Here is a 133,816-nt window from a genome sequence, read left to right on the forward strand (position 1 = left end):
TTGCAAGAGAAAATAAGGTCCCAAGACAAGCCTGACAGAACACCCAAAACACAATAATCTGTACATCAAAAATCAAGACAGCCCAAAACTCAAAACACAAACTCAGCAGTGTAGCAACGCAGAGACTAGAAATTCAAAAAGTGGCAGCAACAAAAAAGAAGAAAACGCCAATGTAATCCAAACCACACAGCAGTGGGAAAAGTCAAATAGGAAGATCAAGCAACGGTAGGAAAAGAGCGAGCAATTTCTAATAGCCTAGCGATGTGCCATTAAAGATAGTGAGTTTTTATTTGTGGAGGAAAATGTTAGATTTTCAATGGAGAGTTATAAATTTCACATCGATTTTGTATTAGAATGAGATTAAGTATTTAAGGTTCACATAATTTTGATTTGCATCATTTTCAATCTATAAGGTAAATTATACATTTAAGATTCGCACAATCTTAAATTTGCATGATGCTTTTTGTAAATCAAAACTATAAAGTCAATTGGTCAAAGTAGATAATATTTTATAAGACTATGATTATTGGGTATCAAAATTGTGAGGCCAACAAGTCAAACAGATAATGTTTTATAGGACAGTAATAGTTGACTCTAGAGTACTAATGATATGCCATTGAAGATAGTGGGCTCTTATTAAAGTAAGGAAAAATGTTAGGCTTTAGCAAGAAGCCATTAATCCTACATCTCGGAGGATATCATGGTTCTAGTAAAGAGTTATGAATCTTACATCAATTGTGTATTAGAGTAAGACTGGGCATTTAAAGTGTACACTATCTTCAACTTGTGAGGCGTCGACTAATGGGCCAAAGTAAACAATACCTTGCAGGATCGTGACAATTGGGTATCAAAGTAGGGCAACTGAGCCAAATCAAACAATACTTTGCAAGATTGTGACATTTCCGTATCAAAACCGTGAAGCTAATAGGTCAAAGTGGGCAATACCTTACAAGATTGTGATAGTTGGGTATCAAAACAAGCTCTAGGATGCTAGCAATGTATCATTGAGAACAATGGGATCTTAAACAATACTTTGCATGACTATAACAGTTAGGTATCAAAATCGTAAGGCTAACGAGTCGAAGCAAACAATACCTTACAAGACTGTGATAGTTAGGTATCAAAACAGGCTCTAAGGTATTTGCAATGTGCCATTGAGAACAGGTGGATCTTATTGAAATTGCAGAAGATGTTAGGCTCCTAGTGAGGAGCCATTAATAGTACATTGTGGAGGATGTCATGGTCCCAACCAAGAGCCATAAATCCTACCATTAATCCTATATCATGGAGGATTCCATGGTTCTAATGAAGAGCCATAAATCCTACATTTTTTTTTGAAAGGTGAAATTTTATTAAACCAGCCTTCAACCTGCCACTTCAAGTCTTTAGTCTTAATTGCCTAAAAGACTCTTAATGGCATAATAGTTGTCTTGGCTGTCTGGAACCTGTACACTTGTACCAAAAAGAATCTGCCCAAAGAGAAATTGACAGTACAACACCATGAAACATTAGAGGTGCTGAAAAACAAAGATCGTCTTAATTCCATCTGATTGGAAACAGCAAAACTCCCCAACCCAACGGAAAGAAAAAGAAAAAGAAAAACTCCCACAACAAAGATCTTCTCATATGAAGTCAACCTTACTTGCGTCACCAGAAGTTACACAGTAAAAGAGTCTCTTAGGAAACATGGGAGAAGACCATTCAAAACAAAAAAAGCACCAATCATCAGAAGGAAAGTCTTAAACCGGAGACATAGTGGCAATGAATAGCAAGACGACCAAAAAGAAGATCCAACGAACAGCAGAGTCCAAACAATCGAATCCAAGAGACCCTCGATCCAAAAACAGCCGGCAACAGCATCAAGATGAACATGATTGACAGAAAAACCAAGAAAACATCAAGCTTATCCCTTAGGTAAGGGACAAGCAATTAGTAGAACAGAACCAAAACCCCAAGGGGTTGCATCATCAACAAAAGCCCTTCTTGGTAGCATTAACCATAGTATCTTACACAAGCCAACCCAGACAGCATCGGATTCATCACAAGTACAGCGTAAGAGCTTCCAAAACATTTCCCCACTCCCAGCCATACCAACACACCCTGAAGAACATGAACTCAAGCAAAGAAGTCCTCCATTAAGCTAAAACAAGGGAGAGTCAAAAGCACCGTCCAAAGGGAGGACACAAGAACCCATCAACTCCTAGAAAAAATCTACGAAGCCCTTACCTCACAATCAACCAAAACATAATCCTTAAAGCAAACAATACATTGTAGAATTGTGACAATTAGTGATGTGCTATTGAGGATAGTGGGCTCTTATTAGAGTAAGGGAAAATGTTAAGCTCTCAACAAGGAGCCATTAATCCCTCATCATGGAGGATATCATGGTCCCAGAGGGGAGCTATAAATTGAACATCAACTGAGTATTAAAGTGAGACTAAACATTTAAGGTTAACGCTATCTTCAACTTATGAGATAAAACTGTGAGACTAGCATTCCAAGTTGTGACAATTGATGGAGTTAAGGAGGTTGCCACGTTCCGAGTAGGGAGCCATTAATTGTTGGATATTTTCAATAATAATAAATGTGGGATATAATCACACATTGAAAAAATAAAAGAAAAAAAGTCATTTAAATAAAGAGGAGTATAAATCCATTATAATTGGATTTTAGTAGGCAATGGACCATAAAGGGCTTTCTAGACTTGGTTAGTCTTGAAATTAATTATATTTAATATTTAATTAATTATAATGGTACTTGACACTTGTTGATGCAAGCAATTAAAAAAATTTTTAAAATTTTGTCAACAGATAATAATTGTTAGAAACAGATAATTCGATTAACTTTGTTTGAAAGTAATTATATATATTGAAAAACCAATAGACATAATTGTTAGAAACAACAATGCCTAAATTTAATATTTAATTAATTATAATGGCACTTAACACATATTGATGCAAGCAATTAAAATAATTTTAAAAATTTTGTCAACAGATAATAATTGTTGCAAACAAATAGTTCGATTAAATTTGTTTGAAAATAATTATATCTATTGAAAAACCAACAAATATAACTGTTAGAAACAAACAATGTATATCTGAAGCAAACACCTATAGAAAGGGCCTTCTTCTAGTACAAAAAATGATATAGAATAACAAAAGAATACTGTCTCCTTTCTTTTCAATATCCTTCAGATTTTCTTCTGTATCATTTTACTACAGAAAATCATATAAAAGTCTAGATAACTTTGCCGTACATTAGTGGATTGACTTCATTAGTGTAGAACACAATCACTCATTGGGCTTCATTGTTTTCTCGAGGTTTTATCAAAAAAGGTAAATAAAACTTTAAGGATAATGGCATTGTTACACATCTTAAAATCATTTCGATATTTCCAATTCAAAGTTCTAACATTAATCTCACATCATAGTGGACGCTATGGTCTAAGAGGAAAGTTATGAATCTCACATCGATTATTTACAAAAAATAAGACTAGGCATTCAAGATTCATATCATATTCAACTTGTGAAATGCTTTTTGTAAAACAATTTAACACTATCTTCAACTCATGAGATGCCTAGGGATGTCAATGGGTAGAGTACCTACTAATTTTAAAGTACTGGAACCCAATTAGTAAATGGAATACCCAAACTTTATAATTACTTGAATATTTTTTAAATTTACTACTCTAACCCGAATCCTAATACATACCCACTATCCGATAATGATCCGAATTCGTTAAAAATTCAATATGTAAAAAAAATTATTAAAATGTTCTTTATAAATATTTAATTACCCGAACTCGAATCCGTACCCATATTTGTATACAATAATATTTTCATCAATATTTCATATAATTCACTAATAATTAAATTTATAAAAAAACGTAAACAATAAAAGTTAAATTTAAATTTAAATAATCAAAAATAAATTTCTCAAATATCAACTTAAATAACTAAAAATAAATACTCAAACAACAACTTAAACAACATTACAAGCTTAATTAACTATATGGGTTTATTATTAATTACATGAAATTAAAAAAAAAATAGGTTCCAAAACTGTTCTAATCTTACAACTTCTTTTTAAGTATATATTTTATAAGTTTATATAAATAAAGGTATACATATTATAATTAATAATTTTATAAGTTGTAATTTTTATAACGTTAATTCAAAATAGAAAATAAATATGTTTATATATTTAAGTATATATAATAAAAGTATATACATAATAGTAATTATATTATTTATAAATTAACACAATATATAGCATATATGTATTAAAAGATATTATAAATTAATTAATAATAATAGTTTCATTAATTAATTTAATTAATAATATAGAGTTGTATTTAATTACATAAAATTAAAAAAAAACATAATTGAATTCGGGTATCAGGTATCTAAGGGGTGATACTTAAACTCTACCCAAATCCAATTATAAGGTACCCAAACCCTATATAATCGAGTCGAATACTTACGAGTATTTTGTAATAAGGTACCCATTGCCCTTCCTAAAGAGGCCTTTTGTGAGACAAAATGATAAGGCTAATTGAAGACAGTGCGCTTTTATGGGAGTAGAGGACGATGTCATAGTCATAATGAGAAGCCATTAATCCCACATCAAGGATTATGTTAAAGTCCCAATAGGGAGCCATGAATCTCGCATCAATGGACCATGAATCTCATATCAAGCAAAGATGTCATGGTTTCAAAAAAAGTCATGAATCTCACATCGATTGTATATTAAAGTGTGATTGGGTATTTAAAATTTACACTATCTTCAACTTGTGAGGTCCCTTTTGTGAAAAAAAAAAACCGTGAAGTTAGTGGGCCAAAACAAATAATGCCTTACTAATCACCTTGCAGATTAGTGCACCTAATTTACTTGGTTTAGTGGCTAATATGTATATGAACATGCGGAGATCCTGTTCCTGCACTTTTTCCTCCTTGTTTATCCTTTCACTTCTTTGCATGCCTTAGATACTTTCAGAAATGAAAACTATATATTTTTCTGGCTCATTCCTGGATTTGTAGATTTTCCTTTTCTTTGCAGTTAATTGATTAACTGTTTAATCCTGGCTTATAATCTGATATGAACTTGTATTATTAGATACTAGAATGCATCTTTACTCTAAATACCTTCAAAAAAAATCCTCTGTATCGGATGTTCCTCTTTACAACTACAATATAGTTCAAAACTTTTCTTCTATGTGGTAGAATGTCTATCTGGTGTAGCTTCTGGAGTAGGGGCTCTCTCCCTTGTTGATATGTCTAGGGACTTCTCTAAATTCACAACAACTTGCTCCATAGATGGTCGCTGTTGCTTAACTGATGTGCATGAGAGAGCCAGCTGAAATGTGAGGTCAAAAGCTTCTACTGAGTACTCACCTTCAAGTTTAGGATCTGCAAATTCTTTGACACTGCCACCTCTACTCAAAACTCTAGCCTGGGAACATTGATGGGTATATATTAGAACCGATGGTCATGTCAACCCAGAGTTCAAAAATGAAAGACAATTAGGATGGTGTCTGACCATTTTATTTAATGCCATTGGTTTTTTCAGATTCAAGTTGAAAGCCTTCTTCCCGGAGAGGATTTGTAGCAGTACAATCCCATAGCTGTAGACATCACTTGATGAATTCACTTGGCGGTTATTTTGGTACTCAGGATCAACATAACCGAAAGTTCCTCTGACTTCCGAGCTCACATTGGTTTCACCCAGGTCAATGAGCTTTGACAACCCAAAGTCTGAGAGCTTGGCTTCAAAGTTTGGTCCCAGGAGAATGTTTGTTGGCTGCAAAACAGACGGTAAGATTAGTTGATTGGACGACAGAATCCTCCCTATAGATTCCATGCATAGACTCAAAACTCCTCCTGCCTTAACATTTATATGGCACAAATTAACAAGATTAGCTTGTTTTTACCCAATCTTGAATCACTTTACAGAAACCATAAGCAATGATATATTGGCATAAATGACGATATACATATTATCTAAAGCCGGACCTTGATATCACGATGAACAATGCAGCCTTCTAAATATGTGTGAAGAAACCAAAGACCTCGGGCACTACCAATTGCAATCTCAAGCCTTTGGATCCAGGAAAGTACCTTATCCTTGCCTGTTGTCCACGATGTTCGATTCATTATCTTTGAATCATGACATAAATAATTTGAAATAATGTAATCTTAAGATAGAGGAATACCAAAAAGCCACTCTGCTAGATTTCCATTGGGGCATAGCTCATATATGAGGAAGCACTCTTCTCCACTTAGGCAGTAACCAAGCAAAGTCACGAGGTTCGGGTGTTTGATGTGAGATACGCTAGTAACTTCCCTCACAAAAGTCTCAACATTTCCATCATTTATGATGTGTTTTAGTGCAACTGGCTGTTGATTTGACAATTTGCCTTTATACACCTTTCCTGACATGGTAAAAAATATTTACCTTGAGTTAAAATCCAGAACACCATCAGATGATGCAAATACGAGAAAGTCAGCAGTTCTAAAATGAAATCCTAAGGAATATCTGCTATGCTTGATTATTTGTAAACAAACAAACAAACAAACAAACAAATATACATATATATATATATATGTATACATATATGAGTATGACTATGTGCTGAAATTTGCAAAACTTTTGGCTTATATGAGCAAACATTTTTCGTATGATCTACAAGAAAAAGTTTGTCTCAGTCTGTCAAACCGGCACCATGGTTCCAATTGAGATGAACTGTCTCAGAAAAGACAGCAAAGTTGGAAATAATAACTTGGAGCACTGAAGTTGGAACAGCCACAGCAAGGTAAATAAAATTCAATAAATTATGTGCAAAGAGCATCAAACATGAGTATACCATTGCTGGAAATGGAAGGTTCTGCAATGGACGATAACTGGTAATAAGTAATAACTAAGGATACCCAAGCTCAAATGCTATATATTCTGGTCAATTTGGCGCTTTGGTAACAAGATCTATTGTAGATTGCGGATTTGGTTAAGATCCATTTAGCATGGTGGTTTAAAGCAACAACGACTCAAGTTACTTTCAAATTTGATGACTTTGTTACTAAATCCTATTGGTGCTTATTCTGAGTTAAGCTCCATAAAGAAAAAAATAAATAAACAGGCCATTTAGTCCCCTCCACCTTTGCAGTTTCATACTCAACATGGATGACCCTGCATTGGGGGAAACCTGACCCAACTATTATTGGTGGGGTACTATGTGATCATCAAGTTAAAAATCCATTAGTAGTGCAGACTCTAACCATGCTGAGTTTCTTGTCACTCCAAGTGCTTATTATGTATGTAGCATCTACTCATGCCCTCTGATCATTGAAAGTGATTACTTAAATATGGTTCTTAGGACAACAATTGTTTTACCGTCCCAACTTCAAAAATTCTCAAATTATGTTGCTTTATTAAATGATACATATTGTTAAAGTTGATATCCTTAATATATCTAGAGAGTGGAACTCAATGGTGGATGGACCTAAGGCTAGATTGAAGCGAACTGAGAATTTGGTATCTTGGATTTGATTCTAGAATGGTATTTCCTTGGAGGTTGGTTCTTGTTTCGTTAACTGTGAAGCAACGAAGCTGATTTTGAAAGATGAAGCTGGCTGCTTGTTGGGGGATGGCAAATGCAAACAATTTGTGCTTTAATGAGTCTAAAGGTGACAGACAGACCGAATATCTCTATCTCTTCAATTTCACTGGAAGCCTTTTGTGCTTTTGTTGAGGTTGTGGGTTGTTTTCTTGTTATCTGATTGTTTTAGCCTCATTGTCTTAAATCAATTAACCTTTGGAAACTGAATCTCTGTGCACATTATTCAATAGTCTTTCTTGAGATGGGAATAAAACACTCCAGCTGCATAATTGATATACTTACCAGCAGTTCCTTCACCAATGAAATTTGATTCATCTAGACTGTTTGTAGCAGAATACACCTCCTTGATCCGAAATTTGGGACAACCTGACTTCTTCAATAAAACATCCTTAGATGCTACAAAATGAACAAATGGAATTAGTATAAAGATGTGCATCCTGCCTGTATTAATGCAAAACTTAAGGCCTCACAGAGATGAAATGATGTTGTTGGAACGTACCATGTTTTTTGGATGATAATTTTGATGGACGACGTCTTTTGGACAAGACGTACAATATAATAACTATTATCACAAGAAACGCAACAAGGCTTCCGATCAGAACCCCAATACCTGCGATAATGTAGAATTCCCAATATGTACATAGCATTGCATCTTCAGATTCTAGAATTGTGTTCATACAATAACACATGGAGAATTACCTGTCTTAAATTTTATCTTCTTTTTGTCTTCTGGTGTTGATTCTTTAGTATTCTCTGTCAAGAACAAAGGAATTTGTGAGAAATCATTCTATTGAAAGTAGAAGTTTTCATTTTATATTGACTCTGATGAGATCATGTGTTACCAGCATAAGAACTAGTTCTCCTTGAAAGGCATTCATAAATTCTTTCAATATTCTCATCTCCAATCTTGCTACTGGCTAATGAAACCAGCACTGCAAACCTACAGATCATGGACTCTGCATCTGTCGATTTGGACTGTGTTCCTCATATGTCTTTCCAGCTTCTAACACAAGAATCACAAGATTCGTCAAACCCATCAGAGCTAAAAAATTTGCACTTTGCACTAAAACTTCTCAATTCAGCTCCCAGTTTGTTAGCAACATCAGCTACGGAGTAATCAGAACATCCACCTGCACCTCTTGTTAGCTTCTCAGTCCCACAAATAAAAACATCTCCTTCAAATCTTTCATTGAAGCCAAACAACTTGTCTGCTCACTATAACTTAGGAATATCAGCCCTGTTTTGTTTGCCCTCTTCCCCAGCGCATGGAGGTAGCCAGGGAATGCTGCTCCACAAGAGTTTTTGTTAAGAAATCCACCCCAATCACCCCCTTCACAGCTTGAACTTGAGGATGCTGTAGACTCAAACTCAAGGCTGCACTTTGTTGTGGAAGGCTGGGAAACTGTAACTTGGGCAGTGGTGATCAAGACGAAGATGCAGACAATAGGAACTGGTTTTGAGTACTTGTTCCAGTGCCAGTTGCACATATACATTGTGAAATTGCACGTCACGTCTAGTATATCAAGAATATCAACAGGAGTCTTGGCAACAAGTCGATTTGGGGAGATGAGAGTTCACCTGTCACAATGTTAGGAAGAACGCAACTAAGAAGTGGATAATTAGAGAGCACTTGGCATGGTAGAAAATTGTCTATGATGACTTCTTCAACCCTCTGTTAGTAAAGAGTGCGACAAGTACGCAGTGGGATTGGAACCTTAACGCACGGCAAGTAGGATTCTGGAACTTTGACATTTTCTGGTTCAACATTCATTGACATGAAAGAAGAGATGGCTGCACAAAGAAACAACAATGAACACATATAGCCAGACAGACTGAAGAAAAGGGATAAAAAGATTGGTCATATTACAGCATGGAATGTAATTTTCTACCCCTCATCAGAACTCTATGTCTCTGGCATTTGGTTTCAGCTGTTTCAAGAACAATACCTGGATTCTTGGTATCGTTTTTTACTAATTTCAATCAGAAAAGGCTCACATAAATAAACTAATAGCATTGTTTTACCTTCCATTTTCAGAAAGTGTGGATGCCGGCTTAGGCACTAACTTTTATGCTGAAAGCTCCATTTACAGACATTTTTCCAAAGCAGAAGACAGAACTAGCCTGAGAAATGACAGCCTCCTTACAACAGTTAATGACGGTTTTACACATTTACTTGAGGTCAAACAAAATGCTAGCAAGACATTCCAAGGAATAATAGTTTGAATTCGAAACCATGATTCTTGTCCAGAAACACCCTATGCCAAGATTTGTACCCTATCCATGATTGTGGCATAATTTAGTAATGAAAAATTCTGACATACACATCAACAATGCCTGACGTAGGTGATCCAGATCTGATTCAAATTCAGTTTTATCTTTACTCTCATTGGGGTTGACTATTATTCTTTGGGGTAACTTTTGAAGGTGGAACCACCTTTGCCAAACCCTAATTACATGATTATTAAGTTATATTACCTAACTTTTGTACAATTTGAGTTTGAACTTCAGATATCGGAGAACCCTACACCATATAATCAGTTACCAGTTGAGTCAAAGCTTACAATACTGTAGAACAACAGTACAGTTGTTGCTGCAATTCATGGAAGCTACGACTGAATTATGGGCACGAGGCCATGATTATCGGAGCCAACCAAGTAACTTAGATGTTGTCTTTATCATTTATCCAAAAAAAGATGTGGATTTTATCTTCATAAAGCATTATTCTTTAGTTAGATCCTTCTACATTGTCAGCTTCTTTCTCTATGCTTGCTATTGTCAATTTGTCATGACCTCTCAGTGTAAAGCATAGTTTGACTGTTATAATAAAATGTTAAAAGAAAAAATAATAATAACTAGGGACCCCCCAACCCTTGTATCAATTCGAAGCCATGGCCACAAGAAGAATCCCTAGTACAAACCAAGAAGGCAAGAACCGTCTTCCATCGGCTGCCTTGTAACTCACTTATTCATCTTAACGCTTCTTGTGTACTTCTATTCTACCATTCATTTTGACCTTAGATGAGTTTACTTATTATAATATTCATGCAAATGGAGACATTTGTCATTCATCCAGATGAAAGATTGAACCTCACAAAGCTTTCAATCAGTCCAACCATATGATGGCAACAACCTTCCTTTCCCTCTGTAAGCCCCAATGCCTCTCTCACTTTCTTTTCCTTAAGCCTTTCAATCATTTCTATGCTCTTGCTAATTTGATTGGCAAAGCAGTTTCAGTGCAAACTATATATATGAACCTATAGCAGGTCTGCAAGAGAGAAAAATGTACAAAAACAGCCTGAGAACACAAAATTTACAAGAAATGATCTCGTAAATGGAGTGCCTAGATTAACACTTGAATTACAATCCTAGAATATCAAAAAGAAATGCATTAATGCCCATGGAAAACTTCCATGAAAACGCTGAAACACAAAAAGAAAGTTTGAAAGAAAGTTTGCTAGGAATAGGGCTCTCAAGTACTGTCATGTGGGACTCTTTCCAAGCCTTGCAAGGCATCGAGATGGGAAACAAATTACTTAGAGATATCTTACTTATTGTTGCAGAACTCATTAATGAGCATGTCTAACGTCCGCCAAGATGATCCAGTATTCTCCTCCATGGCCATCTTGGCCAACTCAGCAAGTTCTTTCACCTTAATCCTCACCTCTTTCCCCATCTCTCCTTCCATCAACGCCCTTACCATCTTCATTACTCCTTCCCATTTCACCAAACCTTTCACTGTCCCGTCACAAGTCTCCACTCTTAACCCCACCTTTATTTCCTCTACTACCATTCTTGCATTCAATGGCTGCTCAGCCATCATTGGCCATGCAAGAATTGGTACCTCTGCACATATGCTTTCCAACACTGAATTCCATCCACAGTGACTCAAAAAACCTTGTACGCTTTGGTGCATCAATATCTCTCTCTGATCAACCCATTCTCTCACCACAATACCTGTCTCTTTAACCCTTGCTTCAAACCCTTCTCCGAATTCTGATTCTTTCTTCCTTATAACCCACAAGAAGTTCACCTTTGATTCTTCCAGCCCAGTTGCTATTCGTTTGAGTTGTTCTGATGAGATATCTGCCTGAGACCCGAATGCTACATACAAAACTGAGCATCCCTCATCTAGCTTTTGATCTAGCCACTTGATCCAAGAGGGTTTCTTCTGGGGTTCATGTTCTACCTTGGGCAGTTCAGCCAGACACAAGGGTCCAACACTCCATGCCTTGAGCCTTTCCTCACGGTTCCAACTACCAAAAAAAAAAATTTTCCAGCTCATAGAAGCTATTAACAAGCTTTCCTTTACTGTTTACTGTTGCTACCACTTGATCCATGAATAACCGCATTGGAGGACTATATGGATCAGGTTTTGAGAATATTGGTTCAAAGTCATTTCTAGTAATCCTAATCCATGGAAACTGTGTGACTGTGATCAACTCATCATCTGACTCAGGCCCAAACAAAAGCCTGTCTACAGCGACAGCTTTAGACACGGTTGAAGCATACTGGCTCATGCCATAGAACATCAACCTTGGCACACCAAACTTTGTTGCAGCCTCTAGAGTCCACTAAAGGAACCCATCTGATACAACGAAATTCACAGGAAGCAGACGCTGGAGCTTCCTTTCAAACTCATGTTGCATGAGCTTTGTGGCTGCACAGAATGGAACAAAGAGTGAAATGGAAGGTAGTGCATCTGTGCTTTCAACGCCAGCTGGAATTTCAGGGATGTTTTCAGGGTAATTGATGTCAATGATAGAGGCAGAAGTGTCAGCAAGAGACTTAGCAATGAAGGGACGGTTTCCTGGCGTGGTAAAGACTGTGACGGCTAGGCCACGACGGAGTAGGAGGCAAGCTAGGTGCAGAATGGGTATAATGTGACCTTTTGACATGAAAGGACAGAGAACTGCATGATGTGATGAACCATTAGAAGAAATTGTATCCATAATTCCTTTCCCTATTCCTTTTGGTGTTTTTGGTTCTTCAGAGTTTCTACTCTATTACTCTCTTTCTAGTTCTACCCTCTATTGGCAAAATGGATCTGGGGTTAGCAGTGCAATACTGATGCAAGTCTTGTAACAGAGAATTCTTAACTTAGTGCAGCTAAAATTGTCTCTGTCAAGTACTTCTTGGATTGATTGCAGCTACTTCCACTTTAAAAGTTTTTCTTACTTTTTACCATTTTTAGGTGGAAAATGAACGAAAATGAGACAGGAATAGCACCTGATACTACGGCTGAGGATGCTGGGAATATTCCAAATCTTCCAAGTTTGTGGCAAAGACTTAAGAATGCAACAGTATTTATTTCCAAGCTCCCAAAATTAATTAAGTCTTGGACCCAGAGAGGAAGAAATTAAACTGAAGAAGCTTGGAATGGTAAAGTCAATAAGGCTCATGCTATCATTCAGAAATTTTTTTGTTTTTTCTAATTGAGGAAAGGGTACTGAATCTTGCTCTTTGAGGCTCGCAGGTGTCATTCACTCATTGAAATTATAGCTATCAAAAATGGAAAATTACATATATAAGGTGCCAGGCTGCTAGCAGTGACTTGTCAATTCGGTTTTTCGTTGTGATATCTCAGTATTCCTTTCTGTGATGCAAAGGCTCACTAGTCACTATCACCACCCAATTGCCACTGCCACCGATACTGGTAAGCTCTGGTATCGTGCAACATGTTGCGTATACGCATCAGACATTGCAGTATACAGGAGCAAAGAAACTATGGCTCCTGGTCTAGTAATTAAAACAAGGCATTTATTCTTGGAAGATTAAGTTTATTGTCAGCCTTCGCCAGACTCACGTTCATTCGTGGCATTCATTGTGAGGCTAGCATGGAGGAGAGAGTGGCACTTTCTAAAAAGATTTAATTTTTATAATATTCATTTGTAGTTAAGGTAATTAATATATAAATAAATTTATTTTTTTATAACTTTATAAGAAGTGGGATCAATAATTTCATATAAAAGTGATTTATAAAAATATAATTTATATATTAATAATTAAATATTATATTAAAAAGTAAAAAATATATAATTTAAAATTTTGTTTAAAATATTAAAACTCAAACTACTTCCCCTATCCAAAAACTCAGGTTTTTTTCTTTTTTTCAATCATTGGTTGTAATTTTTCACTTTCTTAAAACAATCTATTTAGATTTCAATAATAAGTAACTTTTAATTAAAATTAATTTTTTAAATATTCTATATCTAAATTTTTTTATTAATTTGATAGTTTGAGTTCATAATTATAATTTAGTTAATGAAAATAGTATTACATGTTAAATAATATATTTAAATTATAATTTTTTTATTTATTTTGTAGATATATTATTTAATTTTTATATTTAATTTTATGTGGTTTGTAAATGTTTATATTTAAGTTTGATTAATGAATAAAACATTATCATATTGTTAGTTGTTGAATTTGAAAATTTGATATAGAAGATCGTATTTTATTTAATTCTAATATCTTAATTTATACTAATAAGTAGTAATTTTAGATGAATGATTGCTTTGTGACATTTATTGAAAAAAATGTATTAGATAATATTTATACTGATAATATCATGCATCATTTTTAAAATATTTTAATTTTAAATATTAAATGAATGTACAGAATTTATATTTTTTTAATTTAATATTAAAATTTTGATTTATAAATTTTAATATATTTTAATTTTGTAAAATACATTTATATTTTTTTAATTATTATTATAATTATTTTAATTATGACAATACTAAAAAAACATTATGAGTTCGCATATGGAGGATGATAACCCACAATGATTCTTCGCAGACAAGTCCCCTTCACTGCAGATTGGTAGCAGTACAACAACATATGTACATGGTTCGGTTCTAAATATTTTTGTAATAAAAAAATAATGAATAAATTCAAGAACCAACCTTAAAAATAAGATGGTCCTGGTCTACATCTATAAATGAGATGGACCAAACCAGACTAATTATTAGTATGAAAATTGAATGGCTATGGAACTTGCCGTGAGAGTTTTCCCCCCTTGTGAGATCATATAGAGACAAATCAACGTTGGGAACAAGATCAAGATACAGACAAGAATCTTCTGCTCACCAAGAAGACCAACGACCAGAAGCTCAACCAAGCCTGGCAGAAGCAGGTTGCGCTTGTGAGCCTTCATGGGCCACTCGACCCACTTCCTTATAGAAATGGAAGCAAATGCTTGGGCTGGGCTGCTTGATTGGTTTGCCAAAATATAAATGAAAGCTGAGGGAAAAACAAATATAAGTAAACAAGTTAAATTTTTATAATCATTTAGCAAACATTTTATAAAATTTACAGCATTTTGGAAACAGAAAGCATATTATAAGGTAATATTAGTAGTTTCTAGTGCAAAACTCAAATGAGTCCCAACTAGATTTGTTTGGTTTTCTCTAGATTCATCACCACTATCAGTAACATTACTACCTTCCCTCATTTGGTTGTCTCTAACTTCAATTCTAACATCATTTGTTTGGTTGTCTCTACCTTCCCTACTCTGGCTTCCTCTCATCTGACCAACATATTCACTGGACTGACTACTTTCCTCATATAAAACCAACCCAGCCTCGCCTGAATCAGCACTGGCTCTACAAATTGGGCAAATGGGGTTCCTCAGAAGCCATGAATCTGCACAGTCTGCATGGAAACTATGCCCGCATAGAGGCAGTAGCCTGCACTTTTCACCCATCTTGAAGTTTTCCAAGCAGACAGCACAATCCGCTGGACTACTTCCTCCGTCTTTTGCTATGTAATCATAGCAGGGAAGCTTCTGTAAATCATCCTGGGAGATGCATCTGTTCCTGCTGTTGCTCCTGTCAAATCTTCCAGGGTTCCGGAATCCTCTCCTGAAGGCTCTTCCTACTATACATACATGTATAACCACCAGCATTCCAACACCTAGAAATAGAAGAATCACAGCTATGAATATGGCCATTAACATAATCTGTACTGTAGCCTGCAGAAAGTTAGTGCTCATCACGATCCTTCCTGAATCCCCTTGATTTCCATCCCACAAGGGCATGGCAGAAGTTACCACTTACATGTTCATAGCATAAGAAAATTCGGTCTTTTGCATACCTCAGAAGATAAAAACAACCTGAAAAATGACAGAAATGACAGAAGAATGATAAGGTTTCTGTTCCAAGGGAATGGAAATTTTGGTCTGATTGAAGTTACTGACAACAAGCTGATCAGGTAGTTTTCTGTTTTTATAGAGACAAAAAAATGTTCAAGCCAATGAAAGCAGGTGAACTGTTTCAGTGTGGCAAGAATAAAAAGATTAATCCATTATTTAATGGGACTAGTTAATTTTCCGTGATGGAGTGGGTGGAAAAAAGAACCCAAGACTTACAGGTGGAGACAAAATGATAGGGAGATTGATGATTTCAAACTTTTCTTCTTTGTCTTTTTTCTTTCATTGTATTCTTTTCCTTCTTTTTTCTGACAAATTAGGCGCCCTCCAAGCGAAGAGACAACTCTGCTCTTAATTTGCAGCCACACTTTTGCTCGGTTTGTTTGTCCGTATTGACCACCCCAATCCATTTACATCAGAGTCAGGCAGGCTTCACTAGGAAGATGCCCCATAATTCAGAAAGCACAAATGTTCTGCCCAACTAACAAGCCAGTTTGAGTCTGTCCTGTCTTAGTGGCATCTTTTTGGGTTCCCAAGTCGATGGACCTGCTTTCATGTCCAAACAAAATGGATTACTTCCAAACACCAAAACAGGCCGGTAGGATTACTTCCAATAGGTAAATTATTGCTCATTACAGAGATGTAGTAATTGCTTCTCCAATCAAATAGACCGCTGACATTAATCCCCAAGTTCAAGTTGGCTGGTCACCAACCAGGCTGGAGCCTGGACTGTTCACTGACAGCTCATCTTACTGATTGAGAAAACTACTTTCATATAACAACACAAACAATAATAGAATGAAACCCAAATTAACCATATCTTAACCTCCATACCAAATTAACCGAGACATTATTAGAAAATTTGATAAAATGGGTATTAAAATCTAGGCCAGAAAATTTAGTATATAGGTTGTTTTGTCTCCAGGATTGAAGGGAATGTTCAAGTACAAAAGAACAAAAAATGCAAAATCTGATCGGATATTATGACATGGAATCTACAATGAGAGAGAAGAAAACACGTTTGGTTTCACATCCAAGTTATATAAAAGGGATGATCTGTTGCTTTGATTAATGCCTTACAATATAAAAATCCTATTCCCCAATCTTCCAGCTATGGCATGCCCACAAGCCAGAGCCAAGTAGATGAGAAATTGACAAGAGGCCAATAAACATGGCTTTTTCATTGAAACCTGTAAGTCAATTAACAACTGCTACATTAGCTGCAAATAGGTGACAATTAATTTTAAAAAAATTACAAAAGATTTTAACATTTGATTAAGACATCTAAGCTAGAATCCAACTCTTAGATGAGCACTCAATAATTGACATCATTGCTTCTTTTAGATCTGCAAGTGCAATCATAAGTCTATCATGGTATATTATTATGTAACATTTCTGGAAGAACATTCTGGCCATGAGATTAGAGCAAAAAAGTAGAGAAATTATACAATTTTTGCAACCCATGCCATAAATGAGGAAGACTGAGAGGTGAACCATATGCAAAGAATATCATTGTACGATTTTCAATCCAACTAATTTCTTAACCAAGATCACAGACATCTCAATGATTCAAGAGAATTTACAAGGAAAGAGATAATAAACCAAAACCAAAGCAATGAAAGGTGACTGTGGACTCTGCTCACTAAAGCTCATATATGTGGGTAAAATAAAAATGACATTACTTGCTACAATACAAGCTTATATATGGTCTATATAAAACTCACTGTCAGGAACCAATGACAAGACCTTCCCGAGCAATGTTTGTGACACGAAGCACCGCTTGTGCACTTAAAGGAGACAGTTTTGACTGACAAAAATTCTCCCAAGAGCCCATCTCTGGATGCTCAGATACCGTTGTTGTAAGGTCATGGGATTTCAAATATACAGTTTGCAGCTCCAAAAGAAGGGTTCGAGCAGCCTCCCGGGACTCTGGGAGCTGGTCACTGAGCTGGGATGCAGCTACTTGGATCAATTTGTCGATTCCATATTCTTTTATTCCTTCAACACCCTATCAAAATCAAAACAACTGCATCAACTTATTTGAAAAGTGAAGGAAAAATATTTACCAGCCAAGAAGAAAAAGCAATATATTTGACACAAACCTTACAACATGGTGCATATGCTCATGGAAATAAGTAAACAAAGAGGGAAACAGAGGTTGATTTGCCAAATAATACTAGGCATACACAATAAAGTGAATAAGAAGAACAACCAAAAGCTTTGCAAACCATTTACGATAAAATATCCACATATAGCTACACTAACTACTTAAAATGAATTTAGTTTGTTGAAAATTATATGTTTTATGTAGCTGCAAATAACCAGGGTACCATCCACATCAATGAAACAAATTTATGATTCAGACCAGAAAACCAAACCCCCTTTCCAAACAAATAAAATACAGTATGCTTATCAAGTATCCTTTGCCTACCAGTCGTGGAACACTACGACAAAAGCACATAGATGCCTTAGCTCGAATTCGAGGATTTCTGTTCTTAAGATAGGGTTGCAACTTGGGCAACAATGACATAGGGGAAACTGAAGTAGTCATTGCCTCCAAAGCTCTCTCAGCTGCCTCACATACAAATCTTTTATCTTGAGAAGACTTAAGAAGAAGCTGTACAAGCTGTATCATTCATATTTGAACACATATGAAAAGCCAGCATTAGTTCACTTGTATCCCAAGATGAAGAATCATTCACAAAAGAGAAAAATAATAAAGATGGCAGTGTACCATCCAAAATGCACACAAGCACCCAGACTAACGTGGCAGTAAATCGTAGAGAATGTGAAAGTACCAGGGGATCCAAAGAATCAATCAAATCATCATTATATGCACTGAAAATGTCTGCAGATGTCATAATTGCAGTTTTACAAACAGCACTTCTTGGATTCTTCAAGGACTTAACAACAAGAGGGATCACATCACCCCTGTACATTGGAACGGGGAAGGAAATACACTAGTCAAATTAAATTCAAGAGAAAAGTAACTGAGAGAAAAATTAGATTAAAACCCTATCCGCTAGTCTTTACAGTCAGAAAATCATGTAAGAATTCATGACTTACAGCATCGTATGCATTACTTCCTTATGAAATATTGATAATCGGCGAACACTATTGAGTGCTTCAACAACCAGAACCCAATCTTTAGAGTTGAGTCCAGGTAAGAGCTTCTGATATAGGTAAATAGGCATGTTATCAAACAGTAGAACACCAAATATTAGAACATGAAGTGTAAGCGTAAGGAGAAGGAAAACAGAAAATTATACCTCAAGACATGTATCAACATCTTCTAGATCACTCAAGTTCTCAGATTCAATGTATTCTACTTCAGAATTAGCTACCTCTGCTTCAGCATTTACAGTTTCACCTCCATTTATATGAACAGAGGCAGGGCTTTTCTTTTGCTGCTCTTCAACATTTTCAATTGTGTTCCCATTGCAAGGCTTCATAAAATTCCCTTTACTAGAGCTGTCATTCTTCCACTCAGACGTAGGTAAAGTATTGAGATCTCTTAAAGCATTCCCCGACATCATAGAAATTAAAGTCTGAAACCGAAAGAAACAAATAGATAAACATCAACATATTCTGCTATGACAGTGATCAACCATGCACAACCTTACAAACAAAATGACAGCGATATTAAATCAATTTTTTGGCTTAGAGAACTACATAAGATAGAAAAAAAAATGTAAAAGACCTGTTTTTTCTTAGTCAATGACTGCCCCATCATTGACTTCCAAATTAACACAGCAAAAAAAATACGATATTAAGCCAGGTACTCTAAAATGCTTATACAATAATCATAGTTTCAATGCTGGCATTTTTCATTATACAAATTTTATCAAATTTTTAACAAGTTCCTAGAATGCCTAATATCCGGCCTAGCTACCAACACTTTTAACCTGCATTTAACAAATTAAGCATTCAATGAGCCTGCGTACTGCCTACTTCTACTTCAAATTATACCTTTTTATACAGATTGAACACCAAATATTTGCCACAATTCGTGAATATTACACTAATTATTGAGTAAATTCAACCAAATATTAGCATCATTTCATCACAAACCAAAAAAATAAATAAATACACACTAAGAAAGTATTTAATTAGAACAAATTATACACAAATTTGCACCAAAATTCTCCACATTGCAAATATTAAAAAGAAAAAGAAATTAACCTACATAAATCTCCATTAACTTGATTAAACACAGATCAAAATCTACGGATTAGTACAATTTCTGAAATTTCCACAACAGAATAATATAAAAACAAGGAAAATAAAAATCAATGCAAACAGAGAGATCTAGACGTCGAAAATGTCATTAAAGAAAAAAACTTTAAAAATTAAAAAACGAATAAACAACAAGATCTCGCCGCGAAACGTGTCGTCGATCCTAAATTTTTCTTCGAAAAATAAAATTAACTAAACAAAAATCTAGAGAGAGAACGTATGTCTGTACCAGAGAGAGAAAGCAACGTGATCGGCGAATTCACTGACTTGCGTTAAGACTCACCAGTGAAAATGCAGAGACTCCTTTTTATATAAAAAAAATAGCAAGAAAATAAAAAACTGACTTAAACGACACCGGTTTACACTATTTTTGGGAGAAAATCCGACCGGGGCCGGCAGGCACGGGTTCATTGCATGTGAGACGGCCTTTCCCTCTCGCACGCGGTTGAAATTAATTTTGATTTTGTAAATTGCCTTGGTCTTTCTTTAAATAGCGAAAATGCCACTGTTTGATTGATTTTTTTTTTTATATAAATGTGTAGTACTTAATTCTTTTTTGAACTTGACGCTCCAACATTAGACAATGAAATATTGAAATGATGCTTCATCATTTGAAAAGGATTAGCCTCTTTTAATTTGGGATTAATTAAAAGAGGGAATGTATTTTGTTTTTAAAGTGACATGTCATTTGCATGCCTAATCAAGACATTGCCTTAAGCTTAACTTAAAAAGGCAAACATCAATTGAGTTTTCCCTCCTTTTTTTCTTTTCTCTTTCTATTGTGGATGATTATGAGTCAGAACCACTAATCTAATTTTGTTTAAATTTGGAACTAAATGAAAAGGTTGTTCTTCCTTTCCTTAACTTTTTATACATGCCTTAAACATAAAAAAATATAACAAAATATTACATAACTATTAAATTCATTGATGTACAATATGGTAAAAGTGTAATTCTCATTTCATATCGAATGTTAATGTAATTACTAAAATGTGTTTAAATCAATTATTATTAACAACTTAAACTTAAATTTAGATTTGAAAAGTTACTAAAATAATGATGTTTAGAATTAAATCGTTTCAATTATGAAATAATTATTGTTTAAATTTTACAAGCAAATAAGCATATTTTTAATGACTTTATAAACCCAATAATTTGGGTTGTTATTCTTTTGGAAAGATTAGATGATTAAGATTAAAAAAAAGTAAATATTTAAATATTTGATTCATTAATTAATATATAATTTTTTATTTAAATAATATATTTAAATTTTTTTAATTTAAAAAAAAATAAAGAAAATGACGATTGTACAAGGACTCACATGGGATGCTAGTGTCGGTGCAACAATACTTGGGCTGCTATTATTGAGGGGACACCAGGATTTCCATGGGCCTTGACCAAGCCATATGGTTCTGTACCATCTTTCAGATTATATATATATATATATATATATATATATATATATTTATATAATATTTGTTATTTGAGAAAGTTAATTTTTGAGATGTGTTTGGTTAGAGTGGGCAATCCAAGAGTCAAAACCGTGGACCATTCATATAAAGTCGATCCTTAAAATTACGTGTCACCAATTAGTTTATCTCTTTGTAAGATTAGTCTTTTAGAATTCCATGAGGTCTAAGTCAACCTTTAATTTTATAATTTTTTAAAATTAATAATTAAAGTAATAATATTTTATTCCTTATAAATGTATATTACCCTCAAATTGTGTATGGATAATCAAATCTATTAATTTATATAGTTTTGTTTGTATTTGGTATCAATGTTTAAGTAAATCTTTGAATTTACTGATTACCATCTTTAAAAATACTTTGAAATTGGTTTAAGTCTTATAATTTTAAATATTTAATTTATTTTTTATATGATATTCCAATGATCATTATTTTAAAATCGGTGTAAAACTCGAGCTTACGATTCAATCTTTTGATCTCAAACATACAAATAAGTATCAAAAATCATAAATCACTCTAAAAATATCAATTTTAAAAAATTTAGATAAAAAAAATTCGTTAAATCATAAGACTATCTTAAAATCAATCAAAACCCATCAATCTAAATTTATTTGTGAACGAAATCAAATAATTATTCATCAGATACGTTTTGCCACGATTTCTTACTGCATATAAATGGAAAGTTTATTTTAATTTTTTTCTTTTTTGTCATAAAATAATTATTTATTTTTTTCTTTTTTACTAAAAAATAAAAATTAATAAATCATTACACACAAAAGAGTCAATTATTGCATAAAATTGGTGGATCATCTTTTTTTTTTTTCTTGGTCCCATTCATTTATTTATTATTCTTTGCCAAGAGTTTTAGCATGCATTTTGGGTAATGATGACCATAGGCTTTAATGTGCTTTTTATCATAAGCCCACCTTCCTTTAGGAGAAAATAATGGAGGCAATATTGTCCAATCTCTTTTTTATTTTTTGGATAAGTGGTCACAATTTCATCTTATATTTAATATAAATAAATAAATTATCACAACATTCAATCCACCCCTATATATTGGAAATATCTCACTTTTAATTTGCATGTGTCACTTTTAGAAAAATCTTCATCATCTAATTACTCCATCCCTTTTGCTTGAAGCAATCTCTTAATAAAAAATGAAAATTTTGCTCCAACAAACTAATTAAAAGGTAGTCAATAATTCAATAATTTCTACTTGTTGTTTAGTCCAATAATAAAAGTTAAGAAACATAACTGATTAAGGCAAAGTCAAGTTGAAACCCAATATATTTCGATTTAAAATTCAAAACAAAAAATCATCTTCATCAACGTTGTATTAATTTATGTTGCCAACAACAATACTACTATATTTTTATAAAATTTTTACAAAAATTTAAAAATTCGTAACACCAACACATCATATTATCATCAACGAGTTCCATGAATTAGTCTATTTTGAGTACGAATATGGTTAAGGAATTAAAATTAAAAAAATAGTATTTTTTTATTTTATAATTATTTTTTGTAAGATATCGTTACCTTTTATAGTTAATGATATCTTACTAAGTACTTCATAGTGATTTACATGAATTGAACATTCAAATGTTGTGGGAAAAGAAAAGAAAGGGATTCGAATGGCATTAAAAAGTGGGAAGTAATTATAGTTTGTATTGCACTCCGCTAGACAAATTCATGTTTGATTTATCGATTACTTGTAAAAATACAAAGCATTTTACATAAATATAAATTGTAATATGAATGTACGAGGTGGTTTAGTTTTATGACACACTTTATGTACATAAATAAATCCTCCACACTCCAAATCATTAAATGGATAATTATGAGATAATAAGATCAAATGCTTACTTTTGTAAGATATGTACATTTTCTTATTTAAGAATTGAACAATCTATTTATTTCAAATTTTTTAAATTAAAAAATTTAACAATATAATATTTAAAAAAATTCTTAATCTATTTAGAAAAATTCAAATAAATTTTTTGTATTTAATTAAATTTTTATATTTTTATTTTATATGGGTTAAGTAATTATTATTTGTTAACGTCACTTGTCATTTTTATCGTAAAAATTTATTTAATTCAAAGTAAAAATAAAAAAAATCAAATTCAACTATTAAAAGAATAAAAAATTATTTAAAATTTTTAAATAATTTAACAAATTTTTTAAATATTATATTAATTTTAATTTATCAAATTATTATATATTTATATATCAAAAATATAATTTTAAATTTTAAATTACACCATTTCGATCGTTTGACGTTTAAAATTTATTAGATATTATGATTGGATTGTTCATCAAAGATTTTTAAATTTTATTATAAAAATAATATCAAACAAAATACAAAATTTCAATTCCAATAAAATTAATTTCAATCACAAAAATATATGAAATTTAAATGTAACGATCAATAAATCAAGAAAAATAGAAAAAAAAAGAAAAAAACTTAAAACTCAAACTATCTGACTTAGGTAGCTTCTAGCTAACGTCACTGTACAGTACTTGAAGACAAGGCTTCCCAACCAACTGCATCTCTCCTTCTTCCCAAACAGAAACCCAAACGTTGTTGACCCACATCCCACGTGTCATCCTCTCAAAGCGAGTACTATCATTTCCCTCCAATCCAAAAAATAAAATAAATTAAAAATAAATAAAATGCTCCATATTTTTCTCTGTCAAATCTTTTTAACTTTCGATCCCAGAGGAAAAAAAAAAAAAATTTAACTCCCAGAGAAAATAGAGGAAAGGAAATGTATTTGTTCTTCAAAAAACCCCGACTCGGATAAAAACAAACAGAATGGAACTCACCGATTCGAACGATTCAAAGCCCGAGACTCGTTCACCTCTCGGCATCGATCTAAACGAGATCCCTTCTTCTTCTTTTAACGAAACCCTACCTGACTCTGACTCAGCCGAACCCGATTCGTTTTCCATCGTTCGGGCTATCCACGAGAATCCAGACCCGGCCCTAGGTGAACCCGCTGGGGTTCCGGTAGGGAAAGAAGAGGAGCCGTGTGGCGCATGTGGGACGGCGGCTGCGGCGGGAGGAGGACTAGTGGTGGTTTGTGACGGCTGTGAGCGAGGGTTTCATCTCGCATGCGCTGGGATTTCCGGAAGGTTGTCTGCGGCAGAGGAGTGGGTGTGTGGAGAGTGCGACAGCCGCGGCGTAAGGAGTAAGCGGTGGCCGCTTGGGTTGAAGGCAAAGAAGCGGATTCTTGATATCAATGCTTCGCCGCCGAGTGATGGTGACGGTGACGGTGAGGAGGTGCAGGAGTTATTGAGGTAAAAATTAAAGCTTAGTATTAGTATTTGTGAATTTAGCTTATTTATTTTTTAATTTAGGTTTAAGTTATTAGTTTGAAGCGTTAAATTGTAAGCTTGCATTAATGCGAACCGCTTAGTTATGAGTGCATAAATTTGAAATGTGGTTATTTTGGTTGTCAAAAACTATATTCTTTGATTCCTTTCTAGTGCTTTTTTTATAGCTTAAAAAGATAAAAATTTGTTTAATTTGAAGCTGGGGTAAGTTTGTGAGGACTGTGTTCAAGCAAATAACAGCTAACTGATGGAATATAAGTGTGTGACATGGAATGGGGGTTAGTCCAAGTGTATTGTATGTTGAGAGGTGCTTATTAGTGTTTGGGGTGTAATGTATATGGAAGCTGTTAGATATTGTCAGGATGTTCAAGTAGGGTCTAGCTCATGACTCCTCGTAGGGACTTTAGTTGTACTCTAGCATATTGAAACTTTTTAAAGGGAAAACTAACTGTCTTTTCAAGCTGATCAAGTCAATATAATTGAAGTGGTCATTTGGGTGTTATAGATTGTATTAGGTATGAGATTTATTCTGAAGCTTTTGGTTGCTTTTTAACATTTACTTGATGTTCAATGTGTATGAAAGAATATACCTATTTCTTGTTATAAATTTGTCCTATAAAATTTGCAACCATTTTTAGCTGGTGCCTGACAGTGTGGGAGTTAGGTGGTGGATAGAAAATACAGCTATATGGTATCTTAAGTTAGGATATAAGATGATTAATGTCTTCTAGGAATTGAAATTTCTAGTGGTTGAAATTGAGTGAATTACCATGGTTCTGCTGGCATCTTATCTTTTTTGTGTTCCTTGTTTGAGTATTGTTTTCCACACAAATGCCACTACCTTTGGCATGCCAAGTTCTATGTTACTTCCACCCACAAGTTGTGTTGTCAGGGTTTTAGTTAGTTGATTTTGATTATTCGGAGGTGTGTCATTTCTGCAATATTGCTGAGTCTTTAAGGTATTGATTGTGTTAGTGTCATATTGTTAGCCAATGCCATGTCTTTCTCATGCAGTTTGTGTTAGTATGGTTGGAACTTGGAAGAGCTTCCAAAAGACAGCATTTTTTTCTCCAGTTTCATTAAAAGCCTTTTTCATGTATATATCAATTGGTATCAAGGAGGCTACACTACATCCAAATTAACCAAAGCTTGTCGCAGCACTATACTGCAGTTATCTCCTTTTTCTTTGAAATCGTGGCCCAATAGTCTTTGACCTGTTTATTCATGAAGTGCTATATTGCTGCCATCTTCAGAGCACTGTAAAATATTTTCTCTCTCTGTGAAATTGTGGCCTGATAATCTTTAACCTGTTTATTCATGAAGTGCTGTAGTGCTGCTAACTTCCTTAACTCGCTTCTTCATTTCTATTTGAAGTTGCTTGATTTATAGATTATGCTTTGATGTGCTAAGGAAGTGGTGTTATGCCACTTTGCTCTTTAGGAAGTCACATGTGCTAGTGCTCATAAAATAAACGGGGGAAACTCATTGGCCAAAATAAAAAAGAAAAAATTGTGGAAGTTTCCACTGTAGTTAAAAGCTGTTTATCTTGTCCTGTTATGTTGAAGACTACTTACGCTGAACCATGATGAATTGTTTCCAACATCACCTATGTTAACTTGGAACTGTGGGAAATCAGCTTTGTAATTTTCTTGTTTATATATGCTTCCGTGTGCTATGAAAGTTGGTGTATTCAAAGTATTAGTATAAACTTCTTTAGCTCATTCATTTGCTAGTAAGACCGAGAGGGTGCTATTCTCATGGTCTCATTTGTGCTTCCTTTGTGAATGTTTATATACATGCATCTTGTTTGAATAACTTACTAGTTCTATTGAAATCTAAGTTGTTATGTATCGTCACTGGTTAACATATGTTTTGGTTCCAGAAAGCACATACCGGATGACAATTCTTTTGTTGGCAATGGGTTTGGTGCCCCATTGACATATTCGAATTTCTTGTATGCGGGTAATGGATTTGGCTTTCAAAAAGCTTCTGGGATTATGACACATGCTGTCAAAGTGGGTTTTGAAGATATATTGTGTCATACGCGAACAAGAGATAGAAGTTTTGATGAGGTAGATTTGGGTTTTCCATTAGGAAGGCTGAGGAGTAGTAATAATACAACCATTAGATTTCCATCTCGGAATACGAGTGATATATTTTTGCAGGATCTTAGAGAATTTGTTTCAGAAAGACATGGTGTCCTGGAGGAAGGCTGGCGTGTGGAACTAAAACATTCGACGAGCAGCTGTGAACTATATGCAGTTTATCGTGCTCCTGATGGGAAGACATTTGATTCAATGTTCGATGTTGCTTGTTATCTTGGATTGATGTCGAACTATAACTTGATGGATGCTGAAATAAAACGTGAGGGGGCTTCTCTTCAGGAAAGATTGCTTCTGCCAAGAAAAAGAAAGTCAACAAGATTTTCAACAGCCAATGGTTTTCCTGAAAATAAGGAAGGTTTGATAAGTAGCTATTGCAAGGAACTTTCATGTGATGGTCAAAGTGTGGAAAAGTGTGCCAATAAATCTGGTATTATGAAAGTCACTGAAGCGTTGCAATATGAGAAGGTTAGCTCTGAATCTGAGCAAATAAATGTAAGTAGACTGGTTAGTTTTATCTTGTCTTCTTCTTAGGTGGCTAGGTGGCTCATGTCCTTTCTTTTCGGTTGATTTTTATGTTGTCTTGATGATATCTAACTGCTCTAGTTTCATTGAGTGTCCTGATGTTCTTACTGTCTCTGTTTCTTTTTCTTCTTCATTTTACTCCTCCAGGATGGGCTTCCTGTGCAGTTTGAAGATTTTTTTGTTCTTTCTTTGGGCTAGTTGACATGAGACCTTCATATCATGATGCTAGTTTGATCTTCCCTATAGGTTATAGGTCTTGCTGGCATGATAAGATCACTGGGTCCTTTTTTGTATGTGAAGTGTCTGATGGTGGTGATTCTGGACCTATTTTCAAGGTCAAAAGGTGTTCTTGCTCTGCATTGCCCCTTCCGGTAGGGTCAACTGTCCTCTTTTGGCCCCATATTGACCAAACTTTTAGTCATAATAATGAACAAGGTGATGCTACGTGTTATAATAGCAGGGAGTTTGATGATGATGGCAGTATTCAGATGATCCTTTCAGATCCTTGCGCACCTATGGAAAGTGATATCTTTACTTGTCTAGGTAGTAGTTTGAAGGAAACTTGTGGTGTTCAGAACTTCGACAGATCACAACTTGAAGCAGGTTCCATTTGTGACAAATCTGGAGATCTATTGATGGAAGAAATTGGTGAAATTTCAGTGGAAGAGCAATCGTCATCTGCAGCATGGAGAATAATGTCTCAGAAATTTATTGATGCCTGCTCTGAGATATGTAGAAGAAAAGGTTCTTTGAAGTTTTCCTGCAAGCATGTAGGAAAGGAAATGGAGTTACCAAGCTGGGATATGATGGATGAAAAGACCAGAGAGACTTATGCTCCATTAGTTAAATTTTGCGGCTTCCCCATCTCTTTCTCAATCCCTTTTGAGTACCAGGCTGATGAGCTGGAGACTTTGGCTGATGAACTGACAAAATGGCTGCGACAGGATAGATTTGGGCTGGATGCTGAATTTGTACAAGAAATCATTGAAGAGCTTCCTGGTATTGAGGCCTGTTCACGATATGAATCTCTGAAGAACAGAAGTTCCTATTCAGGATCCTTAACCATCAGAAATGGTCTCCTGAAGATTAAGACACAAGGTTGTCTTGAATGCAAGGGAGAAAATGGATTAAATGGTTTATTTGGAAAGTCCAAAAAGCTCAGGTTGGTTGATGACCGTGGTCCTCCTGCTGGGAAGCCATTGTGCTCGAGACTTCCTGCTGAACTTGTTGGTGACTTTTATCAGGTATGCATGTTATTTTTTTTTTGAGAAAAGGAATATTTTATACCTTTTGAGTATAGAATTTTGTGTATAATGAGGATCTTATTTATACTTTCTCTATTTATGTACTTAGGTATGGGAGTTGTTGTGGCGCTTCCACGAAGTCATAGGGTTGAAAGAACCTCTTTTAGCAAATGAACTTGAAGAGGAGCTTATCAATCCCTGGTCTAATCACTCAAATTTGTTTCGTAAATTTGATGGTGAAAGCCAGGGATCTGATGTCCTGAGTTTATCTAGAATTGATGGTATGGGTGAACAAAATGTGTCCCCAAGTGATGAATCTTGTGTGGCAACTTCGACTGAAAATCCACATTCATTTATACAGATGGAAACAGGAGAAATGATGGAAGCTGACCAGGCTAGGCTTGCATCTCTTAGTTACAGAAGATGCTTTGGTGTGACTTTGACCAAGGCTCACAGCTCACTTCTAGGGGTGCTAATAAGTGAGCTGCAATCAAAGGTTGCTGCACTTGTTGATCCAAATTTTGATTCTGGCGAGTCAAGATCTAAAAGGGGAAGGAAGAAAGATGTAGATAGTACAGCTCCTGCTAAAAGAGTTAAGCTCAGTGTGCTCCCAGTTAATGAGTTGCCTGGCCTGAATTAGCTAGAAGATATGTGTTGGCTGTCTTATCCATGGATGGTAATCTTGACTCAGCAGAGATCACTGCTCGTGAAAGTGGTAAAGTCTTCCGTTGCTTACAAGGTGATGGTGGGGTGCTTTGTGGTTCACTTACTGGGGTGGCTGGGATGGAAGCAGATGCCCTCGTAAGTTTGGCTATTGATATTTTTATTTTCTTTTGATAACCTCTTTTCTCTGAGAGATATTGACTCAAAATGGTGAAATGTTTCAAAATTTTAGAAAAGCTTTCTTCAGGAATGGTTGTTTGTGTATGTAGTTCCTGTCTTTCCTTCTTGATTGGCAGTCTTCTTATGATATATAATATATCAAGATGAGCTGTTGACATGCATGCTAATATGTACGGAATTGACCTCAGTTTCAGATTTCATCCCTTGTAGGATGCTTGACAGCACTACTACTTTTCAGTTTGTGCAGAATAATGCCAATTGTTTTAGGACACATACAGCCTGGATGTTTTGCTGCTAGGTGTAGCTCTTATTTAATGTTCAAGTGTTTTTCCCCCTGGGGCACAGTTATAGATGTGTTGCTGTACTCCTAGACGGTAGGGCATGGAGGAAATGAATTGGCATACTGTTCCTAGTTGAGTTGGGATCTTAGTTAGTTGAGTCAGAGTTTATTTTTTATACTTGTAAACTCTGTGTTTTGTGCTGAATATATTACATTCACAGCCTCTAGTTCAGAAGAGAATTTTTTAATTAGCCATTTACTCTTTCGAACTTCAGTTGCTTGCAGAGGCTACAAAGCGTATATTTGGTTCTTTGAACGTAAAAAGTGATGTTCTGACTGTAGAAGATGAAGGGCCTGATGAAAATGTTGCTTGTGAAAAGAATGTTGTGAATGATGGTGATATTCCAGAGTGGGCAAAGTTGCTGGAACCTGTTAGAAAGCTGCCAACAAATGTTGGAACTAGAATCAGAAGGTGTGTTTATGATGCTTTGGCAAAAGATCCGCCAGAGTGGGCGAAGAAAATATTGGAACATTCAATCAGTAAGGAAGTTTATAAGGGCAATGCATCAGGACCAACGAAGGTAGCATCCATGTACTCTGTGTATTTATTTGGTAATGAAGTTTCATTAATTTAAGAATTCAATGGGGCATGTAGATTATTCTCTATTTTGAACTAATGGTGACTGACTGGTTTTGTATGTTGTCTTCTGGGCATGATTTCTCTTTATTATCTTTTAGTCCTTTTTATTATTTTTGGTGGGGTGGGTCGGTGGTATAGGCTGGAATGCTGCTGGAGATAGAACTGATCAGATCATGTATTTGTGTGATTTAAATATATAAGCTTTTCTGATGCGGGACTCTATGCCCTATTGATGGATTTTCTACTACTGGAATGTCTTTTTCCTTCATGGCTGTTATATCTTAGAAAAGTTATAATTTGACTCCCTTAACCTGCCCTTTGGCCTGGCACTTTTTAAATCTAGTAAACTTAAAGCAGATGGATCTTATTTAAGAATAAGAGAGTGTTTCAATTGTTTTAACCATAAATTTTTATCTCTGTATTTGTATTGATAATTTATTGTATATTACATTTTTTCATTAATATATATGAAATCTAAGCATGAACCATTGCTGATGTTGAATATCATAAATTCTTTAAACAAGCGAAGGACAAAATGTTTGAGCTTGAAATTTCACTCTCTTTCAATTGATTGCTGTCCTTTTTATTCTTCTATATAGTAATGTCATGTTTCTCTTATCTAATCAGTCTTTCTTTCAGAGTTTGTGATATGTAGTAGCAAACATGATTCTAAATGAATTACTCTCTATTGTTGATTGAGCACAGAAAGCTGTTCTTTCAGTGCTAGCAGATGTTCGCAATGAATGTTTGGCAAAAAAATCTGAGAAGGGAAGAAGTAAAAAGAAGACTGTCTTATCTGTATCTGATATTATCATGAAAGAATGTCGCATCATATTACGCCGTGCTGCTGCTGCTGATGATTCAAAGATTTTCTGCAACTTGCTGGGGAGAAAGCTAATGAATTCTAGTGATAATGATGACGAGGGACTGCTTGGATCTCCTGCCATGGTATCTCGTCCTCTGGATTTTAGGACTATTGATTTGAGATTGGCAGTTGGGACCTATGGTGGATCACACGAAGCTTTTCTCAAGGATGTTCGTGAGGTCTGTCTTTTTCATTTGTTCCCTGTAAAATGGTTTTTGTGGTTGAACTTCTTAAAACTTTTTTTTCTTCCCACTCGACCCGTGCATGGTTTTGGATGGATACTGCTTTCTTTTTTTCTTTTCCTGCTACTTGTTTGTTCTGCAGCATTTGATGATGTTATGATTAATCAAAGATCGGAGACAGTTTTAGAGTTTTTGTGCATAATTTGTTTTTGTTCATCTATAAATATAAGTTAACATGTCTTTGCATGAGTGAAATTCTCTTACATATGGCTATTTGAGTTTTATTTTCTGACTTTTCTGCATGGCCTTTTATTGAAAGATGTATAACTTAGGGTTTTAGGACCCTCAAGGATTGTTTTCAAGATGCTATTGTTGCTTGCTCATATGCCTGAATTGTCTTCTTTTGATTGTCATCCTTGAGCTTTGCATGAGTCATCCAATGCTTTGATGCATTCCACTGACGCAGCAATTATCTCTTTCATACTTTGATTTTGGGGCTTCAATTTATTAAGTTTATACATTTACTCATCTTGTTTGGGCATATTTGTTCGGATCCTGGTTTTATGTAGATTTCTAGGGATTGCTATGGTCTTTCTCTGTTTGGAACTATGCAGATGTGTTAGCCTGTCTAATAATTGTTACTTTTGCTGGCAGTTATGGAGTAATGTTCGTGCTGCCTATACTGACCAGCCTGATTTGGTTGAATTGGCGGAGTCATTATCCCAAAACTTTGAGTCCTTGTATGAACAGGAGGTTCGTAGGTTTCTTTCTGTCTCCTATCCTTTTCCTAAAGGTGTTTCTTATTTGTATTATTAACTGGACTGTAAGTGCCATGTATTCTTGTTCTCTCTGGTTATTCACCCATTAGTTTTCTTTGTTTCCATTTACACTTAGATTAGAGGCGTACTAATTTTTCATTTATTTATTTTGTTTCAGGTACTTGCCTTAGTTCAGAAATTGGCGGAATATGCTAAATTGGAATGCTTGAATGCAGAGACAAAAAAGGAAATAAATGATATACTTGCTTCGACAAGTGAGATCCCCAAAGCGCCTTGGGATGAGGGAGTCTGCAAAGTATGCGGTATTGATAAAGATGATGATAGTGTTCTTTTGTGCGATACTTGTGATGCTGAGTATCATACTTATTGCTTGAACCCTCCATTGGCAAGGATCCCCGAGGGGAACTGGTATTGCCCTTCTTGTGTTCTCAGCAAACATATGGTTCAAGATGCATCAGAACGTTCACAAGTCATCATCCGACGGAGAGATAAAAAGTATCAGGGAGAGGTTACCCGTGGTTACTTGGAAGCACTTGTACATTTAGGAGCTGTATTGGAAGAAAAAGAGTATTGGCAATTTAGCATAGATGAGGTCTGTCTATGGACTCTGCTTGGTGTGTGTTTTTTTAGTCTCATATTCTTTGGTTAACCCTTTTCTATTAGTATTTTGCTTGAAAATTTTCTTTTGTTTGATTGCATGTTGACTGCAGACTGGCTGAATTTTGCTTATTATTTTTGTTTGCGATGTTTCATGATAAATTAGCACTTATCAAGTGCTTGCTAGTTGCATTTGCCCTTGAATTGAAATGCATTTATGGTAGCTATATTAGATCACAATTGTTGTAATGGTGATATATCGCCTTCCTTTCATCTACTCGAATTATTTATGATTTAACTTGTCAATGACATTGCTATCCCCTTTTTTGTTTGTGAGCACTTTCGATGCAAACTTTTTTCTCTGCTTTTGTTGGGTCTGTTTTTGGCGACCTGGAGTTCAGCCCCTACTTTTGTTTAGGCTGAGAATTGACTTTAAACTTGCATCATATGCTGCAGTTTTCTATGCGTGCATCTTGTGGTTCTGTTTGTGGTGGAAGAAGTTAATCTCTTACATTTATGTAAAGATGAGATCAAATTCTTGTATCTCCATCCTTTAGCATGGGAATGTTAGCCATGGCTTTCTTGAGGTAAAATAGAATGGGAAAAAGAAAAGTAAGATCAAAATATGTGTAGTATGTGAAATTTGGGGAGATGTGTAGGAAATGAAAATAATGGTAATTATGATAGTATCTTGGCTGCTTAGAAGATATGCAGGAAAACTGTTTTCTTTGAGGATTAGTTCTAAACAAAATGGTCTTTGCTTCTTAGAATAACAGGGAGAAATTGCTGTGTTGTGAGATAAATAGATTTTGCTATCTTTATAGCTAAAGAAGGTCATTCTATCATTCTTAATAACAAATGGCTTCAATGATGTATGAAAGTAGCATATGATTTACTAGCGTGAACTTTTGGGTTATTTTATATAATGTATAGTGCTCTTGAGCTCTTTGTTTGTTTCATCAATTAAAAAACTTCCTTATAATCTGTTGCAGAGAATCTTCTTGCTCAAGTTTTTATGTGATGAATTGCTTAACTCAGCTCTCATCCGTCAACATCTTGAACAGTGTGCTGAAACATCTGAGTTACATCAGAAATTACGTTCTGCCTATGTAGAATGGAAAAACCTAAAATCCAGGGAAGACATTGTGGCTGCAAAAGCTGCAAAGATTGACACAAGTATGAATAATGCTGTTGGAGATGCTGGTGTAAAGGATGGTGATGATCGGCTTCCATCAGATGGTGGGAAAGAGGGTGCTGACCTTAATGGTTCAAATAAATATGCATCTGCTACTTATACAGAGAAAAAGTTTGCCACTAATGGTGAAATTTTGAATCCTATGGATACTGAGGCTCCGTTAAAGGGTGATCAGGCTATTGTGGATGCTAGCAAAGTATCTTCTCAAAAAAGTGATAAATCCTTTAGACCAAGTGAGTTGCTCGTTCCAAATGATTTGTCCCAAGAAATTGAGAACTCAAGCAAAGAAACCAGTTTCCAGGGTAAATTGGAAGAGTCTAAGAGAATGGATGTGGCTTCTCCACCATCTCCTTCAGATTGTAATGGACAGTGTCTGCCATCTGATGCTGCTAAGCAAGTGCCTTCTGTTACTGAGAATGAGTCACGATCTCATCACCTTGAGTTGAACACCATCAAGAATGACATCCAATGTCTGCAGGACTTAATTACCAGCTTAGAATCACAGCTTTTGAAGCTATCTGTACGGAAGGAGTTTTTGGGAAGTGATTCTACTGGCCGGCTGTACTGGATTTCAGCCATGCCAGGTGGATGTCCCCAGGTTATCGTTGATGGAAGTTTGGTGTTGCAGAAGAAAAGAAATATTTTGGGCTACGAGGAGCGAGTGCAGAACACTTTTATCTGGAATTCTGCTTCTGCTGGCACAGATAATGGTATGAAGGCAGAGGGGTCCAAGGCTTCCTGTCCGTTTCTGTACAATTCCAAAGATGCTATTTCAGTTGGTTCACCGTGGGTTACTTATCAAACAGAGGCAGAAATTGAAGGACTCATTGATTGGTTGAATGATAATGAACCAAAAGAAAAAGAGCTGAAAGAGGCTATTTTGCAGAAGCTAAAGTTCCAGGATTACCAAAAAATGAAAAAACAAGATCAGGATGAGGGCCATGCTACTTTTTCAATGTCCAATGGTTCTGATAAAGGTTCATTTTCGAGTTTTCTTGGTACTAAGGCAGCAATGTTATTGGAGAAGAAATATGGTCCCTGCTTTGAGTCAGAAATAACGGATTCTTTGAAGAAGAGGGGAAAAAAGGCGAGGGTGATTAATGAAGATAAAATGTATAGGTGTAAATGCTTAGAGCCCATTTGGCCCTCCAGAAATCATTGCATCTGTTGCCACAAGACATTTTTTAGTGATGTCGAATTTGAGGATCATAATGATGGTAAGTGCAATCTGGGTTCACCATTGAATGAGAAGAGCATGTCAGTTGGTGTTTCTTTAAAAGGAAAGGGGAATATGAATATTGATATTAATCGGGTAGATTGCACTGTTGACATGGAAATTGTTGAAACTTCTAAAAGTGGGCATTCCAACTTGAGCTCGAGGTTGATTAAGTTTCAAAATGAAGGGGTAGTTTGTCCATATAACTTTGAAGAGATCAGCACCAAATTTGTGACGAGAGATTCTAATGAAGAATTAGTGCGGGAAATAGGTCTTATTGGGTCAAATGGGGTACCATCGTTTGTCTCATCTGATAGTCATTTTGTTAGTGACTCTACACTAATGACTGTTCGTCCTCACCAAGAAAGAGGAGATTTAGGGGATAAGTTGAAGGCTATTGAGATACCTGGTTTTTCACAAGGAAACAGGAGTGTGGCTAATGGAATCAATGAAGGCTTATCTGACAATCCTTTCAGAAGATCTGTGGCAAATGAGATTGAAATACAAAAGACCTTAAGACCGGCTTTGAGATGTTTGGAACAAAGGGATAGAATATCCTCTGCAGATAAGTATTCTCCTGAACTGGGTATTGGTCGCTGCTGTGTTGTCCCTCAATCTTCATTAAGGCCCTTAGTCGGTAAAGTTTCACAGATTTCAAGGCAACTGAAGATTAATTTACTTGATATGGATGCTGCACTCTCTGAAGAAGCTTTGAGACCATCAAAGGCATATATGGAAAGGAGATGGGCCTGGCGTTCATTTGTTAAATCTGCAGAAACAATATATGAGGTTGATCTTGATCCCTTGTGCTTTCTTTTAGTAGTTAGTACACTTGTAAATTGTAACCACCATTCATCACTGACCACATTTTACTTCTCCTAAACTGGTAGTGAACTAATTCTTTCACATTCTTTATGTAGCATCTTGTAGTGGGTTGGATAGTTCCCTAATTCTTTAAGAGTAATAGCAGGTTGTGCCGCTAACTTTTATCTGATGTAATGTTAGTTTACTTTCAAGTGATCTTTCCACTTTGCTGTGTCTGATTAACTTATTTATGGTCTACCACTTTATGATGCATGAACTGAATTAATAGTTCCTTTTGGATTAATCTTTGCTGTAAGAACTGATGAGAAGTTAAAAGTTTTTGCTTTGAAATCAGTTTTATTTCTTAACTTCATGGATTTGGTGGGATTGGAGATAATATCCTCTTGTCTTTTCAGATGGTCCAAGCAACAATTGTATTGGAGGACATGATTAAGACTGAGTACTTGAGGAATGAATGGTGGTATTGGTCATCGCTATCTGCTGCTGTGAAAATTTCCACCATGTCTTCTCTGGCCCTACGTATATACTCCCTTGATTCAGCCATTGTTTATGAAAAATCATATGAGTTCCATTCAATTGACAACATGAAGCCCAGCAGCATACCAGACCCAAAGTTGCTTCCCAACTTGGACCTGGCAGAGAAGTGCAAGGTGAGCAGGAAGACTAGCAAGAAAAGGAAGGAACCAGAGGGTTGATCTCTGTCAACTAGGATTTTCAAATCTGAGAGGATCTTATTTCAATGAAAATTGATCCCTGTGGCAAGGGAAGCTGGTGGCAGGAATGTGTCACAGGAATATCAGAGGGTCCTAGAATCAGAACTAAAATGTTGGGTTTGCTGGTTCAGGTTGGGCCTGACTGTTTGGACCTAGAGTTCTGCTGCCATTGCCTCGTGTATATATTGATAAGGCTAACATGCTAACTTGGATGCTTTGATTCAGAATTCATAGATGTGCCAATGGTGTTGGAAGCACCAGGATGATAAGTGAGAATGCATCCAATTTTGGACTGATTTCTGCTGTATCTTTTGGATTTACTTTCTTGGGAAGCAGAAGGGTTTTTGCCACAAAGAGCAAGATTTATATACATATACAACATGAATTAATGTAAAACGAAAAAGGAAAAAAAAAGAAAGAAACGGATCAGTGTTGAAGTTGAGCAGGTGTAGGCAATATTTCATTCTTTATACATCTCTCTTTGTTTCTCTCCCTCTCCCTCCCTCTCTCTGTCTCTCTCTCTCTACCCTTTTGATTTCCATCTGGTGTTCCACAGATGTGCCAGAGTAACTCTGAAGAATGAGACTTTATGCCTTTGTCATTCTGTCCTTATATGTTGAGGTTTTTTTATTTTGTTTTCTGTGTGGAATGAGCTTTCATGAAGCTGGCATTAGGTGCTGGCGGCTGTGCTATTTGAATAATGCCTAATCTTCAACGCTTGCCTTCTAAATGCTATTTATTATTGGCTAATTATTTCAAGTTAATCTTGATGCCTTATCTGACTGCCAACTGGCCCGAAATGGAGGTTGCTTTGTTTGGAAAGAAAGTTGCTTTCATACTGCCTTTTCCCTCTAGGAATATTGCTGGATCACGGGGTTCAGATGGTCAGTGCTTGTAGGACAATGCCATAGCCTGCATTGGCATGTTGATACAGGTAATTTCCTGTTCCACAATGCTTCTTTTGGCACAAATAATTTGGCATTTTAGGATTTCACAACTTTGATGGACATTTAATTTCTACCACGCATTGTTTTGTCCTAACAATTATCATTCTTTTGCTTCTCTTAGCTCCTGGTTTTACCTTTTTTTATTGGAAAAGAAAGAGGCACGGGTTGGGTGGGGTGTTTAGTTATGTTATTATAGATTACGTAAACTGTGGAACTGCAGGTTCGTGTATGGTTTGGTGTGGCCATGTGGGCATCAGGCCCTGTTTCATGGGTTACTAATGTGTCTGGGAATAGGAATTCCCCTTTTTTGGGGTCTGATGAGATTGATAATGTGGTATTGTACTCATTCCAGGTCTGCAATCTGTTGATAGCACGAGCAATATAGAATGTGATTTCCCCCCTTCCCCTTTTAACTTTCTGGTATTTGATTTATTAAGATGCCAGGGTTGTCTACCTCACTAAGATTTCTGATCCTAATTATATCTGTATAGATTTGCTATAGATTTTTCTGAATGTAGCAGCGACTTCATTGGGCATTGCATACTTACTGCAAAGTCCAAGCAACACTAGAAAAAAGAAAATAGTAAAGAAGGAAGAAAGACACCCCACTATAGGATTGAGTAATTGTGGCTAATGTTTTATCAATTGAAAACTCTAAAGCTACAATGTTGGGAATATAGTCAAAGTGCACATATGCTATGGAGTGAGAATGTAAGATGGAAAAGAAAGTTGGAAGTGGGAAAGAACAGATTCTTATAAAGTTTGTATGCAAGTGGTTGATTTGTGAGGTGGGATTGTGCCGCTTCACATGAACTGTCATCATTGAGTGGACGTTGGGAGCCCATGTTAGAAAAAGATATTTGACTCTAAACATGTCAAATGTCACTTTGGTAGGATGGTCTTCAATCTTTATGTCTTGATATCTCCTCTTCTGTTGCAGTCAGTTCACTGTCAAAACTAGTAGCTCTTGCTTGATAGCGTCATCTTTCATGTCCTGGCACAGCTTTTGTAGGGTAGTGTTGGTTTCTAGCCTTGATCTAAGTGGCTTCTTGATAAATTAGATATTTGATCAATAGAGTTTGAATGTCAGGTATTGAAGGGCAAAGTCTATGTCCAATTATTGATTTCATTTCTGGTATGAAGTGATCATTTCTCTTCTTTACACTAGAGCGAGACCAAGCTTTATGTTTATTTGAGATTCCAGATTGTTTTATTATGGGCTTGGATTCTTGATGAGTTACTTGTGCCAAGACTGCAAATAATTTTTCCTTCTGTTTGTTCGTGCCTATGTCGCTTTAAATGGAGGAATATTACAAGCTCAAAAAGAAGTCAAAACAAATTTTATTCATATGCTTTTCCCCATATATAGGGGTTCTCATATGTAGTCTTAGAGCATCATATACTATTAAAATAGTACAGATATTATTAAAGGGGTCATTTAGGACCAGACCCACCATCCTAATGATTCTTCATGCTGCTGCTGCTCCTCCGAGGCCGTGAACACATTGGAGAAGTAACTGCGGCCATCATCACTGCCGTCCTCCTCCTCCGATTGGACCCCATTGACAGGGCCAACACATCCTCCGGGGTATCCATCACTTGGAAAGTATGAATCACCGCTGTCCAGGAGCTGTGGGGCATCCTCATCGACCACTGCGCTCCCAGCACTACCGGTACTCAGGCGGTCCTCAACCTTCACACTGAATTGGAGGGAGGAAACCATGTCCGCTGGGACGGGTTCAGGCTTTTGACCTATTACCGGTTCTGCTGTTGCATCTTTGGCTTGTAACTTCTCAGTCAAGGAAGCCACCTACAGAGTGCAAACAGTAAAAGTAAACGTGGTCAAATTGTTGAATTGTCCCTAATTAATTCTGTAAACCAATTATATGATATCATAAATTTGTTATTTTATGGAAAGGTGGGGACATTGGAGATTACTTGTTGGGGTCGTTGAGATATGCTTGTTTGCTAAGTAAGCTTACCCAAGTGTGACAAAGTTATAATAATATAATATGGGTTGGTGCTACGCAAGCTTTCTCATCTTGTAGCCAAGGAGTCCGTAGCATATTGTGAGGAAGCTACCAAAGGTATATTCTTCTTTTAGTTTCCTCTTAAAACTGTCAAGCTGGCGTTTGGAACAGGTGCTATATTAACAAAACACACGTCCTTGTTTTATGAAGTCAAATCTCCTTAGGACCCACTACATGCAAATATCCAATCCTCCCGGGCCACGTGTCCTCCAAGAATATGATCAACTCAGTGGTACGCTCCGTAGCCCAAATTGCATCAGCTCTTGTCTTGTTCCTTCTTAACTTGCTCAGACAATCCCAATGGTAATATACAAGTATTGGGAATTTGAGATCCAGATTGGAGTCTCGTCTAATTAATACTTTCCTTGTAAATATAGCAGCATCTAATGACTTATAGGTACATGTTACTACATGAAAACATGGGATATTAAAGGTGAGGAAGTACCTCAGATTTCAGCTTCTCGTTCTCCTTGACAATAGAGTCGTAATTTGACACAAGGGAATCATAAGAAGATTTGAGGAGATCATAGTCCCTTTCAAGCTGCTTTGTCTTCCACCTAGCACGGCGGTTCTGGAACCACACGGCCACCTGCCTTGGCTGCAGCCCTAGCTTCTTAGCCAACTGGGTCTTTCTCTCTGGCTCCAGCTTGTTCTCTGTCTCAAAGCTCTTCTCGAGCAGATGCACCTGAATTCATAATACAACATCATCACTCTCATCAAATTCCCATGTTTTCTAATCTCTTTCAAAATGATTCTCTACAATCTCTCAAACTAGAACCCAAATATAAGAGAACTTGATTCTGATATGGTGTTAGATTCTTCAAATCTTAAAAAGGTGGTGGAATATATACGTTCATAATCGTACCGTATCCACTAATTAAGCATGCATGTTGACAAATGAAAAATGACTCGAGACTTCACAAGCTATCATTAACTCACCTGCTCTGCCGTAAGGCGGCGCTTTTTCTCCGGCAACTGCTCGTCGTAGTACTCCTCATCATACATGTCCTCCGGCGAGCTGAAAAAGGGTCGTCTCTTTGAGGTTTCCTCCATGCTAATCATCGTTCTTGCCCCTTTACATGTCACAAAATCATCCATAAGTCTATAGCCCAACTCAAATAAACTAAAACATAAGACAGAAGAAAAACAGAAAAATCACCTCGAAAGACGGGGTCACTGTTCCCCAGGAACAACATGTTGCCGTGGCATGTGGAGGAATTGAAGAAAAGACGGCCCGACTCCATCTTTATACCTTCTGTGTTTCTTCTCTTTCTCGCACTTCTATCTAGGTGTGTACGTGTAGTGTGTAAATTGGTGTCTAGACTTTTTCGTCGGCCAAAGACACCAAAAATTATGTTGTATAACTTAAGAAACAAGTAAGATCTTTTACACAGAAAATCCCTGTGTTTTTATTTATCTTTTTGGTGTGGATTAGAAGATCATAAGCTTATGGCGAAAGAAACTAGTAGTCCACAGCAACCTTGCTGGTGTCTCCAAGGGACAAATACAAAATCCCATCACACCACTGGTGTTATTGCTCCCCCTACGATGATCACCCTGTGGAACAAGAAGCCTGCAGAAATGAAAATTCTAATGGACGCAATTTTAGAGCGATAAGGGAAACCTAGTTTTCCATTATCGCAACCTAATCTTTTGAGACTCTCAAACTTGTTTTCGATGCTGTTTTAGTGGTGGGGGACGAAGCTTTGGCTATGGCGGAAGGGAAGAGAAAGAGATAAGAGGAAGAAGAAGAAGAAGAAGAAGAAGAAGAAGAAGAAGAATTCTTAGTGTCGCTTCTAGGTGTTTTTTGCAGCTAAAGGTTCGTCGAGAGGAGGCTGACGATCTTTTATAGTGACGTTGGTATGTCGATTAACGAGAATGCCCTTGCAAATCGATGTTATCTATGCAGAAGCTGGGGCTTTTTCAGTAATTTGGGGTGATCATTTTCTAGGCATAGGCTTTGGAGGAGCTGCCGCTGGACAGACCTTAACCGTCGGATTTGAATATTTTTGTGTTGACGGCTGTGATGCGATCTGTGGGGTGTAGTAGTTTGTGCCAGAGTGTTTTATAGGGTCCATGCTTTACGGTCGGGGAGACTGTCGGATCTAGTTGACTCAATCTTGATGGGGTGCTATTAACGGCTGTGATTCTCCCTATATTTAACTGTAAAGATTATTTCATCATTCTTGCTTTTATTTATTTCTTTTAGTACGGCGTTAAGGCTTGTTTGGTTGGGACTATGAAAAGGAGGAAAGAAAGAAGAGAAAAAATGGAAAAAGAAATCTTATTCAACTTCTATTTCTAAGTTGGTGTTTGGTTTGAGGACTATTTTAAAATTTATGATGATTTACATTAGATAATTAGATCACTTTATTTGATAGGAATTTGATGTTTTACGAGATTGAGTGGTTTTAGATTATTAAGAGTGATTAATTCATTGTTTCGAGAAATGATTTAATTCTCATCTAAAAGAGTGAAACGCTATTAGTAAAATTAATTATGGATGATTTTATCATTTAAAACATACATAAAGAACTTGCTATTTTCCAAAATAAAATAAATTTTACATAATGAGTTATACTTCATATTTGTTTCGATAGCAAATTCATTATTATTGCGATAAATATATACTTTTCTCATTCAAAAGTTTTTCCATCTAATTTAAGAAGTTAAAAGTTAATTGATCAAAAATAAATGTATTTTTCATATCTAAGTATTTGATATCATTAAATTATAACATATTTAAGAAATAAAATATAATATTTCACAAATTGTTATATTAATACAATACTAAAGTTCTTACTTTATTATAACTTTTAAAGCAAGGTTATTTTGATATTTTTTATACAAAACAATATCTGATTTTTATGTAATACCAAATACAGTGATATCTAATCCGTAATGATTTACCACATTTAAATAAAATCAAATCGAATACGACAATCTTAAATCATCACTAATAATAGTTTTTTGTAAGTATTAAAACACCCTATAATTTTGTAATAGGGTGAACAGAGTATTAGCTAGCTTAATATGATGAGACAATGAGATGTCTCATATAATCACATGGTGGGGCTTGGAATTTGTGACAATGGATGACTAATCATATGATGGCTTTGCTGTTCAAAGGGTTGGACACTATTGTCTTCTTATTGTAATGCATTTCCATACACATATTTTGGGTACCATAGTGCCAAGCACTTTATAAAACAAAAGAATCATGCATGATGCATATTCAATTCAATACTAGTTAAAAAAGCCCTAGTTCCACTAAGTTCCATTCTCTCTTCAACTAATTAAAAGAAAAAGAAACCTTGTACAACCACATATATATTTTTATAAGAAAAATGTTCAAGAAAACATTAGGTCACCTCTTGATGCATGGAAACACAATATATTTGCTTATGTAATGGAAACTATGTGTGGCTAGGAGATGAGAGTTGAAACTATATTAAATTTTTCCCTAAGGAAAAACAAAAAGGGGGGTTATCCTTGACATGTTCTTTTTAATTTGATGGGTCATGAAAACTAGAGAGGTAAATTATCTTTGGGCTTACAAAGGTTTCCATCATGATAATGATATCTAATGGATTATATAATACAAGAATATTGTTATAAAGTAGAATAAATAAGCATTTGTTGACCTATGATTGTGCAAATGCAAACACTATGAAAACCTTGAGATAGTGCCACAAACATGTGTTCTCACTTACCTCGAGTCTGATTAGATGGTTGGCTCCCAAGTTTGCCTAGCTAGTGCATCCATCCACTATCACTTTGATCAATTTAATATACAAAAAAAAAAAATTCTCCAAATTTTTAGTTATTTAATTACAATTAATATTCAATTTGGAATTGGGTTTGAATAGTATAAATTGCTTTAGTTCCCCTAAATTTCTTTCATAAATACTTCAGCAATAAGTCAGCAGAAAATATACATTGTATCAAAGAGATATGTGGCAAGCATTAAAGTTTAAATTATATAAAAAAAAAGTCCAACTATACCATTAACTGTATTATACCTTTAGTTTACTTTGTATTTAAATGCTCCAACCATACTATAGTCCGACAACATTATACAAACCCACATGAATAAAATTAATAAATATATATTTATTCAAAAAAAATTCATAAATATATAAAACTTAAAACTTTTATGCAATCCGCCAAAAATCATCTTTCGTTTTATCGATAATCATTTAAGTTTTAAGATTGAGTCCTATTATATGTAAGTTTTATTTAACTTTATGTCAATTTATTTGTTGTGCTTGTTAATGATTAATATCTTTTATTAGAAGTATATTATAATTTTGTGTTTGATTTAGGGAAAAAAATTTAGGGTCTAATTAGAAAAATAAAAAAGATGAAAAATTAATGCCAAAATAGGGGATAATTGGTGTTCTTGCATATATATATATATATATATATATTTATATATATATATATATGGGGAAAAAGGGAAGAGGGAGATTCATGAAGATGAAGCTATTGGATAGTTATCATGTGTGTTATTCCCTCACCCAGGCAATTAAACTTAAGAGTAGGGAACCATGGCAAAGGGACCCAGAGAATCAAAACTTTCTTTTGGGAAGTAGTGGGATGAAAAAAGAAATAAGAAAGCACATAACCATATAATTAAAGTAAACAAAAAAATCATATTTAAAGAATATTGTTGTTGTTATTATTATTATTATTATTGTTATTAAAATTTTGGTCAACTACATCTTATTTTGTGGGATGATAAAAGAAAAGAGTGATTTAATATTAATACCTCAAATTTCCTTATCAATTGATGTCATTGATTTACATTTCAATTTATTGGCTTCTCTTATGCTACATATACTTTGGAATTGAAGTCATCTCTCATGCTTTATTAAAATATTTGAATGTCAAAGGGAATTTTGGGCAAATATTTTAGGCGAATAAAAGAATTAAAAAATTTCCATTGATTAATTTCCCAAGATTCCCTTCATGTGAATTTTGGGTAAATAAAAAAAACTTTTACTTCATCAAGTGTAGATCAAATTAAGGAACATTAGCTTATAAGTAAGAGCAATTATTTTTCATTTTGGTACATGGTACTTGCATATATCCAGGAACTTGAAGATCTAAGTGACACTTATAAATATTTTAAACTTGGTTTAAGAATAAATAAAAAGATAAATAATATAGCCATTTTCCCATGTGTTGGCCAGTTGTCTCCCAATGGCTAGTAATGTGGGAAGATCTATCATCACCCATTAAAAGGAATAAACATGCACCCCCCCCCCCCCCCAAAAAAAAAGAAGAAAATTTTAATTAGAAGACTAAAATAAGAGTTCCCATCCTAAGAAGGAGTGGGTTTCTCTTCTCCCCAAAAGATAACAATGCCCAAAGCATCTTTTTAGGCAGGATTTGTTGCCATCTCCAACCCTTTATCAGGCTTTTTATTCTCTTCCACTACACTAAGCATAATTTCTCACTCAACTAATGGAATCAAGGAAACATATCATTACTTTACTCTCTTGCATTGCACTTAACACCAACCAATAGTCCCTATGCACTTGTCTTGGAATATTTATTCTTTTTAGTTGAGTTTAATCTTTCTCAAATCATCAAATAGCAATGAAACTTAAACAAAAAAGATAAGAATTAACTGTGTCTTAATTGTTAATCAAGCACCTTTGAATCCCATTGAAGCAGTCTGGTTCCATTATAGAAAGTTAGCATCGATCATCATCTACAAGAATCAATAGCAATTACACTGTCTATCTTGAAATTTCTTGAACTAGTTCTCAAGTATAAGAATCAAGCACATTTGTGATCAAGGTTCATTTTGAGAGAATATCTTCTTGTTTTAAACATATACCAAATTCTCCATCACATAGGAGAGAAAGAAGAGTTGCTTTTGCTATTGAATTCCTTCACAACTAAGGCAGAAGGGCTAAAAATGATGGTATCTTTTTTACTTAAAAAAAGGGTTTTTGAGAGATTGTATTTACTTCTTTTTTTTTGTCCTTTATTTGGCTTTATTAAAAAAGGGGTAAGGATGACAAAGAAGGGTTAGACTTGGAAACCACAATGGGGTAGAAAGGGAAAGATTGAAAAGCAATATGTGAAGAAAGGCAAGGCAGCACCTGAGAGAAGGAACAATGCTTTTGAGATATGTTTTTGAGAGAATGTGTGTTTCAATATGTTGGCTAATAAAAGAGTGATGATAAAGTGGGAGCATAAGGTAGTGCTGCTACTTTCCTCCTTTCTTTTCTTTTCTTTTCTTTTTAACAAATGCCAAGAATACTGTGACTATCTGTCACTTGAAATTTAGCCATACTTGTGTCTTTGTCTGCATAACTAGTCTCTCTCTCTCTCTCGTTGTTTCTCTTCTCATCCAGTCCACTATGGTATAATCAAACATCAACTTTTTAAGAAGCTTTAAAAGAATAATGTTGGTCATTGACTATTCAATTTTAAATCTTTAGAGATGATAGCATATTATTCTTACCCATGCGTGCGCATTGCGCGTACAATAATATACACGGAAATACAATTATCTTTAAAATCTTTTAATAATTGATTATGTCTTATCCAACAATGTACGACATGATTTTATTTTGATGTATATGTTCAAATTTTCAATATAAATCACTTACATTCACCAATAAAAATGATTGATTTTTACATTGAATAAATCAGAACATTCATAATTATCTAAAATTTTGTTTAAATATTAAGCATCATAAAAAATAGAATGCTGTCTTCAACTGTTGGTATAATGGGCTTTTGTTTCCTCTGCCATGTACTTTTGAGGGAAAACAACCTGTTGAGGGAATGTAAACTGGGTTGGGCTAAAGTGAGTTAGAGGAGAGTAGTAGGTGCTCTGGACCTAAACTCTTTAAAGTAAAGTCAACATATTGGAGCTGGCTAGCTCAGTTAGCTTATCAATTACTATCTCCTTGTAAGCCCAGGCTTGTTTAAAGCTTCAAAAAGGGTCATGTTGGGTTTCTTGGCAGGGTGGAAATCTTTGATATTCGGGAGTTGTTGGAGGACACAATAGCTGGATTGGCTTCTAATTACTTGATCTATTCAGTTGTACCTGGCATGCTCACATATGTTCTTTTCTTTGTTCCTACTCAGAAGACAAACAAACTATTTATTAGGTATTTGTACAGTGTAAATTATTAGATTTTAATATTATTATAGATGTTGAAATTTAAAATAAATGAAATCAGATAAATTTTTATACATGGTATTGGTCTTCTTGGCTGGTGACTGTTTTGGAAATAATTATATTCCTTTGAGACTTGTGTGTTGATTGGGGATATATATATGGTGATCAAAAAAGATTCAGCAAAGAGTAATAAAAAAAAATACTAATTCCAGACATCAAAAAAGGTCAGAAGAGAGGAGGAAGAACAAGGGCTTTGGATGTGTTGCAGGCCTCTCATATCTAGAATTTGCATAACTTTTACACTAATAGTAAAATTGTCTGTCGACTAAGTTGAATTATTCAATTAAATTCAATTTCTTTTTTCTTTTTTTTTTATTTTCAATTATTATTTTTTAATACGTGTGACTTATTTGATTTTTAACATATTTGCAAGATATGAAAATTATAATCAAAGGTGAACTAGGATTAGATCAATGAATCAAATTCCTTTACATTTACCATTAGTTCCTTAATTGATTAGTTTACATTTATAAGTTAAGATTAGAATCTAGCAAAACATTGTGACTACTCAAATATTAAGAAGAGTTATAGTAGTTTGACTCAACCTTTCGGTATACAATCTTGTTGTGTAATTATTATCCTTTCATCATTTAATATTTCGATAAAATATAGAGTATGGTGCAATGTCTACTATATCTTGTCTATGTCATATTAACACTTGAATCCAATAATCAAACCCATCATTAGAGTGCACAAACCACTTTGTCGACATCTCTAGTTGCTTTAGTCAAATTAATCTTTCCTTAAGTTATTACTTTTAAAATTACAATCGGACATTCTCTTTAGATTCATTTAAAATGATGAATCCTCTATTAATTATTAATTTTCCTTCATGTGTTTCATACTAGACTCAATATCTATTCTTTTTTGAATATCCTTGACTAAGACCATTTTAGACAGTATCAAAGAAAAACATTCCACGCACTTAAGGTAATCCAGTAATTTCAAGTCTAATGATCACTTACACGACCATTACATAAGAATTTTTTTTTCTATATATGCTAGACTGAATATGCCAAATAGGGTTCTCAATATGAAAGGTTATATTCAACAGATTTTTTCTTGTACTAAGCACTCACGTATTCGTTAAGTATTTCCATACTTCAATTTAGGAGTTTAATTGCTCATTTCATGAGTGTAAAAAAAACCATATTCCAATTTCTTAATTTTATCAATATCCATTTTTTTTAATAAAATATTTACTAAAAACAATATAAAAATTTATATTTTAATATAATAAAGATCTCATAATTATAACACCTTAAATGTAAAGCACACTACATTCCATGAACTACTTCATTTCATCTTGCAACATTGGTAGTGTCATGAAAATAAAAAATACCTTTTATTAAATATAAAAATCAAACCAATCCATTTTTATTTTTTGCACATATAGACATGCACTTGTCTTGACCTATTATCACCACGTAAGCATCCACATGGTTGAAATTTAATTTAAAAATAAAATAGGAAATGAGGCTAAAATAGTATAGAAAGGTGATTGTATGTCTAGTGGAATCAACTTGAAGCAGTATGATCTGGGTTGGGTCAAACCTGCCTTAAGTATGAATCCGGAAAAAAGAGCAATAAATCCAGTCAAAAGGTAATTGAACCAAAATGGAAGACTCAAGAAAAGTTTGATAGCACTAATACATCAATTATTATGGCTGGTGAGTATTATCCCTTAGTGACTTCAATTCCTTAATGTGTTGGTTTACTCACAAACCATGACTTTAAGTCAATGAAAATCTTGAAGATATATAAGACAATCACTTGAAACAAAGATCAGATAATGACATGAAACAGAAGAGAAGCGATTAACCTTGGGAAATAAAGTGGGCAAACAGGGACGTAGGTAGGAGACCAAGAAACCTGTGAAATCTAAAGTTCATTTAATATGCCAGGAACAGGTAAGTCCTAGACGATACGCAACACTTCACCACCATCCAGGGTATAACATGTAGCAGCTGCAAATGCTGGGAATCTTCAACTTCCGCCATGTATGGTCAATATTTGAGGTTGCTTGAGCTTATCAAGAATCTTTTTGCCAGGCTCAATAGATGCCTAGCTTTTAACTTGAGTCAGGATATAACGGAAGGCATAATTTTCCCAAAAGGATAATTGGAATCAGATGTGAACTCAATCTGAAATGAAATTTGGCAAGCATGCTATGCCGCGTAAGGTAATCGTGTCCAGCTGATAATTCTTGACATTGAGAGTTTCCAAGTCTCTCCCAAAGATGAACTGTCCATGCCTTTACTTGCAAATCACAATGTATTACGTCACTTTTGACAAGACAAAGAGCACAAGAAACCATAGAATTCAATGCTTCAATTGAATGTCACAGTCACAATTATAACTTACTGTTTAAAGAAATGTTTTCATTCAGTTTATTCAAATTAAATCATCATATTTACCATCAACTGATGCATTGGATGTGTAAATGATTCTAAAAATGGTATCTTACTAAGACATCTTCACTGGTTTTATCTATGATAGATAACTGCATTTCATTAAAAGTTCTAGCTAGGATATAACAGGTAATTCAGCTACATTTCTTGATGTTGTTCATAACCATGTCCATGGATTCTTAGACATTCATATGAAGTTAGCCTGGACAACACGTCTGCTTATGCAAGGCCTAACCAGGCTACCAGAACTATGGCTAGGAAGTTCCTGAAGTTAAAGCATGAGGCCATTCATGGGATTTGCGTGAGTTTTGGTCCACATTATCATCATTTAATACGTGAAATTAATGAGACACAAAGGGTTTTCTTTTTTTCTTCGAAATGTTGAAGTGAAGGTACTCGAAATTCTAGTGGCCCCAACAATAAAATCATTAAAGGATCACGATACATTTTGATCTTGTTCTTTACCTTCCAAAAGTATTTACTTAATGCTGAAACATCTGGAAAGTGTGCACTATTCACTGTGTGTAAAACTGTACAACTTTCCTCCCATGAAATATTCATCTGACATTCAATTTTGTATTCCCTCTTTTTATCCATCCAATTTATCTCTTACCCTTTTTGCCTTTCCTTTTTGAGAAGAAGAATTGAACTCAAAACTGCTCCTTACCCCATTTTTCCATGAGCGTCAAATATATGATATTGCTAATTATTTGTGCATATTTTTCAAGCTTAATCTGTTCCTGTTTTTGTTCTATCCAATAGAAGCGTACCACCTTGCCCATTAGAGGAGTAACTTTGGTCTGTTAACAGACCAAAGTCGGTATGGCAATGATTTTCATCAACTCGAATGGCATGATGTGGAGGGAATTAGCTGGCTGCTTTCAATAGCTACAGTGAACTCAACTGCATTTGATTGCATATACCGCCAAAAGATTGCCATTTAGTTCTAATCATATAAATTTTGGCTTGGTAGAATAAACGATAAAAGCAAACCAAATTCTAATTTAGCTTAAGTTATACAATTCTCAGTTAGAAAAGATTCTGAGTCTTTGCGTTCTTTCTTTGTGTTGTAATACATATAAATTCAGCAGCCAATAACTTCCTGATATTGTATTTTACAAGTACTGCTGCTTGGATTCGTCATTTTCCTTTTGCACTCTTCCTCCTCCTTTGTCTAAGTAGCCTCAAAGATGGTTAGCGCTGAGGTTGCAAGGAATATTGTAGGGATCATTGGTAAGTTATTTGAAGTTTTGAGCTCATCTGTTTTAGTGATTGTATGACATTCCAGGCTCATGCTGTACAATATTTCTCTTATTCTTCTAGTGCAGTGGAAATTTCTTCACATGTTTTTGAGTTGGGGTAGTTTCTTGAGAGTGATCAAGGGAAAAACATTATACATCAATGAGTTGTTAATTGTGTCATATGATACATACCTGAATTCAGACAAATGAAGTTTTTGGGTTCTAGAGACGTTAATTTCTCATTGTCCTATTTCATTTTGCAGGAAATGTCATCTCATTCTTTCTGTTTGCATCACCAATGTAAAATCCTCTCTCTCTCTTTCTCTCAAGCCTTTTTATGTGTGTTTTATATGTGTGTTAAGAAGGTGAAATCTTATTCTTCCTACATTACTTGTCATGTGCATGAAAGTGTCGAACATGTGGAAGTAGGAGTTACTAGTAATACTTTTGTACCCCTCTACAAGAAAAAACCAATTTAGTAGTAATAATGATCTTTCTTTGCCGACTCGGTGAACTCATATAAAGGCCAAACTTTTGCTGTAGTGTTCCCAGTAAAGGCCTGCTCAAGGCCTTTAACCTTTTAGTCCTGAAGGGCCCAGTTCTAGACCCTTTCCGTTTCAGATCATTGTCCTGAATTTATTCCAGGCCGAACCCCAATGAACTTGACCATGCTGAGCTATGGAACAGGGCAGAAGGAAAAGTTTTTTGACACTGACCGTGTAATAGAGGCCAAAGAGAAAAGAAGACAATCTACAGCTGCAGTTGTTGCTGTCAACGTATATATATCTAAATACAATTGAAATTTTTATTTTGATACAGACCAACATTTGTGAACATCTACAAGAGAAAAGCAGTGGAGGAATTCAAACCAGATCCTTACATAGCAACTGCAATGAACTGCATGTTATGGATATTATATGGTTTACCACTTGTTCATCCTGATAGCACCCTTGTGGTCACTATCAATAGCATTGGACTTGCAATGGAGCTCATTTTTCTCACCATCTTCTTCATTTATGCCCAGAAGAAAGGCCGAGTAAGTACACCATCACCATCATTAATCCTGGGGTTAAAGATTTCACCACTTTACTAACCGAAGAGCTAATATCAGCTCAAGGTCATTGGGTGGCTTTGCTTAGAGATTGCATTTTTGGGCGTTGTGGCCTCATGCACATTGCTATTGCGTAAAACTCATGCCCAAAGATCTGTTCTTGTTGGGATCCTCTGTGTCATATTTGGAGTCCTAATGTATGCTTCACCTCTTACCATCATGGTAAGCCATGCTTTTCTTTTCTTTTCTTTTTGCCTATACATTCAATTAGTTAACTGATATCTTTCTCTTGTTCGCCTTTCAATCTTTCTCTTGTTTTGTGTTCCATTTCTATTGGACAGAGGAGGGTGATTAAGACAAAGAGTGTGGAATACATGCCGTTTTACCTCTCCTTGGCCAACTTTCTCAATGGAGTCATTTGGTTAACATATGCCCTCATTCGCTTTGATCTCTACATCCTGGTAAACTTTGAGTTTCGTTGAAACTTTATAAAATGTAAAAGTGATCCCTAGAAAGCTAACTTGATGGTATGTATGTCTTTGCCCTCTATCTCTTTTTGTAGATTGGAAATGGATTGGGGGCCCTATCTGGAGCAATACAGTTGATTCTGTATGCCTGCTACTGCAACTCTACCCCGAAATATGAGGACGATGAGGTCGTTGTCAAGCCATCCGAGCTGCAACTCTCCGACAACAACGGACCGGCTAGAGCTAGACCAACTGTTTGATTGATATCTAAAGCATTAAAAGTGAAAGCAAATCTTTCTGGAAAGAAATAATACGAATGTGTATAGTGAAGACTTTCCAGTGTTTTTAAGGTTTCTTTTAGATTGAAATAGTGGATCACAATATCGTGTTCAAGTTAAGATTTGATGTTTCATCATGCAGAGGAGTTGGAACTCTGTGGAAAAAGCAATACACACATATATACGTGTGTATATATATATATATATATATATATATATATATAGATATAGATATACAAATCTGATCAACAAGGTGGGATCAGATAGAGAAAAACACACTCGCAGTCTGCCACAAAACAGAAAAGCATCCAAACTAATAAATAAGCAAGATCAGAACGAATAGCATACACGAACCAGAATAGGTAGAAGGGCAAGTACAAAATAAGAGTATTAAGTCCCTGAAAAGTAGAGTCACACCATAACAAAGAGAGTCAAATGTCGTCCATGTTCACACTGGAGCATATCTCCATGGAGGGTAGTGTGCAGCAGATGAAGCATTTCGCATAGCAAATGAAAGTGATAACATATCCGAGCCAGCAACTTTACCACCAAGCAAAGAACAATGCAGATACCAGCAAGTGAACAATGCATAATGATGTATAATAATCCATGACAAGCTTGTTAAAGAAGTTTTCATTGCTGACTCCTGCTATAATTTTTCCCCATAATAAAACTGGGTATTTTGAAGATTTGTTGAGAGACAATGGAAGCTGGATAGAGGCATATCTAATTTTTTACCATTTTGAGGCTCAAATAAAGGAAATATACTAATAATATATTGTAAGTACGAATATGCATTCGAGTATTTGATTCATTGATTAGTGCGTGATTTTTTACTTAAAAAGTAAAATTCGAATTCCTTCTCAATTATTAAAAAAAAATATTGCAAATATGAATGTAATTATGATGATAAACATTATATGAAATGGGGTTGTTGTCTGCATATCACATATATAACCATCCATCTCTTTCCATACCAAACCTATTATTGGTATTCATTAGGGATGAATAATTTGTTGAATATTCATTGTTCACATTCTTTCATCATACAAACCAAACTCAAAAGCAATCTTTTTCAATGTCATCTACTTCTCAATAATCTTTAATATAAATTAATGATATTAACAAACATTACGACAAAAGTAGGGGTTCTACTAAATGAAAAATATTTGATATAATGTTTAGAGAAACTCTTAAATTATTTTAAAAAATTTAAATAAGTATTTATTTTTGTATTACGTTTAATCAAAATAGACCTTTTTTATTAATGATTGACTAATTATCTTATGTCACTTATCATTTTACATTGACTTGGATATAACGTTTACATGGAGAGTGAAAAGAATTACATTAATATGTCATGTCATCATCGTTATGACATATTAACATACAATGTTAACATTATGTGACATAAAATAATATATGATTATTTTTTTTTAAAAGCAACAACCTTGTTTCATTCCTCAATAGTAAATTTACAAAAAACTATACTCTTCATGGAGCAATTATATTACAATGAGAAGTATAAGAGTTTATTTAGTTTAAATTAAAAATATATAGGTTTAATTGAGCATAATTGAAAAATAAAAAATTATTTAAAGTTTTCTAAATATTTTAAGAATTTTTTTGGATATGCTAACATATGTTTTGGATTTTGTAACATTCCCGAATGATATGTGCAATCTCTATTTCATTTTAAAAGATTCTAACTTTGTTTTTTTTTCTTAAAAAAATGAAATTTGATTCCCTCAACCTCAACTAATTATTGAAACTAATATAATGATAATAAATAAATAAAGAACTAGCTAATAATAAAAATAAAAAAGTAGTAGTTCCAGTTTTCATCAATCTTTTATCGGTTGAAGCCTAATTATAATCCAACTTCACTTCAAAATCCTTTTTAGTTAGATTAAGAGCTTATTTGGCTTAACTTTTTTTTATTTTGAAATTCTTGTTAATAATAATAATTTTTAAAATTAAACTAAAACTATTTGATAAATTGATTGATAAAATAAATTATATAAATTCTAATTTAATTTATACCATTTTAAGTTTATATAAAATTTTAAATGTTAAAATCAAATAAATCCATAAATAAACAAACAACTCTCAAACTTGCACCCGAGTATTTGGTTTATTGGTTATAAAAAAAAAACTCTTAAACTTGTATACTAATAATAGTATGATATTTTTATTGACAATAATGCTTTAATTCCCAAAAAAAAAAGAAAAAAATCATGTATTAAACATTAAAATAATTTTTGGTGAAGAAAAGAAAAATTTTAAATAAAATGATAATTTGCAAAGAGAAAAGGAGGAACAAAAAGTTGATTGAGAAAGATATTTAAAAAAAAAAACTAAAAGAAGAGAAGAGGAAAAATTTATTTTTTTTAAATTTTATTATTTAAAAAAACTATTTTTTTAAAAGAAATTAAAAATTTTATTAGACTTGATTTTTATTTTTAAAAAATAAATAAATTAAAAAAAAATTAAACCAAACAGACACTAAACTAATAAAAGAGCAAAAGCAGCAATCGAATATCTAACACGTGACTTAACGTTATTAATTCAAAAAATCGTTGACTATGGTGACATGGCAAGATTCTATTGGTGAAACCATGGAAATCCAGAGAGCCTTTCCTAATAATCCGCAATGTTTTCGGATAAGAGTGGCAGTCTTGGTAATTTCCATCGAAAGTCGACACCAATTAAATATTTTGCCGCAACAAACTAGGGAAACCGTTAGGACGCCGCTTCTCGGTGGGAAGCCATGCAGTGTGCATGCACAGAGGAATTGAGGTGGGATAATTAATTTCCTTGTTTGGAAATCACAATTTTAGTTTAAAATGGTAAAACCTTATCCACGCCGATTCGATTCCACTTAAACCCTTCCTCTTTCTCCCTATATATATATATATATCCACATTCTCACCCTTTAATTCCTCAAACAGCTATCTCTATATATCTCTCTGATCCCTCTCTGTGTTCGTCCTTCTCTTTTTGCTGCTAAAGCTTTCAAAGATGGGAACTTTTCGTTACGTCGTCGGCATTATCGGTATCTCTCTCTCTCTTTCTCTCCGCTTAATTTATCTGGAGTTTTCTTTTTCTTTTGTTTTTTTGTTGATATTCATGATCAGCGAGGTGTATTATACGTAAGTTGAATGTGCTTTGCTTACTCGTCGTCTGAGTACAAGTTTCTATGCTTTTCATCGATGAGGATCGGTGTTTCAATAATCTTTTTCTTTACTTTTTAGTCGAATAAACGAAGAAATTATAAACAGTTTCAATTGAATTAATTTCTTTTTTTTTTTAATTTAAAGTAAACATGAACTGAAAATATTCGTTTATATCTTCATTATTTAAGTAATGAACTTGTGAAGACTGAAGAGATATTCTACTTTATTATATACGCTTTTTAATTTTTGCTATAATTTTTTGTTTGATGATTATTTTCTTGAGTTTTATTTAGGCTTTGTTTTTGACAGGGAACATCATCTCCTTCGGCCTTTTCCTCTCCCCAGTGTAATCTCTCTCTCTCTCTCTCTAATTTTCTGTGCAAACTTCTTTATCATTATTCTTAATTTTGTAATCTTACATTACTTGAAATGAATAGATGATTTGATATTAATTGGGACACATATCTTAGCTTAGCTAATTAATGTAATTATTTATAAGAATAATATGGAGATAAGCATTCAATTAGTCATTGATTTAACGGATAAGTATATATGCATTCTTCCTTTTTATGGTTTTATCTTGAAAGATACACGTGTTTTCTTTATATATAAATGAATTTATAATTTAATTAGTATCAAATTGAGTATATATAAGTCCTTTCTGAATTAGTGTTATTTTATCATAAATAAATATTTTTTTAACAAATTGTATGGTTTGAGAAGTGATATTTAAGTCTTTTTTGATGCTTTTATAAATCTAAAGTATATATATAGAATGCTGATTATTTCTTCATAAATATTGTGAATACGTATAGAATGATTATTGGATTGAAGCATATATATTCTTGTTGTTGTTATGTATATATATATAGGCCAACATTCTACCGAATCCATAAGAAGAAGGCGGTGGAGGAGTTCCAGCCATATCCTTACTTGTGCACGGTTCTCAACTGCGTTTTCTGGATGTTCTATGGTCTCCCCATTGTTCGCAAGGACAACATTCTGGTCTTGACCATCAACACCATCGGCTTTGTCATAGAGTTGATCTACTTAACCATATTTGTCATTTATGCCAATGATCGGAAGAAAAGGGTATGAACCAATAACCACTCTATTATTAACTAATTAGCTTAATATATAATAATTTTATGCATCCCTATTGGGCTAACATTTTAATTTTCATGAATTTATATATATGCGGGTATTATACTTAATTTCCTGTTGTTGTCATAATCTGGCATATCTCTATATAAGTAATGGCCCTTGGCATGCTAGATTTCCGTAGGCATCAATATTGCTAGAATTTTAGGATGAGTATGTATGTTAGATTGCACGTTCGCGTCAATATTTGGTACAACTTAGGATGAGGGTTTTCAGATTTTGGGTTTTGCTGCCATTGCCATGTAGTTATCCTTAGCGAATCAGTACTCTTAGTCTGAAACACTTTTGAAGTACCATACGCATCAAAAGTCAAGGCAGCATGTTTGGTTTACTATAACTGATTGATGCTATATATGTACCTATTTGATCTATATTAATTAGTCCAGGTTCAAAAAATGATTGTGTCTGGCTTCAAAAGTTTCTAATTTGTGCTTAATAAATCCTCTATTTTCTCAGGTTCATGTAGGCCTTTTCGTTCTTGGTGAAGCAGTTTTGACAGTAATCGTGGTTGTCATCGCTATGCTGGCCTTCGAGTTTAAGAACAGGGATATTTTCGTTGGGGTTATATGTGTTGTCTTTAACATCATAATGTATGCCTCACCTCTTGCCGTCTGGGTACAGTCTCTCTCCTCAACTCCATTTCCTTCACCATCGCTGTTACTGTACTAAGACTATATATATCTCCATGGTGAATTGAACTATATATATATATCTGATGATGAATACTGTAGATTAATATTAATATTCTCTTTCTTGTGTTTAACAGAGAAAGGTTATCAACACAAAGAGCGTCGAGTATATGCCGTTCTGGCTCTCAGTGGCCAGCTTAGCTAATGGTTGCTGTTGGAGTCTGTATGCCCTCATCCAGCTTGACGTGTTCATCCTGGTAAAACTAGCTTTAGCTAATTGTTGACCACGGTAGTAATCTTGAATATGAAATTCTCCTTCTTACACTCCCATTAACTATTTTGTTATGCCTTTGCAGATAAGCAACGGCCTTGGAGCAGTGTTTGGCCTTATGCAGCTCATTTTATATTCCTACTACTACTTCCTTGGGAAACGCGATACCAAAGAAGATGGAAAGCAGTCAGAGCTTCAGCTCTCTAACCAGAGTTCAGTCTAAAGCTATGAAGGAAAGGAAGATAATTGCAGTTCCAAATTAAAGGGGACAATTTAGATATTTCTTTTCCGGTTTACTTTGTTCTTTTGTTTTTTTCCCAATGTGTGAATAGGAGTAGGACTTCAATTTTGTGTTGAGTAGATGGGATGGAGATTTTCTCGGTTGGTTTATGTTACCGGCAATGGATTTTGGGTTTTTGCTTAATTTGGATATTAGTACTTTGAAGGGTTTTGCTAAGGATTTTGTATATAAAGAAATTAAAATCTTACCTCATCTGTTTTGCCCTATTGAATTTCTTATTATTTTTCTTCTTTATCGACTCCAATAATAATCATAATTGCTATAATATGAGATTGCCAAAAACCTACTCTCTTGTTGTAGTACTGTCAATAGCAACTGCTGCTGGCGCTGGCAGTGGTGCAGCAGCTGCCTGCGGCGCTAGATTGATCAGCTCCTTGGTGCGGTTGTGCCACTACTCTGGGGAATGACTAGGCATAAGCACAGCTGAGCTTCTTCCAAATGGGTGCATCGAGGGCAAAACTTGGCCATCCCTTTGGTTGAAACACTAGTTTTTCTATGGCCTCTTCATGGAAATGGAGCAAACAAATGGGTTTTTGACAACCACTCTCATCCCTAGCAGGACGGAATTAGTCAATTTTTATTAGAGAGGTCAAATGTTAAGAAAAATAAAAATTAAAAATTTTTAAAATTAATATATTGAATTAACCATTAATAATTAAAAAATTTATAATAAATAATAATTTTATATAACATGTAAATAAAAAAATAAAAAAAAATTATAATAGTACTCTAGGAAAATTTTATTCGAAATGGCAATATCCTTTTAATATAAATAACTAAAATTATTTATAAAACTTATCATTCATTTTGTTTGAAGTTTTATTTTATCATATAAGGACTAAAAATTAATATAGTTAATATCTAATATTTTTATTTTATTATATTTAAGTTTAATATACTAAATTTAAACTATAATGCATAAAATATAAATTGTTAAATACGATATATATAATTAATAATTTTTCTTATACTCAAGATAATTTCCTTTCAACTAAATATAAAACGTAAAGACATTAAACAAAATAATTTTTCTTATATAATTAGAATTAATAAAATAATATATTAGTAAAATTTTAAAAATAACCAATAATGTAACACTAAAACTTATATTTGAAATTAATATACAATAATTTTTTAATTTTTAAAAATTAAAATCAAAAAATAAAATCACATAACAGAAAATAAAAATTATGACAAGTAGGAGATATAACCTAAATAATAAAAAAAAAGAATATATTAATGATTTGTAGAAATTTAAAAGAGAAAATTATATAGAAACTTAAAATATATGAGCAAATAGAATAAAATTGAAATAATAAATAAATAAATAAAATTTTACTTTTTTATAATTTCACAATATAAGGAAGAAAAGAAAAGGAAAAATGATAGAGAAATTAAAATAAAAAAAAAAATTAAGAATTTGAGTAAAATTGAATAAAGTTTGTAAATTATTTTATTATTTTTTAATTATATTAATTATTTAATAAAAAATTATTAAAAATATTATAATATATAAAAAATTTCAAAATTTTGTTGGGAGGGGGGCGGCATGATAAAGGGACGCTCCGCCCTGTCCCTAGCTACCAACTCCATGGAAATGTTGCTCCAAAGAGACAAGACCATCTGTTGGGATAGCCAAGTTTTGAGATACCAGTATGGGTTATAGAAACTTTTTCCATTTTTGCTAGCTGGTTTACGTAAATCTTAAGGAAGCCCTATTTATGACAAGGTTTTTAATTATTTTTAATATCAATTATTATTATATGTCACATTTGGATCATTGATGTTACATAATTGATGTATTATTAATTATCACTCATTAACTATTAATTAATAGATTTATACTCTTATATTAATTTCACATTATCATCTTATGATAGGGTGGCATGTCTATGTGATCATTTTATATCACATTATTATTATGTAATATAAAATAATATAACACAATAAGATGAAGTGAGGATATGATGATTTGAATTTATAACTTAATATAAAATAATGACGTGAAATATTAAAATGTTAATATGTTAATTTTAATGGTTCAATAGTAAACCAAGAATATATCATTCATGTTTTTTAAATTTAAGTGTCAAATCAGAAACTATAACTAAATAGGAATGTTAAGGTAAATTACTCTAAGCCTAATGCAATACCCCCTTCCCATGAATCCCTTCATTCAGTGGATGGTGGTGCTGGAACTGGCTTGACCAGCTCCTTGGAGAGGTGCCGCTACTCTCTTCTTTTAATAATTTACATCTTGTGATTCTCTGAGTTTCAACACTATAGGTTGAACAAGCAAAATTTGCACTAAATATCTTAATTCCATCTTCATGAAACGCCATTTTTATCTCCAATGCTACGATATTTGAGCAGAACGAAGTCTCCCCAACCCTTATGCTACAGGTTTTTTGCAGCCTTTTCTCCTAATGCAGCAAATAGAAGGCCACCCGATGCCCCTTCTCATCCCTGACTAGCAATTTCACGGCATTGCCTCCTTGAAAATGTGGGGAAATGGAGGCAAGGCTCTATGAAATACACGACCACCTGTCAACAAAAAGCTAGGAAATGGCCACTGGATCTTCCAATAATGGCAACCCCACCGGCAGGATTGGCCTCTCTGCATCACTGTAGTAGGCCAAAAGCCCAATGCCAAAGGTGGATTCAGCCTACAATGAGCTGGGCAATAAAGTCCATCCCCATGCCAAAATAACAGTAGTCCAGTACTGCTACGGCACAAGCACGCTGCACATTGCAGTACAAAGAGAATAGAATAAAAAAGATGAGAGACAGAGAGAGATCCAAAATCCAATAAACAAATCTTATCCAGAGCGTGAGGATGACCCCTATTGAAGCATATCCTAATAGATCCTTGGTAATAGTTACTACTAGTATTAGCCAACATTTATTTATTTCCTGTCGGAACCCACCAACCTTATCTTTTCTTCATCTCTAAGACTTCAACTCTGTAGACCAAATCTCATTGCCCATTTTTATTCTTGAACCTTCGAAATTAGTATATGTCCTTTCTCACCTCTTAAAATGGCAGCTATTATCTCTTGCAACTGTTACTTTTCTTTAGCTGCCTCTAAATGGGTTAATCCAAGAATACCCACCAAAGGTACAAGCTTTCTAAGGACTCAGAAGAGTAGTTCTTGGTTGAATAGGCAGTTGCTGCCCAAATGTCCTTCCCAGAAGCATGTTCAATGTCACCTTCAAGATGGGCAGGTTGGCTTTTCCTTTTTCTTTTTTTGTTTTATATTGCTTGAATTTATGATGCTGTTTTGGGGGGTTTAGCATTTGATGTATATGAATCATTAGGGAGTGCAAGTATTTTTTCTGTATGAATTTGATCACATTGTATGAATGGTGGATGTTATTGCTTTGAATTATATGAAGATATATAAGGGAATGATAAAGTTAGAATTTTTTTTTTGGGGTAAAGATTTGGTTTTTGATGCAATTGATGTGTTACGAATATTGGTTTTGGAGCAGAAAGGGAGGTCATTTCCTCTGAAGGAATGTGCAGTCTCCATTGTTTTGGCGGCCGGGCTGATAACTGGAATGCCATCATTGGATTGGTCTCCTAATGCTTATGCAGCTAGTCCTGCGTTGCCCGATTTGTCTGTTTTAATCTCTGGGCCTCCAATAAAGGACCCTGGAGTATTGTTGAGAAATGCACTGCCAATTAACAATAAAGCTGTTAGAGAAGTACAAAAACCGCTTGAGGATATAACTGAGAGTCTCAAGATTGCTGGTGTCAAGGCTCTTGATTCTGTTGAGAGAGTAAGACTCCTCGGGCTTTTACATGAACTAGGAATCTGATATTTATATATGCTTCTGGTAATAGATTTAGCAATTGCACTCATAATAACTAAGGCCTTGTCTTTGTATCAAATATAGAATGTGAGGCAAGCATCCCGAGCCCTAAAGCAGGGGAAAACTTTAATTATTGCGGGATTATCTGAAACAAAGAAGGAACATGGGGTGGAATTGCTTGACAAGCTGGAAGTCGGGATGGATGAACTACAACAGATTGTGGAGGATAGGGATAGAGATGCAGTGGCACCTAAACAGAGGGAGCTGCTTCAATATGTTGGAGAGTGAGTATCTCAATAAAACTTTTAAAGCATAGAGCTGAAGATAGCTTCCTTCTGATTAATTTTTACACCCTTCCACCAAGAGTGGGTATCAAACAACAAATATTGCTTTAATTTCCAGCAGCTCTTCAAAATCAACTCAAAATGATCCTTGTATATGGTAGGGTTTCTTAGTTGCCAACATATGAAGTTAGCCTTGATTTCTATTTGTCCCTTTATGTTTCTAAGCGCAGTCCCTCAAGGTGTGAGACATAATCTGTAGTTTGCTTAAAATCCTGTGTGTCTGTCATATAGTGGTCAAGTTTTAATGCTTGCTCAAGGTGTAAGGCAAAATTCCATCGCTCTGCTTTTGTCTGGGGTATAAGAAGTGCACCAAAATGGGTTAAGGTCTGCAACTGCAAGCCTGTGTAGTCACTATGACAAACAAGCATATATGAACCGTGCCGCGGCAGTTGGCACCAAGCAAAGGCGCAAGTCAGTGAAAAATGCTAAACTAACAAAATTTACATACAGGTTTTTGGCTTGCAAAGGTTCAGTGGGCTGCTCATAATGCGTTAAAAACTGTATCATACTTTCATCATAAAAGTTGGGAAGGACTTAAAAGTTAAGCCTCTTAAAATAAATAATTCTCATAGATACCTTGTCATTGACTGCAGCTGAGATGTTCCTGGGGCATTGGATTTCTGCAGTGTTGAAGAGGATATGGTGGATGGCTTCCCATATGAAGTACCTGAAGAATATCAAAGTTTGCCTCTTTTGAAGGGGAGGGCAGCTGTGGATATGAAGGTCAAAGTCAAGGACAATCCTAATCTAGAGGAGTGTGTGTTCCATATTGTTTTGGATGGGTATAATGCCCCGGTAACTGCAGGGAATTTTGTTGACCTGGTGCAAAGGCGCTTCTATGATGGCATGGAAATTCAGAGAGGTAACTTTTATTTTTGCTTTGGTGTGTTCCTAGTTTCGTGGGTTGTGGAAAAATATTCAAAAGATTGCTGGCTGCCTTTGGAATACCGAAGCTTTTCAAAGATCATTCTGTTATTATGGTTTTTGATTTGTTCTAGCATGAACAAAATAGAATCAGCTATTTAACACATTTTAATTATTATTGAGATCCAGATCTTTGCTGATTTGTAGCATGTCTAATAGTGTAAAATCCAAGCAGCATTGATGATAGTGTGGTGATAGTTTGCAGACTCTTTTCCAATTGTTACTATCAACATCAAATTGACTGCTAAGCTAATTACTTCTAGTATTAGGCCATTTTGAAAGATAAACTTAGACTTTTAGTTACACCTCCCCTTGGATTTGCTGCAGCGGATGGGTTCGTTGTTCAAACTGGAGATCCTGAAGGTCCTGCACAGGGTTTTATTGATCCTAGTACTGAGAAAACCCGGACAATACCGTTAGAAATCATGGTGAATGGGGAGAAAGCACCTTTCTATGGAGCAACGCTGGAGGTAAGCTTTCTTTTTCTCTCATATCAAAGTTTAGACCGAAACAAAAATAAAAACTGTATCAATTCAACACTTTAATCAAAATTGAAAAGAGTTGGCTATTTGCGATCCCACAGGAGCTTGGTCTATACAAGGCTCAAACAAAACTCCCCTTCAATGCTTTTGGAACCATGGCAATGGCCAGAGACGTGAGAATTCAAAATTCAAACTTTGTTTTTCCGGTATTTTGTTATCACTTTTCTGTGACTGTCCCTTTCTTATTTCTGGCAGGAGTTCGAGGATAATTCCGCCTCGAGCCAGGTATTCTGGCTGTTAAAAGAAAGTGAGCTAACACCTAGTAATGCCAATATATTGGACGGCCGGTATGCAGTGTTCGGTTATGTGACAGAAAATCAGGATATTTTGGCCGATCTCAAGGTTGGTGATGTTATAGAGTCAATTCAAGTGGTATCTGGCCTGGATAATCTAGTCAATCCAAGTTATAAGATAGCTGGCTAGAACTTCTTTTTGTAGTGCGGGGACAAATTTATAATAAAACAGTAAGGCTTCATGGGGTTCAATTCATTCTGTAATCTTTCAATTTGACCAGAATTATGGTATTTCCCGCTGGGAATGTGTTCTTCTTTGAATAATGTACTGGCATCCTGAAGAGGGACATTCTCATTTTCCTTTCCAGTATAATCAGATGTGATAAAAGGATATCGTACGAAATGCTTGTTGTATCAGTGAAGCATAATATTTAAAAAAAATTTAAATTTTTTTAATAAATTTTTTGTAATTTTATTTAAAATTATATAAATTCATATAATAATAATTAATAATTAATTTAATCAAAATAATATTTATTATTTTATATCATACAATATTGATATATAATAATAATAAATAATAACATAACAGCTTAATATAATATAATATAATATAATAATTATTAATTTATTTATTTTTCACATCAATATCACATAACATATGAAATTATATATAATATTTTAATTATTAATAATAATTAATTATTAATTATAAAAAATTATTTAATTTATAATAAAAATATAAAAAATTAATTAAATATAAATAAATAATAATAATTTATTTAAATTTTGAAAATAATAATAATATTATCATTAGCTTTAAGCATTTGTAAAAGCTATTAGGAAGAGCTTTTCTTGCATGCTCGATATCAGATAGATGATAAGCCAGTGATCATCTTAATGGGGACATCAAAGCTTCTGTGAGTGTGTGTAGCCCATCTGTTATACAACTGGCCGGTGGGTCAAGACACAGAGTACTCTTAAATGAAGGAGGAGAAAGGAGGGGGAAGAGAAAAAGAAAGAAAAGCTTTACAAAATGCATGTTCGAATAGCAGATATTGCGGAATTTCTTTAAGCATAAACTCCACAATTTCCTACCTTCAGCTCTTACATTGCCATCTTTCCAATTCAATTAAATATGAATAAATTGGACTCTACCCTGAAAGCATCTGTCGATTCAAGGGGGTGTAACAATATCAAGGTCCGCGATATCTCCGGAAACACAAACAACCCTGAGGCTGATCGTGCGGGATCATGCCTCCGCCCTTCGATGTGTCAATAGCCTCTATCATGGACACCACCTCATCCATCTCCGGCCGTCTGTCAGGGTTGGCATCCCAACATCGCTTCATTACATTTGCAAGAGAACTCGGACAGCAACGAGGTATCTCCGGCCTCAGATTCTGTCATTTTAAAATCCATGTTATCAGCTATCACTTATATATTTCTCAAATACCTTTGGAACTGTCGAGAGTAGAAAAAAAACCGCACAATGGAGTATTACTAAGAGCTGTTGTATCTGTCCTTAATGTACAATTCATATAGAATCATCATCCTAGTTCATAGTTTTCGCAACCAAGAATATCATCTGAGATCAAATTATTTACCTGGCGGACAACAGCAGATGTCACTTCTGAGAAGCTGAGATCAGGATATGGCATGTCACAGCAGTATATCTCCCACAAGCAGATACCAAAACTATACACATCACACTTTCTATTGTAGGGATTGCCATTAAGGACCTGTCCCATTTCAATTGATCAACGGCAGATGATAGGTTAGATACAAATGATTTGATGCTGTAAGAAGTCAGCATGTATAAATCTCATTTAACCAAAGCTGAATTACCAGTGACTATCCACATGAACAGAATGTTTTGAGCTTCTTGAATCTACCCCATTTTTTCCTTCTTTTCCCCTCCCAGTCCAAACGCCCAAAAGAAAGTTAAATTGTTTCTAAATATGCAAAAATGCTTGCTAGAACAAGCCAAGTATCTGACAGTAGCTGCCATAATTCAGACTGAAGACCCTACATCTGATAATTCTAGTAAAATGAGCCTCAACTAACTGCCTTGCTGCCATGTATGGTATATATGTCCCTTCAGGGAAAAGCTAAGCCAGTGGTATCAAACTATGCTATATAAAGAAATTTCGGCTCTGGTTCAGATACTCATGCTTGAAAGGGTCAAATTTGTAGGAAAACACCAATAACATATACCAAAAAGTTATCAAGTCACAGATCCAATCTCTCTTTTCTAGGGCTGGTATAACAACTTCAATAGCAGAGCAGATCCATAAACTATGCTCTTCAGAAACGGTGCTACCCAAGTATATCAGTTCTAAGAATTAACCCAAAAATTGGGTGGCATGCATATTCTTCAACAGCTTGATTACAGAACCCCTCAATAAATAAATGCAAATAAGAAAAGTTCTAAAATGCGTTTTAAATTCTTGTGGAGACCATAATTCCAAACAGGTTAGAGAGAGAGCTAGATTTTAAGACCCAACTGAATTTCAACATACCATCATTCAGAAGCCAGAAGGATAGAGAGACAAAGAGATATGCAAAACTCATATAAAAGCATATAAGCTGTGTACCTCTGGGGCCATGTAACCAAGTGTTCCAGTCTCTCCAGTCATGTCATTAGGATTTGAAGCCTCAAGGCGAGCAACCCCAAAATCAGCTATTTTCACAGTACGTGTCTTGTCCAGAAGCATGTTTTCTGTTTTGACATCTCTATGGACAATCTTCTTGGAATGAAGATAGCTCAACCTAAAAAGCATTCAAAGCAACAGTGTCAACACAAATGATAAAGGGGAATTTTAATTTAAATTACAAGTTACAATTTGAATATGATTCATATATTATAGATTTAAAAAAAACAAAAAGAGTGTAGATAAGGAACAGGAATTTGACCCTCGTGCAAGATCTAGTGCCAGTTGAATAACTACTTTAAAGGCCAGCTTCCTTCTCCGATTCTTTATCAGGTAAGATTTCAGTGCACCCCCAGGACAATATTCAACAACAACACAACAAACATTACTTGGCATGCCAAGATGACCATTTTCCGTCTGTATGTTCAGCTCTGACAAGCCCATTGTTGCCCCTACAAACTGCATGAGAAGTTTAGCACACAGATTAAGACAAAAACAAGTATCCAACCAATATAACAAAGAGGCTTCAGATGCCATAATGCCCATATTACAGTGTATGTGTTCGGGTCAGCATCAGATCTCACATATCCGATATATCCCCACACTGTTGTCAACATCCTTATTACCCAATTGACATACTTAAAAGAGTAAAATCAGAGAGACAATATCTGGAACTGTGATAGGTGTACACGAAACATATAAAGAAATCAAATGCTACACAAATTTCCCAGTAATATCATTATGTGGAAACAAAGTTCCTTAACTAGTTAGTATTTACTGTTGCTTCAAACTTCAACCCTCAAGATGAAATGAACTAACCAAAAGCTTATGCACCAAAGTCTAAACATGCAAGTTTTAGGATTAGGGTCAAGAAGAGTGAGGAAAGGATCATGATCCAGTCCTTGTCCTGCTAGCATATTATACTAGGCTAATTTAGTTTGATTGCAGGGATGTGGAAAAGGGTGAAGAAACCTGAAAAAGGTAATTATCGAAGTTAAGAAACATTACCTTTGTTACATTAGGATGATCAAGTCTATGCCACACAGCAACTTCTTGTGTAAAAGCTGCTCTAAGTGAAGCTATTTCAGCCTCTGATCTGTGGCCCTCTTCTCCCCAGTCAAGGAGTTTAACTAAGCATGATGGAAGAAAAAAGTAGTTACAAAACATATAAGCAAAGGCCCAGCATCTCTTTGTATTATTCACACATAGATTAATAGAAAAGCAAGTGAAAATCATAAAGTACAATAGAAAAAATAATAACCAAATAAAGTGTCCTTATGATCAATCAAAAAGCAATCTGATGGTCCCAAATCTAGTCATAGATTAATGAGGCATTTAAGTCTGTGTAGCTCACTGAAAATACTTGGGTGGTGTTTTTTTCTAGTAGAGGAGATAAGGTCCATTTGGCAACTTTATAGCTAGCCAGAACATGAAAGTTCACAATGTCAATGAGGCTCTTTAAGTTTTCTAGCTTTTATATCCAAAAAGTAAAGAAAAAAGATGAGTGCATATCAATAATAAATTAGGCCACATGAAAGGTTAGAAAAAAGAATAACATCATATAAGTCACTGCAGCAGTGCAACTAACTGCCACCTCAAAAAATCTCGTGAATCACAGATTTCCAGAAGCTAGATCTACAAGTTTCGATCACAAACTGCTTTGTGAAAATTAACAGATTCACATAACAGGAAATCATTGCCACATTAGCAAATCATTTTGCCCTCTTGTAGTTTAAAAATCTGGGAAGCAGATAGAAATTATGATAAAGATAGATGTTTCATGTTGCTTACTATTAAGAAGGGAAAAACTCATTCCAGTATTAGGTGTATGCATGGGAATTGTTGTTGTTCTTATAACCAACTTATTTAAATTTGAAGATTCAAAGTTCTGGTTTCTTTTCGCCTGCATTTTCTCAACAACCAAACAAATGAAACAATTGAAATAAGATTATTAAAACAGAAGGTGAAGAGTTTAGAAACATTAAAATATTTGATCCCCTAACATGCTAGCCACAAAACACCCTTAAAATTCAACTCCACCACTGCAAATCTCAGAAAGCCACTATGATAAAAATGATAATACTATTGATATTGAGATTCTCCAACGTTGGTCAGCAGTGGTGGAGGAATAAAAACCAAATTACGAAATTTACTATTAAACACCACTGCCTATTATCAAATTAACAGTTTCATTTTGTTTAACCTCCCAACCAAGAAGGCCTCAAGTGACAGCTTTATCTTGAGTGCCTAATGTAACTCCATGTAACACTTCATCATGCACAGAAAGTTAATTCCTTAGTGGGTTTTCACAGAAACCAAAAGAGAAGGAGAAAAATGAGTGAAATCTATAGTTTCAGTGTTTTACAATTATAAACCAAATGAACAAAAATTAAAAAAAAAACGTCATTTTGAAAAAAGTTCATTGTTTCAACAGGAAATGGGTACTCAGAAACATATCCTAAACAGAAAAAAGAGAGGAAAAAAATCAGTACCAGCAACATCTTGGCCATCATAAATACCGCGGTGAACAGTACCAAAAGTGCCACGAGCTATGACACCTTTGATGATAAGCTTAGAAGGATCAATCTCCCACTCTTGTCTTCTCATGGTGTTGCTTGGCCTTAGCTGTTCTCCACCTCCACCACCTTCCTCTCCTTCCTCTTTCCTGTTCTTGTTCTTCTCCATCGTCCATGCTCTACTAAGATGCCTTTGGAGTTGCTCATCCAAGCTCTTCAGATCTATCTGATCTGCTCTTACATATCCTCCTCCACCACTCTCACTTTTCTCCTTCATCTTCTCAACTCCAACTATAAATCACAACTTTACTCTCAAAAACCAGCAAAAAATAAAAAAAAAAGAAGAAGAAGAAAGGAACAATTTTAGGAAACCTTTTCCTTAGTTTTTCTTCACTTTCTATTCTTGTTTGAGCTACTTCTGATTCTGGGTCTCTCTGTCCAAAATCTATACTAAAAACTAAAACTCAATGACAATCTCATGTATATGTATATATATTAAAATATAAGGAAAAACAAGTAATAAAAAAAGTTGGGGTTTTTTTTGTTTGTTTATTTGTTTCCTTCAAAACTCACAAACAGCCATGTGGGCACATGGATTTTGCCTGAAGACGACGTGTGTTGCTGTGACCCACTTTTGGTTTTCTTGTGTTACTGCTGGCTGTTGTTGTTTCTGCTCCTCCTGCTTCTTTCTTCTCTTCTTCTGCTGTTTCTGTATCTCTCTCTCTCGTGGCCTCTTGCTTTGTTTGGTTGTCTTTTTGTTTTAAGTACTTATGTTTTATGGGATTCACGGTCAAATGTACTTTCTTTTTTTTTATATGTATTTTGGGTTGTGTTGTAAGTGAAACTTAAACTGTCCCTTTCTTCACTTCTCATTTTCTCATGATGCTGGGACGATACTCCTGTTCCTACTGCTCACAGTTACAATGGACTTCGTAAAGTGTTTGATTTTTTTCCCTCATTTGTTTCAACTTTTCTTTTTTCTTGTGGACAATGACATTAACACTATAGAATTTATTTTAAATACTTCTTTTTAAGTAGTTTCAAATACAATATCATTAAGCCAAATCCATGTAAATTTTACGTAACCAATTATTAATAACCAATAAAGTTTAAAATACAAAAAAATTATCTAAATCTCATAATTAAATATATCTAAACATCTCATTCAACAATCAAAGAATTGGGTTGGAATTTTTTTTAAAGTAAATCATTTTTATCTAGAAATTTTTTAGGGAGAAGATAAGATTGTAGTTATGATAATTTTGTCCTCATTTCTCGAATAAATATATATATATATGGATTAGTTTAGTCATAACAGAATACTAAGAGAAGATAATGTTTTTTATATTCTTTTGGGTATTTAAGAGTTGTAGTTCATGCCTTATCAAAAGGGAAAAAAAAGAGTGTGTTGTTCACGCAAGTTTTGGCATCGAAAGTTACCCTCAAGACTATTAAATGGTTGCCGTTTTTAGGGTAACATTATGTCTTATTTTGGGTGTAAAAGAATAAATATTAATATCTAAATGAGTAAATCTTATAAAAAAAACAATCTTATCTCTTATTAATATCATAAGATTTATTATTTATTGCTCAAGGGAATAAATAGCATTTAATTGAAAATTGAAAACAAAAAAGAAAATATCATCTTCTTTAAAGGCATTTGAAATTTTGTTTTCCAAATTTTATTTGTGGGAAAAGAATAGTGTTAGCTGCAAGACTAGTCGGCTAGCTTTGCATGTGAGGACTCTTGCCTACATGCATAACATTTCATAATAGATTAGAGAGAAGATATCACTTAACTTTATACATAGCTTCATCCTTTAGAGTCGATGAGAGAAACAACCATATGCTGCCACATCAGCACTGCTGCTTGTGTCTCAAACCATCTGTTGGATTTTAGACAAGTCAATTATTAAACCTTCACAAAGTGATTTATAGTTTTATACCATGAAATGCTTGTCCATTATTTTCTTTCTTTTTTTTTTTTTAATTTGAATTAAGAATCGAAGAGCTGTCGGATATTGATTGGATAACAAGAAAAGAGTGAACAATAATACCCTTCGGGGTGGGTCAAGTGTTTACCAATCTTTTGCTAAAAATGGGAAGTTCAGTTCCATGATTGCACACTACAAAAACTTCTATTTTAAGAAAAAAAAAACCAAATAAGAAAATGAAACCTATAAACAAAGGGGAAGGAGATGGGTTATTTGAGGAACACTCTGGTTGGCCTCTGTTTTTTGTAAGTAAAGAGGTGACCCTTTGTTTTCATTTGAGAACAAAGTTTATTGGGTATCAAGAAAATGTTCAAAAGCGAGATGGGGCCTTAAGCAGTACTCTCCGTGCAATCCAGGAATAGAACCTAAAACCTAATGATTTTTCATGTTTTTGGGGCTTTGATGCCATTGGTTTGGACAGAGTAATCATCCGAATTTTGACCTGGAAAATAAAGTAGGGAGAATTCATGACTTAATATATTCTTTTTCTTCATTTAACAAAAATTGAGATGCCATTTCACTGGGGTACAATACTTAAGATGCCATTTATTGGGAACCAAAATAATAATAATAATAATAATAATAATAATAAGATGCTGTTATGTGGGGGAGCAGTGCATGGCCTCCAATTTTTAAGTAGCATTTAACTACTAACTGAACTTAAAATAATATTAAAAAAAAACTATAGGTGAGAAGGAAAAAGCTTAAGCTAATGTAGCATGAATCATGCATTGACAAACAAGATTTTATAGTTATAAAGTTGTATGAGTAATTATTATGTTGCAAAAATTCAACTTAGATATAGATTAAGCCCCCTAAAATATCTAACTGTCAGCCGTGGTCCTTGAGGATGGAGGAAGAAGGGCGGCAGATGGAGATAAAACCAAAAGAAAGCAAGGACATTGACCCCCCAAAGCAGTATCTTTCCCATGAATTAAACACTATTCATTGCGCTGCTCAAACATCATCAAGCACGTGAAGTTCCGCCTTTATTGACTTAATGCAAGCATCAGAAAAAGCAAAGAGGTGTTTTGTAGAGGAGATGGTCACGGGACCAGAGGCCCAATTGTTTCACCAATTTTCCTCAAGGGAACTCGGAAATAATTAGAGACCATCCAGTAATGCCCGTGATTTTGACTGTCAAGGCCTCCAGGGCCTCATCATTTTCCCCAAGAGTCAAACAAATCCCAGGACTCGTTTTACTAGATGTATCTAATAATTTGCCCCGAAGAACACTTGAACATATAATAAAGGACCACAAGATAATAATAGTACCGACAGAAAATCCTTACCAGATACTCTTGTAAAGCTCCTTCGATGGCAGCTCTCAGTCTCACATACCAAATTGTAGTTGTATGTGTAACAAAATAGAGTGCTCCCATCTACAGAAGCAATACACACGAATACGTATGAGAAGCATCCCTAAGCAATCATCTTCTAGAAATTTTTCCTTGCAACATCGTGCAGAAATTAATGTTCAATTAGACATGGAATTCTGAGTATACTCTTACCTGGTGAAAGTTGGAGTGCACCATTCCATTTACTAAAATTTATCAGATATTGACATTTCCAAACAGTCTTGAACATTACCAAAAAACTCGACATTGCGCTTATCAAGTGCTCAACAGTAAAATTAAAGTAAAATTCTCATGGAACAATGTCAAAACTTCATCTCGAAAGTGCAGAGAGTAACATAAATAGCACACCTTGAACCCTGTGTACATCAATAAACCCATGGTACCAGGACAGCAGTAAGTTTGATAGCTTGGAAACATACGCTTTTCCTAATGCAGCAAAAGGACAGTTGATACAAAATCCCCAATAACAAATGACCAACTATACAAAATGGTTAATCTGATGTCAGTATGATTCTTTCTTCCAAGTTGAGGGGAAACTAAAATAACTAATATCATTTACTGCACAACACATTTAGTGTATAACTTTTGAACTGTATTTATTTTGTGTGGCAAATGAAAATATGCTCTATATATTTTTCGACAAGAGGGGACTACAAGGAGAAACAATCAACGTAACCTCACAAGCGCCGTTTCTTCTTCTCTGGTGTAGCATGCACTTGCGCTTTAACTCCATAAGTTTTTAGTTGAAAATTTTCAAATGCCTCTGAGACAGCTGCTACCTGCTCATTAGTAGATTAAAAAGTAGATGTTAGTGTGAACAGAATAAAGAAAAAGAGAAATAACAAACAAACAATAATCGCATTTGGATTCACAGACCAATTCAGGTTTTTTGGAGTACACCCTCACTATCATATCCTGATAAGATGTAGGCAGCAAGTGACTGATGCGACCATCTGGTATGGGGAACTTCTCCTCACTCTCATAATCCTGGCCAGAGATTAATTCTGTCAGAAAGCTGCACCTCCAAAGGAAATTATATAAGATGCTTAAACTGTCTCCCAATTAAGGATGAGCAAATGAGCGAATTAGATGGTTTGATCCACCATATTTAAACACTAAATAAATGAATCATTTTTAAACAACCGATCAAAACCGACCAAATATAAAAAATATCAAACTGACCAAACATAAAATTGGTTTGATTGATCCGGTATTGGACCAATAAACCAAAATTTATCACATTTTTTTTATAAATTATAATATTAAAACTTATAAATTTTATCCATAATTATATATATGAAATTAATGATATAACTTATATTATAATGTTTTATATCAAAATTTGTATAAATAATAACTAATAATAAATAATATGTTACAACATCTAAAATGATAGTTAATAAACTTATTAAGTGTAATCATATAAATAAAGTTTATTATAAATTATAATAATACTTATGTATAAATTAAATATATATATCATATATTACTTTATTATATATATACAATTAATGATATAAATTATATATTTAAATATTTTATATCAAATGTATAAATAACTAATTACAAACAATATGTTATAAAATTTAAAATGATAACTAATAAAGTTACCCATTGAAATCATATAAATAAACTTTATCATAAATTATAGTAATGCTTCGGTATAAATTAAATATATGTATATATAATATATTTATACAATTATAAATATATTCAGAACAATTTATATTACAAAATATTATTAAAGTGTAATAATTATAACATATTAATATGTAAGATATTACTATCATATATTATAATATTAGCAAATAAGTTATATCATTTAAAATATATAATTTGTAATTTTATATTAATACAATTTTATAAATAAATATATATAATTAATATTAAATTGTTATGATTATAATTTGTATATATACATATAATACCTTAATATATTTTAGATGTATTATTAATTAAGTTTCCTAGCAATTTTTCTTAATATATATAAATATATAAAAAATTAATTTGATTTTTTAAGTGGATTGGTTCCAAAATTTTAAAATAAAAAACTGATAAAAAAACCAATTAGACCAAATATTTTGAACCAATTGATCCAATGGACTAATTAGACCGAACCGTTTTATTCAAATCGCATTTAGTTTGGATGAGTACTTAGTCTAGATAGGTTTTGCTCACCTTTAATAAGATCCAAACCGCAAAATATTAGGAATTTCCAGTCTCTTATGCAGCTGATATAGGTCCACTTTTCATGTTTGCATAGTCATTAAATAGCACAGCATTTTTATTGTACGTATCCATAGTCATTAAATCTTAGTGTTTTCTTCTTCCTTTTGGAAGGTGAAGTCCAAAGTTTGAGTATAGGCATGAGTGCAGACTGAGTAAAAGGATGAAGTGAGAAGTTCCTTACATTTTAAGCCAGCAATGAATAAAAACAGGAAAGGAAAGAAAAAAAATCAGGGTAGGTGAGTTTCAGCACCTTGAAAAAGTTGATGCTGCAAGAGTAGAAATGAGAAAAAAAAAAAAGAACAGAAACGAAAATATCAGAGACTATATACACAGATTAAACACAGAAAAACGAGGAAAATATTTACGTCTTCAAATCCAACACCATACCTTTCAAGAGGATTCTGCCTTCCACGAGTCAAATCAATTCTGACATTGCTAACAGCAATATCTTCTTCTTTTAGCAGTACTCCACCATTTTTCTGTTAACATAAAAATGCTTGATATCAACATTGGAGACTCTACTCAACCCTTTAGCTAAGAACAGTTGCATAAGATCATGCACATGTCAATGGAAAATATCAAGTAAGGACCTGGGAACAAACGATGTCTTGTGCATTGACATTTTTGAAATGTTCTAATTTGTCTTTTGGAACTGAAAACTCATTACAGAACTGCCACAGAAGATAAATCATTATACCATAAGCTTCAACTTTCAAATAATGAAAAGGCAAAGAGAGATAATAAACAGATTAGCATTATTATTTGCATGCAATCATTTTTAAAACACAAAGAAGAAGTGAATTGAAAGCAATGTTTTTCCACCTGATACAAATTTCTCCTGCGAATGCGCCGAATCAAATCTCTAGATTCTCGGAGTTCTTCATCTGGCGCTATCTCGATAGTTTTGATTATTGTGTCATCTAGCTGGATTTAAAGAATACAAGAAACCACAGTATATTATACATTTGGACTCTAAATTATGAATCACTCAAAAGAATGCTAAGCATGTGCTTCAACCTTCCAGTACTCAGAAGGATCTTGAATGGAAGATGAAATTTCCAGATAACTATTTGCTTTCAACAGCGCATCTACTACCATAAGCTCAACTGCCTGCAATAAAAATGAAACAAGATTTTTACTACTTCAGATAGAAAGGGAGCCTACATAACTAATAATGCAACAGAAAAGATAAAAGAAAAATCAACATTGGAAAAAAGATCTGCTTGAATGATGTAGAATCTATAGAGTTAATTCTTTGAATACCTTCACTTTAGAGTGGGTGTAGACAGTTCGATACAGATCAGCACGAGTAGCAAATAATTTGTGGATGCTAAGATCTAGCAAAAGTATCCATTACACAATATGAAGCAGGAGATTTTAAAAAACCAATGCATTTTGCAAGTGAATAAAACATATGATACTAACAGTCCTTAGCACGGTAGCAGATCTCATCACCCAAAACTCGCATTGTCTCCATCAACCTGCAGGAGGTAAAGTATGTATAATGCTGGAAAAATAAATCATCTAAAATTGTTTCTCTTTGGCTTTTAAATCTATCTATTGCTCACAGAAACTATTAGCTATATGCCTAAAAGATTTAACAAAAACCTTTGGAAATCAAAGCTGCATCCCAGGCCACAAGCTCGGCTGTCACGGAAAATGTAATCAAACCTACACAAGTAGAATTTCCATTTGTTAAATTCTTGACTTTAATTGGAGCTTGAATTTGAAGGAAGATGTAACGAACAAATAATTGAATATCACTTACTTATCCACATCAATCCCATTCCGACCATTTGCAACAATATCATATAAAAATTGCTTCTCCTTTGCACTCTTCAACATAGTACAAAATAGTAACAGTAGTAATAATAAAGACAAGAAACAACAACATCCATACATTTTTCCTAATACTAGAGAGAAAAAATTCCCAGTGATCAAAATACACCTATAAAATGGATAGTAGAAACAAGCACTTACTTTTGGTAGTGCAAACTCTGTGCTAGCTAGTATCAATTCCTGGAAAATAAATAAATGAATATGAATAAACGTCAATTCTGGCAACAGGATATCAAATTTTACACACGACTTGACATGCGCCTAGTTTTCCAAATTGGGCCTCTATTCAAAAGAATTGTTATTATACATAAGGATCAAAGTAAGTAAAAAACACAGGAAAAGTTGCAAGCTGGAATTCTAAGTATATATAGAAGGAGAAAATAAAAAGATAGATGTCATCAAAGTTTTTGATGCCACTCACGGGCAAGAAAATATAGCTTTATAATAGACCACCTGCTCATGACACAGTTCAAAACTTTTCAACTGTAAATTTGAGATATATAACTAAAAGGGATAGTTAAAGAAAGAAACCATATGGTTAAAAATAGTTGACAATTCCAAAACCATAGGATTTATTAGTATCTAGATTATGGAAAAGGTATAGGACATTCTAAGTTTATTTGGGAATATATGCAATGTCAATGCAAATGGCTCTGCATATAATACTAGTTAAGAGGATGCTAGACATACCATAGTGACCAAAAGAAGCAAACAGGAGAAAAAAGAAAGAAAGAAGATTGTGTAAGCAAAAAATTCCTAAACAAGATTAGCTTACCTTGACTCTTTTAATCATCTCAGCTTCAACGTCAATATGGTGCACATCAACAATATGATCAATCAGCTTCGCTGACATTTGCTCATGAGCCCTGGAAAGTACAGATATGACATAAAATGAATAAAAAGCATATATTTATATATTTTTTTTTCCTTAGGAAGTGGGAGGGCAAATCACTTTAGAATTCAATCTCCCTCAAAAAAATCACAAAATATAGATACAGGAGATCACTAAAAGATACATACAACTTTCAAGCCATACCATCACCCAAGAGAAGAAGAAAACCCGATGTACTGATTAACTTTTAAATATCATATTATGGAAAAGACATTAGAGTGACACACGTAAGGTCAATGGTTGATCACAGATTATGACATAAATGGAACCTGTAATGTAACCTATAATGTAACCTAAAAGCAAAGTATGGTATTTAGCAAAATGTAAAATTTTCAAGAAACACTGCAAACCACCAAAAACAATTGACCAGTGTTGTCAAGAGAGCAAGGCACACTCTAGGCACTTGAAACCTTATATTCCTGAGGCACAAGGCACAAAAATAGAGCTCACCTGAGTGAAGTAAGGCGCAATATGTATACATGTGTGTGTGTGTGTGTGTGTGTAATAAACTTAAGATATATAATTTTGATAATAAACTCTAAAGAGTAGTCCATTTTTATCCTACAAAACATGCAAAATTTCATTTTGTTTTAGCCAATATGAATGATTTCCTTATGGTCTCAAGTTTGCTGTTGAATACTCAAAAATTGAGAATTCATGAGTTTGATATTGTTCCTTTTTTTAGTATTAAAAGTACAGATAGTAAAAAAAATTAAAATGAAAGAAATGAAAGAGAATTTCAATCAGGCGGGCATTGCTTGTGCCTACCACCTTAAAATAAAAAAAGGCAGACCTAGGCGCACCAGGCGTGTGCCTCGCTCGAAAGGGTCTAAGGCACTGTTGTTGTCTGGCACTGCACCTCAGTGCCTAGGCACACAGCTTAACAGCACTACATTTGACACAATGAGTTCATGACAGCAGAAACCAGGAAGAAATGCATCGTATAAAACCATGTAAGATATACCATTTGAAGCCATTAAGAACTTTGGGGAGAAACTCTCGTTCAAACAAGTGACTGAAAGGTCCATGGCCTACATCATGTAGAAGTCCTGCAATTGGAAGAACAAAATCCATAAGGAACCATTTGAATTGAAATGAAGGAAAAACTTTTGGGAACAGTAGTAGTTACCTGCAATTTTAACTGTTTGAACATCAAACCGATCAATACCAAGCTCCAAACCCTAGAAGAACCATATCTTAGAATATATACATATAATACAATAGGTAGAGAACAAGTGCAAAACAGTTCTATACCTGATAAGTTTTGAGCTTGTGGATGGCTTCACCAGCAAGCCAATACACACCAAGAGAATGTTCAAAGCGGGAATGCACAGCCCCAGGATAAACCATGTGTGTCATTCCTGAAACATGTTAAAAGTTAGTCACATAAACAAGTTACAGCCTGCCGCATGATCTCAGCGAATTATGTGAAACTAAAGCCTGGAAACCTTGGATAAATTTGGGTAAAATCAACACCAAAGCAATGAAATGGAGTTGATTCGAGTCCAATACAAGTGAACAAACCTAGATCCCATTAACAGAAGTGTATTTTATTAATGGCAAACAATGCAACTGACAAGAACATAACATAATTAAAGCATAATCTTTTAACTTAAAAAGTGCTGATATCATCATTTTAATAAAGAGCTAAAATGCTACATCATATGCTTAGAACAAATAGAGTACATGTAGATACTTGTGCTATAAAGTAGAGTCAGACTGCTCATCTGTTCCATCCGAGCAACAGCAGACAAATAAAGTAAATGCCAACTCTTAAATCTATTTGATAGCAAGAATCGCCGAAACATTTTAAATAATACAAAAAAGAAATAGCAAAAGACTTTTTCTGTTTATCCTTTTATGACTGTGATGTATTCAAATTATGATTTATGCCTACTTTGGCATGTAACACAGAGGATAATATTGATGTCGTAAATGCATATTTCATACCAACATCATGAATTCCTACTTTGAATCTAACAAACACACAAATTCCCTGCCATTTCAGATATATCCTATTTTAGCTTGTTTCAACATGTATGATATCCTTATTAAATAAATTACACATCTCAGTCACACATATTTATTCAACTGTAATTTAAAAACATTCATTCTCACAGGAATTAAAAAAGAATATAAAGATTACCGAGTTGCTTGAGCTCGCGAAGCCTATACCATAAAAAAAGAAAAAGGAAAAACAAATGAATAATGAGATTTAAAATAAAATAAAGCTAAAATAATAACGAAATAAAAGTCAACTTGCCTTTGAAATTGCTCTGTGTCAATAAACTTCAAAGAAAGCTGCGACCAAACAAACAAAAAAAAAAAAGGAAGCAAATAATTATTTATCAAGCAACAGAAGAATAAATCAAGGTAGAAAACAATAAAAAAGCAGTCAGCTAGTCATCTTCACTCTCCAGTCAACAAAGATAGCAAAAATTCAAACATAAAACTCGTATCAATAAGAAAAAAAATGTTCAAATTTCTTAAGATTTTCATTTAGTATATCGAAACAGTGAACAAATCCGATTAAATGTTAAACCAAACATTTCTCGAGAATATTTTTTGAATTAATTTGTAAGTCACTTTACCAAAACAAACATGAAACAAACAACAAAAATGTAAAAGAAAATAGAGAAAGCTTATACAGGATCGAGATAAATGTTGCCGTGGACGTTGTCGTGGACGTGTTTGGAGAGCCTGAGATCGTGCGAAAGAGACAAGTGACAAGCCGTAGACAAAGGGAGATTTTCATTGCAGTAAGCGCCCATTTCTCTGAGACAGAGGCTTCGAGAGGAAAAAACGAGAAAGGAAGTGGAAGAGAAAAGAAAATTAAAAAAAGGAAATGTTTGGAGTAATTTGGGGAAGTGGAGTGGCAGAGCCGCCAAGATTGTCCTAATGTATGGGATTTTGTGTAGCTGAAGCGGGAACACTAATAGAATATCCGTTTTTTTTTTTAATTTTATTTTCTAGGGCTCTTTTTACATTCCTTTTTTTTGTTCCTTCTTTTATTTAAATTTTAATCAATTAATTAATAAATTAAAGCTTTATTTTATGGAAAAAAATTAATTTAAAACAAGAATCTCTCATCATTTTAGAATTATTTATCCATACCTATATATTAAAATTGTCTCTAAACAAAATTAAAGATTTTACTTGAGTTCTGTTTTTGAAAATTTTTTCTTTCTCATTTTATGAAATTTTAATTTTTTTCTTTTGATGGAATGAAAATTTCAATTTCAAGTAAATATCTACTAATTTTAGTAGTTTTTTGTAAATTTTTTTAAAGGAATTTTTTTTGGACAAAAGAAATCAAATAGCCCTTACTTAGGATAAAAGGATAATAATGAACAATTTAATACATGCCAAACATTGCATTAATTACACGTAATTGTTAAAATTTAAAATTGAAATGATATTCAATATAAGTACTTAAATATTCATATAATTACCATAATCTTTAGTTTTATTGAGCACATTAAAATTATTTAAAAAAAGGGGATCCAAAGCAAGCTAAGAATCATATTTTTCTCTCTCCTTGTCTATTCTTGATTTTTTTCAGGCAATTTTTATAAACAATTAAAAAAGAAAAGAAGAAAAAAGCAAGAGGGGTATTGACGGGCCAGAAGCCAGCCACCATTGGCCCAAAATAACCAGCTTAGAATGAAAATTCCCAGTCCAAAGCAACACCATACACCAATACAAGCAGAGAACCCAACCTCCAAAGTGGATAACATAATATAAACGTGCGGCTGAAAACACAGCATCCAACGAGATTAACTACCAAACTCCGACATCCATGGCAGCCGTGCACTGCCATCGTCTTTCCTCTCGTCGTCTGTCCACAGTCGCAACTTTTCTCTTCATGCAACCAAATTTCGCCTTCACTTCTCCATTTCCTCACCTTTACAGCATCCAAATAAGACCTCCTAGGCCAAACAATCAAACACCAACAATGGGTACTTGGCTAGCATCAAAGCTTACATGGAAAACCCAAACTCCATCTCAGGTTTTGCTAGCAAAGTCATTGGCTCTCTCCCTGTGATCGGCCTTGTAGCCAGGATTTTTAGTGATGAAGGTGGTGTTGGTGGGGATATTATAGATTTTGCAGAGTTTAGAAGAAGGGTCGGCAAGAAATGTACCATTACTGATTCTAGAGCCTTCTATGAGTTCCAAGATAGGAGAGGCCGGGTAATTTCCCTTTGTCTTCTGACAAAAACCCTTTTTTTTATCTAATTTATTTTTCTTTTCTGCAGTGTATATGTTTGATTTGTCCATTGTGTTTTGTCATTAGTGTTATATTAATTGGTCATTACAGTGTGCTTATTGTCACAAAGTTCTATAATTAGTCATGTTTCTGAGATGCTATTTGGAACCAAGATTCTGAGGTGGGCTTGTTTTTGGATAGGCAGGGGATCCTTTGTATGTTCTGCTATGCTGTTGGCTAGCAGCTGTTGGTGCTGGTCTTCTTAAATCCGAGGAGATATTGGAAGGGGTAGCAAGGCTTCGGCTTTCAAATGATATTGAATTTGAAGAGCAGAATTTTATTGCAATGATGAGCGATGCAAGAGAGGTCAGTTCATCTCACCTTATCCCGTGTAGTATCACACTTGACCTGATACAAATGATATGTTCAATGAGTAAAGCCAAGCACCTTAGTTTATTACTAATAGTGAAGGAAAGGAAGTTTTAACCCGGTTCAAAAGATGAAAAAGAACTAGATACTAGAAACAGTCTCATGATTGGTAGCTAGATTTTTGTGTATTTTGTGACAGTGCTTTGATAGTTCTGTGGAATTTTCATGTAGAGCTTGGTAGTGAAGAGCTTATAATTGGACTAACAGAATAGTGAATAACTGCTTTGTGATCTCCATTCTATGTGGGTGCAATGTGTGTTTATGTTTCCATTATTGTGTTGTTTCCTTGTGTTTTTGATGCTGCTTTGAGCTGCTTCTGTTGTATAAGTACTTACTAATGTACACACTACAGAGGCGAGCAAAGTTGAATGTTGAGACCCCAACTGTCGCCATGGAGACTCGAGCTGAGAAGGCTCTAGATGCAATTTATGTCTGTTGCTTTGGGAAAGATCCAATAGAAGAGGAAGACGAGAGCTTGCTGAATATTATGCTTAAAGCTGTTTTCCCAACTGTTGAGAAATCACAGATACAAAGAATTATCAAGGACAAGGCAGTGAAAGTAGCAGAAGGGGGTGATGCAGACACTGTTCCAGAACTAAAGCCATTATCAAAGGAAGCTGTACAATTGCAAATGAAAGACCTTGAATTTCTTAAACAAAACAGGGAGACATAGAAGAAATGTTAAACAAAATGGAATCCTTTGTTTCTTCACACTACATAGTGTATCAGAAGTTGAAGCTAAGAAGAGTGTATCGGAAGTTGATGCTAAGAAAATGGCTCCATGATTTCCATCCTCAAATGCGTGATGAAATGGAAACTGATACTTCACCAAAAACATAGACTCCCTGATCAGTTTGTTCTCTATGGCAGATAAATCATGGTGGTTGTTTCTGTTTCCATTCTTTAACCCCAGTCTTTTGGTTTCCCTTTTCTCTGTTTTTTGTTCTTGTTTTTTTGTAGTTCCAAAACCCATATTCTGGTGCAAGCTTTTGACAAAGGCACCATTAAATGGAACATCTTGTGAGTGCGATACAAGTTCAAAGCTCTTCTGCTGATAATGATAAATTGGGACTCCTTTCACTTACTGTCAGTTACTTGAGATTTTGGTAGACTAATTATGAACCAGGCAGCCATTAAGGAAAGTGGAATCCTCTAGCGTTTTACACTCATATCCTGTTTGTAATTGTTTCTCTGGCATAACAAAAGTATTCACTGGAAGTCTTGAATAATAAGAAAATCTGATAAGTACTGTTGTTTTCTTGATATCTAATTCGAAGTTCCTAATAACTAATGTGCCTACTATCTAAAGAATGATATGCCTCCACACAATGATAAAAGATGAACTCCGCATTATAACCATCAAAAGTTAACTCATTACGACTTTATTTCTGTTTCAAAAACGGAAAGTGTACAACACCACACTGGTACATTATTTGCAGAGGACTCTGCTCCAAAAAGGAAACTTTGGACCACTCAACAGTACGAAATTTCAAAAGGACCTTAGCGACTGACATAAAATACATTCAGATTCATGTACAAGAAGCATGAATCAGCGGTACTGAGGAGCTAGTTCACCTTCCTTGACAATGTAATTTTGTGCAGGAAATTCTTCACCCTTGAAGTACCTCTCAAGCATATCTTTGACTCCAGCAGCATATCGCAACTGCACAAGTTCCATTTCATCTTAGTTGTTGGCAAGAACATAAAGGAGAAGAAAACATAAAAGTAAACATACCTGTGCATCAATGGTGGTACCAGAAATATGAGGCGTCATAGCTTGATTTGGCATGTAACGCCATGGATGGTCCTTTGGAGCTGGTTGTGGATACCAAACATCTCCACTGTAACCTGAAAATCAAGAGGGAAAAGAAAATTTATCTGTTAAAGAAGGAAAAATGAAACTTTTCTAGTCAACGAAATATTATGTCATGCACTGTCCTGATCGTTGAGAAAATGAAAGACCAGCCCTGAAATTCATGAACTTTTCCTGTCTGCAGAAACCCGTTGTGGGTTCCTAAAGTAGTGCAATTGATGAGAACTTTGAGACAATTTTGCAATTTGGAACTGTTGATCACAATACTTGTCTCTATCCCAAGAATAGATGTTTCATTAAGCACCTTCTTAATAGTTTATTGAAGACATGTCTATGTAGCTTTACCATCCAAGGAGTGCATTATAATTTAAATAGACAAACGCAATCCAAAAAATGCTGGCTGCAAGACAACATTTTAAGGCCCAAAATTAAATTTCATTACTAGAACACTTCAATTTTCAAATAGTCAACATACCTGCAATGTGTCCACTGGAGCAAGCATCTGCAACTGCCTGTGTGTCCATAATTGCTCCTCGAGCATTATTAACAATCAGGACTCCCTTCTTCAATTTTGCAATCCTATCTTTGTTGAACATCCCTCTATCACAATATTACAGATTTGATAAATTTAATGCAAATTTTTTGAGCAATATCAAACAACAGTAACCAACATTTAACACAAGGACTAGGACATTAATAGCTAATAATAAAACCAGACCTTGTCTGCTCTGTAAGAGGCATGTTTATGACAATTATGTCACACTTTGGAAGCATTGCATCAAGATCCTCCTCAAATTTTGCTCCAGTCTGCTTCTCCAATTCTGGATCTATCTTGACTCGATCATGATATAGGAGATTGCAGTTGAATGGTTTCAGTCGTTGGAGTAAGAGCCTGCCAATACGCCCTGCACCAATAGTTCCCACCGTCTTCCCTTCAAGATCATAAGCTCTGTAAGCAATACCTGCAACATTCCAATCTCCAGTAATAACTTGGTGGTGGCCAGGTAAGAAATTCCGGACAAGAATAAGAATTCTCATTAGCTCGTCTTCGGCAACCGACACTACATTGCTTCCTGTAACCTCAGCAACAGTCAAGCCAGCTTCTGCAGCTGCCTTCAGATCGACGTGATCAGAGCCAATCCCCGCTGTGAGAAGCAGTTGCAAGTTTTTGGCTTTCTTGATCCTCTCTGCTGTAACATAGGCTGGGTGGAAGGGGGTGGATATGAGGACATGGAGATCAGGGATATGCTTTTCGAGTTCTGCGATAAGGACATGGGTTAGTAGAAAAATTTTCACAAATTAACTATTTTTAAAGTCCATATACCTAATGAGTTAGTCCAAGGTGAAGTTTACTTCAGGTTACCCTCTTCAGTTTCTAAGATAAGACTAGGGATGCCATGGATTAGCTATTCGAATCATAACACTAACAGATAGTAATGCACTGGTTATTTTCGATGATGCAACTAATATTGCTGGCATTCTTAACTGTAGACTTGGCAAGTAACATTGTAAAATGCTCTTCATGTACCATCAGGAACTCTGATAGCGGACAAAGTCTTTTCGAGGCTTCAAGCTAATTGATGGTCATATACCTCAACAAGAGCCACTCTATTTGACACAGTTATGACAGAAACAATTGCTTTACACTATAACATTGTATATCAATCATCTATTGATTTGCCATCAAACTCACTGTGTTAACCTTGACGCTTACTGCCAATTAGGCAGGTCACACCACCCTGTACCATCCAAATTTACTTTCCTATGCAAGATCATGGTGGCATCGGTGTCATTCATGATTATTAATGATAATACAATATGTGCGTATTGTGAAAAATGTAATTGGCATCTTTATACTTACCGCAATCGGGTCCTTCTTTGTCATCAGTGACAATATACTGGTGGCCCTGTGATTCCAGCCACTCACGCAAGCCCAAGGCTCCCTCCACACAACCAACAAAGTTGGGATTCTTTTCGAAATACTCATTGGCCTTGTAAAACACACCAACAATCTTTTTGCTCCCTGGAGAAGCCTGTTAACAAAGATTAGGAGACATGAGCACTTAAACCACTAGTGTACTGAAAAACGGAAACGCAGGGCAACCAGAAAATCTAATTTTTTTTTCGTTTTTCTTGTTAAAAAAGGAGGGTTTCTCATTGTTTTGAGCAGTAGCTGCAGTGTCATGTGGAAGCTACACTTTCCCACACCAAGTCATAAATTATAACCCCTTGGATAATGCATGCATAGGAATTAGCCAGGCCCTTCTCTGCTTTCTGATGATCCATGGCCAAAGCTAATCCAAACCATTTAATTAACTACTTAATTACCAAAAAGATTGTTAATCTAAGCCTACAATAATCTTTAAAAAAAAACAAAACAATCAAAACCAACTTTCAACAAAAACAAAGGGCCACGAATTAGCTTACATGGAGTTGCCTGGTAAGAACAGAAGATGACCCAGGGTTGGCCAAGGCTTTGATAGCAGAGCTAGCAACTTGCTTCATAGCCATATCTCAAAAACACTTCAAACCGACACTGGATATGCTTTGAGGAGAAGAGAGCAATAATTGAAGTGACCTGTTCAAGCCGAACCACACGCGTCCTTTTTATAGGCAATAAATCAGTTGCCAGCTGCTTACCAGGCACACTTCAGCTTGGCTTTTGCTTCCATAATTTGATAAACGGAAGAACGTGATTGGGTGGTGAGTTCCACTCGCTTAAGTCTGCGTTTGTCTTTTTGGGGTGTCGCCTTTTAGTACGTGGCGAATTTCAGTTTGTACTTCTCAAAGGCCCACGCCTGGGTGGGTATTGACTGCACGCAGCCATTAAGATTTCACGGAGAAAGAGATTTGACTGTTTAATTACACGTGAGATAGTAGTAGATATGGTTTCTGGATTAACTTTGATAATAATATCTCTTTCTTGTATCATGAGTTTTAATTTAATCTCATGATTATTTTTTAGCATAAAATTTTAACTTTTTTTAAAAATTATTTTAAAAAATTTAAAATAAATTTATTTTTTCATTATAGTAAATTAAATTTTTATTTTTTATTTTAAATTAAAATATTTTTTTATATTTTTATTTTAAATTAAAATAAATTTTTATAATTAATAATAATTAATTGATATGAATTAAAATATTATTTATCATCTTATATTTATATGATATTTATGTGATATTTATGTAATTATGTCATCATCATCATGTTGCATGGTTAATTATTATGAAATATTCAAATACAATGTAATGTAAAATGATAAATGAAATTTTAATTAATGATAATTAATAAATAATTTTTTATAAATTTTAAATTATAAAAATAAAAAATATTCTATGAATAATAATTTTTAAAATTGAAAATACTTGAAATTTTCAAATTCTAAAATGTTAGTACCTCAGAGGCAATTTAAGGATTGTTTTCTTTTCAAAAAAAAATCTAATGATTATTTTATAAAATGCAAAAGGATTACATTTGTTATGTTATTTTTCATTGCATACTAACTTGATAAACAGAATAAAAGGTTTAAATTCTGTAAGATAATTATTACTGCTTCTAAATGACTTTAGATAGTGAAAAAGTAAATATCATTGCAAGAAAACCACCTAAAAAAATATATTTAAAATTGTAAATACTTGTTTTAAATAAAAATATTGTTTTAAGTTTATGCTTTCCTAGGGAAGGGATATAATGACCCTACGTGGCACAATCATCAAATTTGACCATACCATTGACCAAAAAATTTATTTGAGAACAAAAAAATTGGAGTAGCTATCTGGGGACGGTGGATAAACAAATCCCGCCCCCCGACAATTCCAGATTTTAACCAGAAATGAATATAATTAAGGACCGTATCTCCGTGACCAAACAGTGAACATCGTCTTCCATTTTTTTTTAAATTTATTTTTTTCTTTTTTCATTTATCTCTCCTTCTTTTCGTCTGCAAGAGAAAGCGAGTTACCAGTTCAGTGTCTCAGTCCACTGTGTCACCGCTAGCGATCTTGAAACCATGGAATCGTTCCCGAGTCTAACCGTGACTCAGCGCGATCAGATATTGGTTGAGCAACGAGTCTTCAACAAATACAAAGCTTTCTACGATATGCCTCCCAGCTCCCAGTCCTTCATGTTATTCCCTAAAGCCCTAGAAAGTTTCATTGAATTTTCTCTTATTTTTAATTTCAATTCGAATTTTTGATAGGTTGGAGCTTCAACGGGAAAATCACGTGGAGTACTTAACAAACGGATTAAAACATCTCGGTCCTTCTTTCTGTGTATTAGATGCTAAGTAAATCGTTTTTTAGCTAATTTTGAATTAGTATTAATTAATTAAAATTAGAGGTAATTTTAATAAATTTGATTGTTTAATGTGCAGTCGGCCTTGGCTTTGTTATTGGATTATTCATTCGATTGCTTTAATGGATGAGTTTGTAGATCCTGAATTGGAAGATAATACTATTGATTTTCTTAGTCGTTGTCAGGTAGAAGATTTATTCACTTTTTTTAATTTATAATATTTTTTGAGTTTGCGGTTTGTGGATTCTTATTTTATGAATATGATTAATGGATTAGGTGTCTGCTTGGTTTATATGGGAATAAGATTGCATTATTTGCAGTGAGTGTGTGCTCACGCACATGGATTGGCACTACTTGTGTTTGTGCTCTGCTCCAGCTCTTAGCTGCTTTGAGCTTGGTGCTTACTAGTTAATTGAACTATATGATTACAAGTTTGTTTTCTTTGGTGTCTAAACTTTTTCTTCGAATGGATATCTGATATTCTTTTTATTTTTGTATGTATTCTTATCACTATTAGGATCCAAATGGTGGGTATGGTGGCGGACCTGGACAGGCAAGTAAATTCTGGATATGATCATTGTTAAATTCTAACCTACTGTATTCTTGTATGCTAACAGTAATAATTGGAGTCGCCTATTTTTAATTGATTCTTATTGATGCAAAACATCCTAGATAACTCATGTATGCATAGCTCCATCTAAAGATAGAGTCATTTGCTAATTGCCAGTGTCAACCAAGCAATAAAGAACAAAGTAAACAAATAATGGATATAAACATACCCAAAAATGAACCTAGAGGCAAAAGGGGCTCCAACTGTGATAGGCCAACAACAAAGAGATGAGAAGTGTGAAAAAATTCCTTTCACGCTGGCGAGTAACCAATGCTGACAAGTGGCAGTTGGTTTAGGAGAGTGGTGATTGCTTTGGCTGAAACAAAATTTGGGTTAGGCAAGCCGCAACAAACCAAAGAGATGGGATCACTTTGGGTGTTTTAGGTTTGGTATGAGTTAGGGTTAGAGAATGGATAAATTAAAATTCATTTGGGGTTTAAAGTGGGAGAAGAAATAAATTTCTTTCAATATCGATATCATTATATATTTGTTGGTTAAGTTGGCAAAGGCTTGGAGCAATTACGTTTCTCACCCATGTTTGAATCCCACCTTTTACAAGTTTTTATTTAATTGATAAACTGGCTGGAATATTGGTACCTGAACCCTATGTTGTTGGGTCAGGTACCTTCGGATACCCGACAATGGCTAACCCCGTTGACATTCCTAATTTTATGTGTATATGAGAGACTAATTGAAATTATAATTTCATTTTACAGATGCCTCATCTTGCAACAACATATGCTGCAGTCAATTCACTTGTTACGTTGGGTGGTGACAAAGCTTTGTGTTCAATTAATAGGTGGTCAGTTTATTCAACGATAGCATTTTAAGTCCGTTTTGAAAGTGATTTGATGGAAATTTGAAATTTCCTTCAGAGAAAAACTGTACACATTTTTGCGGCGAATGAAAGACCCTAACGGGGCCTTCAGGTGTGACTTTTCCCTGTCCTTTTTTCTTTTTAAAGTTTGAACCACCTTCTAATAGACGTACAGCTGAAATTTACTTCTTGTCTTTTAAGTTGCTTTGCTAGAGAATGACTTTGTATTCAGAGGTTAATGTTATGTTGTAGTTGAACCAATCTACATTGAAGTATGGGGCATTGGTAGTGCTTGCTATTAAGAAAATGTACTTGTTAATCACTTTTTCCTTTTAAACAAGTGTTGAGAGTGAAATTTTAAGCGTTCTTGATGAATTTTTTGGCAGAATGCATGATGGTGGAGAAATTGATGTTCGAGCATGTTATACAGCCATCTCAGTAAGTGAGGAGTCATGCTGAAAGTTTAAGATTACCAATTTTTTTATTAGGAAGCTCTGCTATCATTGTAGATATATTGTTTCTTTTGGGTTGCACATACCTTTCATCAGTTTTCTTTTTTAAGATTATTCTATCTTTGCAATAAGCCAGCCATCTTGTCTTGTCCAGGTTGCTAGCCTCCTGAATATTTTGGATGATGATCTTGTTCAAGATGTTGGCAATTACGTCGTAAGGTCAGTATCTAGTTTTAATTTGCATTTTGAGCTAGTGACTTGTGGCAGCTAATTTGTTTTTTCCCCTTTCATCTTCAACTTGTATTAGGTTTAATTGGTTTCCATGTCCTTTTCCTTTGTTTTGTTGCTGCTAGAAAGCTCATTTTGTGGTGTGACATGCATAAAATTGTAAAAGCCTCATGTAGGTGGTTAAAGGTAGGAACCTCTAGTCATTATCTCATTCTCCTATAGCAGTTAAACATGTCAGGAAACGCCGAGTCAGTTAAGATATCAAAATTTTAATACTGCAAAGAGAGTCTGGAACATGGGGGCTTTTTATCATTAGAGTTGTTTTTATATTTTTGTTGCATGGGCCTGTTTATGCTGTTTAACCATTGCAGTTAATTTGGGTGCATTTCAGGACTGAGTGACAGTTTGTTAGGATGACTATACTGTTGTAACCAAGAAAAGCTCTTAACATCCATATTACACTGTTGCGGCTCTGCTTCAATGGCATTGATGAACTTGTTCTTCTGCATGTATATTAATAGTATCATGGAATGCATGGTTTGGATGCCTACTATTAACGGTCACGTGATTTGTGTTTTGCTGTCTATTGTGTTCTCTATGTGACTGAAGTAGTTTGTTCCATCTCTTTGAAGTTGTCAGACTTATGAAGGGGGCATTGCCGGGGAACCTGGTTCTGAAGCTCATGGAGGGTATGTTCTGCTCTGCTCTCATCTTTGCATGTTGATTTACCTGTTTTCACCAATTATTTAATAATTATCCTAGAAATTTGGGTCATTGTTTAGTTCCTCATGTATAGCATATGCCAAAGTGTTGCTTGTGGGGTTGCTAGTATCCAGGATGAGAAAGCCTCCAAAAGTTCTGACAATTTATTCATCAGGTACACCTTTTGTGGGCTGGCTACAATGATTCTAATCAATGAGGTTGATCGTCTGGATTTGTCTAGCTTAATTGTAAGACCACATCATTGCTCTTCATTAAGTCTATTATCTTGCTTCATACAAACTATGATAGCATTCTCTCGTGCATACATTAATAATCATGTATCCTGAGTTCTTCTACAGGATTGGGTGGTTTTCAGACAAGGAGTGGAGGGTGGATTTCAGGGTAGAACTAATAAACTGGTTGATGGTTGTTACTCCTTCTGGCAGGTATTATTTCTATTTCTGCTCATCTCATTCATGTTTTTAACGAGTTGTAAGTGAAGTATAACCAAGGAAGTGGCCAGGGAGGTGTATTTGCATTATTAAAAAGATTACAGTCAACTAAGGGGGAACAATCGGTTTCGGTGGGTGATGGAGAAGATAGTGGTGCTCGAAGTCAACAAACTACTGCATCATCAGATGCAACAGGAGAAGAAGGTTTGAACAAGGATTCATCTCAGGCTGGCAGCCATTTTGAGCAGGGAGGTAGGCTGCTTTAGCAGTTCATGATTCTGTCTGGCTATCCTTTGCTCGGTTTCTGAGAATTCATGAGACTTGTATTTTAATTTTTTTTTTCTTTTGGTTTGCAGAGCCACATGATACTTCCTGTCAAGAAGTTGTTGAAAATATTGATCATAATTCTAGCAAGAGGCGTGCAAAAGTGGAGCCTCTTTTCAATTGTTTGGCCTTGCAGCAATACATTCTTTTATGCGCACAGGTTTTATTACCAAATATAAGGAGTAGATTAGGGTTGCTTATTGGTTCAAAAATTATCTTCACTTTCTCAAAAACGGAATCAACTTAGGCCTAACATTAGTTACTCAAATGCAGGAGCCTGGTGGTGGACTCAGAGACAAACCTGGCAAGTCTAGAGACCATTACCACACATGTTACTGTCTAAGCGGCCTTTCAGTGTGTCAACATAGCTGGTCAGAAGATGAGGATTCTCCGCCCTTGCCCCATGCCATATTAGGTTCATATTCCAATCTTCTGGAACCCATCCATCCCCTCTACAATGTTGTATTCGATCGCTACCAGGAAGCACATGAGTTCTTTTCAAGGTCCTAAGCAAATCTACTGTCTTATGAAATGAGTGATAGATACTAATTAATGACAATTTATGAAGTGAGAGAAACATTCTGCTTATATTAGGCACTTTGCAACATTCAGAGTTTGTATGAATGCTTTTGTTGAGTGTCACTTAGGTTGAAGCTGGAAGCACTGATTCTTAAGGGTGCTCCCTTCCATTAGTAGTCCCACCCAAGTCTTGTTCCCTTTGTCAACCATGCATCCTATTGGTCGATGTCAAAGTAGGGTTCCATAAGGAAAAACATCCATAAGGAATTAAAGAATTTATAAGTTTTAGTAATAATCTTTTTCTTTTTTTATTTTTTTTAACTTTGATTGAGGAAAATCAAACATGAAATTCAAAGTCACTTTACATTCAATTTTCATCTATATATTTAGTATTCATAAGCTTGATATAAATGCTTATTAATTCTTTTTGAAAATTAAGGGAAGGGGATTCGAATTTTGTTTTTTAAAGAGATCATGTATCAAATAATAAATTAAATTTTAGAATGTAAATATTTATTTTTTTATTCACATGACAAAATATTTATAAATATATTTATATATTTATTAATTTTAATATAAAACTGACGAATTTGGTTGAAAATCAATAATATATACAAAAATATGGATGATATTTCAAATAATATCCATAAAATTTTTTATTAAAAGTAGGTTAATGAAAATTTTGAATTTTCAATTGATTATAAAATGAGAATGATATAAAAGCATTATCAATGATCTCAATATTCATGAATATAGGAATAAATTTATTTTCAAAATTTTAATATTTATTATATATATTTGTTGTTAATTTTATATGGATAGATGTACCTTAGTTTGACGAAGTAAATTTCCATAATAATATTAAATTCCTTGATTTTAGTATATTATATAAATATTAAAGTGTGCGTAAGGAAAGTACTAGTATTACAATTAGTTAAAATTAAAAAAACACAAGTGAAAGTACCAGTATTAAGTGTTGGCCTAGGCAGTAACGCCTGTCGTCTTCATGTCATCTTCAGTTTCGGTCCCCCGTTCTCCCTAATAGCCCCGACCCTGAGACCCCCAATCCAAGTTCACTGTCAAAGTCCAGAAACCTGAAAACTCAATCAAACCATCTTCTTCAATAATGGAGAACGAGAAACAAGAGCAAAAAGAAGATAAACGACAACACCATCATCAAGAAGAAGATAAACAACAACAGAATCATCAAGAAGAAGATAAAGAAGAACAACATCATCATCAAAAGCTTCAAGAAGAAGAAGAGAAACAACAACAACATCAAGAACAACAGAATCATCGAGAAGAAGAGCAAGAGCAACGAAAGCAACAACAAGAGCAACAGAAACACGAAGAAAAAGAAGAAAAGCAGCCAGAGAATAAGCAAAACCACACGGTATCACTATTTCCATTAAGCAAGAGGTCAACACCTCCAAGGACTGTTCCAAAAGCTCAATCACCACCATCTGATCATTCACCTGTTGATTCTCCACATTCATCTGATCACTCTTCTCTCAGCCACGGCTTCTCTCCACCACAACCAACATCTCAACCTTCTGATCCCAACTTCAAGCCACCATCTTTGGCAGTTTCCAGCGTGGACTTCACATCTAGAGATCAGTCAACTACTACTACTACCGTTGAAGTTGAAGAGCAGAGCCAAAAACTTGGTTCTGTTAGTGGTAAAAGATTGAGACCTGATTTGTCCATATTAAGAAGAACCAAGAGAGATAGGATGGTGAAAAAGGCTTTGTTGGGGTTTAGGATTTCTGGGTTTGCTTTTTGTTTGGTTTCTTTTTCTGTATTAGCTGCTGATAGAGATCAAGGTTGGGCTCTTGATTCTTTCTACCGCTACAAGGAGTTCAGGTTGGTGGCTTTTTCCATTTTTCTCAATAATCTGTTAATAGCCTGCAAAAAGATGTTTCCACCCCCGTCTAGGTATTATTTTTTGTTTTTTCATTTGGAAGACTGCTATTGTGGCTTTTATTTGCTTTTTGGAACTGTTCTGATTTGAACTGAGCATTGATTCAACTGTTGCTCATTCAAGGTTATTAACTAAGACTTGCTAGTTGCCATCCAATTGTTGGACAAAATGGTATAAAGATCTCGTTGTCTTCTTTTATTACATATCAAACTAGTTATTAGAGCCTGATTAGATGTTCAGCCATTGGCTTAATGATGTTTCTTGTTTTAACTGTTCATATCAAGTCTGTTGTTCCATGCTTCATGTTGTTTAGTTTCGTGTATTGTTTGATGTACAATGGTGTCTACCGGATTGCAGGTTCTGTATGGCAGTGAATGTGATAGGATTTGTATACTCTGGGATTCAGGCATATGATCTAGCCTATCAATTGACCTCCGGAAAGCAGAAACCCCGGAGTCGCCTCCGGTGTTACTTAGATTTCGTTTTGGATCAGGTAATTCTTCTTCAGACCAAAGGCTCTTACTTTTTATTTTTGGTTTTTTATGTTAATTATTATACCTAACCTAGGCCCCAGGTTTCATTTTCACGCCTAATTCTGGGATTGCTGTGATTAGGTAGTTTAGGGGACCACTGGCTATAAAGGTAGGTGCATGAGTCCAATGGACTACTGGTGTGTATTTATCTTTCTACGGCTCTACCCAGGTTTTGTTTCAGGCAAAAAGTTCTTAGGCTAGAATTCTTTTTTGGGACCAGTTTGTTCTCGGAAAACTTTTTGGAAGACCTTTTTAGAGCCTTTTTTCTGTGAAAATGCTGCCTTCACTTTCTCAACTTGTTTCCTGTGTCCCACTGGGGCTATTGGCTTGGGGAAAAGTTGGTACTTTTTCAAAGGGGAGAATTTGGGGTTTTGTTGGAGGAACTTTTGCAGTGTCAAAACGCTTAATTTGCAAGCAATACTTACAAAATCTATGGAGTGCGTGTAAAAGTGGAAATTTAACGCCCTCCCACAAAGACTGTTATAAACTCTCAAATGAGCAGATAAAGGTACTGGTTAGGTGGCATTGACATACTAACATAAAGGAATTCTGATTGTGAAGTGTCTTTTCCTTTCTAGTATTTGGAATACACGTGAGTCTGGAGCTGCTAAGCAATGTTGAATTGCTAGGCTGAGTTTCTGCATTTTGTTCTATCACGATAAGATACCAGGCACAGAACATTTAAGTGCTCTCTATGCTTTTTCTCTTTTCTGTTTCTTTTTAGGCTGCTGTTTCTCAAACTACCCTTTACCTGTAGTGCCTAAGATAACAAAATTCTTTAGGACCTGGCCTGAAACATTCCAAGATAGTGAGGTGAATTAGATGGCACATGAGGTCAAACTCTGTTTATTCCTCATACTGACATGATTGAAAACTGTGTGCTGAAGCACTTAAAACTGAAATGCTGGGGACTCTTTGTTTGTCTTGGCAGATACTGGCTTATCTTCTCTTATCAGCATCATCTTCAGCTGCTGTCCGAGTCGATGACTGGCAATCAAACTGGGGAAAGGACAAGTTCCCGGAGATGGCAAGGGCCTCCATGGCATTGTCCTTGGTAGCATTTATTGCCCTAGCCTTAAGCTCACTTGTATCTGGTTATGCCCTTTCTAATCTATGTAGCCGATGATACTTCTGGGATCCACGAATTAGTAATGTAAGGATTAAATAGTTTGAAAAGAACAAAGGGTGGTGGGTGCGGAAGGGTTTGGAAATATATAGTAATGAATTGTGTATAGGAATTTACCTTTGTTTCACTTGGACTATGTATGAAACACAAATGTTGAATGATTTCAACACATTGATTAGCAGATCTTTGTGCATCATTTATTGCCTCTTTGTGTATCTTAAATATGGGTTGTGGCGCTTAGTAAGACGATTGATTAGTGGTGAATGATTTCAACAAGTTAATTAACTGATGGCTAGAATTTTGGGACCAATCTGCCATTCTAACATCAATTACATAACCAAAGGGTTCTCACCGACTGATGAAAAAAGGTAAATTATCAATAAGAAGATATAAAGATAAATAAAAGAACACAAGTAAAATTTTGCTGTTGACGATTTTTGGAACCCTTTTTACATCTTCAAAAGCCTTCCACGACGTAAATGTTACAAGGTTTTTGATATGGATTTGGGTAACATCTATAACTATATTTAAAAAAAGAAGCCCTAAGGGCTTTTTTGCTTGACACCCAAATCCATATGGTTTTTTTTTTTGGTTTTTCAGTACTTATTATTAAATATCAAATCATATTTAATAAATATTAACATAGCAATTGAAATGTACTTATCTTTTCTTTACATTAAAAGTTAAAAAAAATTTAAATCCAACTATTTGCTAAAGGAAAAATATATATGTGTCAATTAATGAGTCAAATTATATAATATAATTTTCTTTATCAAATTAAAATATGCAACTGTTATTCATAAAAGTTTAATTTTAATTTTTTTTAAATCTTAAATTTTAAAAAATAATTTTTCTTATATTTAAATGCACTCTCTATTTTTCACTTTATAAAATAAAAAATACTAACTAACAAAATAACAATCTAAGGGAACTTAAATATATCCATTGACATAACTTTAGTATCCATTTGTAAACATGGCAACATGGAGAAAAAAGAAAATGAAAGAAATGATGGACTTATATATAGTCTTGTTAAGGTATATGTATGCTATTATGTAGTGTTTGGTATAAGAAAAGTGAGAGTATATTCCCTATAATATGCTTAATTAAATTATATTGTAGTATTTATTTTGCAACAAATCAGTATAATGTAAGATTACTACGAATGCTAATAGATGTAATGTAATTGCATCCTAAAACCAATATAATCAAATTGCATTACACTCTATAATGTTGTTAAAAACAATTTTGGTACTTTGTTAAAAATATTTTATAATGTTATAATTTGTTTTTTTATATAAATTTTGATGATGTTTTTTTTATTATCCTCAGTAATCATGATTACTGACAATAAAATTTATATTATCTTTTAAAAGAAAAAAAAATTAAAATAATGTATATAATATAGAAAATTATATTAAAAATGAAAATAAAATTTATAAGATTATAATAAAAAAAATAAAATATATGATATTAAAAATATATTTAAGAGATGATCTTATATAAAAATTAATAATAAAAAATACAAGTAAAGGTGGCTACAATAACAACAGTTATATATTTTGTATATGTCAATGTACACTAACAATTAGATATGATAATATAATTACTATTGCATATCTATTTTACAAAGTATTCTCAACTCAATTGAAAAAAAAAAATTTACCTTCTCAAGCGCATTGCGCGGTGCCACGAACTACGTTCCTTCGTCTAAGTATGCGATAGTCCGTACGGCACTTGAGTGGACGCTTCCACACAAGTCAGCCAATACTCAGTTATAACTGGTCAAACATTAATAATAACAACACATTAGACTAAAATAATCCGCATAAAAATCAAAGGACATACTGAATACCATATATGCAACCACTGAGCTATAAAAAGGAAAAATATTTTATTAATATGAAATTAATTACAAAGGGACTAAGACATGCCATTGTCTGGCTATAGGAGCAACCTTAGATGATTCGCTGCGAACATACCTTTACTAGTGAAGTAGCCAAACAATCCGTCTACTGCTCATCCCTATAAAGAGTTTTCAAGATTTGACAAGTATTCTACCGGTAGCCATTACAATGCTTGAAATGAGGACATTCCATTCTTAAAGGGTTTTTCTCTCTAAAGACTTAACAAGTATTTTTAGAGATATCACCGTAAACCATTACATTGTTTGAAAAAGAGACATTTCCCTTACAAGTACAAAAGGCTAAATCTCATAGACAACTCTACCCTATCATGGTCCAATACAAGGTTGGCTCATGACATCTTCCCCCACTCAATTTATCAATGTCCTCGTTAACTGATTAGCTTGAAATTCTTTAATCTTCTGCTGGAAGGCGTGAAGGTCAGTTTCCTTCTCCTAAGTGATCTCATAAACCTTCCCATTTCACCAAGTACTCCTATGTTGGTCATCAGTTGATTGTTGTCATCCTCCCTACCAAAGTCTCCTCTACTTGATGTTGTAATGGTGGCTTAGTGCTAATGGTGGCTTAGTGCTAATGGTGGCTCTTGTGGCTTGACTCTTGCTTACATTTGCTGGATTTGCATGGAACAACTTCAGATTGTTAACGTCAAACACGGGGTGTACCTTTATCCACTTGGGTGGATCAATCCTGTAAGAAGTCCTCCCCACCTTGGCTACCATCGGTACTAAACCTTCATATTTTTGGACTAGTCTTAGATCTCTCTTCCTTAAGAATCGAAGCTTTTCGAGTACTAACTTCATTATCACTAGGTTTCCCACCTTAAAATGTTACTCCCTTTGACCTCTATTTGTCCACTTTTTCATCCAACTGGAAGCTTTCTCTAAATAAGCTTTAGTGATTTTAGTGTTTTGCCTCTAGTTCTTAACAAAGTTAAACACCGGTGGACTCTCCCAGTATATAATTCCACTGAGGTATGAGGAAGTCTAGGTTGTTGTCTAGTGATGACCTCGAAAGGTTCTATTGGTGAGCTCTTTTGTGAGTTGCAACATAGTTAAGTCACCTCTAGTAGGTTAGGCCAATTCTTCTGGTTCGCTAATACAAAGTGTCACAAGTATTCTTCCAATAACCCATTGAAGAGTTATGTCTGACCATCTGTTTGTAAATGATAACTGGAAGATATGTTAAGTTTTGACCCTAATAGCTTGAACAGCTAGTTTTAGATAAAGTTGATAAACATTGGATCTCTGTTGCTGATAATGCTCTTCGAAACACCCTAATATTTTACCACATGTTTAAAAATCGTGCAAGTCATTTCTTTTGTGGAGCCAAACTTTTGTATTGGAATGAAGGTCGCGTACTTGAAAAATCGATCCACCATTACCAAAATTGTTGTCATATCCCCCACTTTAGGAAGTCCTACAATAAAGTTTAAAGAAATACTTTCTCAAGGTTTGGTTGGCACTGGTAGAAATTTGAGCATTCTCACTGGTTTTTGTCTGTTTACTTTCTTGTTGGCAAATGAGGCATGTCTTCATATAATCCATCACATTCTGTTGTATATGAGGCCAATAGTAACCTTTTTTCAATAGTGCAACAATCTGCTACCAACTGGGATGTCTTACCCAAGGAGTGTCATGACATTCTCGTGTTAATTTTTGCCTAAACTCTTCTATTTTTAGAACAAATATGTGTGGTCCTCTCGTTAGTAAGAGTCCATTTTCCACCAAAAAGTATTTCAACTTTTCGCTTTCCACCAATTTCCTAATGGCCATTACTTGAGGGTCTCGATGCAAATTTTTCTCAATCAAATTACGAATATCTGTGGTTACTCTGGTGGCTGTCATTGACGCGATCACCCTTAGAGCTGCAAATTCGACCTTCCTACTGAGGGTGTTACTATACGGTTCGATTTCCAGCTTTATCCTCGAAGGAGAAATCAAACTCAACTAAGATCTCTTGCCATCTCGCTTACTTAGCTGTAAGTTTTGGATGTGTAAAGAAGTGACTTACATTCATATTGTCCGTCTTAACCATAAATTGTCATCCTAGTAAGTAGTGTTGCCAAGCCCATAAATAATGAATCATTGTAAGTAGTTCTTTCTCTTGTGCCATGTATCTCTTTTCAACTCTCAACTTTCAAACGTAACCAGGTGTCCTTCTTGTAGCAACACTCCTCTAAGGGCAAAGTTTGATGCATCTGTCTGTGCCTTGAAGGGCTTTGCAATAGCAAGGAGTGATAACACAGGATCCGTCATCATAGTGTCCTTCAAACTTTCGAAGGCTTTTTGATACTTCGACTTCCAACTCCATTTCTGTTCCTTTTTTAACAATTTTGTTCGTCCTACTATCCTTTTTTGAATATCCTTCCATAAATCTCTGATAATAATTAGCTAACCCTAAGAAAGAACGAAGCTTAGTTGTATTCATAGGGGTGGCCCATTCTGTAATAGCCTTTACCTTCTGCATGTCCATCCAGATGTGCCTTTGTTCAATTATATGGCTAAGAAACTGGATTTAAGTTTACTCGAATGCACATTTCTCCCTTTTTACATATAATTGGTGTTCCCATAGCCTTAGGAGGACCTATCGCAAGTGCTGCTGATGCTCTTCTAAGGTCAAACTGTACACTACAATATCATATAAGTAGATCACCATGAACTTGTCTAGATAATCATGAAACACTTAGTTTATCAATATGAAAAAGGTAGCTGGAGCATTGGTTAGTTCAAAAGGCATAACAAGAAATTCAAATGCGCCATATTACGTTACGCATGTGGTTTTCAACTCATCTCCCTCAACCATTCTTACTTGATCGTAACCTGATCTCAAATCTAGTTTGGAGAAGTATTTTGCACCATTTAGTTGGTCAAAGAGATCTGCTATAAGCGGGATAGGATATTTATTCTTAATTATGACTTTATTTAAAGCCTGATAATCCACACACAATTATAAACTCCCAGTCTACTTATTTTGAAAAAGTACTAGGACTCCAAAAGGTTATTTTGATGATAGAATGAATTCAACTTAAATCAGCTCATCTAATTGTTTTCTCAGCTCCGCTAACTTTTAGGGACACATCTTATATGGCCCTTTTACAAGTGGCTTGACTCTCGAAGTAATTCTATCTTAGGATCGATAACTCGTCAAGACAGTAGGACCTTTGATAGTTGTTATGGCATCATATTTTGAAATTCTTCCAAAACCAATTTCACTTCTTTGGGTATTAGATTTTTGTTATCTTCGCTTTTGTAGATGGGCCTAGCCATGTCAAAGGGCTCACCTTTTTTTATCTTCTTCTTAAACTGCATAGCTGATATCATCTTCTTTTTGCTTTTTGGTTGGATTGTAACTAGTACCACACATGATCGTTCTCCAAAAAATATAAAATCCAAGCCTAAGACAAAATCAAAGTCATCTATGATGGTTATAGTCAAGTTTACCTTCCTTTCTCAAGAGCCAATCTTAATCTTGACATCTTTAACATTTCCCATCATAGCTGAAGTTGGTGAGTGAACTACTTTTATCTGTCTGAAGTACTTCTCTAACTTTAAGACCACACCTTTTTGCCTCTTTCGGGGTGATAAAAGTATCTGAGGCCTTTATGTCAAGCATGGCTTTGGTACTTTTCTCATTCAATAACATCTTTACACACATTAGACCTCGTTAGGGCTTATTCTCCATTTTTTCTAGTTATGCTTGTAAAGTGCTGAGGAAACGAATAGAACCCATTCTTGCTGGCTCTTTTTTAGCTTCTTCGACTGTGGTGTAGGGTGGGAGTGTCTCAACATTGGCAATACATATCGCATTGAGAGCTGCTCTGTGAGGACAACTACTTGATGAGGTTCCTTACATAAAGAATAAAATATCGGTTGCCGTAACTTGAAGTTCAACAGCTTGTTTATTCTTGGTTGGGGTGAATCTCTAGTAGTAGGTGGTTTCCTATCTCCTCTTTAATTTGAGAGTTTGCTTATTCTCGAAAATTTTACCTCACTGTTTGAGCTAGAGCTATTGATCCTAAATGTAGAGTTTTTCCTTTTGTTGGAGTTTTCACTATAATCAATAAAGCGCTCAATAGCTGCCATTGTTGAAGTCACATCTTGTACCCTCTATCACTATAACTCCGTCCTCGTCCATAGTTTTAAACCTTCAAAAAAAATAAAACAATTTATATTTTTCAATCATATCCTTGATATCTAACATTAAAATAGAGAAGTTCCTTATGAACTCCCGCACTGATTTGGTATGTGACAACTCTGGCAACTTTCGTCTCACCATATACTCAACTTTCTTAAGGAAAAATTAGTTTTTCAATTCCTGTTTTAAGTCCTTCCAAATGTTGATTCGACACTCACCATTGATGAATTTGGAACACCACCACAACTTTGTATTCTCAACAAAATACATTGAAGCCATTGCCATTTTGTCCTTTTCTGACTCCATGTGCATAACTAAAAAATATTGCTCCATTTCAAAAAAGTTCTCCAACTCCTTTGCCTTTCCAATCCCTTCGTATCACTTGGGTTTCAGCATTTTAGCCCTTTTCCCTCGATCTCCGAAACTCCCACTAGCATTACTTACAACAATAACCAAAAGATTGACCTGAGATTTCAATTCTCCAATCTCGCATTGGAGAATGCTCAATGCATCTCTGGTCTCATTACTTAGAGGATTAATTAGCTCGAACAGTTCTCGTTGGACTATCTTAATTTCATCTATTCGTTCGTGCGGAACCATTCGAGCTTTTACTACGACCACCGCGGCCTTTAGCTCATCAATCCTTTGATGGTCCTCTGGTGTACTCTACGTAGTCATTATTTTACTTTAGATCAGTAAGTCTCGCTTGTGCTCTAATACCAATTGTCACAAATTACACTTTTTTGCCTAAGTATGCGGTAGTCCATGCGACACTTGAGTGGACGCTTCCACACAAGGCAACCAATACTCGATTATATCTGATCAAACATTAAAAATAATAACAAATCAGATTAAGAGAATCTGCATAAAAATGAGAAGGCATACCGAATGCCATATATGCAACTACTGAACCATAAAAAGAAAAAATGTTTTATTAATATGAAATTAATTACAAAGGGACCAAGACACGTCATCGTTGGGCCATAAGGATAGTCTTAGATGATTTGCTATAAACATACCTTTACCAGTGAGACAGACTAATAATCCGCCAACTACTCATCCTCTATAAAGAGTTTACGAGATTTTACAAGTATTCTACCAGTAGCCATTATAATGTTTGAAATGGGGACATTTTTTTCTTAAAGGGTCTTTCCCCCTAAAGATCTAACAAGTATTTTTAAAAATATTACCATGAACCATTACATTGCTTGAAAGAGGGACATTCCCCTTGCAAGTACAAAAGGCTGAATCTCATAAACAATTCTATCTTATCATGATCCGATACAAAATTGACTCTTAACACATGGACAAAAAAGTATTCTCTACTAAATTGAAAAAAAAAATTAGTATTTCAAGTGCATCACGCGAATAGCAGACAAGTTACATATGGAAGTAGTCAACATCTATTACGCGAATAGCAGACAAGTTGAGTGAGAAGGCTAAGCTTTTCTTAGAAAAAGATGTAACGGAAGAAGAAGTGTGGGATACGATATGTAGCTGCGATGGGAATAAGGCACCTGGACCTGATGGCTACAACATTAATTTTTTCAAAAATCAGTGACAGTTGATTAAGGATGAGGTCATGGTTAGCTTAGGGAGATTTTTTGAGGAGGGTAAGCTTGAGGATGGAGCAAATAATTTTTTTATTACGCTTATCCCAAAAGTGGCTAATCCTAATAAGATTGTAGAATATAGACCTATTAGCTTAGTGGGAAGCTTATACAAGATTGTGGCCAAACTCCTTGCAAATAGGTTAAGATGGGTTATAGGTAGACCTGTCAATATAGGCCGGCCCGGCCCAACCCTGCCCTAGCCTTTGTGGGCTGAAAAAATATGGGCAGGGCCGGGCCAGCCCATATTTTATATGGGCTACAAAATGTTCAAACCAACCCACCCCTTGCTAGCCCATGGGCCGGGCCGGGCTAGCCCATTTTTTTTGCAGAGAAAGAAATATATGTTCTACTGACTCATCAGAACAAGTGATATATAACTAATATCTGTGAGTTTAATCCATAAAGTAAAGTAAAAAAACATAATTACAAAACAAATAAATTACATTAAAAATAAATAAGCAAATACATTACATCAAATATAAAAAAAATTTCAAATTAATATTAGCCCACCCCTTGTAGCCTATGGGTTGGGTTGGGCCAACCCATTTTTTATTTTTCAAAAAGAAATTATTTATAATTTTACTTGATAAATTTTTATAAATAAATTATATTCTACGATTAATTCAAAACTGAATAATAAAAACATGTTACAAATAATAAATTACACACAAATATAAAAAAATAAATAAATTACATAATAAAGTTAAATCTTTAACACAAACTACTATCTTATAAACATAAGTATATAACCAAATAATAAAAATTTCAAAACTCATTTATATCCTCCTCAATCTTCATCTCAAGTAAAACATTTAAATCTTATTTAGACAGTAATGATGTCTCAAGCTCTGAATTATATCAATTTATCATCAATATTCATTACCATAAAAGAAAAAGAGATAATAAGTTTTAATTTAAATTAAAAATTTGACAAGTGAAGATTAAAGACATTGAATATATAAAATAAACAATACTATTGGTAACTAAATTATTGATTTTTCATAATTAAATATATAAAATTATTAAATTAATTAAAATTATTTTTTGGCCCATGGGCTGGCCCTGCCCCAGCCCACATCAGCCCACTGATTTGGTGGGCTGGCCCATTTAGGCCCGGTTCAAATATGGGCTAAAAATTTTCAACCCAACCCACCCCATATTTAATAAAAAATGGGCCTGCCCTATGGCTCGGCCCATTTTGACAAGTCTAGTTATAGGAGAGGTCATAAGTGACAAACAATTTACTTTGTGAAAGGAAGACAGATGATGGACTGCTCATTAATAGCAAACGAAGTTATTGACTTTGTAAAAAAAAGGGAAGGAAGGAGGCTTTATTGAAAGTTGACTTCGAGAAAGCCTACGATAGTGTGGACTGGACTTTCCTACAGTTTGTGATGAGGAATATGTGGGTGAAGATGGAGGAAATGGGTGATGGGGTGCGTGTCAAATGCAAGGTTTCAGTTCTTGTGAATGGAGTGGCAACAGAGCCTTTAAGATGGGTCGTGGTGGCGTCAAGGGCTCCGCTTCGCCTTTTCCTCTTTAATATTGTGACAGAGGCATTCAGTCAGATGATGGATGGAGGAGAGACTGTGGGACTGTGTAAAGGAATTTCAATTGGATAAGGGGGTTGAGAATCTCCCATTTATAGTTTGCTGATGACACTATGATCTTCCTTAAATCAGAGATTGAGAGCCTTGTCAATGCCAAAAGGATATTAAGATGCTTCCAAGCAATTTCAGGTTTGAAAATTAATTTTCATAAGAGCAGCCTAGTGGGAATAGGAACGGATGAGAATTTTGGTAGAGTTTGTGCTGAGAGGATTAACTGTAGGTTTGAAGATATTCCCATGATGTACTTGGGGTTGCCATTAGGGGCAAATCCAACTCGATACAAACGTGGAAACCAATCATAGAGAAATAGCAGATGGAAAGCCAAGACGCTATTTATAGGAGGAAGAGTTGCATTACTTCGGTCATTTTCTTTCTAGCTTACCTATCTTCTACATGTCTATATTCCAAATTCCAAAAGGAGTGATAAAGGAGTGGAGAAAATTGAAAGGAGGTTTCTATGGTGCGGCAGTGAAGAGAAACAAAAAATACACTACATTGAGTGGAACAAAGTATGCAACTATAAGGAGAATGGGGGGCTAGGGATCATTGATATGGAGGTCAAGAACAGAGCCTTACTTAATAAATGGCTTTGGAGGTATGGGAGTGAGATGGGCAGTTTATGGAGAGAGGTAATTGTGGAGAAAGTAGGAGAAAATCCATCAGCCTTTTACCTGAGAGGAGTGCAAATAGGAGAGTTTCAATAGTGTGAAAAATATTATCAACCCTATCCCCAACTAACGATTTTTATTTGCAGGTGAGCACTGACATGCAACTGGTTGTAGGTGACGGAAGTAGAATCTTGTTCTGGGCCGATAGGTGGACTGATGGTGGTACTTTAAAGGAGCTTAATCCTAGAATCTTTGCCCTTGCAAGGAATAAAGATGGATACATCCAGGAGTTTGGTAGATGGGAAGAGGAAATATGGGTGGGGGAAGTGCAATTAAGGGCCAACATTTAGGTGGGGAGAAGACCAGCTGAATCAACTGAAAGAATGCATGGACAATACCATCTAAGTAAAAAATTAAAGGATTCTCTTGCTTGGAAAGGTACTTGCTCTGGCCATTACACAGAAATCTTTTTGCAAGCAAAACTCACAAATGGAAGGAGTAATGAAAGTGTGTGGAAGAGAATATGGTCGAATTTAGCACCGTATCGAATTGAAGTGTTTTGTGGCAGATAATCCATGAAAAGTGGCAGTCAAGTATGAATTACTACGAAGAGGATTAATTAATAATGAGGCAGCGGATGTGTCTTGTGTCACAGGAGCAGGAGACTACAAGGCATTTATTTCTTCACTATCCAGAAGTATGGAAGTTTGGGCAAAATGGAGTGAAGATTGGGGAGCATGTTGAGTGGTCCCTAATAATGTTAAAAATTTTTCAACATATGGATGAGGCGACAATAACAAAAGGGGAGAGACAGATTTGGAAAATGGCTTTCTATGCAGTTTCATGGTCTGTATGGCTGCAGAGGATGAAGTTGAGTTCAAAGGCATAGCTTGGGATTCGAATCAGGCGTATGAAATTAGTAAATTGAGGGTAACCATTTGGGCCAAAGCGAAGTGGCTTATGATATGGTGAGATTCTGGACACCTATAGGTTCCCCCAATTTGAGCTAATTTAGTAAATGTGGGACATGGTAGGAAAGTAGAGGGGTGGTGTAAACCAGCTCAGGGCGAATGAAGTTCAATGTTGATGGGGTAGCCAAAGGATGCCCAAGAGAGGTTGGGATTTGGGGAGCAATGAGGGATGAACACGGACATGTTAAGATCATTTTCTCGAAGGCATAGGCATAGGGGATTCAAACCTTGCTGAAATTAGAGCAATTCGGGAAGCTTTCTTGTTGTTTATTCCATCCAAATGGAATCAATCACACAGTGTGATAATTGAGAGTGACAATGTAATGCTGTTAAATGAGTGAACAAACCTTTGGAACACCTTGGAGATAAGAAAGTGGATTCTCCATATTGACAGATTGAAAAATGATGTACGAAGATGGGAGGTGAGGCACACTTTTAGAGAGAATAACAAACTGGCCGATCGACTTGCAAAAGCTGGGGTTCAACGCACAGAGGACCTGGTGTCTGTGCTGGAATAGGCCTTCGCTTTTGGTGCCATTGTTAAAGTGAGAAAGGAACCCAAGTAATGTGAAAAAATCTCCTGTCAACTTTTCTACTCCGATTGGATCTTGGTTTTGATGATCAAAGGCTTCAAGGGTTCTTGAAGTTTCTTATCTGTTTTTGGATTATTTTTGTTTTGTGGTCTTTGGGTATTACTGTCACTATTTGAGGTTGTTTTCTAAGAATTATGTCGTTGTTGTTTAGTCTCCTTGTTCCCTGCTGTTGCTTTTGATCTTAGGCAGGATAGAGTTTTTTTTGTGAGGTTTTGATTGATGAGGGTATGCTGCTGGGTTATGTAAGTAGTGTGTGAACTTTTTTGTTCTGGTTTTTCTTGGCATACCGATTTTCTTTCATACCAATGAGAGTCTCTGGCAGCTCCAATTCGAGACTATCAATGATTTATCGGTTAATGGTCAATAAATTTCACTTTTCAAAAAAAAAACATCTATTCATTTCCTTACCACATATTAATCCTTATCTGGGGCCTGCGAAATGAACTTGGCGATGAATTAGTACCTAATGCATTTCTTAACGTGTCTGATTTGAACTGTCCTTTTTGGCGCAGGCCAGAAACCCTTTGCTTTCAAACCTGACACAACTATGAGTGGTGAGGATTCTTCCTACACGGAAAAACATCTTAACCACAGAAGCCTCAATTTTTGCACTGTTTCACCAACCTCAACTCTTGACCTTACTTGATTAACTGTTGTAATGAATTATGTGCAGTGGATGAGTAAAAAATAATACTATAAGTTAACAAAGGTTAGCAGATAGGATGATCAGTGATTGAGATTCTTACCTGTATCTCCTAGCTAGCTAGTTGATCAAAGGAAAGCTTGTTTACATTTCTCATGGCTTCAAGTGCAACTCTTCCATCTCAAATGAAGGCTTGGACTTATGCTGAATATGGAAAATCATCTGACGTCCTGAAATTAGGCTCAGATGTTGCTGTACCCCAACTGAATGATGACCAGGTTCTGGTCAAAGTTGTAGCAGCAGGGATTAATCCTGTTGATATCAAGAGAATGCATGGATTAATCAAAGCCGCAGATTCTCCTTTACCTGTAAGTCTCTTCTCTTCCAATACTCTTTATTTTCTTTGCTAAAACGTTTCCTTCTGTGTGGTCTCAAGCTAGAGGAAGAAGACTGTGGTTAACTATAATTATGGTTTGATTAGATATCATGCTAATTGCCGTTCAGAAACATGCAAAGAACATATAGATTATGACAGCTTTAGGATTTTTAGTCTAGTGGATACAGTCTTCTAACAGGAATCAGTGAAAGAATGAAAAAAAGCAGCTGATTCCCTGAGGTCAGGTAGGATAAAGTGATCTCTTTGAAAAAATAAGGAAAAACACAAAAGGAGCTATAAAATATGTAGCAAATCTTGTTGTCTTGTTATTGTCATATGACAAGTCGTTTTCTATGTTATTAATAACTCAGCCAAGAATAAAAATTTCTATGTAATTTCTCCTAACGTTTCTTCTTATGTTATTCTACTTTGTCAGATTGTTCCAGGCTATGATGTTGCTGGTGTGGTGGTTAAAGTGGGAAGCCAAGTAAAGAAATTTAAGGAAGGGGATGAAGTATATGGGGACATTAACGAGAAGGCCTTGGATCACCCAAAACAATTTGGAACTATAGCTGAATACACTGCTGTTGAAGAGAGGCTGTTGGCTTTCAAACCGAAAAATCTGAGTTTTATTGAAGCTGCAGGGCTGCCCCTAGCCATTGAGACTGCCAATGAAGGCCTTGAAAGATCTCAGTTTTCTGCTGGCAAATCTATCCTTGTCTTGGGTGGTGCTGGTGGGGTTGGCACCATGATTATTCAGGTAAATCATATCCGCTAACTTCTCTTTCTCGGCTCTTGCTATGTCTCCAAGAAAAATCGTTTTCTGCATGATTGGCTGAATCCAATTATTGACATCCTTATCGCAAGTTCTACATACCATTTGGAGTGAGTTCTAAGGACTTGAATGGTTGTTTTATTTTTAATTTGTTTCTCTTTTTTATTGATAATTGTTTCTTACTAATTAGTTTTGGATTTTGAATTAGAACTTGAATTCTTTTCCGTCTCTATCGATTAATGTCATTGCACCTGGATCAGCTAGCTAAGCAAGTCTATGGAGCATCCAAAGTAGCAGCTACCTCAAGTACTGGGAAACTGGATTTGCTGAAGAGTTTGGGTGCTGATTTGCCTATTGATTACACCAAGGAAAACTATGAAGGTCTGCCAGAGAAATTCGATGTAGTCTATGATACAGTTGGTAAGATTCTAAAACCGTTGTTGAATTTCTTTAATTTCTAAGAAGTTAGATAGCAAGTAATTTGCATAATTTTTATTTTTGTTAACTTACAAATGAACATGTGTATGGTTTGTGTAAACAGGTGAATGTGAAAGGGCAGTGAAGGCAGTGAAGGAAGGAGGACATGTTGTGACAATAGAAGTAACAGTTCCGGTGGTTCCACCAGCTGTTTTGTTCGTTCTCACTTCCAACGGGGCTGTTTTGGAGAAACTGAATCCTTTCTTGGAGAGTGGGAAGGTTAAGCCTATGATTGATCCCAAAGGCGTGTTTCCTTTTTCTCAAACCAGGGAAGCCTTTGCCTATCTTGAAACTGGCAGAGTTATTGGAAAAGTAGTCATACATCTATAATGCCAAGTGAAAAAGAAAATCATCAATGTACTTTATCTATCCATCTATCTTTCTGGTTGAGAATCCATCTGTGTTGTTTTATGTTATGATGGTATTAATAAGAGTTTGTTAAGAGAGGAATAACGTTGGATTAATAAAAGTTAAAACAGATATTACTAGTTTTTAATGCTTATCGTTAAAAATAAAAGTAGTATCAGCAGCTTATCAAATTTACCATGTAAGGGCCAAATTGTGGTCATTAGCTTGTCACGGGGAAGATCTTCTGGAGAGATAGCAGAAGAGAATGCAATGCCCTTTGAAGAAAGATTTTTAGAGTTTGTTATTCTGTCAATGGCTTATCAAAAGGAAGAGATCAGTCTCTTTATCACTTGCCAAATCAGTTGAATTTAGAAGCAAACCTTAAACCTTAACTTTTGCTCAGTTCAAACCTTAAACCTAATCCACTTGGATTGTAATTACCCAAAACCCAAATCTTGGCTGCTATTTCTTTAATAGGCGATGTGGTCAGCCTGTTCACACTATGATGTTAATAAAAATTTTACCTGTAAGAGACATTAAAGATTAAAATAATTTCATTATGGATTAGGTAGGTGATACCACTTCAATGATTTTTGGCTTTTCGCCACGAGGCTGGGACGAAAGTTCAAGTGATGGTCTTCAAATTCAACCCAATTTCAACGGTAACAAGGGAATGGTCACATGATGAAAGATGTCTGCACAATGAACCTGGACAGAAAATCAATGCTTATAAATTGTTTGAATGAACACGGAAACTATAAGATTGTAAGGTTTTGGCATCAGGCATAATAAACAAATTAAGGACATTAAATTATAGAATTTAATAATCTTATATGTCCTCATTAGGTGTCCAAATCCATTCTCTGCAGCCAAAGTGATTGAGGCTCATTAGTCTTGCCATTTATCAAACAACGAAGAAGAAACAAAGTATTGATACAAAGAAAAAACAAAAAGTTGCCTCTGTAGAAATGGAGAATGCTTCAGGTGCTGCTTCTGTTCCCTCTACAATGAAGGCTTGGATTTATGGTCAACATGGAAAACCTGCTGATGTTCTGAAACTCAAGTCAGATGTTGCTGTACCCCAAGTGAAGGAAGACCAAGTTCTAGTCAAGGTTGTTGCGGCAGGGCTTAATCCACCTGATAACAAGAGGATGCTTGGGATATTTATACATGCTGAATGTCCTTTTCCAGTAAGTACCATTCTCTTCTTGTCGCGTTTTTTTTTTTTTTCACTTTTCTGTTTTGCAGTAATAAAGGATTGGTCCTTTCTTCTTTTGTTACTCTGCCTTTCAGACTGTTCCAGGCTATGATGTTGCTCGCGTGGTGGTGAAAGTAGGAAGCCAAGTAAAGAATTTAAAGGTAGGAGATGAAGTATATGGGAATGTTCATGAGAAAGCCTTGGATCATCCGAAACAATATGGCACTTTAGCTGAGTATACTGCTGTTGAAGAGAGGCTGTTGGCTCTAAAACCAAAAAACCTGAGCTTTCCTGAAGCTGCTGCACTGCCTGTTGGCACTGGGACTGCCTACGAAGGCCTTCAGCGATGCCAGTTTTCTGCAGGTCAATCTATTCTTGTCTTAGGAGGTGGTGGTGGGGTTGGCAGCATGGTCGTTCAGGTAAATTTGTTCAAATTAATCTCGATGAAATTTTGGATTATGAACTCTTGGAACTTAATCCCTTTTCATCTTTGTACTTTCCTCTACTTGATCAGCTAGCCAAGCATGTTTTTGGGGCATCCAGAGTAGCAGCTACAGCAAGCACTGGAAAACTGAAGTTGCTCAGGAGCTTGGGAGCTGATTTAGCAATCGATTACACCAAGGAGAACTTCGAAGATCTACCAGAGAAATTCGATGTAGTATACGATTGCGTTGGTAAGATTATGAAGCTGTTGTTGATCCTTAACAAATTTGATCTTCCCTTAGACAAAAGACTAATTATAAACACCAATTAATCATGGTAAAAAAACAAAACAGGGCAATGCGACAGGGCAGTGAAGGCAATGAAAGAAGGAGGGCGAGTGGTTACAGTTAGTGGTGCTGTAACAGTGCCAGCATTTAAATTCATAGTCACTTCTAATGGAGCCGATTTGGAGAAACTGAATCCTTGCCTGGAAAGTGGGAAGGTAAAGGCAGTGATTGATCCCAAAGGCATTTATCCTTTCTCTCAAACCCTGGAAGGACTTGCCCATGTTGACACTGGCAGAGTTGCAGGAAAAGTGGTAGTATATCCGATCCAAGAAGAGAATTGATTGTGTCAATATGTAAAAGAGTTTGATATATTTAAATTTTGAAATATAAAACAGTTAATTAATAGAGTTGTTATTGTTTATAACAAATCCTACTGTTTAAAATTCTTCGTAAGAGTAATGGATCTTATGGAAATTTCATTTTATGTACTATTATAATATAATTATTTTATTTTTAATTTCTTTTAATAATATATATTAATTATATTCTGCAAACCTATAAAACGAACTTAGTGAATATCATTGCCCAATGGCTCCACATAGACAAAGTAAATGCTCATTTTAACTTTTTCTACTGTGAGACTAAACATCACCATCTCCTTTGTTGTCTTCTACCAGCCAGCAGCCATAATGATTAGATTTTTCACCTTTCTTAAAAATTATTGTATAAAAAAAAGCCATCTATAAATATTACTAAGTATTTAGTTTATTGTAATTTTAATAATCATGTATGTATTGCACAAATCATCATTTTCATTAATATTAGATATTAATTCTAATTTAGTCATATAGTGCATTTTTTATATATCATAAAAAAGGCTTGGGGGTTTTGGATAGTATAATTTCTCATGGAAGACTCTAGTAGTGTTTCCATAATAACGAAAATAAAGAGATCATTGTATACATGAAGAAGAATTCGTAAAGCAAGCTTCTTCAAATAAAGAGGATAGTGAAAATAATTCTTCATGGAGGACTCTAGTAGTCCTTCCATAACAACGAAAATAAAGAGATCGTTGTATACAAGAAGTAGAATTCGTAAAGCAAGTTTCTTCAATAAAGAAGAGAGCGAAAAATAAAAGGAGAGCTTCTTAAGAGGGGGTGTGACATTGGACTAATAAAAGTTTAAATAGATATTGCTAGTTTTTAATGTTTAACCTTAAATAGAAGTAATTGAGATATTTCATATCTTTCAAAAATAAGAATAAAATCAAGATTCATTATGATGTTTGTTTACTTTATCATATAATATATACCAATTTTTTGAGGGGATTACCTTTTTAAGCTGATCAGAAACTTGCAATTTACCATAAAATGCAAAATCAAAATCCGAACAAAGATTTATTAGCATATATGGTCTTGTCATTTAAACTCTGTCCATAGCTCACATGTATATAATATAGTCCTGCCCAAGCAAAATTCTCATTCAAGTTCAACTTCTTCTAACCAACCAAAAGCACATTCAATTCATCATGAAGGGTTTGATTTCCTTTCTCCTTTTGATCCTTCTCTTCAGCAGTTTTGGTGAATCTCCTTCTCTCACTCTGTTTTCTTTATTATTTTGTACTAGACAAGAATATTCTTTACTTTTTTTTTATCAAGAATTTCTTCTTTTTTGCTGGAGGGTTTTATTCAATTATGCATGTTATATATGTTCAGGAAGTGATAAATCAATCAGGGCAGAGGCTAAAACTTGCAGAGTATTTTTGGAAAGCATGACAGAGTGCATTACCACAGAGTGCACTGAAAGATGTCAAGCTAAGTTTGGAACCGAGGCTGTTGGGAAATGTGGAAAGATTTCTGCTTGTAATTGTGATATTCCTTGTTAATTTTTTTTTTCATGTCCTTGAAGAAAGAAATAAAGAAAGAAATAATAATTACATTTAAAAGGGGTCAAATCTAAAAATGAAAGGGCTAGCAACTTATGAAATTTACCATGTAAGGGCCAAACTGTGGTCAGATATCCAATCCCATGAGAAGAATTATCAATGTAATTTACAGTGAGAGTTTTTTAATAACATTCTGTGTAAGATCTTCTGGAGAGAATGCAAAGATTTTTGGAGTTTGTTACCCAGTCAATTTATCCTTTCCTTTCTTCTACATTTCTTGTTGACCCTCTTTATACAATTGTAATAATGTGAGTGATATCATCACAATTGGATTCATGTAAAAGTGTTTGCAATTATTTGAATCTTATGATATATTTAAATTTTGAGATACAAAACAGTTAATTAATGGAGTTGGTATTGTTTATGACAGATCTTATCGTTTGGGATTTTTGTAAATATAATATTTTGAATATCCTGTTGGCATGATGCTTCTCAGCAATCCTCTTGGGGATAATAGATCAATCTTAATGGAGTTGGTATTCTGCAGGCCTATAAGATGAACCTAGTGAATATCAAATTATAAACTTTGCCATCAGCCATCACATGAGCCATAAATAAACAAAGATCATTGCCCAATGGTCCACACAGAAAAAGTAAATGCGCATTTAACATTTTTTAATGAGAGGCTAAACTTCAAAATTTCTTCTGTTGTCTTCTACTAGCCAGCAGCCATAATGATCAAGACTCTTTAACTGATCACCCCTTTCACCTTTCCTATAAATTGTTGCATCAAATCTTGTCCAAGTACTAGGAAAAAAGAGCCAGTGTTAGACTTGCTATTTCTGTTGGTAGAACAAATAAAGCTTTCTTTCTCTTTGTTTCTAATTTTTGGTGAAGGCTTTCTTTCCCTTAATTCTCATGGAGACTACTTCTAGAGCTTCTAATATTCCATCTAAAATGAAGGCTTGGGTTTATGCTCATCATGGAAAACCTGTTGATGTTCTGAAACTGGACTTAGATGTTGCTGTACCCCAACCGACAGAAGACCAGGTTCTAATCAAGGTTGTAGCAGCAGGGCTCAATCCAGTTGATTTCAAGAGGATGCTTGAGATGTTCATAGAAGCTGATTCTCCCCTACCTGTAAAATTCCTTTTTCTTCTCATCTTAGTCTGCCTTGACTATATTCTACAGAAATTTCTAACATTGCACAAGCTAAAATGTTGCCTTTTAACTTTTTCTTGATTTGTTCTTGTTGTGTAAAACTTCCTGTCAGACTGTACCAGGCTACGATGTTGCTGGTGTGGTGCTGAAAGTGGGCAGCCAGGTAAAAATTTTAAAGGAAGGAGATGAAGTGTACGGGAACATTAATGAGAAAGGCTTGGATCACCCAAAAAGATATGGCACTTTAGCTGAATATACTGCTGTTGAAGAGAAGCTGTTGGCTCTCAAACCAAAAAATCTGAGTTTTGTGGAAGCTGCTGCAATTCCCCTAGCTATCGGGACTGCCTATGAAGGCCTTGAAAAAACTGGCTTCTCTGCTGGCAAATCTATCCTTGTTTTAGGAGGTGCTGGTGGGGTTGGCACCATGGTAATTCAGGTACATCAATACCTATGTTAATTGCTTCTTACTTACCAATGCCTTGTATATTAATATCTATGGAGTTGGCACCATGGTTTTTTCCCTCCTGGATCAGCTAGCAAAGCACGTCTTTGGAGCATCCAAAGTGGCAGCTACCTCGAGCTCGGCAAAACTGGAATTATTAAAAAGCTTGGGAGCTGATTTGGCAATTGATTATACCAAAGACAACTTTGAAGATCTGCCAGAGAAATTTGATGCAGTATATGATGCAGTTGGTAATCTCAACTATTTTGGAAAATAATTATACTTTGTTCTTTTGCTCTTCTCCAGTCTTGGTTATAGTTAAATAATAGACATACTCTTCCAATGTGGTTAATTGCATGCTACTAGGTTGTAGTAATTTACACAAACACTTAATATGAAACAGGGCAATCTGAAAGGGCAGTGAAGGCGGTCAAAGAAGGTGGGCAGGTGGTGACAATCGAACCCGTGAAGGCTCTGACTGCACCAGCTTTCAGGTTCATACTGACCTCCAGTGGGGCAATGCTGGAGAGATTGAACCCTTTCCTGGAAAATGGGAAGGTGAAGCCTGTCATTGATCCGAGAGGCACATTTCCTTTTTCTCAAGGCCCAGAAGCTTTTTCCTATCTTGAAACCGGCAGAGTTACTGGCAAAATCGTCCTTCATCCAATTCCATGAATAGAATCAATACGGAATATGTATAATATTGTCGAATTTAAACTTATTATAGAAATTTCTTGAGACGTATGAATTAACACTTTTTCCTATATATTAAATTAAATCATAATATCCAAGTCGCCATCCGAATAATATAAATTGTAACTTGAATTCCTTTGTAATTATCTTGGGTTTTCCCTCCTGGATGAGCATGTCTTGGGAGCATTCAAAGTAGCAGCTAGTGAATTATTCATCAAGCAAAACAACACAGACAAAATTAAGTCACACCATTATTCCTTGACTTCTACTTACATTATTCCCGCATATCTTGATAACTATTAACCACATCCCCACATCAACACAGATCATAAAGGAGTTCCAGTACCAGGGTAGAAATTTAACAGTACTAAAACAATATATCCAGCATTAAAACTGGGAAAGCTCAGGAAAAGACACAGGACAGAGTAGCAAAACTTATAGGCATGCACAAACATCTTAAATTTCTGTACATCAGGCCGCCCCTCAACATCCCATTACAACCGAATCATCCACAACAGTAGCCAAACTTATAGGCATGCACAAACATCTTAAACTTTCAAAATACCATAGCTTGATGAGGTATGAGATTTTAAGTGAAATGTTTAAGAAAAAATACACTATTAAGATTATATCAGAATACAAACAACAATCTGAAAGTTCAGTCTGTATTAATAAGGGAACGATTTTGATTTGTTGTACTCGGGTAGTTAATATAATAGTCCAAAATCATTACAAAAACTCAATATAGAAAAACAAATTCCTGTCATAGTTGACTCTAAGCATATACCATATGACCCTACCTAGAGAACAGAACAATCAATATTTACCTCGAACAAAATGTAACATTTGTTGTATTTTTGAGAGTCTTTCATGGTATACACTGAGTGCAAGGCAGCTGATATCTATGCAGCAAAGGGAAGGAGACAAACCAGACAAAAAACTATGCTGTAACAAAGGTTATATGACAAGAAGATTCTAAACCATATGAGTTGTGCAGCTGATATTTATTAACATTTTGATATATATTCCAAACTTGCTAAGCAAGATGTGAACAGTGATAATACATTTGATTACTAGCTAAAATATCAATTAGTCAGTCACTAGGAGCATAGGCATCATAATTTTGACAGTGAAGTAGCTGTCACAACACAACACATCATGGTAGAAACCATTAGTTAAAAAGCAAGCACTATAAAGGTCTTCAATGCAAGTCCTAATTCAACACTCCTCCTTAGGACTTAATTTGCAGACCCCTAACTTCAATCTAAGGTCTTCAAACCTCTATTTTGGCAATGGTATAGTGAAAATATGAGCAACTTGATTTTTAGAGCTACAATAGTTGCACTTAACTTCACCATTGCCTTCTGCTTCACGTATAGCACGGAACCTGTTTTTAATGTGTTTTGTTCTGCCATGGTTAATAGGATTTTTGGCAATAAAATTGGCACTCTTGTTATCCAAAAATGACTTAGCGGCTCCTTTCTGTTCAAGCTTCAGATCTTGAATCAGCTTTTTGAGCCATATTGCTTGATTTGTGGCAGCTGTAGCAACAATATATTTTGCTTCAGCTGTTGATTGAGTCACAACATCTTGCTTCCTAAAATTCCAATTGAAAGCAAGATTCCCAAGGAAGAAAACATAACCTAAAGTGCTTGTACAATCTATAGAGTCCCTTTCATAATCACTATCACTGAAGCCATGTAGCTAGACTTCAAAAATTCTTTTGTAACTCAAACCAAAGTCTAGGATACCTTTCAAATATCTTAAAATTCTTTTAATGGCCTTGAAATGTTGAATTAAAGGAGTTTGCATGAATCTTGAAAGGTAACTTACTAAGAACATAATGTTTGGTCGAGTGCCACATGCATATAATAGACTCCGTATCAAGCTCCTATATAATGAAGGCTCAGTAAACTTAGGAAGACCACCAACATCAACTTTGGCATTCACAACCATAGGATAATCAATAGATTTGCAACTCAACATGTTAAACTTCTTAAGATCTAAGAAATGTAGTTTTTCTAAGAAAGAAAGATCCCTTGTGAATTCTAATCAACCAGGTATCTATGGTAAAACTTCATTATTCCCAAATCACTCATTTCAAATTCAGATTTCATTGCATTCTTGAACTACATGATGAACTTTCTCTCAAGACCTACAACAAACAGGTCATCTACATACAGTGATATTATCAATTTCATTGATTCATTGGCTTATAGCGCATACAAGGTGGATTCATAGCATCTGGAGAACCCTTTTGTAGCCAAGTAGGTATCAATTTTTCTATACTCAACTTTAAGGGCTTGTTTGAGTCCATACAGAGCTTTATGCAATTTGTACACAAGGTGGACTTTATTGTTGACTTTTAATTCTTTAGGTATTTCTACAAAAATATCTTCATTTAAGTTAGCATTCTTGATGTCTAGACGATTGACATCCTACCTATGCCGCTTGCAATTGAAATGAGCAACCTATTTGTCTCAAATTCGGCAACAGGTGCAATGGTTTCAATATAGTCAATACCAGGCAATTGAGCATACCTTTTCACAACCAATCTAGCCTTGTGTTTATTGACTGAACCACTGCATTGTACTTGGTTTTAAAAATTCACTTAGTGCCAATGACATTCATGGAGTTTGTCCTTTCCACTAAGGTCCAAGTTCTTTTTTTTTTTTTTATCATTTTCAGCTCCTCTTGCATTGCAGCTTGTAAATGAGCTTGATCTTTGGCTTTATAATAATTTGCAAGATCTGAGATAACCATATTGCATCTATCATAAATGCTCTCCAACCTTCTAGTACCTCTGACAACAAATTTAATGTCATCAAGATCATAATTAGGTTCATAAATGACTTTTGGCAATGACCTTGAACCAAGTATTCTATCATCAGATGTTTTAACTAGATTAAACTCTCAATTCCACCTTGCATTTTCATCAAACTTTATGTTTTTAGCCACTTGAACTCTCTTGGACTTTAGATTAAATACTTTGCATCATTTTGCTCATAAACTGTGCCTCAAGAACACTTCTACCTCAACCCTTGGTTCCAACTTAAACATTTTTGCCTCAGGCACATAAATGCAGCAAATGCTACCAAATATTCTAAGATGTTCCACTGCTGGTTTGACATGGTGCCAAGCTTCATAGGGTGTCATTTTGTTCAATGCCTTTGTTGGAAGTATGTTTTACAAGTAAATTGCAATGTTAGCAGCTTCTACCCAAAAATGCTTAGGCATTGATTTTTCAAAGAACAAGCATCTAGCCATGTTTAACACTATCATATTCTTCCTTTCACATGTTCCATTTGGTTGGGGAGTATAAGAGATGGTAAATTGATGCTTAATGCTTGCAATAACTAAGAACTTATCAAACTCAACAGGTGAATACTCTCCACCGTTATTTGTTCTAAGATTCTTAATTTTGCACCTTGATTCAAGTCCATCATAAGCTTTGAACTTCTTAAATACTGAAAACACACCAGATTTTAAGCTTGATAAAATAAATCCAAGTCATCCTAGTGTAGTCATCGATGAATAACACAAAGTACTTACTACCATGGAGTGATTCAGTACTCATTAGACAATAAACATCAAAATGCACAAGTTCAAGCTTTTTTAATGTTCTCTTGGTGCTTTTTCAAAAGATATAAGAGCCTTGTTTATTTCCCAATTGACAAACTTCATAGATTTTTGAATGAACATGCATGATGGGGCATTTTTGTCACTAAATTCTCAAAATTCAACAATTTCATTATTGAGTAGTTGCAGTGTCCAAACCTTTTATGTCATTGCTTGGACACATCATAATCAAACCTACATAATGCCAATTTAGTGGAAAACATTTATTTTTCATGCTAACAGTCATCAATACACTACCATTAGGCTTAAGTAGTGCATGCTTTATTCTTGAACAGCAAAGTATAATTATTCGCAAGCATTTGGCTAACACTAAGTAAGTTTTGACATGTTTAAGGCATTCGGAACACATTTTGAACATACTTGGTCCTATTTGGTGTAGTGAGAGCAACAGTACCTTTGCCTACTAATTGTAGGCACTTTCCACCTCTAATTTCAATATTTGCACTCTTGTTCTTATCAATGGAGGTGAACAAGGATGCGTTTAGAGTTATATGATGAGAGCATGCATTGTTAATTAACCATGTTTCACTAAACCTTGTCATATTGCCTTCTGAAACCATGAAAAGTAGCTTATTAGCAGGTTCAACTTTTTCTGAGACTTAAGTTTGCTGATTTCACACATTTCCCTTATTCTTGCATACTTTTTCCACATGACCAAGCTGATTACACTTCTTGCACTTAACATTTAGCCTAAACTAACAAAATTTTTCAGCATGGTTAGTCTTTTTGCAATAAGAACACACCACATTTCCAGTTTTCTTACTCTGTTGCCTCTGATTTGAAGTAACAGCCTTCTCTTTGTCTTTTTTTTTTTCACTGGGAGACTTTTAGTGGAGTTGTGAAGAACATTCTTTTCTTAAACCTTGCTTATAATGTTGTATATGTGCTCTCTTCAAGTTTGATATACCTTTTTGCTTCAGAAACTTGAAGACCAGTTCTTACAAAGTCATCATGGTGAGGTCGTTTGATTCCTTAAGAGCTTTAATTTTTTGCTCAAATTTCTCAAGAATACTAACTACCACCTTTTCCATAATTGTTGCATTTGACAACCAGCTCCCAAAAGCCTCACTTGATTGACAATCTTCATCAACTTGTTTACAGAGTCCTTCACTGTCTCATCTTCCTATATCTTTAGCACTTCAAATTGTCTCATTAGGTTTAAAACTTGCATCCTAGTTCTATTAGAACCTTAAAACTATTTTTTGAGCTTATCCCACTTCCTTGGCTATTTCACAAGCCATGATTCTTGTGAAAATTATATCAATCACAGCAGTGTAAATGTAAAAAAAGGTCTTGTATCTTTTGGCCATTCATCACTATGTTGTCTCATTTAATTTATGATAGGGTTGGCTTTCAGCTCAGAAGGCTCTCCTCCTTATTCCACTACCTCCCAAAGATTAAAAGATTTATAGAAATCTTTCATTTCAACTGCCCAAACAACATAATTTTCACCATTGAAAATTAGTGGTGAAAGGGATGAAGTACTACCATTTAAAGCAATGTTAGGATGAAGTAAAGGTTGCTTAGTTTTCTTGCGAAGGTTGTAAAAGTTTGCTAATAGGCCTCTTAGACCATGAAAGTTTTGATACCATGTTGTGTTCTCTAGAATCTTTTTTTGGTATACACTAAGTGCAAAATAGTTAATATGCATGCAGCAAAGGGAAGGAGAAAAACAAAAAAAAAACTATGTTGTAACGAAGGTTATATGATAAAAAGATGCTACAACAATGTGAATTATGCAACTGATATTCATTAACGTGCAGATTTATATTACAAACTTGCTAAGCAAGTTGTGAACAATGATAATACAATCGATTACTAGATAAAACATCACTTAGTCAGTCACTAGAAGCATAGGCATCAAAATTTTGACAATGAAGTGGCTATCATAACACAAAACATTATGTTAGAAACCAATGGTAAATAACAAGCACTATGAAGGTCTTCAATGCAAGTCCTAATTCAACAACATTCCTCAATAGCAAAATTTATAATTCCTCCACACACTTGAAGCAACAGAACTTATAGCTATTCAATCCACTAAAACTATAATGGCATAGAGATACTATTTCAATTTAAATTGTCTTAAACTTTAGGTATCAAAGAAATAGTAGGTACTTAAACATTGAAATCTATTCAGATTCATCTTCAAATTCATTCATTACTTCAGAGATAATCTTAGCAAGATTTAAGACTTTCTCTAATATGTTGAAACCTTGTTCTACTAAAGAGTGAGGTGATTTGGAGTTGGGAGAAGCTACGGGAGGTGATTTGGGTAAAAGAGGGTTGAGAGGAGGTGATTCAGGAAAAGCTAAGAACCGGGTAGGAATGAGAGTTTTGGGACAAAAAGTTGAAAACAGGTTGAGTGGTGGTTTGAGGGAAATTGGGTAAAAGTAAGAGTTTTGAGACGAGATGTTGAAGGGACATGTAATTACATAAAAAGGCGGACAAATTGGTGGAGATGAGGACAAAAACAATATCAATGGTGTCGATGAGGCTCTCCAGACAAGGCCAAGATAGAAAGAGAATTGAGCTGTAAAAAAACAACACTAAAAATCAGAAACAAAATAAAGAAAAAAGAACCAAGAAAATATAAAAGATATATAGCGAAGGTTAGGGATCACGATTGGAAAGGTTTGGCTTTTGAGTCTTGGAAGTATTAGGCTTTGGTTTGTTTATTAAAGAGGTTTGGGGTTTGAGTCATAAAAATATTAGGCTTTGGTTTTCCTATTTGAGGTTTTCAAGGTAAGTTGTCTTGGTTAGAGTTTTGGGTTGCCATTCAAGTGAGAAAGAGAAGAGATAGTCTCGGTGTGCAATGAGAGAGGTCTGAGGCATTTCAAGCCTTCAGAAGGGAGTGTTTAGGGTTTAGTTATTGGTTGGGAGCTTTTAAAAGAAAAGAGAGCAACTAGGGCTTAAAAAAAGAAAAAGAAAAGGAGAAATCCTTATAGTTTATACCTATTACCTATTCTTTTGGTCCAAAGGGCCAAAAGAGAGATTGGGATCACTAATAACTATTGTTAATTTTATTAAGCAAGTACACATATCCCTAACAAGTAAGTGAAGAGTACTGTATCATTCTCACAAGGATTTATTACCAAAATTCGTTAATTACTAAAATTTAAATAATTTAATCTTACCCAAATACACAATTTAAATTAAGGAGTAAAATAAAAATCTAAACTAGCAATTAGGATGACAACCTAAACTTGAAAAATTAATAAAAAAAACCTTAGAATTACAATTTCCCTCAACACTTCATTTAAATCTCTTCTACTCTCTTGTAACTTACTAAATGGAATGAACTATTAACTTATAGGCCTAATTTATTTATAAGTATCTTCCAATGTTCTTATAAAAATATCTCCCTCAACCAATTCATTATATTCTTATGCAAATTAAATTAAAGAAAGACTCATAAAGCTTAGACTCTAATATTGATTACATATGATATGTAAGTATATTCTTTTCTAACGAGTGAAATAAATCATTCAATCAACTAAATAAATTTGAACATATGTTATTCTATCCATGGCTTACATTAAATTTCTTTTTCCAAGTATATTTAGGCTATCCAATCAATATAACTGGTGATCAATCAATTAGACGCATTAAACACAATATTGGAATAAAAAACTTAACTACCATTAATCATAAGAAATAGATAATATTAAAAATCTAAATTACATATTGATTTCAATTGCAATCTTACAAAAATAAATTTAGCTCATCTTAAATATTGAAAACATAATCCAAAGAAGTTTAACCATCAATTACAATACAAGAAAAATTAAGAAGAAGCAAAGAAGAAAAGAAAACCAGAGATTTGCCGAATCTTTAATCTTTCAAAGCCTTTCTTGCCTTCTTGTATGCTTGATGACTACTTTTCCTTAATAGAAACCCTATTTCAAATGTACATTTTAATTGCACCAAAGGTACTTTTAAATAGCCCTTAAAATACTTACTTTGAATCAAATCCAGAAAAAAAACTGAAAGAGATATCGTGCTGGTGAAGCAGCCTCCACTTTTTGGCATTGTGACCTCCACTTTCTGATGCCGCAGCACCCAACTCTCTAATGCCTTAGCATCGTAGCCTTACCTCTTTGGCATGGCAGCGCCCTTGCTTGCGGCCCATGTACAACTACCTCATCTTCTTAGTGCCACAACGCCCACTCTTCCGTAGCTGCTCAGCTCCCAACTTGTTGATTTTTTCCTTGGCTTCATTTTTCTTCATCATTTTGAACCTCTTGATCGTGCACCTTCAAGAACAAACAAAACCAAGTTACTAACATAAAAAAGTGGCTTAATCAATATAAAATCTAACTAAAATCAAACTATTTAAAACAATTAAAACTTAATTTTAAAAAAAAATAAGTAAAAAGTGACAATTTCAATCTAAACTAAAAGATTTAACTCATTTCTATGCTTAAAATATGACAAAATTATTCTATAAAATAGAGTTATAAATCACTTATATCTTGAAGTAGTCGTGGAGGGAACTAATTAGGAAATTATACCCTTTTACTGATAAAATAAAAGGATGAGTGCCCTTTCATTTATTTGCAAAAAAAGAAAAATCAAGCATGTACACGAGTAAAAAAAACACTTGGTTGCCTCTACTTTGTACTTGGATTTAAGCATATGTGCATCTTCATATATACTTTTGTGAGATGGAAGTGGAATCTATGGCTACTAGCTAAAATGCATTTTAAGGCTTACACTCATCCGGCAGTAACTCTTGTGATCTTCATCTTTTTGGACCTACAGGTAACGATGTAATATAATAGCATAATATACAAATAAGTCCTTAAATTATTTATGAAAATTCAAAGAAACTCTTATACTTGTATTACGTGCAATCGAGCTCTTATATTTTTATTTTGATTAAAATAAACCTTTATACTTTTATTTTGAATCAAATAAACCTTTGTAATTAGTGACTGATATAATTAAAATATTATTTGTTATTCTATAACGCGTGATGTTGACATGGAATACTATAATATCATAATTGATGATGATACGGTAAACTGACATATCATAATTGATAATAACATGACATGCTAATTTGACATGATAACATGATTATATGATATTTTCACTCTCCACATCAATATCATGTCAGTGTCATTTGAATATAAAATGACATTTGTCATTTTTACTAATGGTAATTAGTCAATTATTAATCATAATGACTTATTTGATCTAAAATAAAAGTACATAGACTTGATTAAATGTAATAAAAGAATAAATGACTTATTTGAAAATTCTTGAACAATTTAGGACTTATTTGAGTATCATGTCTAGTTTAATTATATATCATCTTTACCATGAACATTCCAGCAGCTTTTGGATGATCAACCAGTAGTGGTTGTAACTACTTTAGGGAAGAACAGGCCTAGAACTCTTGATATCCGTAGAGTTCAACCGATCACTGGTTGATCAGTGTAGGCATACGAGTCTTTCGCCTATTTGATGATCAGAATTCCTACTTTAGAGTCGCTCTCTTGATCGTAAGCATCTTGGATTCCTTGTTACTTTCCTTCTTTCGCTCCTTGTTTTTCTCTGCTTAGCATTTGGTTGCGGTTTACTCTTTATTGTTGATCTATAATTACTAGTTTTCCGTGCCACTTGTTCAAGATTAAATATATATATATATATACACACACACACACAGCCTGAAAGAAAGAAGGAGATTCAGACTTAATTTTGGAATCATCTCAGTTAGATGAATAATCTCCAAGAAGCAAGAACAAGTTAACGTTTAGTTAGGGTTAGATTTTAAAGTAACTGAAATCCTCAAAAGGCCTAGTGCAGTCCAGTTCTTTTTCCAAATATATAAACATCTTTTAGTTCTTCCTTAGTCTCTCTTGCTGGATCCGTTTCGGTGTGTGATCCCGACCGTCCATGATCCCTCCTACTAGAAGCATGGTGTACGCTTTTTCAACATGTTATTTGCATCTGTATTCCATGGAGTACATACATCAAGATTCAAAAGCGAAGGAGAACTGATCAGTTTCAAATTCCTGAGCATCTGATTCTAGTAGAAGCTAATGAGGTCTAAGATCTTGTGTGTGGTCCTTAAAAGGGAATCGATTTTAACCATGAGGCCTAGATAGTGCCACATGCATGGTAAATATCAAGCTCCACTGAAACATGACAAGTTTCCTGGTCTTCGAACCTGGAAAACTTTAATCACTAGCAAGGCTATGATGACGGGCAACAGAATTTGCAGGCAATCACAGGCAAATTTAGAGAACAGAAATCTTGTATGTTATGATGATTCACATTTCATAGTAAGTCTCTTTATATGTGTGTGAGTTTGTGTTTGTGGAAGTTTTTACAGTGTAATAAGCACTAATTTTACCAATATAAGCTGGGAAAGCAGTACTCAACTAAGTTAGATCAAATGACTTTGATAGAGTTTTTCGTTTTTCAATTTTTCAAATTTGCACAGCTCGTTCTCGAATTTGTTAATGGATTATTATGGCTTTATTCCAGGTTTTACTTAATCAATAACGATTGAAGATATCCAAAGAAGTTATAACAGCAGAAGATATGGCAAGGTGGTGATATTATCGAGACAGAAGGAGATATTAATCATCATCTCAACAACAAAGAGCACTACAAGGTAAGGGGTTTACATGTCTTAGCTAGCTTTGGCTCACAAAGACTGAGGAAATAATGCCTTTTATTTAGACGTCTGCTTTATTATATCATACACCGGTGCACACATATACTCCAAGAATTTGTTTTACTAGTACAAAATTAACAACTAGTATACTAAGGAAATAACAAATACTTCCTTCTTATTGCTATTAAAAGTCCTGGGATGATAAACTTGAAAGTTTATCATACTCCCTTTTGGATATATTATATATATATATATATATATATATATATGTATGTAGTATGCTAGCATCCTTAAACTTTAATCAGAATGGAACACCAGGTTGGCCACATGAGAACTATATATATATATATGCTGGCGTTCAATGTTCATTCAGAGTCCAAACACCAACAGTAGTAGTCAGACCTTGAGGCAGCCAGCATTTCTTCTGGGGACATCCTCTCGAGCTCACTTTGCCTCCATGATGCAAAGTTGTTTCGGTTTTGAGGGTCAGAAGCCAGTGGATAGTTTTCTCTCCTATGAGCTTGATTCCTCATCCTCACGTAAAGCCTCATTGTTGCAACGCAGTCCTCATAAGGGTCTTGAATGCCGGTTTGGATGTCATACCTGAATATAGAAGTTGCATCAGTGAATAATTATCGACAGATATGATCATGAGGAAATTAAATAGATATTGTGTATAGATGCTTACCCCAGGTATGCTTGGGTTAAGTACTTGAGTGAGTTGCTAAGTTTGCTTGTTTTCATTAACGGAGGATATTTTGCAGTATCCCTGTAGGCACATAAACTTATACTATATTAATTGTATTTTCCACATGAGTTTCATCATTCAGCTGTGTCTCTAGTAGTAGAATATATAGGAAAAAGATGAATGTGCAATTTAGACTATAAAATAATTACAGCAGCACCTATTCCTTTTGAATGTATGCTAGCATCCTTAAACTTTACCTTATCATGAGTGCTGGATATTCTACTTGGAGACGGTCAAGATCATGATCAAGACCATGACCCACGAGAATCCTGGCTTTGCCACCTTTAGGAGATCGAATTTTCCACATTGGTTCTCCATTGCAAAGGAAGTCTTGAATCCTTCTTTGCACTTGTCTCAATGGCGTTGCATCTCTCAAATATTCTGGTCGAATGCCTGTGGTTTCATACCTGAAAGTAGTTGGAGAAAACTTAATTGGTTTGTTTGATTCCATTTGTTGGAATTATCAGAATTTGCCTATTGGCATAGTCATATTCTCATTTTCATTAATGGTACCTGTAGTTTGTAACTGGAATTGGTGGTTTGACATAAGTATGGTAGATCAATTTCTCATTTTCATCAATGATGCAAACCCTTGCACAAAGATCTAATGAGCCGTCACTGCCAGCACCAACCATTTTGCAAGCTAGTGCAACTACTTGCGGGCCTCTTGAAAAACCATTGTCGATTGTCAAGCTATCACGAAGACCTAAGTTAGCCAGACGAGCCGTTATTCCCTTCAATGAGATATCATGTATAAAATTCAGTATAAACTCAATTTGCGAATAGAGGGAAGGAATTATAGTTGAAATAAGTAGCTTTAACTTCAAGCTAAAGGTTCATACATAATTTACTCCCGAGAGCTGGCATCTGTCTTGATGGATCCTAAGAGCGTATGGGCTATCCAGAATGGCTAAGCAGAATTTGCATCCTCGGATGTTGAACAAATTCTTGCACTCTTGTTTCGGCAATGGACCTATTTGGAACAAAATAGTAGTCAAGAGTCAAGAGTCTGTCCTCACAAAATCTTTGGATTAACAAAACATATGGATGTGCTAATATTCATTATTACTTACCTATAAGATGTTCCCTTAGCGATTCCAACGACCTGCAGTGTTTCTGACACACTCCGCAGGTAGGTTCATGAACTGAATGATACGCAGTTCTCATGTGGTCAACCAGGTGCTCCATTCTGATGAACTGTCTGAAGCATGCCGCGCATTTGTTCCTGCAGCTCGAATAATTTGATCAATTTAGCATTGAAATCATTTGTGCTATAGTACTTATCTACTAAGTGCTTTCTGTTTGTTACTTATATATATGTTATTGTGATTTTATGTGTGAATGCTTGTGTGTGTTTGTTTGTTTGTATGAGCGAGTAAGAAGAGAGAATACCGCATGCTATCTGAAGACTCCATCTTGTTATGATGAGCGTTGAAAATTTAGTGTGTATTACTTTAGAAGGACCTGAGGAAAGAAGAGGGGATAGGGGAGGGTATTTATATCAGTTAAGGAAGAAATTTGTGTCCCACTTGAGCCTAAGGATGATTCCTTGGGGAAAATTACTTGAATTTTGGAGCTCTATCTCTGCACCAGAACATTCGTAGTAATCCAGATGCTTGGAGCCCCACTGATCAACTAGAATATTTCACTCTTTGTCTCCTCCATCCCTCCCTTACTTTTTATATGTGTGCAAATGTACGCGAGAGTTTACACATGAACGTGCGCAAGCTCGTGTGCATGGTTAACTTTATTTAATGTGCTAAACAACATGTTAACTAACTTTTTATAGTATAAATTGATCAGAGGCCTACACCTTCAGTCATCAGTTTGATACTGAATTTCCTTCTTTATAGAGGTTTTTTGTGGTGCATTTAACACAGGATTGGTGCAAGTAATGAACACGAGCTACTTTGGTCATATTTATTTAAGAAGTCTTGTGACCTAATGCACTATTCACTAATGCAAACAATGTCCATGGCTTACTTTTTCCATGAGGATTTGGTCAAAGATTGCGTTGTTTCCATCGTTTTCTTTTCTATCGCAAACATAGGAAGTTCACAAACTCCCGCATATGCATGGGGACGGAGAAAAGGCAAAACCCAAGTTGGCTGACAAGACAAAAGGATAAAATTGGCCAGCCTAAAATGGGGGGTAAGTTCGTGATCAAGTTTAATGTCCTTTTACTTTCGGCAAAGGCAGGGATAAGGTCCTTTTCAAGCTGGATAATGCCATAGCTTATCTCTTTTGTCTTGCACTGTGAAGGAAAAAGGGCAAAACCAAGTTGGCTGACATGACAAAAATTGTCCAGCAAAAGCAAATGCCAATGGGTAATGGGCTTTAGAGACTCACGGTAAAACCTTCATAGTTATTCAAGTTTAAGCTCCCTTACTTTCGGCAAAGGCAGATAAGGTTGTTTGCATAAGCTTAAGCACAATTACTTACTTCTCCTTCAAAGAAAGAAAGAGGTTTGACTTTATGAACAACAAAACAACAAGGGGAATTTCAGCAAAGACTCACTTTTGACTCTAAAGGGGGCCTGGTAGAGATTCCCTCCATGTTGCTTTTGAACAAGATACCCAACAGAAAAGTTGTAGGTGAAAGAGCACTTTTTTCCCTTAATGATTCTGGTCCATACAAGCCCATTTCCATCATTCCCATAAACGTCTCTATATTCACAAGTCAAACCGAACCCACCGCAGAGATTGCCCTCCCTTTGACGAAGATAACAGGCTTTTTCTCAATCACAACTTGCCCATGGACACTTTTACATAGTTTAGCATTTGATAAAATTTTTCCAAATTAACTAAGATGTGTATGTGCATCCTCCTGTTGAAAATTATATATGGGAATTGCCATAAATTCAATTTCTTTATCCTCTGATAACTCGTACGTTTATAGATTATTGGAGCAGCTTTTGCATTAAATTTCTGTGTGTACACGATGGTTTTTAATCACTTACATGCATGTTGGAATGCCCTTAGGCATGCTATAAACAGGGGCAGCTGTAACCTGTTGGCAAACTTGGGCTCTAATCACAACTTGCTTTTAGCAAGAAATGTGAAAAATTAAAAAAATTTGAGTCGTTAAAAATATGTCTTTTTTATTATATATGAATGGGATATACGTAAAAAAATTAACTGTAATTTGATTTATCTTTTTTTATTTATATCAATCTATTTGATATAATATTTTAAAAAAAGATAAAAAGATGAGACATCTCGATTCTTTAATTATTAATATTTAATTTAAAAAAATCGATCGCATAAACATCGACCATATTAAAAGTTCTTTAACTAAATACCTTACTTACATTGGCAATTATTCTAAATTCATTGGTGAAAACATTGTTGGGTTTGGGAATCTGATGATATATAAATGGGGGTACCCTTCAACTTAAACCTGCACATGTATAGTGGATGAAGAAATGGTCCATATGAACCCTACTGACTGTAACCCTCACATAGAACCTACACAGCTTGGTTCACTACAGAAAAAGCTTATTTTTGACTAGTTTCAAAGGAGGAGAAGGAATTAATGTCATTGAGCGGGCCAGTATGTGGCCAAACCTTTTGGCATTTTGAACCACACGTACGTATGTTATATCCTCTTAATTTTCAGTGAACCAATAAAAGTCAAAATTGAAAAGAGAGAAAAGAGATCAGAACCTTTCAAAAAGGTCCAAAAAAAGAAATAAAGTTGTCCCTTTGACCTAACCAGGGATCAGATCCTCTCTCCCTCTTACTTCACTAAAGCTCCATTCCATCCCATCTCCAGTTCATCCCCTCACTAGCTTTTCCAACAAACTTACTCTTGAAAAAAGTCATGACAATAAAATTCCTTCTTTGAAAAAATTACCACACAAGTTAGATTCGAATGCTGAGTTGTGATACCTGTTGGTGCTGAGCTTTGGAATGATAACAAGCTACTTTCTTGGTGCTAGGGTTGGATGGCCTGGGTTTCTGTTTGAGTTTGGAAGCTGTTGTCAGCTGATATCTGTGGGACTGGTTGCTGCTGTTACTCCACTGTGGTTGCGTCTTACTAAGTGTTGGATCACACTACAGTCAATCAAGCTTTGAGATACTTGTCCATATGTCAATTTGAGGACAGTGCTAAGCTGGTCTTTGCGTAACTAGGAATGTTAAGTGTAGGGTTTTATATTCCTCTTTAATCTAGTGTCACAGATTTCACGTCATTAAAAGATATGATGGGTCTTGATTTATAAATAAAAATCTATCGCTTAATAGATATATCTTTTAAATTAAAAATGTGATAATTCTTTATTTTCTAAACTTGATTTATAAGATAATTTGTCTTAATTTTTATCTTTTTATTCATATTATCCTATGTACCAACTAGCTAGCTAGAAGGTCAGTCTTCTCCCAAAATAAAAAAAAGTTAATTTCAGTCACTAAATTAAGGCTTGTTTGACCGTTAACAAGGGTTCTCTAGAAGATTATTAACTAGATTAATTGAGAGTTTTCTTTGATATGCAAAGCAACTAAACCAGGTAACCAGCAGGGCTAGAGCCAACCACCTTGGTCTATAAGGAATTTTGGTGGCATTATCAGATTTGGAATATGAAGTGACAGTTCAACAATTACAGCAGACCTGCATCAGCATTCTAGAAAGTGGTTTCTTATTTAAGAACTGCTTACAACCTTAACTTCTCCAAAAATATGCTCTAACCTTAAAATAGAAGCTTTTGTTTGCACTTCTGTGAATCCGTCGGCAAGTCCTTCACTTTCTTTTTCCCCAAGGTATTTTCATAGTGCACTACAAAGATTTTATGCCCATTACACATGCATATGTTTAGCATGTTAATTAAGCTTTAGACTTGATAGTCACGTATTCAATTACATGTTTAAAAAAAGGACAAAGAATCCAACAACTTGTCAGAATAAAGACAGTATTTCCTTGCTCAAATCTTATTAATTGTTCAAATGTAAAAACATGTATGACTCAAATTGGACAATCGTGCAATCGAAACTATCCAGCTATAAAAATCTATATTCTTCCTTTCCAGCTACCCCCAAAAAGCCAAAGGAAAACCCAACATGCTGCCAACAAAATGAGACTTCAAATCAATCGAGGAACCCTATGATGAAGAAGCCCCCCAAGAAAAAGGAAATAATTTATAAAGGGTAGGCACTAAGACACAAGATATATGCAAAGGGAGAGGGTAGGTGATATTATTCTTTCTATCCTTCTAGTTGTTGGGCTCTGAATATCAGGTGATTAGGCTTTACCACCATCTCCATTTCCATTTAAATATAAATATCAGCAGCAGCTGTCACTGTTGTTTGCTGTTGAAGATGAGACAATTCTACTCGAAAATTGGGGTGAAGTTTAATTGCTGAATAATTAATACCTTTGGTTGGTGTATCAGTTTTAGATTACTGGCTAATCATGGTACTGGTGGGACACTAAACCTAATAGGAGTGCTAATCCAGAATAGCTCATCATTGGACAGGAATCTGTTAAAGTTCAATAGATATAAGAATAACATACCCAAACCCCACAGTTTATTATATGTGTAAAGTTGGAGGGAGAGAAAATATTATGAACCTAAACCCCATGACCACCCAAACGTGGAATAAATATTATGAAGATTGGGTCCTAACCACCAGGCAAGGTTGGGGGTGTCAAAAAGGAAGGGAGTTGCAGGCACCATCAGAATATACTCTACTTATCATAATGCAGCACACATTAATTAAATATATTTAAGTAATCAAAAATACTTTAGGATGTCTTCCTCTCTTTTAACTCACTAATTAATCATTTAATTGTATTTTGATCCATCACTTTTTCTCCTTCGACCCTACCTAAAATCTTGTATATAGCTTTACCTTAATATAAAAAAGAAGACATAAAGCTCCTTTACTTCATCATTATCTTTGAATTCAATGTCTTTCCATACTATATATTGTCTTGTTTCCTTAATTGTGAATTGTTGATGTCTTTACTTTTAGCTTATAAGGGTGCAAGCATCATTGGATGAATAAAAATTTAAATTTAAATTATTAATATGTAATAAACTTAAGTCTTTATACAAGTCTTAACAAACGGGATATTACAATCCTATTTATATTTTTAATATCCTAAGGTCACACATCATAATTACGATCAGTGTAATGTGAAAGCTCTCATTAGATTGGCACATCCTCTGCTATCAATTATAACAGTATGAGTCTAAACGCTACTATCATAATAACTTTTCGTACTTAAATTATTTACAATAATTGACTTAAATCTTATATAAATCATAACAATCATGTTGACTGTTTCATGTTAACCATGACTACTTTAAAATTAGGAGTAAAAATTAATGAATTAAGTACTTAGCTTTGGTTTCTAAAATAGAGCCCTACTATAATATAAATACCAATTTTATAAGAACTTAAACAAACATAAAGTAAATTTTCTATTAAACTTTATTGTATTTTCTTAAAAATGTAAATTATATAACTGTTTATTTTTTTTAAATATAAGGAAATCATGCATATTAGTTTACAAATTGCCTTAAAATGGATGTTTTTTTCTTTATTTGTCTTTAGCAACATTTAAAAATGAGAACAAAATTTTATCCATTTTGGAGTGATGTGGGCCATGGTCAAATTTGGGGCCCTACTATTATTGGGCTGCAGTAGGACCACCCAAAGGGATTAGAAAAAATTGCTGTCCCGAACCAAACAGCAAGAACGAAGCTGGATGTGGTCCAGGTGGAGTCCTACAACGATTCAAAGCCGCAACCATATATCTCCACGTGTCAATATGAAAACAACCTTTCACGGTTCCTAACGATACAACCCTGTCATCACAACTTATTCCCCTCGAACCTTTCCCCCTTGAAAAGCCGTTAATCGCGCCAATTTTTCAACTGTC

At 34.7% G+C, this 133,816-nt stretch overlaps 19 protein-coding genes and 1 pseudogene across 27 annotated transcripts; 11 read left to right on the forward strand and 9 right to left on the reverse strand.

Moving 5' to 3' along the window:
* Positions 1-5,211: 5,211 nt before the first annotated feature.
* Positions 5,212-9,105, reverse strand: LOC110427965 (putative LRR receptor-like serine/threonine-protein kinase At1g53420; annotated as a pseudogene).
* Positions 9,106-10,982: 1,877 nt separating this feature from the next.
* LOC110427879 (UDP-Glycosyltransferase superfamily protein) lies at positions 10,983-12,561 on the reverse strand. Its single transcript, XM_089785560.1, is given in 2 exon segments — positions 10,983-11,879; positions 11,881-12,561. Coding segments are annotated over 2 exon segments (1,404 nt in total). The 3' UTR covers positions 10,983-11,156.
* Positions 12,562-14,579: 2,018 nt separating this feature from the next.
* On the reverse strand, positions 14,580-15,962 carry LOC149526313 (uncharacterized). The gene is made up of 2 exons (XM_089785570.1): positions 15,056-15,962; positions 14,580-14,854 (listed from the first exon to the last, which is right to left on the reverse strand). Exons 1-2 carry the CDS (start codon positions 15,648-15,650, stop codon positions 14,580-14,582), a joined length of 870 nt encoding a protein of 289 aa, XP_089641696.1. The 5' UTR covers positions 15,651-15,962.
* Positions 15,963-16,646: 684 nt separating this feature from the next.
* On the reverse strand, positions 16,647-20,427 carry LOC110427880 (uncharacterized). 2 transcript variants are annotated; one of them, XM_021443516.1, is made up of 7 exons: positions 20,227-20,427; positions 19,031-19,309; positions 18,828-18,934; positions 18,560-18,692; positions 18,193-18,387; positions 17,486-17,769; positions 16,647-16,951 (listed from the first exon to the last, which is right to left on the reverse strand). In XM_021443516.1, the coding sequence occupies exons 2-6, from the start codon at positions 19,295-19,297 to the stop codon at positions 17,488-17,490; spliced, it is 984 nt and encodes a 327-aa protein (XP_021299191.1). In that variant the 5' UTR covers positions 19,298-19,309; positions 20,227-20,427; the 3' UTR covers positions 16,647-16,951; positions 17,486-17,487. The 2 variants fall into 2 exon arrangements, with proteins under 2 accessions (XP_021299191.1, XP_021299190.1); XM_021443515.1 differs by lacking the exon at positions 16,647-16,951 and having other exon boundaries at positions 17,244-17,769; positions 20,227-20,426.
* Positions 20,428-24,201: 3,774 nt separating this feature from the next.
* Positions 24,202-37,564, forward strand: MBD9 (methyl-CPG-binding domain 9). The gene is given in 12 exon segments (XM_021443486.1): positions 24,202-24,772; positions 26,691-27,405; positions 27,583-27,628; positions 27,631-28,679; positions 28,789-29,299; positions 29,302-29,480; positions 30,078-30,383; positions 31,148-31,486; positions 32,144-32,242; positions 32,426-32,860; positions 33,858-36,065; positions 36,497-37,564. Coding segments are annotated over 12 exon segments (6,672 nt in total). The 5' UTR covers positions 24,202-24,287; the 3' UTR covers positions 36,797-37,564.
* A 1,515-nt stretch (positions 37,565-39,079) lies between these two features.
* LOC110427858 (homeobox 1) lies at positions 39,080-41,618 on the reverse strand. Its single transcript, XM_021443487.2, has 4 exons — positions 40,951-41,618; positions 40,731-40,864; positions 40,237-40,476; positions 39,080-39,571 (listed from the first exon to the last, which is right to left on the reverse strand). The coding sequence occupies exons 1-4, from the start codon at positions 41,033-41,035 to the stop codon at positions 39,200-39,202; spliced, it is 831 nt and encodes a 276-aa protein (XP_021299162.1). The 5' UTR covers positions 41,036-41,618; the 3' UTR covers positions 39,080-39,199.
* An 8,424-nt stretch (positions 41,619-50,042) lies between these two features.
* Positions 50,043-52,583, forward strand: LOC110427895 (bidirectional sugar transporter SWEET4-like). Its single transcript, XM_021443535.2, has 6 exons — positions 50,043-50,642; positions 50,914-50,950; positions 51,470-51,686; positions 51,762-51,923; positions 52,043-52,162; positions 52,264-52,583. The coding sequence occupies exons 1-6, from the start codon at positions 50,600-50,602 to the stop codon at positions 52,426-52,428; spliced, it is 744 nt and encodes a 247-aa protein (XP_021299210.1). The 5' UTR covers positions 50,043-50,599; the 3' UTR covers positions 52,429-52,583.
* A 2,813-nt stretch (positions 52,584-55,396) lies between these two features.
* Positions 55,397-57,906, forward strand: LOC110427916 (bidirectional sugar transporter SWEET7b-like). The gene is made up of 6 exons (XM_021443558.1): positions 55,397-55,501; positions 55,932-55,968; positions 56,495-56,714; positions 57,240-57,398; positions 57,550-57,669; positions 57,769-57,906. Exons 1-6 carry the CDS (start codon positions 55,468-55,470, stop codon positions 57,904-57,906), a joined length of 708 nt encoding a protein of 235 aa, XP_021299233.1. The 5' UTR covers positions 55,397-55,467.
* Positions 57,907-60,822: 2,916 nt separating this feature from the next.
* On the forward strand, positions 60,823-64,246 carry CYP38 (cyclophilin 38). Its single transcript, XM_021443587.1, has 7 exons — positions 60,823-61,209; positions 61,477-61,767; positions 61,885-62,084; positions 62,771-63,006; positions 63,396-63,538; positions 63,652-63,723; positions 63,806-64,246. The coding sequence occupies exons 1-7, from the start codon at positions 61,024-61,026 to the stop codon at positions 64,031-64,033; spliced, it is 1,356 nt and encodes a 451-aa protein (XP_021299262.1). The 5' UTR covers positions 60,823-61,023; the 3' UTR covers positions 64,034-64,246.
* Positions 64,247-64,849: 603 nt separating this feature from the next.
* On the reverse strand, positions 64,850-72,324 carry LOC110427938 (Protein kinase superfamily protein). 7 transcript variants are annotated; one of them, XM_089785540.1, is made up of 8 exons: positions 72,300-72,324; positions 70,814-70,899; positions 68,990-69,304; positions 67,506-67,627; positions 66,760-66,956; positions 66,441-66,615; positions 65,451-65,585; positions 64,850-65,246 (listed from the first exon to the last, which is right to left on the reverse strand). In XM_089785540.1, exons 3-8 carry the CDS (start codon positions 69,288-69,290, stop codon positions 65,040-65,042), a joined length of 1,137 nt encoding a protein of 378 aa, XP_089641666.1. In that variant the 5' UTR covers positions 69,291-69,304; positions 70,814-70,899; positions 72,300-72,324; the 3' UTR covers positions 64,850-65,039. The 7 variants fall into 7 exon arrangements, with proteins under 7 accessions (XP_089641666.1, XP_021299263.1, XP_021299264.1 ...); XM_021443588.2 differs by lacking the exon at positions 72,300-72,324 and adding an exon at positions 69,386-69,458 and having other exon boundaries at positions 70,814-70,885; XM_021443589.2 differs by lacking the exons at positions 70,814-70,899; positions 72,300-72,324 and adding exons at positions 69,386-69,458; positions 69,587-70,483.
* Positions 72,325-72,657: 333 nt separating this feature from the next.
* LOC110427936 (uncharacterized) lies at positions 72,658-80,236 on the reverse strand. 2 transcript variants are annotated; one of them, XM_021443586.2, is made up of 19 exons: positions 79,974-80,235; positions 79,589-79,626; positions 79,472-79,494; positions 78,580-78,686; positions 78,455-78,506; positions 78,290-78,374; positions 77,209-77,299; positions 76,575-76,613; positions 76,363-76,430; positions 76,203-76,265; positions 76,020-76,075; positions 75,858-75,931; positions 75,612-75,704; positions 75,417-75,518; positions 75,185-75,265; positions 74,982-75,073; positions 74,845-74,860; positions 73,242-73,352; positions 72,658-73,144 (listed from the first exon to the last, which is right to left on the reverse strand). In XM_021443586.2, exons 1-19 carry the CDS (start codon positions 80,094-80,096, stop codon positions 73,043-73,045), a joined length of 1,416 nt encoding a protein of 471 aa, XP_021299261.1. In that variant the 5' UTR covers positions 80,097-80,235; the 3' UTR covers positions 72,658-73,042. The 2 variants fall into 2 exon arrangements, with proteins under 2 accessions (XP_021299261.1, XP_089641662.1); XM_089785536.1 differs by having other exon boundaries at positions 76,363-76,613; positions 79,974-80,236.
* Positions 80,237-81,163: 927 nt separating this feature from the next.
* Positions 81,164-83,051, forward strand: PDE329 (calcium homeostasis regulator). The gene is made up of 3 exons (XM_021443661.2): positions 81,164-81,516; positions 81,734-81,898; positions 82,314-83,051. The coding sequence occupies exons 1-3, from the start codon at positions 81,310-81,312 to the stop codon at positions 82,632-82,634; spliced, it is 693 nt and encodes a 230-aa protein (XP_021299336.1). The 5' UTR covers positions 81,164-81,309; the 3' UTR covers positions 82,635-83,051.
* A 260-nt stretch (positions 83,052-83,311) lies between these two features.
* Positions 83,312-86,361, reverse strand: FDH (formate dehydrogenase). The gene is made up of 6 exons (XM_021443659.2): positions 86,202-86,361; positions 85,636-85,807; positions 84,493-85,033; positions 84,250-84,374; positions 83,697-83,809; positions 83,312-83,624 (listed from the first exon to the last, which is right to left on the reverse strand). The coding sequence occupies exons 1-6, from the start codon at positions 86,283-86,285 to the stop codon at positions 83,511-83,513; spliced, it is 1,149 nt and encodes a 382-aa protein (XP_021299334.1). The 5' UTR covers positions 86,286-86,361; the 3' UTR covers positions 83,312-83,510.
* A 1,207-nt stretch (positions 86,362-87,568) lies between these two features.
* Positions 87,569-92,469, forward strand: ERA1 (Prenyltransferase family protein). The gene is made up of 14 exons (XM_021443658.2): positions 87,569-87,902; positions 87,976-88,062; positions 88,150-88,255; positions 88,588-88,623; positions 89,397-89,479; positions 89,556-89,609; positions 89,884-89,935; positions 90,104-90,168; positions 90,810-90,866; positions 91,055-91,127; positions 91,239-91,325; positions 91,403-91,583; positions 91,688-91,815; positions 91,929-92,469. Exons 1-14 carry the CDS (start codon positions 87,787-87,789, stop codon positions 92,163-92,165), a joined length of 1,362 nt encoding a protein of 453 aa, XP_021299333.1. The 5' UTR covers positions 87,569-87,786; the 3' UTR covers positions 92,166-92,469.
* A 678-nt stretch (positions 92,470-93,147) lies between these two features.
* LOC110427994 (uncharacterized) lies at positions 93,148-95,939 on the forward strand. Its single transcript, XM_021443660.2, has 3 exons — positions 93,148-94,037; positions 94,453-94,588; positions 95,560-95,939. The coding sequence occupies exons 1-3, from the start codon at positions 93,301-93,303 to the stop codon at positions 95,752-95,754; spliced, it is 1,068 nt and encodes a 355-aa protein (XP_021299335.1). The 5' UTR covers positions 93,148-93,300; the 3' UTR covers positions 95,755-95,939.
* Positions 95,940-104,841: 8,902 nt separating this feature from the next.
* On the forward strand, positions 104,842-105,994 carry LOC149526314 (uncharacterized). The gene is made up of 4 exons (XM_089785571.1): positions 104,842-104,989; positions 105,109-105,277; positions 105,455-105,665; positions 105,791-105,994. Exons 1-4 carry the CDS (start codon positions 104,842-104,844, stop codon positions 105,992-105,994), a joined length of 732 nt encoding a protein of 243 aa, XP_089641697.1.
* A 1,891-nt stretch (positions 105,995-107,885) lies between these two features.
* LOC110427766 (2-methylene-furan-3-one reductase-like) lies at positions 107,886-109,975 on the forward strand. The gene is made up of 4 exons (XM_021443359.2): positions 107,886-108,219; positions 108,664-108,987; positions 109,263-109,422; positions 109,544-109,975. The coding sequence occupies exons 1-4, from the start codon at positions 108,007-108,009 to the stop codon at positions 109,807-109,809; spliced, it is 963 nt and encodes a 320-aa protein (XP_021299034.1). The 5' UTR covers positions 107,886-108,006; the 3' UTR covers positions 109,810-109,975.
* Positions 109,976-110,673: 698 nt separating this feature from the next.
* Positions 110,674-112,163, forward strand: LOC110427881 (NADPH-dependent alkenal/one oxidoreductase, chloroplastic-like). The gene is made up of 4 exons (XM_021443517.2): positions 110,674-111,017; positions 111,121-111,444; positions 111,540-111,699; positions 111,802-112,163. Exons 1-4 carry the CDS (start codon positions 110,796-110,798, stop codon positions 112,074-112,076), a joined length of 981 nt encoding a protein of 326 aa, XP_021299192.1. The 5' UTR covers positions 110,674-110,795; the 3' UTR covers positions 112,077-112,163.
* Positions 112,164-114,446: 2,283 nt separating this feature from the next.
* Positions 114,447-115,978, forward strand: LOC110427905 (2-methylene-furan-3-one reductase-like). Its single transcript, XM_021443545.1, has 4 exons — positions 114,447-114,760; positions 114,894-115,217; positions 115,315-115,474; positions 115,627-115,978. The coding sequence occupies exons 1-4, from the start codon at positions 114,539-114,541 to the stop codon at positions 115,896-115,898; spliced, it is 978 nt and encodes a 325-aa protein (XP_021299220.1). The 5' UTR covers positions 114,447-114,538; the 3' UTR covers positions 115,899-115,978.
* Positions 115,979-126,551: 10,573 nt separating this feature from the next.
* LOC110427949 (Exonuclease family protein) lies at positions 126,552-128,370 on the reverse strand. The gene is made up of 7 exons (XM_021443606.1): positions 128,327-128,370; positions 128,008-128,159; positions 127,777-127,907; positions 127,448-127,668; positions 127,132-127,341; positions 126,875-126,955; positions 126,552-126,789 (listed from the first exon to the last, which is right to left on the reverse strand). The coding sequence occupies exons 1-7, from the start codon at positions 128,347-128,349 to the stop codon at positions 126,552-126,554; spliced, it is 1,056 nt and encodes a 351-aa protein (XP_021299281.1). The 5' UTR covers positions 128,350-128,370.
* Positions 128,371-133,816: the final 5,446 nt, after the last annotated feature.

This window comes from Theobroma umbraticum, unplaced genomic scaffold (genome assembly GCF_002168275.2).
Source record: "Theobroma umbraticum cultivar Fairchild unplaced genomic scaffold, ASM216827v3 scaffold_239.0, whole genome shotgun sequence".
Classification (NCBI taxonomy): domain Eukaryota; kingdom Viridiplantae; phylum Streptophyta; class Magnoliopsida; order Malvales; family Malvaceae; genus Theobroma; species Theobroma umbraticum.

Excerpts from the sequence above, each read along its gene's own strand:
- LOC149526313 (XM_089785570.1), bottom strand. The coding sequence starts at position 15,650 with ATGCCCTTGTGGGATGGAAATCAAGGGGATTCAGGAAGGATCGTGATG. Across the intron at positions 14,855-15,055 it reads AGACAACCAAATGAGGGAAG|CTTTCATTTATATTTTGGCA; the intron begins GTAGTAATGTTA and ends TTTTTCCCTCAG.
- LOC110427880 (XM_021443516.1), bottom strand. The coding sequence starts at position 19,297 with ATGATGTCGGGGAATGCTTTAAGAGATCTCAATACTTTACCTACGTCT. Across the intron at positions 18,693-18,827 it reads GAAGTAATGCATACGATGCT|GGGTGATGTGATCCCTCTTG; the intron begins GTAAGTCATGAA and ends TCCAATGTACAG. Across the intron at positions 18,388-18,559 it reads TTGATTCTTTGGATCCCCTG|CTTGTACAGCTTCTTCTTAA; the intron begins GTACTTTCACAT and ends TGAATGATACAG.
- LOC110427858 (XM_021443487.2), bottom strand. The coding sequence starts at position 41,035 with ATGGAGTCGGGCCGTCTTTTCTTCAATTCCTCCACATGCCACGGCAAC. Across the intron at positions 40,865-40,950 it reads CAGTGACCCCGTCTTTCGAG|GGGCAAGAACGATGATTAGC; the intron begins GTGATTTTTCTG and ends TGACATGTAAAG. Across the intron at positions 39,572-40,236 it reads ACGAGAAGCTGAAATCTGAG|GTGGCTTCCTTGACTGAGAA; the intron begins GTACTTCCTCAC and ends TGCACTCTGTAG.
- LOC110427895 (XM_021443535.2), top strand. The coding sequence starts at position 50,600 with ATGGTTAGCGCTGAGGTTGCAAGGAATATTGTAGGGATCATTG. Across the intron at positions 50,951-51,469 it reads TTTCTGTTTGCATCACCAAT|ACCAACATTTGTGAACATCT; the intron begins GTAAAATCCTCT and ends ATTTTGATACAG. Across the intron at positions 52,163-52,263 it reads GCTTTGATCTCTACATCCTG|ATTGGAAATGGATTGGGGGC; the intron begins GTAAACTTTGAG and ends CTCTTTTTGTAG.
- LOC110427916 (XM_021443558.1), top strand. The coding sequence starts at position 55,468 with ATGGGAACTTTTCGTTACGTCGTCGGCATTATCG. Across the intron at positions 55,502-55,931 it reads TTACGTCGTCGGCATTATCG|GGAACATCATCTCCTTCGGC; the intron begins GTATCTCTCTCT and ends TGTTTTTGACAG. Across the intron at positions 56,715-57,239 it reads CCAATGATCGGAAGAAAAGG|GTTCATGTAGGCCTTTTCGT; the intron begins GTATGAACCAAT and ends CTATTTTCTCAG.
- CYP38 (XM_021443587.1), top strand. The coding sequence starts at position 61,024 with ATGGCAGCTATTATCTCTTGCAACTGTTACTTTTCTTTAGCTGCCTCT. Across the intron at positions 63,007-63,395 it reads TGGCATGGAAATTCAGAGAG|CGGATGGGTTCGTTGTTCAA; the intron begins GTAACTTTTATT and ends GATTTGCTGCAG. Across the intron at positions 63,539-63,651 it reads TCTATGGAGCAACGCTGGAG|GAGCTTGGTCTATACAAGGC; the intron begins GTAAGCTTTCTT and ends GCGATCCCACAG.
- LOC110427938 (XM_089785540.1), bottom strand. The coding sequence starts at position 69,290 with ATGAAGGAGAAAAGTGAGAGTGGTGGAGGAGGATATGTAAGAGCAGAT. Across the intron at positions 67,628-68,989 it reads TGATGGCCAAGATGTTGCTG|TTAAACTCCTTGACTGGGGA; the intron begins GTACTGATTTTT and ends CATCATGCTTAG. Across the intron at positions 65,586-66,440 it reads TTGGTTACATGGCCCCAGAG|GTCCTTAATGGCAATCCCTA; the intron begins GTACACAGCTTA and ends GAAATGGGACAG.
- LOC110427936 (XM_089785536.1), bottom strand. The coding sequence starts at position 80,096 with ATGGGCGCTTACTGCAATGAAAATCTCCCTTTGTCTACGGCTTGTCAC. Across the intron at positions 78,507-78,579 it reads ACAAGCTCAAAACTTATCAG|GGTTTGGAGCTTGGTATTGA; the intron begins GTATAGAACTGT and ends TGGTTCTTCTAG. Across the intron at positions 76,076-76,202 it reads TGCAGCTTTGATTTCCAAAG|GTTGATGGAGACAATGCGAG; the intron begins GTTTTTGTTAAA and ends TACCTCCTGCAG.
- PDE329 (XM_021443661.2), top strand. The coding sequence starts at position 81,310 with ATGGAAAACCCAAACTCCATCTCAGGTTTTGCTAGCAAAGTCATTGGC. Across the intron at positions 81,517-81,733 it reads TCCAAGATAGGAGAGGCCGG|GCAGGGGATCCTTTGTATGT; the intron begins GTAATTTCCCTT and ends GTTTTTGGATAG. Across the intron at positions 81,899-82,313 it reads TGATGAGCGATGCAAGAGAG|AGGCGAGCAAAGTTGAATGT; the intron begins GTCAGTTCATCT and ends TACACACTACAG.
- FDH (XM_021443659.2), bottom strand. The coding sequence starts at position 86,285 with ATGGCTATGAAGCAAGTTGCTAGCTCTGCTATCAAAGCCTTGGCCAAC. Across the intron at positions 83,810-84,249 it reads CTCCAGTGGACACATTGCAG|GTTACAGTGGAGATGTTTGG; the intron begins GTATGTTGACTA and ends CTTGATTTTCAG. Across the intron at positions 83,625-83,696 it reads GTACCACCATTGATGCACAG|TTGCGATATGCTGCTGGAGT; the intron begins GTATGTTTACTT and ends GAACTTGTGCAG.
- ERA1 (XM_021443658.2), top strand. The coding sequence starts at position 87,787 with ATGGAATCGTTCCCGAGTCTAACCGTGACTCAGCGCGATCAGATATTG. Across the intron at positions 87,903-87,975 it reads CCCAGCTCCCAGTCCTTCAT|GTTGGAGCTTCAACGGGAAA; the intron begins GTTATTCCCTAA and ends AATTTTTGATAG. Across the intron at positions 90,867-91,054 it reads GGTTCTGAAGCTCATGGAGG|GTACACCTTTTGTGGGCTGG; the intron begins GTATGTTCTGCT and ends TTTATTCATCAG.
- LOC110427994 (XM_021443660.2), top strand. The coding sequence starts at position 93,301 with ATGGAGAACGAGAAACAAGAGCAAAAAGAAGATAAACGACAACACCAT. Across the intron at positions 94,038-94,452 it reads TACCGCTACAAGGAGTTCAG|GTTCTGTATGGCAGTGAATG; the intron begins GTTGGTGGCTTT and ends ACCGGATTGCAG. Across the intron at positions 94,589-95,559 it reads TAGATTTCGTTTTGGATCAG|ATACTGGCTTATCTTCTCTT; the intron begins GTAATTCTTCTT and ends TTGTCTTGGCAG.
- LOC149526314 (XM_089785571.1), top strand. The coding sequence starts at position 104,842 with ATGGAGGAAATGGGTGATGGGGTGCGTGTCAAATGCAAGGTTTCAGTT. Across the intron at positions 104,990-105,108 it reads TATTGTGACAGAGGCATTCA|AGATTGAGAGCCTTGTCAAT; the intron begins GTCAGATGATGG and ends TCCTTAAATCAG. Across the intron at positions 105,666-105,790 it reads TGGGCAGTTTATGGAGAGAG|GTGAGCACTGACATGCAACT; the intron begins GTAATTGTGGAG and ends TTTTATTTGCAG.
- LOC110427766 (XM_021443359.2), top strand. The coding sequence starts at position 108,007 with ATGGCTTCAAGTGCAACTCTTCCATCTCAAATGAAGGCTTGGACTTAT. Across the intron at positions 108,220-108,663 it reads CCGCAGATTCTCCTTTACCT|ATTGTTCCAGGCTATGATGT; the intron begins GTAAGTCTCTTC and ends CTACTTTGTCAG. Across the intron at positions 109,423-109,543 it reads TGTAGTCTATGATACAGTTG|GTGAATGTGAAAGGGCAGTG; the intron begins GTAAGATTCTAA and ends TTGTGTAAACAG.
- LOC110427881 (XM_021443517.2), top strand. The coding sequence starts at position 110,796 with ATGGAGAATGCTTCAGGTGCTGCTTCTGTTCCCTCTACAATGAAGGCT. Across the intron at positions 111,445-111,539 it reads TTGGCAGCATGGTCGTTCAG|CTAGCCAAGCATGTTTTTGG; the intron begins GTAAATTTGTTC and ends CTACTTGATCAG. Across the intron at positions 111,700-111,801 it reads TGTAGTATACGATTGCGTTG|GGCAATGCGACAGGGCAGTG; the intron begins GTAAGATTATGA and ends AAAACAAAACAG.
- LOC110427905 (XM_021443545.1), top strand. The coding sequence starts at position 114,539 with ATGGAGACTACTTCTAGAGCTTCTAATATTCCATCTAAAATGAAGGCT. Across the intron at positions 114,761-114,893 it reads AAGCTGATTCTCCCCTACCT|ACTGTACCAGGCTACGATGT; the intron begins GTAAAATTCCTT and ends ACTTCCTGTCAG. Across the intron at positions 115,218-115,314 it reads TTGGCACCATGGTAATTCAG|CTAGCAAAGCACGTCTTTGG; the intron begins GTACATCAATAC and ends CTCCTGGATCAG.
- LOC110427949 (XM_021443606.1), bottom strand. The coding sequence starts at position 128,349 with ATGGAGTCTTCAGATAGCATGCG. Across the intron at positions 126,956-127,131 it reads TATCCAGCACTCATGATAAG|GGATACTGCAAAATATCCTC; the intron begins GTAAAGTTTAAG and ends ATGTGCCTACAG. Across the intron at positions 126,790-126,874 it reads TTAACCCAAGCATACCTGGG|GTATGACATCCAAACCGGCA; the intron begins GTAAGCATCTAT and ends TTCTATATTCAG.